At 36.6% G+C, this 144,179-nt stretch overlaps 2 pseudogenes; one reads left to right on the top strand and one right to left on the bottom strand.

Annotated features, from left to right (window-relative positions):
* Positions 1 to 51,732: 51,732 nt before the first annotated feature.
* On the top strand, positions 51,733 to 113,575 carry LOC149182972 (uncharacterized; annotated as a pseudogene).
* LOC149182973 (uncharacterized) lies at positions 63,318 to 66,227 on the bottom strand (annotated as a pseudogene).
* Positions 113,576 to 144,179: the final 30,604 nt, after the last annotated feature.

The raw sequence follows: 144,179 nt of genomic DNA, 5'->3' as shown, positions 1-144,179 counted from the left end.
TGTCAACCATAAGGACATGCAGGGTGTCTATATTATTCCTTGTTCCTGCGAGACCCCCTACATTGTTGAGACCGGACGCTCTATAAATCAAAGGATTAATGAGCATGCAGAAGACCTAAAACATGGGAAAAGCAAGTCTTTTGCACTGCAGAGAAGACTAAACATCATATTTGTATTGAGGACTAAACATCATGTTTGTATTGAGGAAGCCCAAGTTATTAATATTATATATTTATATTTTATTTTTTTAAATTTTAAAATAATTTAAAATTTGATAATAGTATTATTTTTTAGATTAATTAGATTCTTGATTCGTCGTCAGTGTTCTTACTACTTTTCAAACCCATGGGGGCCGCTGCACACAGTGTTGTTGTCCAGTAAGTCAATGTCCGCTCGCACAATATTTTTCAGTCTCCATTTCTAGAACATTGTGGAATCCGCAAGGTCAAAAATGGATACTGACACAGAAATTCATATGCATGAGAAGCCCAAACATCATGACAATTGTTGTTGGGAAAAGTATCCAATACGGAATGACCCTATCCCACTCTAAGGGTGATAGTACCTCAGCAACAATCAAAGCAAAGCTATCTAAGATTTCTTCTTTATGAAAGTAAAATAGGGGAGAAAGAGATCCACTAACTGATGTCTTTCGCTAATGGTTGATCCAATCTTCTCTCCTTGCTACTTGCTCCCAGCTCCTTGCTCTTTCACTGGCCCAGCTACACCAAGATCCTGCAAAATGGCAAGAGAGGGAAACTACAAGAAGCATACATTCATAATTGATTCAAGGATTAGAATAAATCAAATACACAAGTATAACAATACATCATTGAGACACATGCATATAGAAGAACCTAAAATGCTTTATTAATGGAAGAAGTAAAGTTCAGGAAGTGATACAACCATAAGAGGCCCAATCCAGCATCACCTTCCCAGCAGAAAGAAATCTCCTCTTCACCTCCTTCAAAGCAAATCACCCAATAGTTCTAAACTCAAACCAACAGCAATTCTTTACATTCACAAGATTCCAGCCTCCCTAGACCTCATGAGAGAGATCTATATATAGGAGTTTTGGAGAAAGGATGAGTCAGCTTGAGACTGGCATGAAGTTGACTAGTGTCCTCTCTCACTTCAGTTATTCTTCAGTTCTTGAGTCCACTTGGAGGTTCTTGCTTCCACTTGGAGATCTAGACCCTCTTACTCATCACCAGTCGAATTCCCTGATCCAAGTGTCATTTTGGAAGCTTCCTGGGCATTGACACCTTGAGGAATGACTGTGCCACATGTCCCAACTCGCCCAGCGCAGGTAGCCTTCTTTGCAGTTGACATTCAACGCAGGTAGAAAGTGGAGCACTTGACATTCAACGCAGATGCTCAGTGGAGCAGTTGACATGATCCAGAATTGCCTTGTTTTTGAGTGTTTTTAGGTGGAGAACTGTTATTCAGTGCTGTGGTTTGCTGGCCTTGTTCCTCTAGGGGTAGGAACAACATGTTTAGGGACTTTGGATCCCTTAGATTATGGACATTTCATGCTTCATGCTGTAAGGCACAAAAATGTCTATAACAGTTGCCCCTAAAGTATGAGGTCGTTTATCGGGTGAAATGCTTTATCAGGAGGATCCGAAGTTCATTCAATCGTTGAGAGGTGACTTGTAATAAGATACAATACAATACATTATTTTTCATACTGCTTTCATGATCTAGCTGAGGTGGGCATTCCCATGCTCAGCTTTATAAATACATTTTTCTGTACATAGAACAGACAATCGTCTGATGGTAGACTGATAATTCTCTGCTGAAATTATCATCCTTTGAGTAGGATGATCATCTGTTGCACATGTCAATGTCTTTATTTCCTGAATATATATCGCAGCCCGGATGGATGAAACTAGATCCAGGGTCTTCAAACTCGTTCGATCTTCACTCTAAGTACAAGTCAATCCATGTGAGAATTGTGCTGAAGTCGAACATGGAAAGACATCGCTTGATTACCGGCCAATATTGTAAACCGTTAACAAGCGCGAGAGGAATCACCGATAATGATAATGATCCTCAAGGTACTGCAGTACAATTCACGTGGTGTGAATAAAGGACTTGGCGTCGAACACCACGCAAAATCTTCTGGTCGAAGGTCATTGATGTATACCTGTCGCCGGAAGTGAGAAACTTGCCATTGAGGCATGCAAGTTTCAAAGTACTGAGGGGGTTGTTCCTAGATCAACTCCTTGGATAATGAGCTGATGTCGACAAGGAGCGATCCGTCAAAGGAGGGCCTTAATGAATCCCACATCAGTGACACGGAACGGAGCTAATGATTTTAATGGAGGTGAAAACAATCTGTGAAATATGATTCAGGGTGGTGGTCATGAAAGAATGAAAGATGATGTATGGTAGTGGATGGGACACGGTTGACTCTTTCTTAACAACATCTCTTGAACATATAACGACACTGATGCGATGGATCGGTAGCATTACCCCAACTGTGGATGGTTTGGCGAGACCATGGTGATGAGACCGGTGAATGAAACAACCCAACCCGATGTGGTACGGAGGAAAAGTGTCATGTTCAAGAGCGACTTGCTACCATTAAAGCTTTGGGGTTCTCCCAATTTTTCCCCATTCATTTCTAACCAATACCTCTTTATTTTTGTCAAGCTTGAGGAGGATAACATATGCTTGTTCTATAACCTACCCTTCGGGCAAGCCCATCGCTGTGTTTTAACGAGCCTAGCGATAGGGAAACTCGTTCTCGTCTAAAGACAAGTTTGTCGCTATTTAATCACTTTAACGAGTCTAACGACAAGGAAAACTCGGTCCTTTTCATTTTTAGAGAGTCTGAAAAGGTACATAAAGTTAACTCCAAAATTCCTTTTTCGTCATCTAATCCCTTAAGTCCGAAAAAGTATAAAACAATACAAAAGGGATGAGTTTTCGATAACTTTAACGAGCCAAATAAAACAAGCGCTCGACCTTTTTGTGCAATAATCCCTCAGGCCCAAAAAGATTAAAATCTAGAGGAGGGATAGCTCTTCCGGTCCTTTAACGAGCTGGAAGGCCAAAACTCGGCAAACTTTTCATATTTTATGAGTCAGTTGAAAAGAGCTCAAAGAAGACTCGTCTTTTGAGGAACGAGTTATAAACAGGGATAGCAACTGATTCCAGGTACAGGTTGGAATTTTCCAATCACGGCAGTGTCACAAGGATGGCTAGGTGAAATCACCCTTCGCAGCTGTTCCTCAAAATGGGTAAACAATCATATGGAGGTGAACGATCGGCCAAATGAAGGTGGAGGTGGCGGGTGCAAACACGACCATGGGCTTTTTATGGCTGATAAATTTACGATCACAACGGTTATTTACCGGGATAGGTTCATTTTTTAGATAAAAATGAGCTTAAACTCTGGAGGAAACATTGCTCACTGCTTTTATTTATTTTTTAACGAGCATGAAGACCGCGTTAAAACTGCTCGGATCTTGCGTTTATTTTTTAACGAGCATGAACTTTATGCTAAAACTGCTCGTTTACCCAGTCATAAGATAAGAGTGTCTCTTGAAAGATCCCATTTTTTATAGAGCTTGTGCCTTACCAAAGCTATGCTCACTCTCCTTTCTTTATGCAAGCTCGGAAACGGCTAATCCTACGAGTTTAAAGGGTTAGACCTACAGGCTTAAAGGGAGGACCTGAAAATTTAAAAAATAAATAGTCGCCCCTTGCTTGCACTCCAAAAGGTTGCATGCCCCCAGGTATAAAACAGAGTTTCAAGGTTACCTCTACTTTTCTGCCATCGAAACTTTCGTTTCACCGGGAGACGTACCTCTTTTAGGTTACCCAAATATTGTCTCGTTAATCTTTCAAACAAAACATTTCCCTGGCAATGTCTACCGAAATAGACAAGGGTGAATGACTGGTGCCAAACACGTAACTTTGACAAAAGAATCCTATTCCAGAACAACCCCTCTTCCAACCACGAACGAGGTACGGACTAGTCATATTCTCTCGCGGAAATTCTACCTTATACCCAAGGTTTTCTCTGCCTAAAGCAGACCAGGATGCATGCCCCCTGGGTTCTAGTCCCATCTTTCCGAATCACTCGCACTCATCGGGAAGAAGGACTGGGGGTGGAGACATTTCTTGATTGAATAGACCATTCAGGGTTGGTATGTGACTATTTGCGATGCGAGATCCCGGAAATGAAAGTTGGTCTATGAGCTTGACCATTCTTCCTTCGTGCGGAAAACACATTACTCTAAAGAGTGAGGAGACTACAGCTCCCATGCAATATATATAGTCTCGTCCAAGGAGTAGGTTATAATCCAAGGGTCCTTGAACGACCATCACGTTCATTTGAACGACCTTCCCTTTCAATGTAATAGGCACATTGGGGAGGATCCCTAATGGTCGACTGGTTCCTTTATCGAAACTCGAGAGATTTCTTATCTCAGGCAAAAGTGCCGGGGAACCCAGTGCTTTCCAAGCAATAGAGGAAAGGATACTCACAGATGCCCCTTCATCAATGATAGTTCCAGCCATTACCATTCTGTATATTTGGACCATGATTCTGAATGGTATACTGGCTGGCAACCGGGGTCTGCCTAGTTGGTTCCAATCAAAGGACACAACCAGGTTGCTTGGTGGTGGGACCGAATACACGACCAGATATGACCCTGACGATGTTCCTTCCTGTGATAAAGAAATGGGCGCATTGCCCTGACGCTCGTCAGAGTCTGTGTTTATGAAAAGAATCTGGATGGTGTCATCCTTATTCTCTTCAGTGAGGGTGTCATTTGAAGATGAATCTTCAGTGACGGTGCCATTTGAAGATGAAACTTCTGAAGGGAGAACCGGGTCAACTGCCGTTTCGACCGTTGGACTTTCGTCCGGTCTGGATTCAGTAGGTTCATTTTCAATGACTGACGCTTCAGCTGACCACTTGAGCGGGCCAACTGTATTCTCAACCAACGAAGGACTTGGCACGAGTTTTTTGTATCCAGGAGGAAGTCTCAACGGTGAAACCGGACGATCTTCCAAAACTCTCTTCGCTTCGTCTAAGAAGGGACAGCGGTGGATGGCGTGATCGCCTTCACACAGTCTGCAGGGGGATCTTGCTCCCCCTCTTTTTCTTGAACCTTCACTTTCGCTGGTTGACGGTAAGCATTCAATATGGCTATCAGAGGTTGATGCTCCCGAATTGTGTAAACGAGGGGACCAGTCCCTTAGTATCCGGGGAATACAGGGACAATCTCTATGGAAGTGGTCTCCTCTACATATGACACATGGCGATTTAGGGCCGGTCTGTGCTGTGTGTGGATTTTTGTCAGGTGTCTTTTGCTTGCCCCCAGTCGCCTTAGGCTCCTTCTTCTTCTTCTCTCTCTTCTTCTTCTCCTTCTTCTCCATGGGATCTTGGCTTTTGCCGGCTCTACCTTGCGAAGATGAAGGATTGGAGGAAGAGTTATAGGAAGTAGAAGGCTGGTGGGCAGCTCTAGACTAATCTAACTGTTGACTCGACTGTTCAGGAACCATGGTGTTCTGAACTACATTGGTTGAGAATAGCCAAATTGGCAGGCCAATTGTTAGTCCTGGAAGCGAAAATGTGGCCATGTGAGGCGCACCAACTTCTCCCCAAGAGGAGAAAGGACTAGGATTTCCATCATGGGGAATTCCTTGGTTGGTGCATTCCATGTTCTCAACCTACAGATCAATGCAGGAATAGGAGGTGATTATGTTCCGTTTAAAATAAATTTTATAACGACGCTTTAGACATAACTTGCTTTTTCACTTTTTAAGAGTCGAGAAAAAGCTAAAGATGACTCTAGTCTCCTTCGATGTTTTAACGAGCCTGAAGTGAAAAATGCTCGGATGGAATTTTTCAGTTATAGAGTTTGAAAAAGGCCAAAAGAAACTACTCTGGAGTTCTAGGCAAAGGGTGTGCCAAACTTTTCGCAAAACCACAGAATACGTTTTACGGTACGGGTGGTCGATCTTCGTGAACGTTGTGTTCACTGCATTGCGATCAGTAGGGCGACCGACACGGCTTCCTATGGATAAAGGCTTTGTTCCTATAGGGGTCTCCCAATATATACGCGATGGTACGTGGGAGCACAAGTCCGTATTGATACTTATCGCTTCACCGTGGAGGAATCACCCAACCACTCAACGCTAAGATATCACGTTTAACGACGCTGGAACACGTCTCTAGCTTAGACCTCTATGTGTTTGCGTTATGTTTCAAAGCATTGTTATGTAAATTCAATTTATTTTAGGTTGATATTGTTTAGCAGTTTGCCTTTATGCATCACCACGAGATGTATGGTACAACTCCTAAATGCAGTCTAAAGATGATAAGCAAGCTTTTTCAATCTTTTCAACTTATGAAAATCTTAACTACTGAGGGAAAAGAAAGACATCATCTTTTCACACAGATCATAGAGCACACACTAATGCACTTTTTCCTAAATCAACATGCAAGCTGTCAAAATGCACATGCACAATGCAGGTATTTCTTTTCTCTTTCTTAATGTTGATGTACTACAAAAAGAAAGTTGTTGTATAACTTTGAATTCAATTTCAAGTGAAAGTAAACAAGCTTTTGTCCAAAATCAAAAGATACCTTAAGATTTACTTGTTTCAACACTAGAAATACATAAATTCAAACCATATGACAAAAGCAAAAGCTCAATCAGCTATGAACAACAAACAAACTAACTCTTAAGATCAAAACGACACTTATCACAGGTCTAGATCTAAGAGGACACAGCAAGACTAGTTCAATTTCGTTATGGGAAACTGTAAATGATGTAAGAAATACACAAAGAACAAATATTGTTTCTTTATACAACCGAGGCGGAATAGTGGCAAAGAAAGGTGGTTTCAGATAGGTACATTGACTGATAACAGGCAGCAAAAACAGGGATGAAAACAGGGCAACAGAAAGCAGAGAACCCCAGTTGCACTAGGCCACACTGGTTCAGCGCAGGTAGAACACTGTCAGTTTGACATTCAGCGCAGGTAGCCCCTTCAGGACCTGCGATGAAATGCAGACTGCCTTCACAGTGCCTGCAATGAAGAGAGAAACTCTCGTTTCCCTCAGGTTCTGGGTCACAGATTGCTCAAAAATCAACAATTTTTGGCCAAATCAAAGCTACCAATCAAGTACACAGTAAAGGATGAAAAGGAGGATGAAAAGCTATCACTAAGAGCTGTTCACAGTCCTTGTGGATCATCTCTTCAAATCATAAACATGCCCAGAAACTGAGCTAGAGTAGCTGCCCTCTACTTTGCATTTGAAAAATCCAAATGCAGTTCGATTCGGTACTCCCTGTGTTTAGGAAATGAATAGCAAAAACACAAACAACCAACAAGATACGATCCCCAGTGGAGTTGCCAATTTTTTGTTGGGAAAAGTATCCAATACGGAATGACCCTATCCCACTCTAAGGGTGATAGTACCTCAGCAACAATCAAAGCAAAGCTATCTAAGATTTCTTCTTTATGAAAGTAAAATAGGGGAGAAAGAGATCCACTAACCGATGTCTTTCGCTAATGGTTGATCCAATCTTCTCTCCTTGCTACTTGCTCCCAGCTCCTTGCTCTTTCACTGGCCCAGCTACACCAAGATCCTGCAAAATGGCAAGAGAGGGAAACTACAAGAAGCATACATTCATAATTGATTCAAGGATTAGAATAAATCAAATACACAAGTATAACAATACATCATTGAGACACATGCATATAGAATAACCTAAAATGCTTTATTAATGGAAGAAGTAAAGTTCAGGAAGTGATACAACCATAAGAGGCCCAATCCAGCATCACCTTCCCAGCAGAAAGAAATCTCCTCTTCACCTCCTTCAAAGCAAATCACCCAATAGTTCTAAACTCAAACCAACAACAATTCTTTACATTCACAAGATTTCAGCCTCCCTAGACCTCATGAGAGAGATCTATATATAGGAGTTTTGGAGAAAGGATGAGTCAGCTTGAGACTGGCATGAAGCTGACTAGTTTCCTCTCTCACTTCAGTTATTCTTCAGTTCTTGAGTCCACTTGGAGATCTAGACCCTCTTACTCATCACCAGTCGAATTCCCTGATCCAAGTGTCATTTTGGAAGCTTCCTGGGCATTGACACCTTGAGGAATGACTGTGCCACATGTCCCAACTCGCCCAGCGCAGGTAGCCTTCTTTGCAGTTGACATTCAACGCAGGTAGACAGTGGAGCACTTGACATTCAGCGCAGATGCTGAGTGGAGCAGTTGACATGATCCAGAATTGCCTTGTTTTTTAGTGTTTTCAGGTGGAGAACTGTTATTCAGTTTTGTGGTTTGCTGGCCTTGTTCCTCTAGGGGTAGGAACAACATGTTTAGGGACTTTGGATCCCTTATATTATGGACATTTCATGCTTCATGCTGTAAGGCACAAAAATGTCTATAACAACAATGACATTAGATGGTCCAGGAGTCATCAGGCCACACAAATAGCGGTATAGCCCAGGGTTGTATTTTTTTTTAAATAATGTAAATTTTGAAAGAAAATTATGGAAATTTTTGGAATCTAGATTATAGTTATCTGGTTTTGACTGCGTTCAGGTTGTTGATAGTGCTACCATCAAAAATAAAAATAAAACCCTCTCACTTAAAAAAAATATTAGAAATTTTTAGACCACCACACCCCAAAAGTTGTCCCATAGACATTGTTCCCATCGTTCCATACTCCTCCGAGAATCTGCAGGTGGTGCCAACTGCTACTATCCCAAAGGTAAAGTCATGGTTATGGGCTGGTCATGTCCCTGGATCCTGATTCTATGATTTTTCTTTCAATATTTGAAAGTGTATTTAAAGGAATCCAAGCTGCTGTGAAGAAAGGTTACTAGGGATTTCATATAGAGCATTAGCATCCCCGACTACTGTGGTTGTGGGTGATTTCTTCTCATGTCACTAGCCATTGATGGTTTTTTGGAGCCATGCTAAGGGTGGTTTTGTGGAATAGCTCAACATTGACTTTCATGGCCTCCATGATGCTTGTATCGACTTCAGTTCCATCCAGCATGGAGTTGGTTCTAGTTTTCTTATTTTTCTCTATTGCTCCCAACTCTGTACTCAAGATGGGTTACTGCATCAGGTTTGTTCATCACAGGCCCATTGCATTTCTATCTTGAAACTATGTTTCTTGACATTCCATTTCCATCTTAAAACTATGTTTCTTTACATTGCATTCAGACTGAAGATCGTTTTCTCAATCTGCAGTTTGTTTCATATTATCTTAACAACATTTTTCTTTATAAATTGAAAATATTGTATTGATTTCAACTTTATGTCATAGGCTTAAATACATTCAAAAAATATATGCTTTCGTAGATTTAACAGTTAAATCTTTGTGGGGAGGTGGGTCCCTTCTCCCACAAACAAGAGGGTCTTATACACCAATTTAATATTTGGCTTGACCTACATCTTAAAAATAGATTATATATATTATTTTTTTGTTAAATAGCATTACGCATCAGTTTGAATATTTATATTTAAATGTAAATATTAATTTTTTATTTTTATTTTTATTTTTATTTTTATTGTAAAATTTATTTTTTCACTTTTAAATTATTTTAATTTCAATAATAATATTTGGATGTACTTTGAAATCTTGAAAGAATTCATAACCGAGTCAAAAATTTCCTTATCAAAAGGTAAAATATCATTACAATTAATCAACAGCTATATCATTTCTTAACATCAAATAAATTTAGATTTTAGTGTATATTAATCATCATCATAAATATTTATATTAAGTTAATATATGGGATTATTATTATTATAAAATTGTATATATCATAAAATGAATTGTCTTTATGTGATAATATTCTTAAATTTTACTATATTGTAAATATTATAATAATATTAATAATTTGATGGGGTATGAGATTTTTTGGATTAAGTGACAAACAAAGAACCCTTACAATAAAGAAATTATATTACTAAAAAACTACAAAAGTATAGGTACAAATAATTCAAATCTATTAAAGTAGATTTGCATCAAGAGGTGCAAAGCAACGTTGATAGGAGCAGTGGGGATATGGAAGTAAGTAAAATAAACATTTGAGTAAAATGCTACATATGTGTTGTACAACTTAGCAACCCCCATTATAGTTAATAATAGAATTAATAAAGAATGTAGATTGTTTTAAAATTTAGGATATAATCCAAAAAATTCTAATAAGATAAAAAATCTTAGTTTTTAGATCCCAAAAAAACTTAATTAAAAAGAGAAATAACCTTTAGGTTTAACTTTAAAACCTTGACAGAAAGGTATTATATCAGAAGATCCTTAAAAGTCCTTTTAATAAAAATGGCGATTAAAACCTTTACCAGTAAATTTTAAAGGTTTAAGACCTAAATATAATACAAGTCGGCATATATATGTAAAAATTATAAAGAGGTCGACCCCATAAAATTGCCACATAGCATATTGAGATCTCGCAAGCAGCATTTTCATTTTAATGTCCATGAATAGACTTCCAAAGCCTCTAACTTGCAACTTTATTTACACCTTATCCATTCAATTTAATTATTTACACCATAACCATTGCGACTTTTAATGTCCATGACCAGACACACAGCTTTAAAACTTGCGATATGAAGAGTGTGAGGTGGCGGATGCGATATTATATTAAGGCATGATATGATGGAGCAGTTAAAACATATCAGAATCAGAGGTTTCAAAGGGACAAGGCTTCAAAAGTTGCAATATGGCAAATGCAATATTACATTGAAGTCATCATAATAAAGGAAATTTGGTCCACAAGACATATCGCTATCAGAGATCGACGGATCTAAGGGGAGGTCTCATTCCAAAAGCTTCGATTAAGGGCAGATGTGATTTTATATTAAATATGTTCAATAAAATTAATTAGGTCTGGAGGTAAACAATATCGCAAGTTTTAGTAGGAAAAGCATCTGATTTCTCCGATAAAAATCTCTGATAAAGCTGACATGTATCAAAGCCCATGTGGATCCATGTTGTGTCAATTAATGGAGAAATGCAACGAATATATGGTTTTCAATATTCTAAATTCTTTCATTAATACTAACGATTGTCGAAGATTTGGCTCATAAAATTCTTAGATTCATCCACAGTTGGTCATTTTCTCCAAGTTATTCGATGTAAGTGTAGTCGCTGGCCACTCTCATGTTTTTTCCTCGTAGGCTAGTCCCAGTAAATAGAATTCAGTAGAAATGTTGCGACCAGCTAAACCTAGAAGGAAAATTGTCCTTCTACAATAGCTAGTTTCTCCTCCTACTTAGATCGCAGAAATCCCTGCACTATTTTCGACACCACATGCACCCCTAATTCTAGCACTGCTAGATGGGAGGCCATGGATAAGGTTTTTGAAGATGAAGAACCAAGAGTCACAGGAGAACAATGAAAACAGGGGAAACCATTCTCGTTTCATACAATACATACAATGATGTCACCAGTTTGTTTCTCCATAAGATTGCTTCTCGGGCAAGCATCTTTCCTTATATGGATACAATCAAACGGGTCGTTGATCAAATGAACATCCTAGAGGGGATTTTCATGACAAAGAGAAAGATGGTTATCGGTTCTTTCACTGGAAAATATTTGTTTGCAATTTACTAGCTCCCACCAGCTCAGACGAAATATGAAAAAGACTTCATTGAGAAGTTCATGTAGGAAAATGAAGACCAATTTGAGGTCATTTGAGGAGGGAGAAGAGACAAAAACCAGCATAAGCACAAGGACAAGGGTATGTATGCTATAGCCTCTATTGTTGGACCCTATTGTTATGTTGCTACAATGATTTGGTGATTTGTTTGCTATGCCAGCACCTAGAAGTTTTCAGACCAATGGGTACCTATTGTAGTACTCAACAACCCCCATTATAGTTAATGATAGAACTAATTTCGAGTGTTGATCTACGATAGGATGAGCTCTTTGGTGCTTGTCCCTTATCGCATTTCTCTCCATACCACACAACCCTTGCCACTTGTCACTTCCATAATTAAACCTTCTTTTAATGGTTTTGCAAGAAGTTCACCCTATGCCATGTAGCTTATCGCTTTCCAACACTTGTTCTTTATCAGAACCAACCTTTATCCGCCACATGTCCCTGTGAGGAGAGAGAAAGAACCTTGTCCTTCTTTGGTGTTGCCAAGAATTTCTTTGTTAACCTGTAATCGGCTCTCCCCGCAACTTTAACACTAGTAGCTTTGACCATATCGCATATCGCAACTAGCGTTATTTTCCTTTGTTAAAAGATTTAAGCCCAAGGTTCTTTGAGTCTTAATAACTATGTGTCGGCCCAATATCAGATTGCCTCTATAATAAATTTTGAAATGGCACATGTTCTAAAATGTCGATATGCGATCGACAATTGTGATCACCCTTGGTTCTCAGCTTCGCGTCCTTCCTTATTTGTGACCGTGGGCTAGCCCCCATATTAGAGCCCCTTAATCACAAGATTTCAATCCAAGATTTTACTCTGATGTAACAACATGCCTCAACCTCCGAACACCAATCTCTAGCCTATTACGTCATTCATTACCATGTGGCACCTTGTGAATTCATGTTTTATCAATAAATGGCCAAATGTGGAGAATTAATGGTTTTCGATGGAATAAATGTCTTCATTATTACTAACGACTTCCTGAGATTTCACTTATAAAAGTCTTGGATTATTGCGTAATTGGTTATTTGCTAGGTTATTCACTTTTAGTGTTAGTTACTCCTCACTCTTGTTTTTCGCTTGACAGGCCAATCTCGACAAGCATAATTTAGCAGAAATATCTCAGCCGACCAAACCCAGGAAGAAACCTATTGTTCAACCACAATCATTCGTTTCTCCCCCTAACGTTGCAAAATTTCCTGCATTATTTACTGATACCACATGCACCCCGATCATCGGAACATCTACCTAGGATGCCATGTATCAACTTTTTGAAGATGAAGAGCCAAGAGTCACGGAAAGAGTAGACATAACCGAAGATTCATACCGAGTTTCTGATAATACATATAGTGATATGGCCAATTCATTCCTCCACAAAATTGATGCTTGATCGAACATCATTCCTTACATGGATATGATCAGATGGGTTGTTGACCATGTAAACATAGCTGAAAAAAACTTTATGACAAAGAGGAACATGATCATTGACTCTTTCACCAGTAAATATTTGACTCATATGTACTAGTTTCCGGCACCTCAGAAGAAATATGATAAGGACTTCATCGAGAAATTCATGAAGGAAAATCAAGATCAATCTGAAGTCATCAAAGGATGGAGAAGAGATGCTAGCAAGCAAAAGTGAGAGGATAAGGGTATGTATTCTATAGCTTCTCTTGTGAGTCCCTATTATTATGCTGCTACTATGATATGTAGATTATTTGATTATGAAAATACCTAAAAGTTTTCTGACCAGTGGGTACCCTTGATTAATGCAGCATGTGATAGCTATGTTATGGACTGGGGGAATGTTATATCTAATAATTCAAGTAACCAAATCTTAGTTTCTAGGAAGAAACAAAGTTTTTTCTAAAAACATTGTCCCCCCATTTTACATGAGTTCCGATGTAATGGATACTATTTTCTTTACTGCTGGTTTCCCATCCATGGGATGGAAATGGACCATACAGGACCCTATGCCTATCCATGTTTATCATAATATTTTCTAGGAGTAGAAATATCAGCCCCATTTCTACAAAAATTTCTATGGAGTTGTGCTTCCAATCCACCAATTTTGCTTTAATGAAAAATGCGCTAGAATCTCACCTGAAGCCAAAAAACACCTCTTATCAGTTCAAAAATGGTTTGGCAAGTAGTCCTTTACCTATGTTTAGGTTTTTGGCAGCCTTGCACACCCACATATGTTACCCCTATATATTCCCAACAAGCTCCTCCCCAAAGAAATAACCTATTAGACTGTAGGAAATGGCCTATCTAAGGTCACGAAAGATAACAAAAAGATAATGTGGCATGTCTTTCCCTTTCATTGTGGTGACTATTCCCTTGAGAATTTCAAGCATGTTTATAAGGAAATGGAGGAAATCCATCTTATGAACTTTCCAACCATTGTGAGTCGATAATTAGACCCCATTGATATTGCGAAGAATGTTACCACTCGAGAAAAACTCAGTCAATTCACAAATGAGCCTGATAAGTTTGATGACTTGTTTGAGTCGGCTTTCAACTATGCAAAGGTTGAGAGAGATGCAGCAGCACAATTCAATCCTAAAGAATTAATTCAATTCAATCAATACAAGACTAAAAGGATCTCCCACTTGCCCACAAAGTTATTAAAACTCAATCAGCAGAGCATAGAGTAGGACAAAGGAGTAAGCACATCACAGGTCTTAGATGTAGCTCATACTAAAGAGACAAAGGCTTCTTCTTCATCACAGGCAGAGGAAGTTCTAATAGACAATAATTTGGAAGAAATTTGGGAACAGTTTGCCAAACAATCTGACCCCAAAAATATGCAAACTCCTAAAAACACAGAGAAGACCTCGTTTACTATTGAGGCTTCAAAGGAAACTATGGACACTGATGATTTGGAGATCATCCCAGTATTTTTGACCTCTGAGGTCATTCTAAAAATAGAGGAGATTCCTCCTCTTGATGTATTCTACAGTCCAAAGCATAAGGTAGTGGTCAACAAATAGAGGAAAAGGAAAAGAACTGAACAAAGCCAAACTTTGCTCATTGGCAATGCCTCCTTTCAAGTACTCTTGAAAGATAACCAAGTCACCCCAACTGAAGACCTAGGAAGATTATCACAGTATTGGCCATTAGATTATATGTTAGATGATTGAACCATTTGTTTGGTCAATTTAGTGTCCAAAATTGCTCTACATAAATTATCAATCTGGGTATCATAAACTAATGAAGTGTAGTGCACTATATGTGCTAGATGACCCTTCTTACTTCATTGTTTTTGAGTTTTATGTTGTTTTGGGGGTTTTTGGTCCTTTAATCCCTAATGATTTATAATGTACTTAACAAAATCTTAAATATAGCTTTTGTAAAGACTACTAAGAACCGAAAGGAATGAGAACTAAAAAGAGCTTAAGTAAGATTTGGAAGCAAAGTTTAATCAAGAAATGAAAACAGAGTTTCTATTTCTAGTCATATCATTATTTCCAAATCATGAGCTACAAACTAAAAAGTAAAATTGCAACTACTGTCTATTCAATTACAAAACAAGACTAAATGGAATACTAAAAACTAAAAGTGAAATTACAACTATTGTCTATTCTATTACAAGAACAAAACTAAATGAAATAATAAGACTGAAAATGAAATTGCAACTATTGTCTATTCTATTACAAGAACAAAACTAAATGAAATACTAAGACTAAAAATGAAATTGCAACTATTGTCTATTCTATTACAAGAACAAAAATAAATGAAATACTAAGACTGAAAATGAAATTGCAACTAATCTATTATGTAAACAAAACTAAATGAAGTGCTTAGTTACTCTGCCTCTCAATTTTGGGAGACAAACCTCCTTGTGATGACATTTTGTGGAATTTTGTACTTCATTATTCTAAGAGAAAATAAATGCAAAAATGCAGAAAAGACTCATTGCATGAATGAAGTATTCAACCACTTAGTTTAAGATGAGATATCAACTAGAAGGGCTCTTCAGAAACATTCATCTACACCATGAGTCAATAAACTAGTAATAAAATGGCGAGAACAGTAATGGCACTGATTAGTTTAATTAAAAACATAAAGATTAATGAAACAACAAATGAAACAAACTACTCTACAGTACTGAATTCAACTTCTAACTACTGATAAAAACTAGAAAGAAATTAAGCAAAGAGAAAGCTATTCTGCAATGAAAGAATCTATTCTACATTAGTAAGAAAATGATAAAGACTGCATTATAAAAAAGGTTGGTAAATGGTTATGAGCACTATGGAAGAAACGATGAATTTATGTTGGGTTGTGTTATATTCTTTCCACGACTAACCTTCGTAGTTAAACAGGGGGTTAGAGGGGGGCGGAAGCCCCTCTTTGTTGCGCTGATTGCGCAGCGGGGGGATCACAGGGGGGGCGGCAGCCCCCCCTGTCCGGGGGGTTTGAGGGGGGTGGGTAGCCCCCCTCTACGGGGTCCGGGTCAGCGCCCCGGGAAATTTTTTTTTTTGGACCCTATATTAGGTTGGGCGAACCTACCTATGGTTTTGTGCATGATTTTTGCACATGGTATTGGACGCGATGGTTTTTCGGTCCATGGTATTGGATGCTTCGGCATGTATAAATATGTATTGTAACATTGAAAGGAATATAATGAAAAATCAAGCTGGTAGTCCCGGTTTTGGGATCCAGGGAAAAATCTCTGTGCATATGTGTTTTATGGGTTATGCTCTTGCATTGTTTATTTTCTTTGTTTAAGAATTCGTATGCAAGTAATTTCTGTACAGGGTTAAAACCTACATTTGGTATCAGACCTGTTTTGGCTTCAAGGGGACGCCTTTGTTGCTGAGGGGTTTCGCTCGGGCCTGTGGTAGACCCTGTTCAGTGGGAGATCTGCGAGATCGATTCTGGTGGTGAAAGAAGATGGCGAGCAGTGGAAAGATCGAGATTGAGAAGTTCAATGGTCAGAGTTTTGAGTTGTGGAAACTCAAGATGGAGGATCTGTTGGTCGATAAAGATCAGTGGATCGCGGTAGATCCGGGTACTAAACCATCGGGAGTGACCGATGAAGAATGGAAGAAATTGGATCGGAAGGCAAAGAGCACAATACGATTGTGTGTCTTAGATTCAGTATTGCTGAATGTATCAGGGGAAGCTACGACAAAGGCTTTGTGGGTCAAGTTAGGGACTTTGTACCAATCTAAGTCTCTGGTGAATAAACTGTTCCTGCGGAAAAAGCTGTATAACCTGAGGATGAAAGATGGAGACTCAGTGACAGAGCATATGAATGCGTTTAATACTGTGGTAAGTCAATTATTATCTGTTGATATTAAAATTTCAGATGAAGAGAAGTGCATCAGTCTATTGTGTTCTCTACCAGATTCGTGGGATAGTCTGGTTATTGCAATAGGTAGCAATGCAACTGCTTTGCAGTTTGATGAAATAGTCTCAGCCTTGCTAACGGAGGAGATGAGACGGAAGAATATGGACAACCAGAATGGTGATGCCTTGTCTGTACAAGGACGGTCCCAGAACAGAAACAAAAATAAGTCATCGAGTGGGAGATCTAAATCTCCAGGAAAACCTACAAAGGTGGTGTGCTGGAAATGCGGAAAGGAAGGGCACTTCAGAAGGGATTGTAAATCTAAAGCTCCTGATAAAGGAAAGGGATTTGATGATGCTCCTTCTGTAGAGGCGGAAACCACCTCAGATGAAGGTGGGGATGTGTACTTGGCTTCTTCAAGTACACATGTAGATCATGAGGCATAGTTGATTGACTCAGGTGCATCCTTTCACTTCACTCCCCATAGAGAGTGGTTCTGCGAGTATGAGAAATACGATGGTGGTGATGTCTTCTTAGGAGATGATAGGAAGGCTAGAATCATTGGTCGGGGAAATGTAAAGTTGAAGTTGCAAGGTGGAAGGGTTAGAACACTTCCGGGTGTTCTACATATTCCTTCATTGGCCAGAAATCTGATTTCTGTAAGCAAGTTGGATGATGCAGGTGTAAAGACGGTGTTTGAGAAAGATACTTGCAAGATGGTTCGAGGAGCACTGATATTGATGCGGGGAGTTCGGATTGGAACTTTGTACAAGCTGCAAGGTAGCACTGTTGTTGATGGGTGCAATAGTTCTATGGTTCCTGAAAATGGAGTAGAAAATCTAGTGGTCTCTGGAGAGAAGACCATGTTGTGGCATCAAAGGCTTGGACATATTGGAGAGAAGGGCCTTCGAATACTTCATGGTAAAGGTATGGTAGAAGGTATGAATGATAGCTCTCTGGATTTTGATTTCTGTGAAAATTGTGTGTATGGGAAGCAGAATCGAGTGAGTTTCCCCTCTGGTGGTAAGAGGACGAAACATATATTAGAGCTTGTGCACAGTGATGTGTTTGGACCTGTGAAGGTTCCATCACTGGGTAAGTCTGTGTACTATGTATCATTCATAGATGACTTCTCAAGGAATACATGGATATATTTCCTTAAGAAGAAATCTGAAGTCTTTGACAAGTTTAAAGAATTTAAGGCTCTGGTGGAAAATCAGACAGAGAAGAAGATAAAGGTGCTGAGGACAGATAATGGTGGAGAATTTTGCAGCAAGGAATTTGAAGAATTTTGTAAGAAGTGTGGTATAGCACGGCAGAAGACTACTCGATATACACCTCAGCAAAATGGAGTCGCAGAAAGAATGAACAAGACGTTGATGGAAAGGGCAAGAAGCATGATCAGTGGTGCCGGGTTAGGACAGGAATTCTGGGCAGAGGCGGTGGATACTGCACGTTACCTGATCAACAGATCACCCTCATCAGCGTTGGAGGATAAGACTCCACAAGAAGTATGGACTGGTAAGAAACCCTCTCTTTCACATCTGAGGGTATTTGGATGTGATGCATATGTACATGTTCCAAAGGAGAAACGAACCAAGTTGGATAGTAAATCTGAAAAGTGCATCTTTATTGGGTATAAGGATGGTTTAAAGGGTTATAAGCTTTGGAACCCAGTCACACGGAAGGTTGTGTACAGCCGAGATGTGGTGTTCAGAGAGGTAAAAGATGTTATTCAACATGAAGTCCAACCAAAGGAACCTAAGAAGATAGAGTTTGAGCCAAAGGAGGAAGAATCAGACTCTGCAGCAGAGGAGGAATCAGAAGATGAAGAGCCACAAACTCCGGCTGTGAGAAGATCAGGTCGAGAAAGAAGGCAGCCAGAAAGCTATAATCCATCTGCTTTCAGTTCAAATTTTGCTTTGTCTGTTACTGATGATGATCCTAGAACTGTGAAGGAAGCAGTGGATTCAGAGGATGGGAAACTCTGGAAAGAGGCCATGGTTGATGAAATGGCATCTTTGCACAAAAATGAGGCTTGGGATCTGGTAGAGTTGCCGGCTAGAAGGAAACCCATTGGCAGCAAATGGGTGTTCAAGAAGAAGACTAATGCAGAAGGAAAGGTGGAGAAATACAAAGCTCGGTTGGTAGCAAAAGGTTATTCCCAGGTGCCGGGAATTGATTTTGGTGATATTTTTTCTCCTGTTGCCAAGGTAGCTTCTATTAGATTACTTTTATCTGTTGCTGCTGCTTTTGATTTTGAGGTAGAACAGATGGATGTGAAGACAACATTTCTTCACGGGGATTTGGAAGAGGAAATCTACATGAGGCAACCTGAAGGCTTTGTGGTGAAGGGTAAGAAAGAACTGGTATGCAAGTTAAAGAAGTCTTTGTATGGGTTAAAACAGTCACCAAGGATGTGGTATCAGAAATTTGATACATTTATACGGGGACTTGGCTTCACCAGAAGCAAAGAAGATCATTGTGTGTATTTTAAATTAATTGGTGACCGTGTTATTTATCTAGTCTTGTATGTGGATGATATGTTGCTGGTTGGAAATGACAAAGAAATTATCCAGGATTTGAAGACCCAATTGTCCTCCAAATTTGACATGAAAGATCTTGGTGCTGAAAACTATATTTTGGGCATGGAAATTAAAAGAGATCGGGCAAAGAGGAAGATCTGGTTAAACCAGAGGAAGTATGTCGAGACAATACTGCAGAGGTTTAATATGCAGGATAGTAAACCGGTGAAGGTTCCTATTCCTGTAGGTGTGAGCTAATCTGCTGAACAGTGTCCCAAGACACAAGAAGAGGAAGAGGACATGTCCCGTGTTCCATATGCAAGTGCAATCGGTAGCTTGATGTATGCAATGGTCTGTACTAGACCAGACATTGCACATGCAGTGGGAGTATTGAGCAGGTTTATGTCAAAACCAGGGAAGGAGCACTGGACAACAGTGAAGCGAGTTTTCAGGTATTTGCGTGGCACTAGTGATTATGGTTTGTGCTACCAAGGAAGACCAGGATTGGACAGAGTGTTGGATATTCATGGTTTTGTTGATGCAGACTGGGCTGGAGATCTAGATCAAAGAAGATCTACAAGTGGGTATGTGTTTAACCTATTTGGAGGTGCAGTCAGTTGGATGAGTAAGAAACAATCTGTAGTGGCACTATCAACTACAGAGGCAGAATACATGGCAGCCACTCATGCAAGCAAGGAAGCAGTTTGGTTGCAGAGATTGTGTTCAAGTATGGGGTTAGTACAGGGAGCTATAAGAATAGACTGTGACAGCCAACGTGCAATTTTCTTGGCAAAGAACCCTGCTTATCACTCAAAGACAAAGCACATTGATGTTCAGTATCACTTTGTGAGGGATATGATAGAAGACAAAAATGTGTTGCTGGTAAAGGTGGACACTTTGAAGAATACTGCAGATGCATTGACAAAATCTGTGAGCTCTGAGAAGTTCTCTTGGTGTAGAGAAACAATGGGTGTTTCAGGGCTGGAAAAATGACTAAGCTCTCCTGTGGCCCCCTGTGGAAAGAAAACAACAAGTGGGAGATTGTTGGGTTGTGTTATATTCTTTCCACGACTAACCTTCGTAGTTAAACAGGGGGTTAGAGGGGGGCGGTAGCCCCCCTTCGTTGCGTCGATTGCGTAGCGGGGGGGCGGCAGCCCCCCTTGTCCGGGGGGTTTGAGGGAGGCGGGTAGCCCCCCTCTACGGGGTCCGGGGCAGCGCCCCGGGAAATTTTTTTTTTTTGGACCCTATATTAGGTTGGGCGAACCTACCTATGGTTTTGTGCATGATTTTCGCACATGGTATTGGACGCGATGGTTTTTTGGTCCATGGTATTGGATGCTTCGGCATGTATAAATATGTATTGTAACATTGAAAGGAATATAATGAAAAATCAAGCTGGTAGTCCCGGTTTTTGGATCCAGGGAAAAATCTCTGTGCATATGTGTTTTATGGGTTATGCTCTCGCATTGTTTATTTTATTTGTTTAAGAATTCGTATGTAGGTAATTTCTGTACAGGGTTAAAACCTACAATTTACAGTTAACTAGAAAAGATAAAACAAAATGAAATAAAACCTCAATCAACATAGGGGCCCTCTGCAACTGATCAGGTTATGAATACTTAATCAAACTCCAAGAAACTCCTTCACATATCCATAAAACTTGCAGTATTCATATTAAAAAAACATAGGAAATAAGTTTTCAAAATTACAGAGCAATAGTCTAACCTTAATACATGAGGAAATTCGAACTGGTTCTGAGTTCTTTACACAAGTATTTATAAGAAAATTATGCAACTGTTTGTGGATAAAAATAAGCTACAGCCAAAAACTCGTAGAAGATAGGCACAAAGAATTTTCTTCCTCAGCTGCTAGAGACATAAATCCAAGATGATGGTTGTTGGATTCGGTTGCACAGATGGTTGTTCGAGTCCGTGGGTTCAAGAAGTTGTTTTGGATAATGCTTCCCATCACTGTGAAACGTGTTGATTATCCACAAAATAGAGTTCGGTTGCCTTTGGTCTCTACGTTTGAATTCCCCATTGACCGGAGTCTTGTACCATCTTCTTTGTCGACCTAGGCTAGGTGAATAGGACAGGATCCATGTCATGATGATTTCCAAGATGTCCATGTAGTTTTTTTCTCCTTCTGACACCTGGAACCTGTTAAAGCATAGAATTAGCTGTGGAATAGCCGATTAGCTATAGAATAGGCTGCGTTCTGTAGCTAAAAGACAAAAATTTATTCGAACAACAAAACATAAAAGAATAACATGTAAATCACTAAATGTCTTCCTTAGGGCAATATATATTGGTCAATGATGATAGGAATGCATTTTCTTCATGGAAAAACAAACAAAAGGGATGAGAAGAGTTGCTAAGGAAAGGGCAATTTTGAGACTCAACATACCCCCATTGCAAAACCATTGCATGCCCCCATGCAATCAAAATTGTGAACTTCCTCCTCCTATTGCATTTGTTCTGATACTTTAGCCAACACATCCAACTTCCTCTTCTTGCTTTTCTTTGCACTGACTCCCATCCTTTCCTTCCTCATAAGAAATCTGTACTTGAGATTAATAAGTGTCCTGTTTAGCGTCTTATTTTTCCTTTTCAGCTTCCTATTCTTTTTGTACCATAATCCCAAGTGTAGCATTATGTTTTCATGAATAGCTCTATCCAACTTATTTTGTTCGCTTAAGGTTTCATTTTCTTTTTGGATGTGCCTGTTTAAAATTTCTAGCTCATAGATCTCCTGTTTCAGGGAGCCAGTTAGAGTTTCTTGAGAGGTGATAGCTTTCTCTAGATTAGCTAAAGTCCCTGGGTCTACTGAGGTACTCTTTTTCTCTAATGACTCTACGTAGTCATATATTTTTTTTTGTATTGGATCAATGCCAGGAGAAGCTCTACTTGGACTACTTTCAAAATTATATGGAGGAGAGTTATGTGGACTTTGTTCATATGGAATATTGTCAGGGGACTGAACTGGGGTTTCTTCCTCTAAGTTTATAAACTAGGCCTCTTTTGATTTCACCTTCTTCACCTTGCCTCTAAGTCTAGAGCTCCTCCTCAAGTTTTGGAAGCTTATGGTTTCTTCTTTTCTGTCCTTTTTCCTCTTCCCTTTCTCCTTATTTTTCTTGATTTTCTCTTTGATCTTGGTTAGTCTTTCAAAAAGCAGTTGTTCATCTTCTTGAGGTGATGAAGGTTTAGGGATGTCCCTATTGATTTCTTAATTCCTTTCTTTCATTTTTCTCTTTTGTTTGGTCTGCTTCCTAACCTCTAGTTTAGGAGCCATTTCTGCATCATCTTTTTGTGAGGAGCTTCCAATGCTGATATTTCTCCTTCTACTTCTTTTGATAGGACTTCCCTCAGATGAATCTAGAGCATATTGGAAGGAATTCCTTACCAGGAATTCTTCCCATGTATCCCCTACACTTCTCAAATGAAATTCTACTAGAATATTCACTAGTCCATGATGATATAGAGTGGCTTCTATTGATTCAACTTTATTTTGAACATTTGTTGTCATTCTTCTTAGACTATTCAAAAGGGAAAAGGGAAGATTGAGGGTTCCATTCTTTAGAAAATTCATTAACAATCGTATATGATAAACATACATAAACCCAAACCTCCCTTCACATGTAATGAATTTTTGCAGTATTAACAACATGCTACTCCATTTGTTTTTGAGTGCAGAAATTGGAATCCCTTTTCTAAAGACTAAAACATCCATACCTGGGTTTTTAAGAATCACCTTCCAGGATTCATCATGAAACCCTTTGTTTTTAAACCAGCTTTCTCCTAGCCTTGGGAGTTATGTTGCTTCTACTATGAAGGACTCAGTAACTACAAATTTGATGTCCCTTATTTTCACTTTCGTGCCATCAAATGACCTGGCAAAGGATTTAGTGATTTCCTTATGGTAACCATTAAATTTTTTAATAAAACACAACCAACTGGCCTTCTGTAACATTCCCTTCAATTGCAGATATTCCTCCATGTATTCTACCCGTACAGGTTCAGTTCTAACAATAAGCCTCATATCCTCTGTTCTCGGTTACCCTTCAAAACAACTTTCACTGTCTAAGAAATGGAATGACTACGTAAATGGTAATAAGAAGATCGTGTATACAAAAATAGGAAGAATATGGAAATGGAGTGACTGGGTATATAGAAAAGAATGACTGTGAATTATGGAAACAGAACAATTTTATGTATGAAATATATGGAATCAGAATGAGTGTATACACAGAATGGATGTGTAAATATGAGAGAAAAACTTAAAAGTTGGCATGTAATAAATAAACAATCAGGGTTTGAAGAGTCGTATATAGGTAGGTCACGTCATTAACCTGACCGTTAACAAATGTAGCTGTGGAGGACCAGTTAAGTACAAGTTATGGAGTTTGAAGTGGAGATCAGTTATGAAGGAATCATTGGACCATTTGTCATTGAAGGCGGAAGATATGGCGGAGACATTGTGGCAGTCAAATCACATGATGATTAATTAAGGAGACATGTGATCATACATGTTATACAAGCTTATGTTTTTGAATTGATTTTTGAAATAAATTTTTGTATTTTACCTTTGGAACCTTTACCTTCCACTTGCTAATATTTTGATGTTTGCTCCACAGGTGCTTTAGGCATGATTGGTCTTCAAAGTTGATTTTTCTTCAATTATCTGCATACAAGATTTTATTATGAACATGGACACTTATGCTTGGAATGATAATCAAACTGTTGCTGCAAAATCAGATTAGTTGCAGAAAAGGATCAACTATGGAACGAAATCAGCTGCAGAATGTGGAAACAGCTGTAGAACGTGAAAGAAGCTGCAGAATGTGAAACAGAGAGTAAAATATGGCTTATGAATGAATGAAATGGAAATGGCTATGTAAGTGAAAATAAGACATGATGATAAATGAAAAATGGAGATGAAAGAAATGCTAGGAAAGGAAAAATTTATTGGTGAAATATGGAAATGGAAAGAAGTGAAGTTGTAAAAATAAAAAAGAGTGAAACGAAATGAGACAATGAATTTTGCAGAATGCTGAGTGACTGTGGCTTTTTGTTACCACATTTTTCAGAAAGGAAATGGGAAATATAGGGTGCCAGAAACTTCTTATTTTCACCCTGGATTTTTTGTATAAGCATGTGAATCAATGATTGGTTTTCAACCTTCTACACACACACACACACACATATATATATTTCATTTTTTTTAGATAGGAAAAATAAAGACTAAGTTGGTGGAGAAAAAGGATTCTTCTTCACTAACTTCATTTCAGAATTGTTCTGGAAGATCTTGATGAACTCCTCCTTTGAAATTGGTTTTTGATATATTTTCATTTTATGACCATTCACAAGAAGAGGAGTTTGAATTTCATCTATTGTTCTAATCCTCACTGCTCCATTACTAGAGACTTTACAATCTCATATGGCCCAAGCTAATGAGTTTGAAACTTCCCTTGAAAATATTTAAACTTTGAATCAAATAACAGTGCCCAATCTCCCTCTTGAAACCTCTTGTCCTTGATGTATTTTTCATGCTATTTAGCCCTCTGTTGTTGGACTATACTAGTCCTTTGAATTGATTCTTGTCTGATTTCATCAAGTTCATTTAATTGCTGCAGTCTATGTTTTTGAGCCTCTGATAAATCCATCCCCCACTGGACTGCCATCTTGAAAGTTCTGATTTGGAACTCTATAGGGAACAGGACTTGTTTCCCATAAAAAAAATCATATGGTGTATGTCCCATTATGTTCCTCCATGTAGTTCTATAGGCCCATAAGGCTTCAGGAAGCCTTTCTGCCCAATCTCTTCTGTGTAGATGACAGTCTTGGTGAGGATTCCTTCAATCACTTTATTTGTGGACTCCACTTGACCATTTTCTTATGGATGATAGGGAGTAGATTTTCTATGCTTGATCTTGTACTCCTCCATAAGCCTTTCCATCATGTTGGATGTGAATTGAGATCCTTGATCTGTCATAATTTCTCTTGGAACACCAAAACGAGTAAAGATGTCCTCAAAAAGAAAATTAACTACAGATTTTTCGTTAGAAAAAGGTAATGCTTTGGCTTCTACCCATTTGGTGACATAATCAATGAATACCAATATATACTTTTTCTGCTTAGATGGAGGATTAATTGGTACAATAAATTCTAAAGCCCACTTCTAAAAGGGTTCGATAAGTACCTGAGTTTGTAGTGGCATTTCATTTGAGGGAGCGGGTTTCCCTACCCTTTGGCAGTTGTCACACCTTCTGACATATTCTTTAGCATCTTTGAAGATGGATGGCCAATAATATCCTAAAGAAAGAATTTTATAGGTTGTCCTCTTCTCAGCAAAGTGTCCACCACACGGCTCATCATGACATGCTTTGAGAATATCAGGAATTTCATGTTCCCTGACACACCTTCTGATCATAAGATCTAGCCCTATTTTATACAATTCATTAGTGATCCATGAATATCTTGCACGTTCTTGAATAATCTTTCCTTTGTCTCTAGGAGACAAATGTGAAGGTAACTTCCCTGTAAACAAGTAATTAGCAACATCTGCAAACCAAGGAGTTTGATCAATTACTGCAAAAAGATATTCATCAGGAAACTTATCTTCAATCGAAGAGTCTTCTTTGATATTCTGAATCCTGGACAAGAAATCAGCAACTGTGTTTTGTTTTCCAGGTCTATCTAGCACAGTAATGTTAAATTATTGCAAAAGTAAAAGCCATCTTGTAACTTTTCCATTAGTAATATGTTTATTCATTAAATATCTAATTGCAGAGTGATCTATATGAATAAAGGTTTCATAGCATGTTATATAGTGTCTGAACTTATTAATTGCATGAACAAAAACTAAAAATTCCTTTTCAGTCACAGTATAATTCAACTCAGTGGGAGTCAAATTCTTACTTGTATAGTAAATGGCATAAGGAATCAAATCTTTTTGTCCCAATACAGCTCCCAGAGCTATATATGAAGCATCTGTGGAAATATGGAAAGGATGTTTCCAATTTGGACCTCTTAAAATAGGTGCTTCAAAAACATTTTCTTTCAAGGTTTCAAATGCTAGTTGGCAATTAGGATTCCAACTAAATACACAATCTTTTGTAAAAAATTTGAAGAGTGGAGATGCTATTTTAGTGAAGTTTTCTATAAACCTTCTATAATATCCTGTAAATCCTAGAAAACTTCTGACATCCTTTTGGCAATTTGAAATTGATAACTTAGAGATGACTTCAACTTTAGATTTGTCAACTTTAATCCCATCTCCCGAAATGTGATGTCCTAAAACAATACCTTCTGTAAACATCATAAAACATTTTTCATGGCTTACTGAAAGGTTTGTTTCTTTACATCTTTTAAGAACTTTTTCTAAATTTTCCAAAGCTTCTTCAAATGTGTTTCCTTAGATTGTAAAATCATCCATATATACCTCTACACAATCATGTATTAGATCAAAAAAATTCCTAGTACTGCTCTTTGGATTGTTGCAGCTGCATTACACAACCCAAAAGGAAGTACTCAGTAGGAAAAAGTTCCCCATGGACAAGTAAATGTGGTTTTATCCTGATCCTCAGGTGCTACCTGAATTTGATTATAACCACTAAAACCATCCAAGAATGAGAAATACTTCTTACCTGCTAATGTATCTAACACTTGATCTATAAAGAGTAAAGGAAAGTGATCTTTAAGGGTTGCTTTATTCAATTCTCAGTAATCAATGCACACCCTCCATTTACCCTTCTTTTTAGGCACAATTATCGAAGGAGAAACCTGTTAGCTATCTAAAATTGGGTAAGTGAAGTTTACATGGAGTAATTTTTGGAGCTCTTCTTTTACAATTTCCCTAAGATTTGGATTCATTCTTCTCTAAGGTTGTCTGATTGGTCTATTATTTTCCTCAATATAGATATGATGGATAAAAGTATTAGGATCAATACCTTTCATGTTAGTGTACTCCCATGCAAATGCAGCAAAATGTTTTTGTAATGTTTTTGTTAGCTCTTCTTGTTGTAGTTTCTCCAAGTTTTTGTTTATGTTCAATGTCCTACCTAGAAAAATTTCAATTGTAGAGCTACCAAACTCTTCCATAGAATAGAGAGACATTTGCCTAGATAACAAGTATTCAACAATAGATTTTTCTTGAAATTGTGCATCATCATATTCTAAAGATGTTTCAAAATTTTCCATTGTATTCAAAATTTGACTACCTTCACTAATTTCTGACATAGTAAAGAGAGGCTGAATATCACCTTCATCATCAATCCACTCCTTGTCATCTATTTTTGTGATTGCTTTTGCTGGAGGATACAAGGTAAATTTCTTTGTTGAATTACCATAAGAAATATACATGTCACTAGATCTACAACTAATAAAAGCATCAGTTGTGGCTAGCCAAGGTCTTCCTAATATGAGTGGGTGTCCTCCTAAATTATTCTTGGGAGTTAAGATCATGAAATCAATAGGATATTCCCAAGAATCTAAGGATACTGAAATATCTTCTAGCACACCATCTGGTTTGATTACTGATCTATCTGCAAGTTGCAGTAAGGTAGGTGTGTAAAGAAGATTAGGAAGTTTAAGCTACTCCATAGTTTGTCTACTCATGATGTTTATTGCTGCCCCTAAGTCAATCAATGTATTTGGAATTTCAATTCCATTTATATGTGTCTTGACAATTGGACTCCCTGGATCCTTATACTTCTGTATGGCAATTTTTCCCATCATTATGTCTACTATCTTTCCTACCAGGTGAATTATTTTTGTTTCTTTTGCTTTTCTTCCTGGTCTTTTGCTGCTCAACTCCTTTATTGTTTTAGCTAGAATGGGAATTTCTCTAATGGCTTGTAACAAAGGAATTTTGATACAGACATTATTCAATTCATCTATAAAATCATAATTGGGCAACAAGATCTATTTTTCTACCCCTCTATCAATTTTTAGTCTCTCGAGAAAAGGAAGTGTAGAAGTAGATGCTGGTTGCTCAATGATAGGAGTTGTGTTCACTAGTTCTTTTTGTTTTTCTTTTTCAATGTTTTGGTTTTGGAGAGATGTTTCCTCAAAAAATTTATTGACTTTTAGAAAATCTTCCTTGAAAGTGTCTTATTCTTGAATAACTATAGAAGGTCTTTCCTTTTCTAATATCCTTCCAGTTCTTAGTTGAACATCATTAAGATCTAGAGGAGTAATCATGTAAGTTGGAAATTGTTGTCCTTCTACCATGTAAGCATTCTAAGGATTTTTATTGTTGGGGTTTGGTAATGGTTGGGCCGGTAGCTGATTTGGTTTCTGCTAAAATGGCAGTAAGAGTTGAGGATTTTGACTTTGTTATGGGGGTTGTTGTGGAAATGGTAATGAAAGTTGAGGGTTCTGATTTTGAAGTTGTGGTTGCTGATCTTGTTGCTGAGTTTGTGGGGGAGGATAATTCTGATAGGATGGAGGATATTGATAATATTGAGCAAATCTCCCATAAGGATTTTGTACCCCTTGTGCCCACGATTGAGATTGATACTGAGATTGAGGTTGAGGCTAAGGTTGTTGCCAAGAATTCCAGTTTGGTGGGAGTTGAAGATACATTTGATTGTTAAATCCCTGATTTTCTGGCCCCAACCAAGTTCTTCTTGCAACAAAAAAAAGAGATTCTATAGAATTTGGGACTGTTTCCTCTTGAAATACAGACTTAAGACTTGGGATTGAAGGAGAACCCTTGGTTTCATGGCTTTCTGAACAGATCATACAATTTTCTACAATTTTTGCATCTAAAGATGATTCCCATAGAGCATGTTTCTTTCTGCATTTTGGACAAAAAATGGCTAAAGCATCAGCCTCTATTTTCTTCTTTTTTTGAATTTTAAGGGTGTATAGTTGCTCACTAAGGCTCCCTAAAATATCAGTTTTAAATTCATCAAGAATATTGCCAATTTCTGCCCTACGTACAGATCTAGTTGCAGATTTGTTTTCTCTAACAAGAGAAGCATCTGTCGGCCCTTTGCCTGTTTTAGATTTCCCTCTTGAGAGATGAACACATAGTGCTCCTATGTCACTCAATGGAAGTTGAGATATATCTCCCTTCCCCATCATGTTAAGGATATCTATCCACTCATCTCTAATGGCCTTTAACAAAAGAGCTTTCAAAGTTTCTTCATCTAAATTGTTCATGTTTGCTCTCTTCAAATTATAATTGATTCTCTCAATCAAATCTTCTAAGTTTTCATCCTCTCTTTGCATCATTTTGAACACCTCATCTTTATGATTGGTGGGCATACAATAATCCAAGTATCAATCCAAAAATCCCTTTTTCATGTCATTCCATGTTCTAATGGATTGAGTGACTAACCCCATGAACCATTTCAATGCAGCTCCTTTCAGTGTTCAAGAAACAATTTAAGTTTTTGCGAGTCTTCTAGATAGTAATAAGTTCTGCACAAAACTTCAAACTCAAACAAAAATGTTTCAGGGTCCTCACTTCTCAACCCATAGAAGTTTGGCAGGACAGATGGTGAGATATTTTTCATCGTGGTATGTGTTTCCTCATCCACTATAAGGAATCCAAAAGAGTTATCTACTTCCCTATTTCCTCTGCCTCCTCCGTTATTACCTCTACCTCCTCCATTATTTCCTCTACCTCTACCTCTACCCCCTCCTCCAAACAGTGAGAATTCTCCATCTTGCTCTTCTTCTACCATTATGGTTTCTTCAGTCAGTATAGGGTTCAACGTGCAAGGTTATTCCCTCCTCCTCTGCTTCTTCTATTAATGGATTATGGGAGAGAATTTCTACTTCTTCTTCCTCACCAGGTATTCCTAATTCTTCAAGTACGATAGGCTCTCCTGTGGAGGTGAAAAAGGTTATCCCTGCTGTTGGAGATTCAAATTTTTTCTCTCCTAGGACTGTTTTGGTAGATGAAGTAGGAGAATCTTCTAATTGAGTTTTTGCCCCTTGAATTCCAGGAATCCTATGGCTGGGAGTATGAGTCTGGGATGGAGATGTGTCTTTTCTAACTCTTGTGGAGTAGGTGGTGTTGTAAGAATCGAACTTCTGCCCCTAGCTATAAATCTACCCGTAGAGTCTCTTTCTCTATGCATGTCATTATTTTGTTTTGTTTTCTTTTTTTAAATGTAAGAGATAAGGCTACCTAGTTACACTTCCCCGACAACGGTGCCAAAATTTTTAGTCAATTTAGTGTCCTAAATTGCTTTACATAAATTATCAATCTGGGTATCATAAACTTATGAAGTGTAGTGCACTATATGTGCTAGGTGACCCTTCTTACTTCATTGTTTTTGAGTTTTATGTTGTTTTGGGGTTTTTTGGTCCTTTAATCCCTAATGATTTATAATGTACTTAACAAAATCTTAAATCTAACTTCTGTAAAGACTGCTAAGAACCTTAAGAAATGAGAACTAAAAAGAGATTAAGTAAGATTTGGAAGGAATGTTTAATCAAGAAATGAAAACAAATTTTCTATTTCTAGTCATATCATTATTTGCAAATCATGAACTACAAACTAAAAAGTAAAATTGCAACTACTGTCTATTCAATTACAAAAAAAAAGACTAAATGGAATACTGAAAACTGAAAGTGAAATTGCAACTATTGTCTATTCTGTTACAAGAACAAAACTAAATGAAATACTAAGACTGAAAATGAAATTACAACTATTGTCTATTATGTTACTAGAACAAAACTAAATGAAGTGCTTAGTTACTCTGTCTCTCAATTTTGGGAGAAAAACGTCCTTGTGATGACATTTTGAGGAATTTTGTACTTCATTATTCTAAGAGGAAATAAATGCAAAAATACGGAAAAGACTCATTGCATGAATGAAGTATTCAACCACTTAGTTTAAGATGAGTTATCAACTAGAAGGGTTCTTCAGAAACATTCATCTACACCATGAGTCAATAAACTAGTAATAAAATGGCAAGAACAGTAATGGCACTAATCAATTTAATTGAAAACCTAAAGATTAATGAAACAAAAAATGAAACAAACTACTCTACACTACTGAATTCAACTTCTAACTACTGATAAAAACTAGAAAGAAATTAAGCAAAGAGAAAGCTATTCTGCACTAAAAGAAGTTATTCTGCATTAGTAAGAAAATGATAAAGACTACATTATAAACAAGGTTAGTAAATGGTTATGAACACTATGGAAGAAACGATGAATTTATAGTTAACTAGAAAAGATAAAACAAAATGAAATAAAACCTCAGTCAACACAGGGGCCCTCTGCAACTGATCAGGTTATACGTACTTAATCAAACTCCAAGAAACTCCTTCACATATCCATAAAACTTGTGGTTTTCATATTAAAAAACACAGGAAAGGAGTTTTCAAAATTACAAAGCAGTAGTCTGAGCTTAATAAATGAGGAATTTTGAACTAGTTCTGAGTTCTTTACACAGGTATTTATAAGAAAATTATGCAACTATTTGTGGCGAAAAATAAGCTACAGCCAAAAACACATAGAAGACAGGCACATGGAATTTTCTTCCTCGGCTGCTGGAGACATAAATCCAAGATGATGGCTGTTGGATTCGGTTGCACAGATGGTTGTTGGAGTTCATGGGTTCAGGAAGTTTTTTCTGATAATGCTTCCCATCACTGTGAAATGTGTTGATTATCCACGAAATAGAGTCATGTTGCCTTCGGTCTCTATGTTTGACTTCTCCATTGACCGGAGTCTTGTACCATCTTCTTTGTCGACCTAAGCTAGGTGAATAGGACACGATCCATGTCATGATGATTTCCAAGCTGCCCATGTAGTTACTTTCTCCTTCTGACACCTGGAACTCGTTAAAGCATGGAAGTAGCTGTGGAATAGCCGATTAGCTGCAAAATAGGCTGCGTTCCATAGCTAAAAGATGAAAACTTATTCAAACAACAAAACATAAAAGAATAACGTGTAAATCACTAAATGTCTTCCTTAGGGCAATATATATTGGTCATTGATGATAGGAATGAATTTTCTTCATGGAAAAACAAAGAAAAGGGATGAGAAGAGTTGCTAAGGAAAGGGTTGTTTTAAGGCTCAACACCATCTTGAGTCATTTGATTAAGCTAAGGTAGATGGAACACCCTAACTGCATTATAGCCTACCTGTTAGCACTATGGGCCATTAGATTATATGTTAGATGATTTAACCATCTTGAGTCATTCGATTAAGCTAAGGTAGATGGAACGCCCTAACTGCATTATAGCCACAAATTCAATCCCTCCTAAATTCTTTCAGCTTCGTGTTGCAATTTGGCTTAGCATTGTCAATTGCTGGTTGGGAAAAGACTATGGAGCTCTCTATCACAATACTCAGACTACAATTCTAATCTATCTTTTAACTGTCACAGGAAATGCTTGCTTCGTTATAGCCTTCGACCAAACTACCAGTGGAAACGCCACACATAAAATTCAAGCTTCTCATTTTGATATTGATTATGTTTTCAATTGTAGGGCTTTCCTTCTCTTCATTAAATATACACCTCCAGTTCAATGTAGTGGTTAGAGTGAGATAATCTAGAGCCTTATTTGGCCATTCTATGTAGACAAGCTCTTTTGTGAAAGGAAAATTTACCATATGTTTCTCCTGCAATGCTTTCAATACAGGTTGATAGGCCTTGTAAAATGTAGGGCTTTCAGTTATCAAAACGAGATAAGCTAGAGGCTTATTTCTCCATTATGCATAGACAAGCTCTTTTGTGAAAGGAAAATTTACCATATCTTTCTCCTGCAATGCTTTCAATATAGGCTGATAGGCGTTGTAAATTGTAGGGCTTTCAGCTATCACAAAACTTGAGCTCGCAAACAAGAGTCGGCCAATTCCCTTGATCTCCACTTCTCTAGTTCTGCCTCTTCCATCCACAACCCTTGCAAACATGATCATTCCATTCACATAATATTCATAGTGAGCCAAAATGCCCCAAATTGAGGACTCAAAGTTCCCTCCATCATCAGAGAGACAAAGAAGGCTTACAGATAGTCGAAACTTATAATTCTTCAGCTTCTCTACATGTATATCTACGGTTATGCCAAAATAGCTTCCACCGAAATGGATTCCCAAAACATAACCATTTTTCCAAATAGTCAAGCCCCTTGGCACATCCTGTAACAACTTCTTCCTTAGATTAGAGATACCCTTCTTCAAACCCCATAAGCAATCCTCCTGGAGCAATAAAAAATAAGCATCCATGTACACATCAATAGAGCCATAACTTCCATTCTTCTTAATGCAAGGGAACCCCTTCAAATAATTTCTGTAAGCCCCATCATCTATTTGTAAACCTATAATTAAGGGTAACAACAACATTTTATTCCATGGAAGATTAGCGTTCGTTAAGGAAATTTCATTTCCCGCCCTAGCAGTGAGAAAACCCAGAAGGAAATGACAGGTGCAAACAATGTTTTCTCTACTCTTTATTTGAAACACCATGTCATTCAATAGCAGAAAAACATCAGAAATTGTTTTAGGACAGTATTCTGCCAAGATTATCCTGAACTTCTTCAACAATTTTCTGCTGAAATTGCACTGAATATATCTACAATATACTCTTTTAGAGACCAATGCAAGAGAGTAGTACCATTGGAAAGCCTATAGAACTTCTTCAACCTTGCAATATATAATTATGCCTCGTTCCATGAGATATAATGTTAACTAAATCTAATACAGAGTATACAAAATTAAAACATGGCTTCTGTAAATTTAATACTTGCAGAAATCTAGTTGGTCATTTTGTAATATCTTGCAGAACATTTCTTCCATCGCCTACTTGGCATTGGCTCAAAAGTGTCCCCAAGTAAAAAGCTAAAGCTTCCACCACAAGACTTCCTTCATTTTATCATATAAAGAGGATTCAACATTTCTTAGTTTCAAAGGCGGATATTCTATATGGTTGAATTGCTAGTGAAATGACCCTAATGTTTTATTTGGTGTTGTTGTTGTAGGACCTGATAACAATGATAACTTTGTAGATGAAACAGACAACTATCAGTGGACAAGACCTAAAACATACAAAAGTAACCCTATGGTGGGTCTTTTGGCTAGAATTTAGGGGGTAATTTCTAGAAATGCCGAGAGTCTTCCAAGTAGCCTTCTCTTATAGGATGCAATTAATTTGGTTTTAGTGTATTTTAGTGATGATGTTGTTGGTGGTGTTATAATGGTTTCTTCTTCTAGTTGTTGTTCCTAATCCTGGATCAAGTTTAGGATCCCCTGCTCCAACTCATGATCTACCTCAAAAGCAAAAACCTAAGCGAGAGCCCTCTCCAACAAGTAGGAGTTATACACAGATTTCTTTCCAATGGATCTGGTTAGAGAGAGAGGGTTTCATTTTTAGTGGAAGGCCATAGTGAGAAGCATAGCTCCTCCCAACTATGCTCTACTTTTGTTGTGGTGCATAAAATAGAGAGGACACATACTTTGCATTGGATATTGTTGTACCATCCACCCGCTTTAAGATTTCAAAAACTAGGTCAACATTCAAAGCCATGATCCCTCAAACTGTTGATAATTCAATCAAAAGCCCAATGTAAGTTGAACTGAAGGTTGTGATGCTTTACACATGATAGATCCACACTCTGATGGACTTGGAGTTTCAATGTGCATTCAAAAAGCTCCAGAAGATGCAATAATTTTACCAGAGGAGGTCAGTGTTTTTTATTTTTTAATATAGGATTTCAATGTTGTAGAATTACTATAGTTTTATTGAAACTTATAAATGCTTAATTACCAATTATCGTATCCTCAATAACAATGCAGGTCAACTATATCAATGCACATGAAACCTCAACCCGAGTAGGCGATCTCACAAAGATTAATGTTATCGAGGAGATTTTAAGGATACTTCTAGTATTAAAATAAATGGAATTTTACCAGTGATAAGTGGATAGTTTTGGCTACATGATAAATTTAGCAGACAATTGACATTTATATGTGGTTTGTTATCAGTTCCTCATGAAAGGTAGGGGGGAGAAGTTCCACAACAATGCCAACAAAAGGATGGGTAGTACATGTGTGCATGTGTTCAAAAGAATGGAGACAACGTAAAAAGAACGCTAGCTTTGTTTGTCCTGACATTGATATGTCTTTAAGAATATATTATACACCTATGGTCTATCATGATAACAAGTCACAAAGTGGACTAAAGGAGTGTTTCTCTGTATTTAGGTGGAATGTTGTACTAGCAGAAATGGAAAAATATACATGTTGTGACAAGTGCCTTATTCCTGCTCATATTCTACTATGATTATTTGTCTTCTTCTGGCAAGAAATTGTAATGTACTAGTAAGAATAACCTTCAGAAGGGAAGAATAGTGTGGAAGCTAACTCAAAAAATGTGAAATCAAATTCCACAATTTGAAGATAAGGGTGATAGAACAAGAAGTAGAATTAAGATAATTAAGAGAAAAATTGTCTCAGATCAGGAAGCGGTTGGAGATAAAAAGAAAAGGAGAGAAGAAGGAAGGACAATAATGTATTATTATTGAATTATGAAGCTCCTTATCTAAATTATAATCCGTATTTTAAAATGTTGAAACATGAAATAGTATAGTGAAGTAAGGCACTACATACAAAACCATGCTACAGACTACCTTTTCAATACCTTGCTGCCCAAAAAGGCACCACCTGCAATCCTTTTTGTCATTTTCATCTATAGGATGATATCTAATAATATTTTATGTGTCTTTCCTGGATTAGTTATATTATTACCATTGGAAAAAGGAAGATTGCTAGAATCCCATGGCATATGGAGAGTGAAGTGGCATAGCATATGCTCTTTGGAAATGGACTCAAAAGTTTCCTAATCGTTAGCAGAATGTTGGCTATTAGTAGTCAGCACATTAGTACATGGTGTTGTGATTATACAAATGTACTGGAAGAGAATTCAATGACCCACAGAACTTTTTTTTGCACAATTGAAATGGTCAAATTTGTGAAACAAGTAGAGGAGAAAAGCATGCCATTATAGAGGATTGCAATAGTTTATGCATTCTATATTTCCAATGTAAATGGGAACGTTATGTAAATATTGAAACACAATATACGAACTCTAGGTAAAATGGCCATAATTTTGTTTATCAGACTTAGATGGAAGTTGTCAAGAATAAAGACTATAGAAAGATTGTATATACATATAAATATTGTATATACAAATAAAAAGGAAGATTGCAAGCCGTCTCTAAACAAGTAAATCCATCAGAACTGTTGAAATTTGCTAAATCACATTTATAGACCAATGAACTCAACAACCACGTATTTTTCTTCTATGTTATTGTTTGTAGAGAGTATAAGATAAGAAATACTAATGACATTATAGCCTCAAATTTATAATGAACTACTACCCTGGTCATCGATCCCACTAACTAATATGAATGATATAGCCTATTAGGATAATTTTTTTACCAATGATTTTAGTTTCAAGGGACTATTTGCATGTCATAGCCCATTTTATGAAATAAATTTTCAAATTTCATTTGTTATGGAAAAATTGGGTTTGATTTAGATACAAATGATATTTAAAATATTAGTTCAGACTTTAAACAATTCACACTATAAGAACATGGGCTTTTCTCCAAAACCAAGTTATGGAAAGTCTTGAACATGTAATAGAGCGAGGAGCTCTCAGAGCAGTTGAGTACCTTGGTGGGGCTATCACTTGTGATGATGACCTATCCACGCTCTAATGGACTTGGAGTTTCAATGTGCATTCAAAAATCTCTGGAACATGGATGAATTTTACGAGAGGAGCTAAATGGATAGTTTGGGTTGCAATATAAATTTAGTAGAAAGTGACATTTATATTTGGTTTGTGATCAATTCCTCATGCAAGGTAGGGGTGCGAAAAACCTAACAATTGTGACAAAATACCAACAAAAATTTGGGTATTGCATGTGTGGATGTGTTTAGAAGAACAAAGACAATGTACAAAGAACACCAATTTTATTTGTCTTGAAATTTATCTCTCTTCATGAATACATTATACACCTATTCTTTATCTGGATAGAAAGTCACAAAGTGGACTAAAGGAGTGTTTCTCTATATTCATATAGCAGAGTTCAAAGCCTTGTATTCACTCTCATTAATATTCCAAATCTTTGACTTGTGACTCTCAGGAATGTGGCCTTCATCAAGGCTTAAAACACCTAGACTCTTTGTAAGGTACCTTCCCACCCTTCTTCAAACCCCAAAGCAATCCTCTTGGAGAAATTAGAAATAAGTTTTCATTTACACATCAATAGATCCATAGCTTCCCTTCTACTTAACACAAGGGAACCCCTTCAAACAATTTCCAAAAGCCTCTTCATCTCTTTGTAAACTTGTAATTTCAGGTAAGAGCCACATTTCATTCCATGGAAGATTAACGTTCGTTAAGGAATTTAAATTTCCCACCTGAGCGGTGAACAAACCCAAAAGGATGTGACAGTGGAAATCAATGTTTTCTACACTCTTTATTTGAAACACCATGTTGTACAACAACGGAAAAATATCATACCTTTTTTTGAGACAGTATTAGGGCATGTGTATCATGAACTTCTTAAGAAGCTTTTATGCTGAAGCTAAGTTGAATATATCTACAATATATTCTTTCAGAGACCAATGCAAGAGAGTAGTACCACTAAAAAGCCTATAGAACTACTTCAATATTGTAGTATATCTCGTTTCCATGAGAGATAATGTTAACTAACTGTAATACATAGTATACCAGATTAAAACTTATCTTCTACAAATTTAATACCTGTAGAAATCTAGCTGGGCAGTTTGTAATATCTCACAGAACATTGCTTCCGGTGCCTACTTAGCATTGGCTCAAAAGTGTCGCAAAGTAAAAATCTAAAGCTTCCACCACAAGGCTTCCTCCATTGTATCATAAAAATAAGATTCAACCTTTCTTAGATGCAAAGGAGGTTATTCTATATCATTCAATTGCTAGTGAAATGACCCTAATGTTTTATTTGGTGTTTTTGTTGCAGGACCTGATAACAATGATAACTTCGTAGATGCAAGAGACAATATCAGTGGACAAAACCTAGAACCTACAAAAATAGCCCTATGGTGGGACTTTTGGACAAAACTCAGGGGGGAACTGCTAGAAATAAACAGTCTTCCAAGTAGCCTTCTCTTATAGGATACAATTAATTTGGTTTTAGTTTGTTTCCGTGATGATGTTGTTGGTGGTGTTTTAATGGTTTCTTCTTGAAGTTTATGTTCCTAAGTCTAGATCAAGTTCAGGATCCCCTGCTCCAACTCATGATTTGCCTCAAACACCAAAACCTAAGCCAAATCCCTCTCCATCAAGTAGGATTTATACACAGATTTCTTTCCATCAGTTATGTTTACAGAGAAAGGGTTTCATTTCTAGTGGAAGGCCATAGTGAGAAGCACATTTCCTCCCAAATGTGCTATACTTTTGTTGCAGAGCATAAAATAGAGAGGATGCACACTCTGCATTGGTAATTGTTGCATCATCCACCCATTCAAGAAAAATCCAAACATAAGCTGAATTTTCACTTGTGATTCTTTCCACATGACAGATACACACTTTGATGGATTGTAGTTTCAATGTGCATTCCGAAAGCTTGGGAAAATGTAAGAATTTTACCAAAGGAGGTCAATGCTCTTGATTTTTTAATAAAGGATTATGAATGTTGTAGAATTACTACAATTTTAATATTTTATTGAAACTTATAAATGCTTAATTACTAATTATCGTATCCTCAATAACAATGCAGGTCAACTATATCAATGCACATGCAACCTCAACCCAAGTAGGAGATCTGGCATAGATTAATGCTATCGAGAAGGTTTTTAAGGATACTTCTAGTATTAAAATGAATGGAATTTTACCAGAGATAAATGGATAGTTTGGGTTGCATGATAAATTTAGTAGACAATTGACATTTATATGTGGTTTGTTATCAGTTCCTCATGCAAGGTAGGGGTGGGAAAAACCTAGTAGTTCTGCAACAATACCAATAAAAAGATGGGTATTACATGTGTGCATGTGTTCAAAAGAATGGAGATAACATACAAAGAACACCAACTTTGTTTGTCTTAACTTTGATCTGTCTTCATGAATACATTATACACCTGTGATTTATCTTGATAACAAGTCACAATGTGGACTAAAGGAGTGTTTCTCTTTATTCAGGTGGACTATTGTATTGGAAGAAATGGAACAATATGCATGTTGTGACAAGTGCCTTATTTCTGCTCATATTCTACTCTAATTATTTGTCTTTTACTGGCAATCAATTGCAATGTTCTAGTAAGAATAACCTTGTGAAGGGAAGAATAATGTGGAAGTCGACTAAGAAAATGTGAAATGTGAATTCCACAATTTGAAGGTGTTGAGGGCCCTGAAATCGGGTCAACAACAAGGGGGATACCCACCCGGTCCGGAACTTGGTTGGCAGCTCCTTGTCCGTTTGGTATAGCGGGTCCGACTGGGGATAATGGGACCAGTTTCCCAATGTAAGGGTTGTGTGTGTGTGTAGAGTTTGATGATGCTGATCTAGAAGTAATTTGAGCTAATTTAACTCTAACTTCTAAACTGAGTCTATGCTATTGTAATCTAACAAAAACAACACATCTAATCTACGCTAACCCAGGGTAGATTTCCTCTATTATGTGATCTAAAAAGATTTCGAACAATAACTGGTAATAAAGATCATTCAGCTATCATAAGAATAGAAATCAATTAAGATAAACCATTCTGCATAAAAAGTTAGGCAAAACTGTTGTGAACAGCATATCGCATAATAAGTTATTCATATGTCAAGCACAAATAAATGACTCCACCGTACAGAAGTGCCAAATGGTAACCCACACATTCATACATTAACATATAAACAACTAAAACTGCATATCACTCTAAGAATATAAGCAGAAATTGGTCAAGAAATAAAAGTACCATTTATGACTGATTTCACTCACAAACTTCAAGCAATAACGATTTATCTCTACTTGTTCTAACATCTACTAAGAGTACAGAAGTGCAACATCAATAGCAGACATTAAAAATGCAAACATAAATAAATCACGATCCATCCATTTATCAAAACCTCCTCTGAGGGTGCAGAAGTGCATGTTCCGAGGACAAGTTTTTGACAAATCTCTGGACCCTTCTCCAATGCAATGAGAAGGGTTAAAATACTACTACCTAATTCTAATAATAGTATTATTACAAAATTTTAGGATGCGGTTTTCAAACGACCGTCCTTTTTCTAATTTAGTTGAAGAAAAAAAAAACAACATTCTAAATGAAGTCACTTATGAACTTGGTCCTTAAAGTTGCAAGTATTCAGCAGGCTTGAGAAGAGTCGGCTGACTGATTTCTGCGCTGAGTTGGGCCGCGAAAACGGCATCTAGGAGAGCTGGCGCTACCTTTTCGGCTGCGTTTGTAATGCATTTCACCATCATCCATTGGCTGTGCGGTTTAACCAAGTACGTCCAGTAACATTCCCAATTCAACCTGGCCAATGCTTGGATTGCTTTCCCTTTTGCCTGCGCTTTCTGCTTCCATTCTGTTTCCAGTTGCAACTTGTTTGGTAGGTATCCCGGGGTGGTCTATGCAATTAAATTGGCCCTGTGTAAATTCTCATTTACAAAGTCGATAGGAATGCTTGCCTGTGTTGCCGCTGTCTCTGTTGCTCGCTCCGCCTGCCTGATTTGATCGTCCCATTTATTAAAGAGAAACTCCTTATGATTTTCATTTATCCTGGGTGCACCTTCCCTTTTGCCTTCATCATCATCTTGCCAAGTCAGATATTTTGTCACCTTCTTGTCATTCTGATCATAGTCACTCCGCAAATCCACCACTTGACTGGTGATTTTGTCGCTCAGCTCACAATAGTGACTCCACTGTGATATTTTACGCCCCAACTCTTCTTGTTGTTGCAGTAGTTGCTCATTCAAGCCAATAGATTGTGAAATGAATTCTGCCAGCTTGGGCTCATCTTTATGCATTTCTTGTAAAGTCTGCAATTGTTTTTCTTTCTCTTCGAGACTCCTTTGATAGCCTATCTGCATTTGTTGAAAGTCTTCCTGTAGTTTTTCGAGCTTTCTGGAAGCTTCAGTGTTAGCGTTGGCTTGTTGCAACTGTTGTTGTAGTAGCTGTATATGATTTTCTTGTTCCTTCAATAGTTGCTGAACTTCCAAGGCCTTGTCAATAGTTGCAGAAGCATATGCTCCTGCAATTTGAGACAGCTTCGTGAGATTTTCAGTCGGATTATTATTGGGGTCTTTCCATAAGACGTCCAAATGTTCAGCATCTTGCGACAGTCTATTCTCTAGTTTTCTTTTCTTTCTCTGTCTCCTTACAACTGCTTTGTGTTGGGGACTATAGAATACATCCAGTGGGGGAATTTCTTCTACGTTAAGTAGAAGCTCTGAAGGTGGAGTGATAGGAAGGTGTTCTGCTTCTGCGGCACTACTGACTATGGTCGAAACCACTTCTTGCACCACCTGTGTATTATTCACAGGTGTTTTCGGGGCTTTCCCTTCAAGATTGATCAATTCATTGAAGGTTTCCCACTCTTTATCTAGCTCTGTTGTGACAAGTGGTGCTTCGATGACAGGAGGGGGAAGATTTCTTGGTGGGGAGGCTATAACTTGCTCTTGAGACATTGCACTTGACTGAGCTATATCTTTGGTTGTTTCTTTGTTTTTTCCTTGGTCGTAAACAGACTCTTCAGGATGCTCAGATACTTCTTGCACGACGTTGGACTTAGATCTGGAAGTGCTAGAGTTTTCACTGAGGCTGATGCTTGGAGTTAGTTCTCTAGCAGGCAGTCGCAGCTTCTCTAGCGGAATACTGGCCAGCCTTCTTTCTCTGTATAACGTGAATTTTTGGAGGTCACCTGAAGAAAACCTCGACTGAGCTTCCTGCAAAATTTCTTGGAGCGAACTCTTATTCTGAAACAGGTCATCAAACAAATCTTTCTTTCCAGAGAACACTCTTACCTTGACATTCGGTTTGAATTCTTGGGCCACATCATTTGGGTCGAATGGCCTTGCTGGGAATTTAAATAATTGAAGACACGTCACATTCTCCACTTCGCCAAAAGCGTGTCCTACATCGAACAAAGAGAAGGCCCCACAAGTTACAGGAAATTGAGGCCATATGGCCTTCTTCTTGTCCTTTAGGTCTTTGGTCAGGCCGCCTTCAGAACAGGTTTGATAAGCGATTTCCCGAGCCAAAAGTTTATCAGGGACATATAGGGGTAGGACATGTGGAGGTACAGTGCTTCCAAAAACTCTAATGTAAGTAAACCATTCCTCCCCGAACCATCTCGCGATGGGGATGATGTCAATTTGTGCCTCGGGAGAGCACCTTGGGGGGTCTTTGTCATAGATTATTTTATATAGGGGCAAAATAAGCCCATGGAAAATCTGGTAGAAGTGAGGGGCAAACTGGGAATCCCATAATACCTTATGATAAACATGGATGGGCAATGGGTCTTGGGTAGTCCATTTCCAACCCATAGCAGGGAATTTAGATACAAGACAAACGGAATCCATAATATAAGCAGACAGATAAAAAGGAGGATAGACCCTTTGAGACAAGGATCTTTTAGACCGGTAATTGATAACGGCTGTGTATAGATTATCAGAAAGAATTTTGGCCCAATCTATAATGTCAGCGTTTGTGGCAGCATCAATTAATGGTAGCCATTCAGATGAAAACTTGTTGATATCCGGCATTCCAAATAACCTACAGAGCATGGCCGCAGCAAAACAATATGGAGAGGTGAGGGAACCAGTGCTGTACATACCGTTTTTATCCATTTTTAGCGGCTCGTCTCTTCTAGACCATTCTTTAGTGGTGTCTGATAGATCTGGATTCTCCGCCGTGAACTTCTTAACAAATTATGCATTATAGGTCGCTTGCGGTTCTGGAAGATGATACATAAGCTTCAAATCTTGCGTAGCAAACGATCCGACGAGCCCGTATCCTTGAACTTTGAAATGTCTGTTGTTTAAGTCTGCATCATCCAGTATCCACTTGATCATATCCGTATATGGTAGAATTTTAGGTCTTGCCGCTATTCTGTGAAGAAATGAACATGCTAGGTCCTCTAAGGATGCCTCAGAAGAGCGCGGTGCATCCACGACAGCAGCAACCTTCATTATTCTAGGTTTTTCCTCTTCTAGCAGCCTGTACATGCCTTCCCATGTTGATATCCCCGCGTCTCTGTTACAGGTCGTGTCTGTGTACAGAGGCACCATCTCCTTAGTCTTCTCCTTTGCTTCGGAGCTTTGAGCTTTATTTTTCTTTCCCATTTCTCTCTGTGTTGGTGTCTGAGTCGTCTTAGCTCTTCGTTCCTGCAGATTACGAGTGAAATGGAAATGACTGATCCAAAAAGGTGATGGGAGAGTCTTAAATGCAGCAGATAAATCAAATATGCCACCTTACGTGAAGTAAATCTCTACCAAGTCACGCGTCTTTAATCCACTTAATAACTGACAACTAATTCATTTACTATCATTAAAAGCACATGATTTCGGGTCAGATTATGGTAAGTGGCTTTTCTTTGAATGGCATGCCCGGAGGATTCGTACTGAAGTGATTTATGATTTGCTGACGTAACCTTGTATATCGCGCGGTCGCTAATCGCATCATCGCAAATCGCAAGGATGTAGCATCACAGCGATCACAACATCGCAGATCGCAGAAATTTGATGTTTGCCAAATCTAGCCGACTTATTTCTGCGATATGCGATCTAGTGATCAGCGTTATCGCAGATCGATGAATCTCTAAGTTTTTCTTTATGGGCACTACTTTGTTGCGATGCGATGTTATTGTTAACACGAGGGTCGTGCGCATATCGATTTTTTAAAGAGAAATGAGGGTATTTCCTATCCTTCTGCAACGCGACTTTAAAGATTTTCTTCTCATCATAAACTTAGGCTTAAAATATCCAAGAGGCTTCTCCTAAGCATATGATTGTGACCTTAAAAAGAAACTCTTGCTTTTCCTAAAAATTAACTAAGGGTCCCTATTCATTTAAGTATCTTGGTTGATACTTAGATGAACTAGGGGGGGGTGTTGCTGGCCATAGCAGAAGGTAAGGGTGACAGAACAAGAAGTAGAATTAAGGTAATTAAGAGAAAAAATATCTCAGATCAGGAAGCGGTTGGAGATTAAAAAAAAAGGAGAGCAGCATGGAGGACAAGAATGGACTATTATTGAATGATGAAGCTCCTTATAGAAATTCTAATCCATCTTTTAAAATATTGAAACATGAAATAATATAGTGAAGCAAGGCACTACATAAGGAACCAGGCTACACGCTACCTTTTAGATACCCTGCTGCCCAGAAAGGCACCACCTGCCATCCTTTTTGTCATTTTGATCTATAGGATGATATCTAATAATAGTTTATGTGGGTGTCCTGGATTAGTTGTATAATATTACCACTGGAAAAAAGGAAGATTGCCAAAATCCCATGGCATATGGAGAGTGAAGTGGCACAACATATGCTCTTTGGCAATGGACTCAGAAGTTTCCTAATCAATAAAAGAATGTCGACTATTTGCAGTTAGCGCATTAGTACATGGTGCTATGATTATACAAGTGTATTGGCATAGAATTCAATGACCCACCGAAGTTTTCTTGCACAACTGAAATGGTCAAATTTGTGGAACAAGTAGAGGAACAAATCATGCCATAGTATAGGATTGCAATATTTTATGCATTCTATATTTCCAATGTAAATGGGAATGTTATGTAAATATTGCAACACAATCTACCAACTTTAGGTAAACTAGCCAGAATTTTGTTTATCAATCTTAGATGGCAATAGTCAAGAATCAAGAATATAGAAAGATTGTATATACATATAAAGATTGTATATACAAATCAGAAAGAACATTGTAAGTCATCTCTAAACTATCTCAGGGTGCACAAGTAAATCCATCAGAATTGTTAGCATTTGCTAAGTCACAGGTATAGACCAATGAACTCAACAACTATGTATTTTTCTTCTATGTTACTATTTACAAAAAGTATAATATGAGAAATACTAATGATAGCGTGGCCTCGGATTTACAATTAACTTCTACCCTAGTCATTGATCCCATTAACTAATCTGAATGATCTACACTGTTAGGATAAAAAATTTACCAATGATTTCAATTTCAAGGGACTATTTACATGGCATATCCCATTTTAGAAATATTTTTTTCAAATGTCATTTGTTATAGAAAAATTGGGTTTGATTTAGATACAAATGATATTTAAAATATCAGTTTAGACTTTGAACAATTCACACTATAAGGACATGGGCTTTTCTCCAAAACCAGGTTATGGAAAGTCTTGAACATGTAATAAAGCGAGGAGCTCCCATAATAGTTGAGTACCTTGGTGGGGTTGTTACTTATGATGCTTTCCACACGACCTATCCACACTCTGATGGACTTGGAGTTTCAATGTGCATTCAAAAAGCTCTAGAAGATGCATGAATTTTACCAGAGGAGCTAAATGGACAGTTTGGGTTGCATGATAAATTTAGCAGAAAATGACATTTATATTTGTTTTGTGATCAATTCCTCATGCAAGGTAGGGGTGGGAAAAAACTAATAGTTATGCAAGAATACCAACAAAAAGTTGGGTATTTCATGTGTGCATGTGTTTAGAAGAACAAAGACAATGTACAAAGAACACCAATTTTATTTTTCTTGACATTGACCTATCTTCATGAATACATTATACTCATATGCTTTATCTAGATAACAAGTCACAAAGTGGACTAAAGGAGTGTTTCTATGTATTCATATAGCAGAGCCTCATATTCACTCTCATTAATATATTCCAAATATTTGACTTGTGACTCTGAGGAATGTGGCCTTCATTAAGGCTTAAAACACGTGGACTCTTTGTAAGCTACCTTCCTATCTCATTTTTCTCTTTAGACATTTTGGCGATTTCTTCATGGGTGAAAGTGTAAAACAAATAGTAGCTTAGTATCAACACACTTTCCTTCTTATGTCACTCATGCAACATTTTTATGCTGTAAATATTACGTACATGTCTGGGTGATTTACAGGAAATCTCTTAATGGGCTCAAAATATAAGCAAAAACGATAACATTCCATTTTTAAACTCCCTTTTGCAATGTATAGAGTATGCTTTTGGGGTCAATGATTAATGGTTTCTAACTAGAAACAAAATCAAATAAATTTTTAGGAAAATTCCTTCTTCTATGTTATTGTTTCCTACGTTATCGCCTTACAACGTTTCCTTTGCAACATGTGGTGCAATTGCTAGTTATTAGTCTTGCCAAGATAGGACTCTAACAATATTAGTTTAACACTTACCAATGCAAATTACAGCCAATATAGGACTCTAACAATATTAGTTTAGCACTTACCAATGCAAATTAAAGTGTTTAGTTTTGATAAATAAATATTTATTTTCCAATATTATTAACAAAAAATCAAATATTTGATTGGACCATAAGTTGAAGGTCTTATTGAAGTGTTTGTACAATATAATGTCAAGTGGATAACTACCTTACATATTTTATGCCATAATTTATGGATATGGTTGCAATATTAATGCATGATTTTTAGATATTTATAATAATTTTTTATTCTTAATCTTGGCAGGAAGACTATCCAAATCAAAATACCTGAAAATAACTTATCCTCAAGTAAATATATTTACCATCAATTACTTCCCACTATAATTTAAGCAAGTCTATGGATAAAAGATGGATAGGAATACCATGAAAAAAATATACTTATGTTTTCTTCAACACTCACTAAAATTGTAAATGCTTTGACTTACCAGTGGTTACTAGCCACCAAAATTAAATATATGCAAGCTCTTCTCCTTGAGTAAGCAATTTACTTATGCACTTCACATCTCAATTTATTAGTCCTTTTCCATGAATGACTATAGGACTACTTGTCTGCCAACCATTATTAATTTAGCATTGACCAATGTAACTTATAATTATTTATACAACTTTTCCCTTAGCATAATCTCTAACTTGACTCCAGGGGCATGCAAAACAAAATAATAATATAATAAATTGAATTTTATTATTTTTATTACTTTTAATTTTTTATTATCATTTGAACCCATATTTAAATGTTTACACTCATTTATAAACACTACAATATATCCCCATCCTCGGTTCGATATTACTTTTACCTTTTATTTTTTAATCGAGTTAAATGTTACATGTTTATGTTAAATGTTAAATTTTACAAGCATTTATGCTTACTCATCTACATTATACTCAGTTGTTAATCATTTCTCGGTGCAATTACAATATCTAATGTTGTAATTGTATCAATATCAATAATAATAATAAGAGTCATCCTAATAATCTAAATTTAAGAATGAAAAGTTTTGTACTATTACAATATGTAATTCTGTAATTGTAATTATATCAATATCAATAATAATGACAATTACACTAATAATTTAATTTTAAAAGTAAAAAGCATAACGAACCCTATACCAAATTGTCATATAAAATCTCTTATTAAATAAACAAGAAACTGTTTCCCACAAAAAAATGAAACTGTTTCCCACAAAAAAATATTAAGTAAACTATTATTGTGTAAATATAATACTCAAACTTATTAAAAGTCAAAAATGGCATGATTTTTTTGCCCTAATCAGTCGAAAAATTATATAATCCTTTTTCCATTGGGCAATAGAATCAGTCTTACTCTCTGAAATAGAAAATGGAAAAAATAAATTAAAATATTAAAGATAATTTTTTTAAGCAATCAGGCAAATTAAACTTAATTGAAAAACTAAATTTACACAACTTAATAAATCAGAAATCTAATCTTATAAACCTAGCTCCACTTCCATTCCGCTTATAAAATCCATCTTTCTTAATCAAAGAATTCGATTTTTTACTAGCCACATTGTTGACACATCACAATTGGTTAGCAATCATATATAATTTGATGAACCAGCTCACCTTCACCATGGATATAGAATGCATCTGACTTTCTCTAATTGCATCCAGGGAAAGAAAAATTGATAATTTTTCAATAATATATGTCGTACAGAAATTAAACGCTCTATGCAAAAGGGTCTCTGATCTGGCTAAAACTTAATATTGTAAAAGTAAGAACTTCAATCATCAATTTACCATACATTTCCTTTACAGTGTATCTTAGATTGGTAAGCGTTTTCCACATAACCACATATGCACCAAAATTGCTGCTCAGAGCTCTGGTTTCAATGACCAAATTTCCACATCTGCATCACCATCCACCCATCTTACTGGCGGCTGTAACTGTAGTTCTCCAATTTTTAAAGAAAAAAGAAAGAAAAAAATTATTTTAACATCCACGAAACTAAAGATATTCTATGGGACAGATTGTTTCTTCGACTTTTTTTTGAAGCTTCAGAAAATCAACAATGAACATAAAAATACCCATCAATTGGATCTGCTACTTGATTATGTGATATACCCGTAGATTTTGATTGTGTGTTCTTACTTAATTACGTTATAAATTTTGAATTTAAATTTGTTTCAAAAAAATTATTAATTTTAAAATTCCAAAATATGGTCAAAATCCACCATCTCTATTTTCATTGAAGTCCAAATACTAACGCAACAACAATTTCCTGCAATAACGTGCCGCCTCTCATCTCTCATCTTTTTCGAGTATTAACGTGTCGTTTATGATATTGTTTAGTTTTTTCAATAAAAGACGCTGTTGACGTGTCGTTTATGATATTTTTTAAAATTTCAACAAAATACGTCGTTGAATCTTCTGGTGGTTCGATTTTTTAGCTTTTTGGGTACTTGAGAGCCGTCAGATGTCGTTTATGATCCTTTTTTCACTTTTTCAACAAAAGACGCCACTGACACTTTTACCTTTTCGGTTTCGCGGGGACTCGAGAGCGTGGCATATGGAAAAATGCACAACCCTATCCTTTATCTTTTATGTATAAATGTAAAACGCGTAGTCTAACTGCCCCGCGGAGTTGCCTCGAGAGTTAAGAAATTCCAGTGATATTTAAAAAAAATTTGACAAGGATTTTTGTAAATCCAAGTTATAACTGTTAAACTTCAAAATTTTAAGTGTCTTGGATGTTTTTGATGGTGCTGAATCCATTTCCACAATCAAAAACAAGATGCAAACACTGCCTTTACAAGATTTTTTGATATTTTTTTGCCGGGATTCCGACCACTTTTGACCATCCTCGCAATTCCTCCGCCTCATTAAACAACTCCAATGTAAAATTTCCGTGCATGGCCTTACTCTTTTCTTTGCTTTTCCTATGGAGGTATGGAATACCAACTAATATAGTTATTTAAAATTGAGTAAATATGGAAAAGATGAAGAAAAGTTAAAAAATATTTTATAGGAGTTGTTTATATGTAAATTTTTCCTTGTGTAATTTTGATTTATGTTATTTAAACTAATTTTTTTATTATTTATATAGATTTAATGTCTTAAGAAAAAATTGGGACATTTTGATTGTCAAGAGTTCACCCATCAAACTTGTGATTTCAATGAATTTGTGTCAAATTTTCAGCAAATTAAATGGAAAAATAAACCAAAAAACATATAATTTTTATCTTTTGACCAGAAGTTAGAAATTACAATGTTGAAAGTTGACAAGTTCACCACCCTATTGAAAATCGGAAAAGGCAATTACCCTAACCCACTACCCTATCACTTCTTATAAAATTGAAAAAGAAGTGGTGTAGGCAACCCTCCCCATGCGACACACATGGTAAATGCATACACTAATCTACATTCAAATATAGTGTTTACTGCACTTAGACCGCTCTGAGAGGATTCCAAAGCTCAAGACACTCATGACAACATTGGAGCTCGACGCTACAACAGTGGGAGGTGCTAGTCTTTCTCCAACTCATGTGACTTCGTTGGTTTAAGCTCTGAGCGTTGGTTAGTATAAGGTAATGTGCGCTGGTTAGTATAAGGTAATGTTCTATTCTTTTAGCTCAACAATTTGATTATTTAGTTTTGATTTTAGATGGTAGATGTTGGTTTGTTTTGTTTTGAGCTCAAGTAGGTTGAGTAATCGGTTGAATTATGGTGTTTCCAGATGAGTATTAGACTTAACGATAAGTCTTTTATCAACAATTCTTTTTCATTCATCCTCCTTTGTTTTTTGGGCTTGTCTGCCTTGGAAAACCAGAGCCCTTTGGGTTTTTCGAAGCCCTTTGGGTTTTGACTTTTTCTAGCTTCCCCATTGTCAACCCTTTGACTCCCCGGTATTGTGGGCATCCCATCTCGTCTGGCTACTTTTCTTTTGGCGTAGCATGCGTTGGTGCTTAACTCATAGGGTTTTTAGGAGGAGTATGTAAAGAAGAAGGAGAATGAAAAAAATAAGACACTTCGAGTCTGTTGCACATGTGCTAATAACCATTGTGACTATTGCAACATTTTAAGCTAACAAAAGATCCTAACAACAATTGTGATTAGTACAACATTGATGGTCATGGTAACAAAAATAAGGAGATAAAACACAAATGTTAAATGTCAAAAACGATAACGAAAAATAGTCTGAGGACAACGAATATGTGGTCTGCCAATGGACGTTAAATGAGTGGAGGTTGTATATGTCCACTTTTGGATATACAACCCCACTCATTTAATGTCCATTGACAAACTAAGGATATAACTCCACACATTTAATGCCCATTGACAAACCACTTATTTTCAGTGGTCCTTGTTAATAGACATTTAATTTATAGTTAGAATATACTCCAACATTAATGCTCAAACTATAATGTACCCTTGCCCTGGTAAATCAAACCTGAGTTGTCTTTAATGAGACTTTTTGGAAGCTTTTTTTTGTGGGTTTCTCTGGTCTAATTTCCTTAAAATCTGGTAGGAATTTATTGAAATCACAAATTTGATGGGTAACCCCTGCACAATCTAAGTGCCCTAAGAGTTTTTGAAGGTGCTGAATCCTTATATATAGTAAAAAAACTAGTTCAAATAAGACAAATCAAGATTTTACTTCAAATATTTCTACCTAATTCAAAAACTAAAAATCCAAAAAATTACACTGAAAACAAATCCAATTGCAAATTACTAACCTATACTCCATGACCTCACGCCTCCGGATATGTAGCCCTACCAGGCCTACCCGGCGGTGATGAGACGTCAGCTTCATAGAAGATCGGAAACCTAATGTTTAACATTGCAATGTCAAAAAATTTAATGCAAATTTTATTTACGGCGAAAACTAATTGCCTTTACCCATCCATAGATGTCAGTGCGTTACTAAAAGTTGTGCGTCAGAGAAGAATCTTGCACGTCAAGTCTGTGACGGGCTGAGGCATTGCGAATGGAAGTTATGCCTTGGTGAATTAAAATAATACGCAGATTGCGACAGCGAGAAAGCCCGCTGAGAGCGACTGGTTGAAGAATAATCAAAGGCATTCTGTAAAATTGATTCGCCTTCAATGGTCTTATTACTTTTTTCAAAGCCATCGGCGCCGCTGCACATAGTATTGTTGTCCATTAAGTCAATCTCACCCGGCACGTTATTTTTCAGTCTCCATTTCTAGAACACTCTGGATTCTGCAAGGTAAGGATTGGAAATTGATTCATATCTATGACAAGCCCAATCATCATGACAATGACATTAAACGGTCCAACAGTCAGAAGGCCACTCTGGCAATCTGCAGGTGGTGCCAACTGATACTGACCCAAAGGTGAATTCATGGTCATGGGTTGTTCATGTTCATGGATCCTGGTTCTATGACTTTGCTTTAAATGTCTATGCTTCTCACCGCTCAATATCGGTGACTTTATTGTGTCATTCTACCATTGAAGTGAAAGGCAATATATCAGTATATATCGAGGCTTACAATAATCCCCAAGTCTCGTTGTCTTCATTCTACAAATTGTCGTATGGGACGGGTAATTTGTGTTTAAAGGAATCCAGGCTGCTGTGTAGAAGGGCAACCAGAGATTTCATATAGAACATTGGTGTCCCCAGCTGGGAGCTGCTGCTGTTGTGGGTGCAGCAGACGATGGTTTTTGTTGGAGGCCTAGTGCCATGATAAAGATGGTTTTGTGGAGCAGCTAAACATTGACTTTAATGGTCTCGATGATGCTTGTATCGACTTCAGTTTCATTCAGGGTGGACTTGTCTCTAGTTTTCTTATTTTTCTGGATTGCCTAAGCTCTGTATTGTTGGGAATAATGCTTAATTAGTTATGTAAATTTCTATTTAGAGTTCTGTGCAAAATTAAAGCAGCAAATTGTTAGTTGTAGTAGTGCTGGAAATTAGCTGTAATATCAGTATATTTGTTTCAGAGTTGATTTTAATAATAGTTTTACTATTTAATAATGTAGTTAATAGTTGAATTAATATATGAGATTTGCAGCATTTTTTAGCTCACACATTAACTGTGTTTCTTTATTGTTTTATTTTTTTTTATATGTATTTTTCTTCATAGTACTGTTGGCTTCTCAATTGGCTTGAAATAATTCATTTCATATTCTACAAGTGGTATCAGAGCAGTTAAAATTATTTTGGGTTAAAGTTGTATTGTTGGAATTTCGCCAAAGTTAATCATGTCGAATTCTAACCAGATGCTAGTTCCAGAATTTGATGGCAACGATTATGATTATTGGTACATTAAGATGCTAACATTTTTTATTGGAAAAGATTTGTGGGAGATTGTTGAATCAGGATATGAAGAGCCAGCTGATTGGAATGCTCTTACAACTAATGAAAGAACACCAAGAAAGGAAGAAGAATGGTCAAGCTTTGTTTCACATTCAGATAGCTCTTGATAAGAGCTTATTTCCAAGAATATCAGGAGCAAAAACTGTGAAAGCTGCCTACGAGACTCTACAAGAAGCTTACCAAGGTAGTGATCAATTTAAGGTGATCAAGCTTCAGACATTGAAGCGAGAGTTCGAGAATTCGAACTCGATGCAAGAAGCTGAAAGTATCAGTGATTATTGTGTGAGAGTCAAAGATGTGGTCAATAAAATGGCTACACTTGGAGAAGCTGTAAGTAATGAAGTTTTAATTAAAAAAGTATTGAGATCTTTAACACATAGATGGAATCATGTTGCAATAATCATGGAAGAAAGTAAGGATTTGACAAAACTACAGTTTGATGAATTCGTTGGATCTTTGATATCTCATGAAGAAAGATTGAAGGAAAGTTTTGAAGCTTTTTCCTTTAAATTACAAATTAAAAAGAATGAAGATGCAAGTAGGAGCGGTACCGAAAGCCATCAAGGTCAAGGTAAATGGCAAAGCCAAAATTATTCAAGAGGTAGAGGAAGAGGTGGTTCAAGTGGAAGAGGTAGTTTCACTGGAAGAGGTGGAGGTAGATTTGATAAGAGAAATGTTAAATGTTACCATTGTAATAGGTATGGTCACTTTGAAAGAGAATGCAGATTGAAAGAAGGTAAAAATGTTAATTATGCTCAAGAAAATGGTGAGTATCCTCCAGATCACTTATTTTTATCTTATGCCAAAGGTGAAAATACTACTAAAGATGTTTGGTACCTAGATTCTGGATGCTCTAACCATATGACAGGGAATGAGAAGTTGTTTTCAGCAAAGGATAGAAGTTTCAAATCCGAGATCCAGCTTGGTGATGATAAATCATTGGAGGTTGCTGCCAAAGGAGCTATGGAGGTCCAAACAAAAGAAGGTATAAAGAGTATTCATGACATTTATTATACTCCACAATTGAAGCATAATTTGTTGAGCGTTGGGCAGCTCTCTGAGAAAAATTATAAAGTAGTCTTTGAAAATAAGACATGTACTATCTATGATTAGAATAAAGGAAATAGGGTGATCACTGTTGTGCCTATGACAAGAAATAGGATGCTTCCCTTAAGGTTTGATGAACATAACAACAATCTTGCTAATATGGCTTATGAGGATTCAAGTTGGTTATGGCATCTCAGGTATGGGCATTTAAATTTTCAAAGTTTGAAGTTTTTAACCTCACATGCATTAGTTTCTTGTTTGCCCAAGGTAGAAGAGCATAAGGAGGTTTGTGAAGGATGTGCTAAAGTAAAGCATGCAAGGGAAAGGTTTCCAAAGGGTAGTGCATTGAGGGCTCAACACCCACTTCAGCTTGTTCATTCAGACATATGTGGTCCTATGCAAACTAAGAGTTTGGGTAAGTCATCATATTTCATCACTTTTATTGATGATTACTCACGAAATTGTTGGGTATATTTTTTGAAGGCCAAAAGTGAAGCCCTGGATACATTCAAGAAGTTTAAAGCCCTTGTAGAAAATGAGAGAGGGTGCAAGATCAAATGTTTGCGGACTGACTGTGGGGGAGAATTCTGCTCAAAAGCTTTCCAGAGTTATTGTGATATGAATGGCATCAGGAGGCAGCATACTACAGCATACACACCCCAGCAGAATGGCATAGCTGAAAGAAAAAATCGTACTGTGGTTGAAATGACAAGATGCATGTTACAAACTAAGGGATTGAGCAACACTTATTGGGGAGATGCAGTTGCTACAGCGGTATACATCCTCAACCGTAGCCCCACTAGTGCACTAGAAAATATGACTCCTTATGAAGCTTGGTATCGAAAACGGCCTAATGTTAATCATTTCAAAGTTTTTGGTTGTTTGGCTTATGTGCATGTACCTCATCAGAATAGAAAAAAGTTAGATGCAAAGAGTGAGTTATGTATTTTTATTGGGTATAGTGAGACAAGCAAGGCTTATAAATTGTATAATCCTCTAACTAACAAGCTTATTGTCTCAAGAGATGTAATTTTTTATGAAGGGGGAGTTTATGGTCATCAAAAAGGCCATGTTGAGAAGACAAAATCTATTTTGAATGATGATATAATTGTTGATAATGATCATGAGCAGCCAACTAATGTTTCTGTAACTAGTGGCTTAACTCCACCAAGCAGCCCTTCATCAATTTCTTCAACATCAAGTTCAAGTCCAACTTCTTCTCCAAGTTCTACAAGGAAGGTAAGAAGATTGAGTGATATTTATGAGAGGAGTGCAAATCAAGCACATGAAGAAAGCCCAATAGGTGAGATAGTCAATTTTTCTTTATTAGCCAAGGCTGAATTTGAACCATAATGTTTTGAAGATGCATGTGCTAATGAGGTTTGGATGCAAGCCATGCAAGAAGAGATGGATTCCATTCAAAGGAATGACACTTGGAAGTTGACAGAGCTTCCACATGACAAGAAAAAGATTGGCACCAAATGGGTCTATAAGACTAAATTTAACAGTGATGGGAGTGTTGAAAGACACAAAGCAAGATTAGTTGCTAAAGGATTCACAAAGAAGTATGGAATTGATTATGAAGAGACATTTGCACCAGTAGCAAGACAAGAGACCATTAGAATGTTGATTTCATTAGCAACTCATAAAAAGTGGAGCATACATCATATGGATGTGAAAAGTGCCTTCTTGAATGGGTACTTAGAAGAGGAAGTATATGTGGAGCATCCACAAGGTTTTGAAGTGGAAGGAAAGGAGAATAATGTATACAAGTTGAAGAAGGCTTTGTATGGCCTTAAGCAAGCACCAAGAGCGTGGTATGCAAGGATTGATGGATACTTTCAGGAAAATGGCTTCCAGAGAAGTAAGAATGATCCTATCCTTTACTACAAACAAGAAGGTATTGATATTTTAATCATAAGTTTGTATGATGAAGATCTATTGTATATGGGTAGTAGTTCTAAGATGAATGATAAATTCAAAGTTACTATGATGAATGAATTTGAGATGAAAGATCTAGGCATCATGAAATATTTTCTAGGAATGGAGGTTTATCAAAGTAAGGATAAGATTTTCATTTGTCAGACAAAGTATGCACAGGATATGCTAAATAAATTTGATATGCTTGATTGTCATCCATCCCCTACTCCAAGTGCTCATGGAGAGGTGTTATGTAGAGATGATGGTGCTGATTTAATTGATGAGAAAAATTACAGAAGTATTGTGGGGAGCTTGATATTTCTAACCCACACAAGGCCTGATATTACATATTCAGTTTCACTTGTTTCAAGATATATGACAAATCCATCTGGAATACATATGAAGGCAACCAAGAGGATTTTAAGGTATGTGAAAGGCACTATAAATTTTGGTATTCATTACTACTCTTCTGAAAAGTTCAATCTTGTTGGATTTAGTGATTTAGATTTGGGAGGTAGTCTTGATGGTCTTGATGACCGTAAGTCCACATCTGGAAATTGTTTCTCTTTTGGTTCTGGTTTGATTACATGGAGCTCAAAAAAATAAAGCGTTGTTGCCCTCTCATCCACAGAAGCGGAGTATGTTGCAGTTACCTCAGCAGGTACACAAGCTCTTTGTCTTAGAAAATTTTTGGAAGAAATTGGAGAAAAACAAATTCAGCCGATTTATTGTGATGATGTAAGTGCCATCAAGTTAGCAAGGAATCCAGTTCATCACAGCAGGACAAAGCATTTTGACCTGAAATATCACTTCATTAGAGATTTGGTGCAGAAGAAGGATATTGAATTGAAGCATATAAATACTCAACATCAACTAGCAGATATCTTCACCAAAGCAGTTGCAAAAGATCGTTTTTTAGCACTACGAGATAAGATAGTAAATCCTTATTAATCATTAAGGGGGAGTGTTGGGAATAATGCTTCATTAGTTATGTAAATTTCTATTTAGAGTCTTGTGCAAAATTAAAGCAGCAAATTGTTAGCTGTAGTTATGCTGGAAATTAGCTGTAATGTCAGTAGATTTGTTTCAGAGTTGATTTTAGTAATAGTTTTACTATTTAATAATGTAGTTAATAGTTGAATTAATATATGAGATTTGCAACATTTTTTAGCTGACACAGTAACTATGTTTCTTTATTGTTTTATTTTTTTTTTATATGTATTTTTCTTCATAGTACTGTTGGCTTCTCAATTGGCTTGAAATAATTCATTTCATATTCTACATGTATTCAAGCTAGGTTACTGCCAGGTTTGTTCATAACAAATACATTGCATTTTTATGATAAAGCCATTTTTCTTTACATTGCATTTAGACTCAAGATCATTGCATTTTTAGATAAAGCCATGTTTCTTTATATTGCATTTAGGTTGAAGATCGTTTTCTTAATCCGCAGGTTGTTTCATATTACCTTGAAAATATTTATTGCAGTTTAGACTCACGATTTTTGGGATGATTTCAACTCATGCGATAGGTTTAAAGTTTTAAACACATTTAAAACACCTAATTTTGTTCAAGAAATATAATTAGTCTTTCTTTTCCAAATTGTATTGTACATTAGTTTTGATAACCTAATTCAGTAGATTTGAGTGAGAATATCACAAGCAACTTAAATATTTCACCTTATAGTTTATTAATAATTCTCAACATTATTAATCAATAAGGAATATCCAAGGATTCATGGGTTTAAGTGGGCATTGTTAAACTACTAGCTAGGTCCATCTTCTAGACTTCAGAAATTTCACCTTGTTATGGACGCCTATCTAAATATATAAGCAAGCTTTTAATAGATATTTACATATTTCAGATCTTCTCAATCAAATATTATGTTGTTTATATCAACTTTGTTTGTAACACCTGCTCTTATACCTTCCCAAGTCTTGAAAATAGATCTAATTAGTAATTTCTAAAAATCAATTAAAACTCTTGTATCTAGATTTTCTTTCATTAATCAACAATTCCAATAACTAAAACTTAAATATTATATTTCACAACATTTGGTTAATAAAAACAACTCATTATATTCATTAGATATCTTATATTGATTAAAAAAACTCATTAAAATATTTCTAATATTTACTATCAAATTTACAACATTACAGAATTAAATATTAGATTTCATGTTATAAATATAACATATTATGTAAAATTATGTTTTTTTCATACAACCCTAATGATTACTCTTATCACTTAGCAACGAACTCTCAGAAAAAAGTTTTATGTTTGTTGTTATTCAATTTTTTTTTGGAATAATTCATTTATGAATTTCCATTTCAAATATAACATATTATGTAAAATTATATTTTTTTAATAATTACTCTTATGAGTATGTAGATTCTAAGGATAAAAAATGTTGGGGAGAATTCGATGACGACAAGCTAGGGTTTGGTGACCCTAACGAACGCTGACAAAGCTTGAAGGCCCTACACAAATACGCATCTGAACAAGGATGATGCGAGTCCCAGGGGGGGGGGGGGGGGGGAGAGATCCCCTCCTACCATAGTGTATTTGCCGGCGAATCAAGCAGAAAAACATGCCACTAGTTCGATCCCCTTGAAGCCATCGACCCTAGCACCAGTCTCGTCCTTGGAGCCCAGTGGCAGGCACAAAGCCATGGGCAATGTTTGCAGAGAAGCCCCATTTTATAATCCCACTGAATAAACTGGAAAAATATTGTAGTTACATGAAGGACCATGCGATGATATGAAAATTCATTGGAGTATGGCCAACATAGAAGGATCTAATAAAATGGATACAACAGAAATGGTAGCCAAAAGGTCATATAGAACTCAAATTGGGAGCGAGAGGATTCTTTATGGTAATCTTCTCGAACTTGCAAGATAAGGAAAGGGTTTTTGAAAATGGCCCATATTTTTACCATAATGTAGGGCTCTTCATGCGATACTAGGAGGAATGTTGTAACCCAAACAAAGAGCAATTTCAGGCATCTCCTGTTTGGGTTCGCCTCTTCGGCCTTCCAGTGGATTTATGGGATCTGGAAATACTGCAAGGTATTAGCAACTCAATATGCAGATTTTTGGAAATAACAGAATCTACTCGCAGGGGAAGGTATACCTCCTATGCTTATATCTATGTCTATATGAATATCTCTGAGCCCATTCGTGAATCAGTGAAATTGGACTACCAAGAAGAGATTTAGTAACAAACCTTGGATTACGAGCACATTTCGTTTCGTTGTCATCGGTGTCATAAGTATGGCCACCTCTACAAAGCATGTCAATTGAACCAGTCTAGCGTGGCAGACCTAAAGGTCGAGCAGAAAAAGAACTCCGCACAAGAAACAAATGAGGGGTTCAAAGAGGTTATGCACAAAAGCAAGAACACGAAGACGTAGCATAACCTAGGATATCACAACCAAAGAATAGGGAAAGCAACAACAGATATGAGGTGCTGCAAGAGGAAGTGGAAACCTCAAAAGAGACTGAACTAACATAGAATCAAGATAGGGAGAGGGGAAGCAATCCAGCCAAATCTATGATCACCCCAAAGAGGAAAGCCCAAATAGAATTAAGAGAGAAATAAGAGTTGGAACCAATAGATCTTACTGCAATGGAAGTTGATGCCGCCAGGGAGGATTTGAGCACAGAGGAAGTGGTTCTGAAAAGACTCTTGAATGAATGGAGGCACCTAGATGAAAGATTCATCCCAGAGGACCAAAAGAAATTGTACAAAGAAATGTTCCAGCAATATATGGCTAACCAAGGGCAGAAATAGGGAGATATGGTGGAACAACTAGGCATGCAACAAGACAACTCACAAGAACAACATATCTGAAGCAAAGGGGGGAGTAAAAGGGTATTGACAAATTTGTAAGAGTCAATCAGGGAAAATTTTAAGAGGCTCCCTAAATCTATATGTATAATAAATGGGTGAATCTCCATGATACATAGGAAAAATGGAAGGCGGTTATATTATATATATATATATATATATATATATATATATATATATATATATATATATATATATATATATATATATATATATAGATAGATAGATAGATAGATAGATAGATAGATAGATAGATAGATAGATAGATAGATAGATATATATATATATATATATATATATATATATATATATATATATATATAGATATATTGGAAAATCTCTCACAGGATTATATTATCATGTAAAATCATGGTGAATCTCTCACTAGATTATATTATCTTGTAAAATCATGGCAAATCAATAGTACAAAATAGTGAATCACTAAGAAATCCAAGGGTTGTTGCAGTCGCTCTTTAAAAAATATCTACAATAAGCCTCTATAAAAGAAATAAGTCACAACCATATTCAAATCCTAACAATTTGGTGTGGATGAGAGTAAAAATTTTCTCAATTCGCCTAGATATCAGAAACATTGCAAATGAAAAACAAAATAATAATAATAATATAATATCCAAGTGGAAACCTCATTAATGCACTTGGGATAGACCTTTGGCTAAAAACCACCATGGAGGCAACCTTAAGTCTACAATAAAGGAATTCCTCATAAAATCCTTATTAGGATAAATGGGGTAAGGCACTAGTGAAAACTGAAACTAGCAAGAATAGCTTGACATGAAAAATGAAAAACAAAGGAAAAAAAGGAGGGAAAAAAACGTTTGGTTCATAAGTGTTTTCAAGCACACATGCACTAAATATGACTAGCAATAGGTTAATGAAGATCTCAAACTAGATTGAGAAACAAAGCATTCCAAGATACCTACACCAATAAAACAATTGGAAGGATTAATGTATCTATACAAAAATCATCAGAATAAATAAAAATTGTACATCCTGTTACAAGTTCTATTTGCAAGAATCATCAATCATCACCTTCATACTCCATATCATATCTTCCATCTCACACTTTCTCTATTAACTCCATTTCATCATCCTCTGTATTATTGATGCACCATACTAATTGTAGCAAGCACCATTTCCAAGTCCCATTAGCATTTTTCATATTCACCATATTTCTTGTAAAATGATAATCTGTTTCCATTACAAAACAAAGTGCTCTTACTATTGTCATGAAAAATCATACGGTGCAATTGTTGCCATTGTTGAAGGTTATGCATCACACAAATCATCATGGATGAAAACATTCTACAACTATATTCAACATACACAACCCCATGTGGTTTGCTAAGAACAACATTGATACCACCAACTCCTCCCAACACATCATTACCACTCATCTCCATGATTGGATATCAGATGAGAGTTCACAAACGCCTACATAAAAGGGATGGAATGAAGGGAAATAATGTACATCATCTCAAACAAAGGTATTCAAATATGGTTATGGAAACACATGACTGTAATTATGGCCCTATTCATGAACCTCACCCATGACTCAAGCATTACAAAATAATTTTATTTTCTTCTTTACATCAATTACATAAAATCATGATTACACATGTCATTATGAAGACCTAGTTACATATTTCAACAACATCCATATTGTCTATAGCATGTACCATGAATAACTAGAGCCATTTATAATTTCTTAGTTTTTATTAATGAAATTGTTATTCAAAGCATGACCCATTTAGCCATAAGTGGTTGTTTTTGGATAACATTATTACTTTTAATGTTTTTTTTAATCCCACTAGACCAACGATCTTCACATCTTTATTTCCTGTTACTTCCTTTAAATTTCAGCCCATCGTATAATCTGATCTTAATCATTATCACTACTTTCCATACAAGGTTGGGAGTGCCAACACTGTTGCACACTTTTAACAATTGCAATAATGGGAATCTACACTCGACATTCTGTGATACACTAACAATGATTGCCATAGTGTTTCTACATTAAAGATCCCATCTTTGAGTTCAGTTCCATCCTATTAACTAATCTACTAAATCATTATTATTATTTACCATGATGTTTCATGCAAACCAAACACTATTTTCTGCATCTAATATCATCCACAATGCCTCTGCAAACCTATTTTTGGTCTAAAGATGGTTGTCAGATCTAATGCCTCTGCAAACCTATTTTGGTCTAATACTTTTCATAGAGCCCTTAGCCTTAATGGCTATCTGCATCCCCTCGTGGATAAAATCTGCAACCTTAATAAAGCCATCCTCAAGAAGCCCACGACTGGTTAATGTAGGAGTCCCTATGCGAATACCACCATGAACCATAATACTTTTATCACCTGAAAATGTAAGGTCTGAAATGAAGCTATATCATCACATGGAGCAAGGAAAATTAATGAATCCCTTACATATAAATATAGAAAGAGAAAATTCATGTAACTTGGTAAAGAATACTTGTTGAGTGTGATATAAGCATCATCCAAAATGTTCTCTACTCTTGCACCATCAATTCCCTTTCCAAGACATTAATATATACCATGTTGCATTCAACCAGCTAAATCCAATAGAAATAAATATACAAGTAGGTTGTTTACTCCATCATATGAATATATGGTCCTTACCAAGGGCCTCAAACCAACTAGGGTGATTTTCACTACGACTAGACACCAAATTATAACAAAGCATTGTGCAAAGTCATAGATTCAAAATTCATGTTAATTATAAAGTTGTACGACATGGGCCCATATCTTTTCAACGATAAATATTTTCTTCATTACATGATCTATTAGAAGATTAGAAGTTACAGTGATGTGGGTAATATATTACATCATATGTCATTGTACATGGAGCAGTTAGAAATCAGTCTACTGCCATAGACTGAAATGGAGTACAACCCTATTACACAACCTATGGTACCAAGTGCAACATCTATTTTAATCCTAGTAATATTCATTGGCTTGTAGAAATCTTCTTCTAGAAAGAAACTAAAAGAGCTTTATTATGCTTTGAATTTCAAATGCTTGTTAAAGGATCAAGTGGTGGCTGCAATGAACAACTTAAATTGGGTGATCTCAGAACAAAATAATTTAGTATTTCCAAGGTAAAATAACATTACTAATGTATCTTTCAATTCCATGAAAACAGAACAATTTGATGTATAGAAATGATGTCTGACATTTGTAAACAAGTGAACATCTTACTAGCCCTGATGCAGGGCTTCAACAAGTGAATGGAGATCAAATGTGGACCCATGCAACAACATTCATAAAATTATCATAGAATAACATTTGAGGCTATCTACTAACAACAAAATTCTCTTTCCCCTTATCACAAATAACAATGTATGAAAGTTTTAGTTTGACGACTTCCTCTTCAATGGTTAACCTTTCTTCTTTGGTCAACCAAGAAGATAGATGCAAAGCTACAATCTCTTCCTTGTCACCTAGGGTGTTATTTCTTAGATGAATGTCACCTTTTAAATGTTTGTACTTGTCAAAGGAACCAAAGCCAATTCCCTTTCTCTCTTCTGCAAACATGAGTAAGATATTCCTAATAGATTCATGCCAAATAGGCTGAGCTATCTTGAGAAATTCATGCATTGTTGAAACTGGAATATTTACTTTTCCTAAATCAGTTCATCGGGGCCACCTCTTCCATGAAAATCAGAGCCTCCAAGCTTCAATAACTGGTAAGCATTAGCTAATTCATGAAATCCTATTTCATACAATATACCAGAGTAAGAAAATAGCCAAGACAAATGACTGAAAGGTAGAGACATAATACATTCAAACCAAATAGTAAAGTTGCTATGATGATGCAGTAATCATAGCTGTAACTACTATAGGAGAAGGGGTTGTAACTTTGATTAAATCAAATTTAAACTACAAAGACATAAGAAAATACAACAAACATTCTCAAAGCTCGCTCCCAAAAAAATAATCAGAATAGTCAAAACATCTACACATCAAAGACCTTACCAGCTACTTTTCCATCACTTCTATATACTTCAATTCCATGAAGGCCAGTTGCTTTAAGCTTTTTGACAACTACAATGGGGTTCTAATAAAGGGCACAATATATGAATGAAGACAACAAAATCAACATTACATTGATGTACCTGGACAAAAATGCTTAATGGTTCATATGGTGGGACTCTAAATGTTAGGAAGGATCAGTGAGAGATTGGGACACCTTCAAGAAAAAAATTCAAATGATTTTAGGATATAGAAGAAGACAAATTTCTCACCAAGCTTACTCGCTTGCAACAAACATGGATAGTGGATGAATTTTTTAATGAGCTCCATGTATTAGCCACCTACATCTATGACATATTTGATGAGTTCCTTCTACAAATTTCCATTACTAGGTTAAAAATGAGCATATAGAATAAATTTCAAGTACTAGATATCAAATATGTTGAATTAGTTTGTCAAAAACCAACCTCATTGAAGAAAAACAAATGTTTCTTAAACAAACTCCTTTATTTCCAACTGGAATAATCAAGTTTGAATAATATTCCTCCTCACCAAAGTATCTCACCATCAAATGAAAATAAGGATAAGTGTCAATGTTCTAGATGCAATGCTCCTAATTGGACTCTTGTACATAAGTATAAGAATAAAAAATTCTACCTAAAAAAAAAAAAATATGATAGCGATAGTGATGAAGAAGTTGGAGATGCATCTTCTAACGTAGAAACAAACTTCGATGAATTCGGCATCTAGAAATTTGACAATACTCCAACACTTTATGTGATCACAATGACATGTATTTCTCAACCCTAAACTCCTCAATTTTATAGCTACATCAAGAAAACTAAAATGGCAGTTCTTATAGATAGCAACAATTGACATTACTTTATACATACAAGGATATTGAAGTAATTAAACATATTTGTTTACCCTGCCTCTTAATTTTAAGTCTCAATTCTTAGGAATAAGACTACTTCATGTGGCAAAAACTTCCATAAGGTAGAATTATCTATTAATGGAAACAAATTAAAGTCTTCTATGTATGTTATGCCAATTGTAAGTGTAGACATTGTGTTAGGAACCCAAGAATTAGTCACACTTGGTATAGTTGGGTCAAATTTATAAGAAACATTTAGAAGACTTTTTATAAATGGAAGAAAGTACAAGTTTCAAGGAATCAACTATCCCCCTCCCCAATTAATGTCATCCAATGGAATGGAATATATGATTAAGAAAGGATCCCAAGGTTATTTTTTACACTAGTATTTAATGGAAAATGCTGCTAATGAAAATCAAAATCTCGACCCAAAGTAAATAGATATAATACTTTAATATGATTAAGAAGGGATCCCAAGCCTATTTATTACACTAGTATTCAATGGTTGATACTACTAATGAAAATCAAAATGGAAACCCAAAGAAATAAGATATAATCCTTGGAAAATATGATTAAGAAGGGAACCCAAGCCTATTTTTTACAGTAGTATTCAATGGATGATATTGCTAATGAAAATCAAAATGGAAACCCAAAGAAAATAGATATACCTTTTTTGAATAACCTCTTCATGGTATTCCTCCACCACATTTTAGATATTACATCATAGAACTAATATCTGGTTATGCCCCTAAAGAAAAAAATATTATACAAGAGTAAGAAAAAAATATTATACAAAAGTAAGAAAAAAATATTATACCAAAGTAAGAAAAGAACCAAGACAAATGACTGAAAGGTAGAGACATAATACATTCAAACCAAATAGTATAGTTTCTCTGATGATGCAGTAATCATAGTTGCAACTACTTATAGGAGAAGGGGTTTTAACTTTGATTAAATCAAATTTAAACTACAAAGACATAAGAAAATGCAGTGACCATTCTCAAAGCTCGATCCTAAATAAATAATCAGAACAGACAAAACATCTGCACATCAAAGACCTTACCAGCTTCTTTTCCATCACTTCTATATACTTCGATTCCATGAAGGCCAATTGCTTTAAGCTTTCTGACAACTGAAACGGGGTTCTGATAAAGGGAAAAATATATGAATGAAGCTATATCATCACTTGGAGCAAGGAAAATCAATGAATCCCTTACATCTAAATATAGAAAGAAAAAAATCATGTAACCTGATAAAGAATTCTTGTTGAGTATGATATAAGCAGCATCTAAAATGTTCTCTACTCTTGTAGTTGCACCATCAATTCCCTTTCCAAGACCATTAATATATACCATGTTGCATTCAACCAGCTAAATCCAATAGAAATAAATATACAAGTAGGTTGTTTACTCCATCATATGAACAGAGGATCCTTACCAAGGGCCTCAAACCAACTAGAACTAGGAGATTGTCACTATGACCAGACACCAAATTATAACAGAGCGTTGTGCAAAGTCATAGATTCAAAATTCATGTTAATTATCAAGTTGTACGATGTGGGCCCATAGCTTTTCAAAGATAAATGTTTTCTTCCTTACATGATCTATTAGAAGATTAGAAGTTACAGTTATGTGGGTAATATATTATATCATATGTCATTGTACATGGGGCAATTAGAAATTAGTCTACTACCATAGATTGAAATGGAGTACAGCCCTATTACACGACCTATGGTACCAAGTGAAACATCTAGTTTAATCCTAGTAATATTCATTGCCTTGTAGCAATATTCTTCTGGAAAGCAACTAAAAGAGCTTTATTACGCTTTGAATTTCAAATGCTTGTTAAAGGATCAAGTGGTGGCTGCAATGAACAACTCAAACTAGGTGATCTCAAAACAAAATAATTTAGTATTTCCATGAAAAAATAACATTACAAATTTATTTTTGAATTCCATGAAAATAGAATAATTTGATGTATTGAAATCATGTCTGACATTTGTAAAATAGTGAACATCTTAATAGCCCTGATGCAGGGCTTCAACAAGTGAATGGAGATCAAATGTGGACCCTTGTAGCAGTTCACAAAATTATCATAGAATAGCATTGGAGGCTATCTACTAACAACAAAAGTCTCTTTCCCCTTATTGGAAATAACAGTGTATGAAAGTTTTAGTTTGACGACTTCCTCTTCAATGGTTAACCTTTCTTCTTTGGTCAACCAAGAAGATAGATGAAAAGCTACAATCTCTTCCTTGTCACCCAGGAAATTACTTCTGAGATGCATGTCACCTTTTAAACATTTGTATTTGTGAGAGGAATCAAATCCAATTCCCTTGCTCTATTCTACAAAGTTGAGTAAGATATTCCTAATAGCTTCATGCTAAATAGGCTGAGCTACCTTGAGAAATTCATGCATTGCTGAATCTAGAATATTTACTCTTCCTAAATCAGTTTCAGGAGGGCCACCTCTTCCATGAAAATCAGAGCCTCCAAGCTTCAATAACTAGTAAACATTAGCTAGTTCATGAAATCCTATTTCATACGATATCCCAGGGTAAGAAAATAACCAAGAAAAATGACTAAAAGGTAGAGACATAATACATTCAAACCAAACGGTTAATTTGCTATGATGATCCAGTAATTACAGATGCAACTAATTATAGGAGAAGGGGTTTAAAATTTGATTAAATCGAATTCTAATGTTCATCCTTGGCCCATTTATTATCCATAAGGCATTCCTTAAGCTAAAGGTGTTTGGCCACATTACATTTTTCTGTGGAAATATTCTTAACATTGACACGAATATAGTTCAAAATTTCTGGCTTTATATGGAAAAAACCAATGAACGGTGGGACAGTGATAGCTTACTACAAGATATGCCCAGACACCCATTGTTGAATCTTCTTCCATCCATCCTAAGCTTCTATTACCGCTACAAGATTTTTAAGTAACTATTATGGGTGCAGAATCCTTTTGCCTTCGACTATAGTCCTGGTAAAGATTTTTGTTGAGAAGAAAATAGTTTTTCTTTACTATTTTGGATAGAGAACCTATTACACTCTTAGACCATTGCATAGAAGAGGCCATTCTTCATGCAATTTCTTGATGTGTACTTGTAATAATGAAATTTCCATGATTTATTGCAATAATGTTTGTTGTGAACACATAATAGAAATGGTACTTCTCATCAAACTTTTTCAGTTGATATTTGAATCTACATATTTGGTCTTTCTAGAGCATGTGCTATATTACACTGAGTAACCTCTAATTTCTTTGCAACCAAGGATGCTACTAGAATCCCATCACTATAATTTCTAATAATTAGGTCTGGCTTATTTTACATTTTTACAGTTATATCCTTCGATGAATCTTCTGCAGTTATAGGAAACCAATACATATTCTGTATGGAAAATCCTCATTCTTGAGAAGTCGATATTTTATTTCATTGTCATATATTTTTGCATCTAAAAGCCATATTAGAGCTAGATTATTACAAACTTTGATATATTGCATAAATGGGTGATATGAATCAGCACAAGTAATGATGAGTAGTGATATGGTCACATGCTTGAGTAATAAAGAATGGATATCAGCATGAAGAAGTATATATTTCAAGGGACAAGGAGGATGAATATAGATCACTTTCAATTTACTTAGGCAAGACATCAATTTATAAAGATTAATGGATCATAGCTCTTGCTTGAGACACTTTTACTATTCAACAACTTGAGAAAGCGTTTGGGGCAATCAAGGCAAGTTCAATTTTAGGTTCAATTTGTTTTCTTGTCTGAATCTTTTTAGGTTTCCTAGGTAAATTGTGTGTTTTGATTTTTTAGGAACTGGTTTCATGCCACTTCTATAGTATCTTGCTATAGGATGAAAGTTGTGACATTGATAATATTCTACATTGAACCTGAATGGTGGAGCAACTAAATTATAATAGCCATTGAGGATTATGTTTTTTCTACTAGCAATCTTACATCTAGGGTTTTGATGATAACCATTCCAATCATCCTTGCAGTATGATTTACAATTTTTAGCTTTATGACCAAAACTAGTGCAAGAATAACAATAACCAAAGAAAATTCTTATGCACCTGGATGAGGAGCATTCTCTTACCAATTTTTTGAATTTTCTATTCCTTCGAGGAGCCTCAGACCTTTGTTGATCTTTGTTTCTTCTTTCATTCGATATGAATCTCTTGAAATTATCTGTAAAGCTTCTTGGTGAAGTGCTTCTTCCAAACTCACCTATCTTGCTTTCACTAGGACTAGATCTTAGAAGGATATGGCTCTCAAATTTTACCTTCACTTTACTTTTAGGTGATTTTAGGTTTTCATAATTTTTTCATGAAGTCGCATCTATATAGCCATGACCAATTTTTTCAAATGTTGACCTTTGGTAATTGAGAATGTTATCTAATACTCGGGAACTTTTCAATTTCTTATTGAGCTTTTCAACTTCATTCCTCAAGGAGGAAATATCTTCTTTAAACCTCTCACAATATTCTCCCTTTTTATCAGTTGGATTTTCATTACTTATTCTCCTCTCTTTTCTTTTTTAGGGAGTTGACTTCTTCTTCATGTATCCTTTCATGTTGATGAAATTTTGCTTATATGTTGTAAAATCCTTTGATATATATTCTACTAAGAGCCTTAAGAGAATGCTTTCTTCCTTGTATGGCCAATAAAACTAGATACCTTCCAAAAGAGGTGTGAACATATGCTCTTAATATAAGCTAAAACTGCTCCAAGGTAATACCAAAAGTCATTTGTAAAAATAGCCCAAAGGTTGTTCAAGAAGGGTACTAATTTCAACTCCAATAAGTCCAAATATCATAGGGTGAGGTCTGTTGCTATAGGGACAAGAATTTGTTGTTACAGGACAAAGACCTACAACTCCATAGGTCTTATATTAACTCCCACAGGGCTAAGGCTTGTAGCTCCCTAAAATCTAAGACTACTTTTGTGTAAGCCCAAGGTTAGCACACCGAACTAGGGTTGTATTGTGCTCCAAGGGGACAAAGTTTTTCTCTTAGTTGTTGGGAAAAATATGCTCCGGAAGACTAAGTTTGATCAATATAACACCAATAAAAGCATAGAAAATAACTAAAAAATTCCACTAAAGAAACCCACCTTATTCTCCTTGATCTGTTCTAGATATTCTTAATACTCTACACAGATCTGAAAATTCTCACTTGGATCACTGAGTTCTTGAATTGATCTCTTGAAATGGAAGAGGTATGCTTCTTATATATATGTGATCAGCTGAACAAAGGTTTATTTAGAGGGGAGCCAACTTGTGGCTTTTCATGCAAAAAATTAAGCATGACTTAGAGAAATAAATGTAAATGGCAGGATTTTTGTAGATTGTGAATGACAATATTATGAAAAGGATATTTTAGATGGTTATGAACCATTGTTAATTATAGAATAAATGAGAATATAAGAAACCTCCAAATATGTGTATATTTTTGTGATATCAATCTCTTCCCTCTAAACACAGAAATGTAAGTCATAGAAAGCAATCTTTGAAGATAATTAAAATATCAAGACATATTTTATTGCTTGAAATTCTTCCCATCTTGTGACATTGCTTGCAAGCATTTATGCCATCCTAAACAAGAAATAGGTTTCCTTGTAACCATAGTGATATCATATTTATCATAGTATACAATATTCATAATTCATACACTGGATACTTTGACAACAATGACAAACATTGTCCAAGACATGACTGAGATAATGATTATGTTGGTAAAGTATATTGCGGAGTTGTTTCATTGTTGGGGGAAGCATATTGTTGTCTTCATAGAATTTTCTTTTCTGTGAATATGCCATGGTATATAACATGAGGCCTTGGGAAAGGAAAACCTTGCTAGCATTACTTACTGATATAGGGAATTTAATGAGGTAGTTCGACCATGCAATAGAAAGTTGCTACAAAAATGGTAGTTTTTCTATTTAATACTAATGAAGAAATGGATGATTGACATGTCTTAGTTTCTCATAGGAACCAATTTTTCTCCTAATAATTACAACCAACTACAACATGGAATTTACAAATAAAGACCTCTGGTTGTTAAGTTGATAAGCCTATGGTTTCAAGTTGTTTGTTACCAATAAGAGGAGGGCCTCTCTCAGCATTATTTTCAGGATCTACTTGATCACCTTTCTTTGAGTTGATCATAATGGTACATGCTTAGCTAATCACTTCTCTCCTTCAAGTTGTAAATGGATTAGTAAAGAGGATAAAATTAAGTGATATTATGGCCATACCATTGTATCCGTTGACATTTCGAGCAAAGAGACTCGACAACACCAAGAACATCGAGTGCCCTCCAAGCATTGGTCAGCCGAGACAATGTAGTCCTTGTGGTTTTTAGAGATTCTTCTCACTCTAACATCAAGCTCTTCAAACCAACTCTACACAAGGTCATTACAAATGTAAAAAATAAGCAAGACACAAATTTGGTAGTGTTGACCACTACGTGTCAACGACCCATAGCAGTACACCCCCTTTTTTCACAAAAGGGATAGTGCCTGATCGACATGTTTGTGTCGTTCAGCTATCATCACTAGCATGATTATCATGTTATAATGTAAACCCATTCTACATGTGTATAATGTAAATAGTCTCAGCAAATCTGTGTCATGTATGTAATTAAACCTACTTTTCTAATGATGATCCAAATTCCGGAAGGTTTTTTGTCTCACCGATCCATTCTCAAATGGTCGGCAGAGTTTTCCTTCAGCTTTACCCCAAATCCAAAATGAATTTTGTCATTGGGATCTTAGGTGAGTCCTAATGTTCTAGATTGATTCTATGTAAAAGTGATTTGGGAATAATCCTGACTATTTGGTTTGGCTGTTTTATTACAAATTCTTTGGTCTGCTGGATAATATTTGTGTCGCAGAAATGGTTAGTCTATGAGGGTCTTTTACAAATGGCTTTTCCCCCTTGAGATGTTAAAAATATGAAAATCATGATGTAAAGTGTCTTGAGGGTTGGAAAAATATTTTATCCCCTCATAGGTTAATTAATTAAATTTTCTGGCCAAAAATTAATTAAAATCCTAAACCATAAATTTAATTAATTCTAGGTCCTAGATAAATTTAAATTCTCCGAAGAAAAAATTCATTGGTCCTTAAAAATCAAGATTTGAAAGGTCCCGGAACTAAGGTAAATTGATTATTTTTTTAAATTTTAAGCCTTTGGTCCCTTGGGTCAAGTAAAAGTCAAAATTTTGAGGAAATTAATTGAAAAAATTAATTTCTGAATTAATTAAAATGCATTTAATTGAAAAATTTGAATTTCCTCAAGAATTTAAAATTTCGACGAATGAGATCATAAGAAATTTTGATCCTCATCAACAGTTGAGATTGCTTTGATGAGGATCACTCGAACTAGCCACTGGAAGATTTATCTTTAAATAGGAGGTCATTTGTCAATCAATTCATCCGACCTCTTATTCATGTACTAAGCTCTCAAGCTCTCTTGTATACTTTTTTCAATTAATGCAAGTCTTTGGGGTTTCAACGTGCTATAGTGTTCCTCTTCATGAATTTATGGTAACATTGTTTTAATTTCTACTTAATATTATGTTCAAACTGTCAATCAATAGCTCTCTTAAAATAATCTGAATACAGGTATCTTATTCAGTTTGTCGGATCTAGGGTACCATTTTTAATTTTAATTGAAGTAGCCGGTATCTCTATTTCTTCATAATTTTATTGTTGTTCTATTTCTCTAGTTGATTTGATGGTTGATCTAGTGCTTTCAAAATATCTCTCAGGTTCTCATTGAGCATTTGGGGATAGTCTTCTGTTGTACCATCCAACTCTCAACACATTTTTTCTAAAGAGCCTACTACATATAAGCCTCAGGATTTATCTAATGATAATCTTTTTTCTGCAGTGTGTTTTTGGGATAGTACCTATCTAAAATTTCAAAATATTTTAAATATTTTGTCAAAATTTTGATAGATCTGGCTATTAAGAGCTTTATATTATCACATCTAGGAGGGGAGTTGGACTCATACTCCTCATATCTGATAGATCTTTAAATTATTTTTATAGATCTGTAAATTATTTGTGTAAATTTGAAACTTTGTAACATAATTTTGAATTTTAACACTTGGTTTTTTGGGATTTTGTCTATTTTTGTACATATTCGGTATCGGGTTTTTCTCTTTTCACTTGTGCAGGAATAGATCTGAGAAACCAACCAAGAAAATCTTTAGATCTGAGCTAGATATAGACCCTAAAGGGCAAGATACGAGCTCAAAGCGTGTGTGCAGGAATTGATATGAGAAATTAGCCAAGAAAATCTTCAGATCTAAGCTAAATCTAGACCCTGGAGAGCAATATCTGGACCCAAAGATTGTTTGCAGGAATAGATCTGGGAAATCGGCCAAGTAAATCTTCAGATCTAAGATTTTTTCAAGCAAATCCAGGGGTTTTGAGACAGATCTAGGCCCTGCAGTGCAATATATTGTCCCAAATTTGTTTGCACCGTCAACCATTAAAGATTTTGTAATAAATCTAAAGATCTAAAGCAAAATAATCTTTTAAGAACAAGGGTCTCAAGTTTTGGGGCTCCTAAGCCCATATCTGGCTTCTCCTAGCCCAACGTTAGTTCTATTGGCCCTATGCTAGCTCTCATTTTCCCTAGATTCGTCTTGCTCCATTTCTGATTTGAATAATTATTTTTTTGAAGCTAATCATTGGTGGCTTTTTGCAGAAAATTTGGAAAAAAATTGTGTTTTAGGTATTGAATTTTTTTTTGGCAACTTGGGCAAGTGATCTCCAAGGCCTAGGGCCTAAGGGTTTGATATCTGAAGCAGGAACAAGGTGATATCTAAAGCAGCAAGAAGTTATCAAATCAATGTCGACAATGAAAGGGAGAATGATAAGCATCTTATAGAAGAACTAAAGCAGTTGGTTAAAGACATGAAGTTCAGTGAAACATAGTTGGTAAAAAATATGGAGCTTAATCAAGAAAAATTTATAACTGATTACGTCAAGGATATGAGAAGTTTGTACACTCAACAGGAAAAATGTGATGAGGAGATGGAAATCATGAAGATTAAACACTCTGATCATGTAGCCACTGTAGTAGAAATGTGTGCTCAGAATATGGAGGATATGAGGATCGACATGCAGAGTCAGCATGGTGAGGAAATGGAAACCATGAAAGCTAATCATGACAAGGAAATCATTTCTATGCAAAGCAAGTTATTAGCCCTAGAGGAAAATATGACGATCATGGAATTTAATCATTCGAATCACGTGACTACCATGGAAACAAGTTATCAAGAAGAAATAAGTTTGATTCAGAACAGATTGTCAACTATGGATGAAGAAGTGATCATCATCAGATTCGATTATAATAATCAGTTAGCTATCATATAAGTGAATCATGAGAAAGAGATAAAATCTATGCAACATTGCTTGATGACCATAAAAGAAGATAATGAAAAAGTAATAAAAAATATGGAAGCTGGTCAGATATGTGTTTAGAATAATTTATTGACCATGTAGGAAAACTATGTGAAGGAAGTTAGTGCTATGAAGGATGAACACTCTACCCAGATGGATGTGATAGCCATACAGGTACAGAAACTTCAGCATCAGTGAGAAGATGAAAGAAACAAGGAAACATCAAAAGATCATAAGCCTCCCTATCTACTGCAGCAAGCACCATCTTATTATGAGGTCATTTATTCCATTGAAAACTGGTTAATTGAAGGCGACTCAGAAAAAATGGAAATTAATGAGAATCAGGTTGATTCTCACATGGTTAATCCACCATTCATAAGAGATCAAGTTATAACTCATGACATGTGTGAGACTGATCCATCATTCTTGACAGAGCAGATGCAGAATGACTAAAGACATGTCATGCATATCTTACATACTTCATCTGAGAGTTTTGAAGCAGAATGTTCCACATCATCAGTGATACAACCTGCCACAAAGAAAAGACGCAAGAGAAAGAGAATGAGAAAGCAATTTGATGCATGAGATGGTCATGAGTAGCCTGATTTTTGGATAGGAAGAAGTCCTACCGTGTGCAGGATTGGACATGGAACATCTCAGAAACAGCCGACAGATTTTCCTGAAAGCAGGAAAATTCTCAGTATACACTATATTGAACGCACCTCATGCCATGGGGCATCTTTGTATTGACCTTCTACCCTGTTATTTTGGTATTTCATTTTTTAGTTAAATTTGTGTTTTTCATGTTACTAGGATAGTTAATAAATAAAGAGCTTATATCTTTTATGTGCTTAACGTTATACAATGGCTTTTGGATTGACACTACTTATGTTATGTTGTGTGTTGCATGGATGCAGATTTTGGATTCTCACATTCCTCCAGTGTAGCAACATGTCCCCAAGTAGCGCCAGATGTTGACCATTACGTGTCAACCACCCATAGTAGTACACCCCCTTTTTTCGCAAAAGGGGTAGTGCTTGATCAATGTGTGCATGCCATTCAGCTATCATCACCAGCGTAATTATCATGTTATAATGTAAACCCATTCTGCATGTGTATAATGTAAATAATCTCAACAGATCTGTGTCATGTATGTAATTTCCTAGGTAAACCTACTCTTCTGGTGATGATCTACATTCCGAGAGGTTTTTTCTCTCATCAATCCATTCTCGAATGGTCGCTAGAGTTTTCCTTCAGCCTTACCCCAAAGTCGAAATGGATTTTGTCACTGGTATCTTAGGCGAGTCCTATTGTTCTAGTTCAAGTCTATATAAAAGTGATTTGGGAATAATCCTGACTATTTGGTTAGGTTATTTTACTACAAATTGCTTGGTTTGTTGGATTATATTTTTGTCGCAAAAATGGGTAGTCTGTGAGGGTCTTTTACAAATGGGTTTTCCCCTTTGAGATGTAAAAAATATGAAAATCATGATGTAAAGTGTCTTGAGGGTTGGAAAAATATTTTATCCCCTCATAGGTTAATTAATTAAATTTTCTGGCAAAAAATTAATTAAAATCCTAAGCCAAAAATTTAATTAATTCTAGGTCCTAGGTAAATTTAAATTCTTCAAAGGCAAAATTCGTTGGTTCTTAACAATCACAATTTGAAAGGTCCCGGAACTAAGGTAAATTGATTATTTTTCTAAATTTTAAGCCTTTGGTCCCTCGGGTTAAGTCAAAGTTAAAATTTTGAGGAAATTAATTCAAAAATTTAAATTTTGAATTAATTAAAATGCATTTAATTAAAAAATTCAAATTTCTTCAAGAATTTAAATTTCGACGGATGAGATTAAAAGAAATTTTTATCCTCATCAACGGTCAAGATTGATTTGACAAGGATCACTCGAACTAGCAGTTGGAAGATTTATCTTTAAATAGGAGGTTATTTGTTAGTCAATTCATTCGACCTCTGAGTCGTGTACTAAGCTCTCAAACTCTCTTGTATACTTTTTTCAATTAATGCAAAAGTCTTTGGGGTTTCAACGTGCTGTAGTGTTCCTCTTCATGAACTTATGGTAACATTTCTTTAATTTTTGCTTAATATTATGTGAAAACTGTCAATCAATAGCTCTCTTAGAATAATCTGAATACAGGTATCTTATTAAGTTTGTTGGATCTAAGGTAGCATTTTTAATTTTGATTGAAGTAGTAGGTATCTCTATTTCTTTAGAATTTTATTGGTGTTCTATTTCTCTACTTGATTTGATGGTTGATCTAGTGTTTGCAGAAGATCTCTCAAGTTCTCATTGAGCGTTTGAGGATAGTCTTCGATTGGACCAACCAAATCTCAACACATATTTTCTGAAGAGCCTACTTCATATAAGCCTCAAGATTTATCTAACGATAATATTTTTTCTACAGAATGTTTTTTGGGCTAGTACCTCTCTAAAATTTCAAAATCTTTTAAATATTTTGTGGAAATTTTGATAGATATGGCTATTAAGAGCCTTATATTATCACATCTGGGAGCAGAGTTGGACTCATACTCCTCAAATCTGATAGATCTGTAAATTATTTGTATAGATCTGTAAATTATTTATGTAGATCTGAAATTTTGTAACATAATTTTGAATTTTAACACTTGGGTTTTTGGGATTTTCTCTATTTTTTTACATATTGGGTATTGGGTTTTTCTCTTTTCACTTGTGTAGGAATATATCTAAGAAATCAGCAAAGAAAATCTTCAAATCTCATCTAGATCTAGACCCTAGAGGGCAGGATCCAGGCTCAAATATTGTGTGCAGGAATAGATCTGAGAAATTAACCAAGAAAATCTTTAGATCTGAGCTAAATCTAGACCGTGGAGGGAAAGATCTGGGCTCAAAGTTTGTTTATGGGAATAGATCTTGGAAATCATCCAAGTAAATCTTCATATCTGAGATATTTTCAAGCATATTGGGGGTTTTGAGACAGATCTAGGCCCTGGAGGGAAATATCTTGTCCCAAATTTTGTTTGCAGGGTGAACCATTAAAGCTTTTGCAATAAATATGAAGATCTGAAGCTTTTAGAACAAGGGTTTCAAGTTTTTGGGCTCCTAAGCCCAGATCTTCCTTCTCCTAGCCCAATGCTAGTTCTACTGGCCCTGTGCTAGCTCTCATTTTCCCTAGATTCCCCTTGCTCCATTTCTGATTTGAATATTTAATTTTCTAAAGCTAATCATTGGTGGATTTTTGCATAAAATTTGGTAAAAATTTGTGTTTCAGGTATTGAATTTTTTTTTGACAACTTGGGCAAGTGATCTTCAAGGCCTAGCGCCTAAGGGTTTGATCTCTAAACCATCTTTTTCCTCACTGTTTCCTACAACAGTCATATACCTTTCTAATAGTGGTGAAAAACACATCTAAGTGGTTTGAAATTAACTAAAAAAATTGGTAAATACATTAATAAGTCATTTATGTTTGATGTGTATCAGGGATTTGGTCTAGATCTACATTTTGGGTTATTGTTATCTCTGAATAATTCTGTTTCTGAAGTCTGAAATAATAGTGGCAAAATTTCATGTGGGTTAGCCTAAAATCAGTTCCTAAGTTTTCGAATACATTAAGGAATTAATTTCTTGAGTTGGTCATTCATCATTGGGCTTATTTCATGTTTTAATTGTTGGCTATAATAAGTATATCAGATCTTATATAATTCTGGAAATCACATCATAACAGGCTGAAAAATTTTGATAATTCATGTGGGAAAGTTTGGAAACTTTTCGGTAAATTTTTGGCATAAAGATATCATTGATAGTTTATTGTTTTAATTGTCATATTGTTGATGTCATAAAGTTTTTCTTACTGTTGTACTAAAAACTAATTTCTGAAAATTAAGTACTTTGTCCTGGAATTGTGATAAAATACATATCTTTTGTTTCATAAACTGAGTATTTTTCAAGCATCTGATGTTAATTTATGAAGACACTTTTGTTCTCTTTGAGCTATAATTTCATTTGAAAGAATCTAGAAGATTTGAAGTAAGCTTGTGGTCTAATTATGATATTGCTAAGAAATTTATCTTTCAATATGTTTCTAATGAAGTGAACATTCATTTTGATAATTAAGGGCTTTGATATATAACTCTGAATCAGATTGTAGCATAAGCACTTTTCATCCTTGAATCTAACTTCATCTCATCTTCTAATCATCTTGTGCATTTGCATATTAAGTTAGTTCTGCATGACTAAAATTTACTTCTAGGCATAAGCTTGGTTAATAGAGAGATAGGTATCCATCCATCTTTGCTTGAGAACCCTGATTTTAATAGTACTTAAAATGGTGACCTTGCAGTCGTCAGAGACACAACTCTATGCAGTGCTAGAAGCATTGGGTATGTTAGATTTTCAGGAGAGGTATTGTTAATCACACCTTAGTGTGCTTCGCCTTATCTTCTTTCTGCCAATTACTACAAAATCAAGCTCAATATAGAAAGGATCAAAGGGTTAAAACTTAGATAGGCATTTAACTAAAATTCTTGTAGCTCATGCTTTAGGATCTCCACTTCATATAAGATAGTCATTCATCCAAGCAACAGTTGCAAATCAATTACTTGGTCCTAAATTTGCTAGCAAGATAGTTGACTCCATAAGGCACTACCATCAATTGCTTAAAATCTAATCAAATCCTATAAATCTTGCTAAATCTAAATCAAGTACTTGGTCGCTTCACTGCATCTCCCGAACTGGCTAGTTTCCAACTACTTCTCCTTCATTCCATTTTCTGTAGGGTCTAACCCCCTTAACCTGTTGTAGGGAGACAGCTTAAATGGAGGGATTAGGGATCAGGGTGACAGCCCTTAATCTGAGCATTGTTGCGCTTCCTAGACACTCTATGCGAAAACAGGTAGTAAATATGACCAAAATAAGAACTAGTTCAAACAAATATCACAATCTTGCTTTTGAAACCAACATTATAATCTCCTTATCATTATGATCACCTGTCACTGTTCTTCCTAGGTCAACGAACTCAACTCTTCCTTGGCATAAAAAGTGTAATTGCATAAAAGGAATGTCAGTCTCATGCCAATAGGTCTCCTATGATGAATGTGTAGGAACCTAGTACATAGACCATTTTTCTATTCGCTTAGCTACCCAGGGCTTATTTCCCTTTCCATACATCAATAATTATTTTCCAATAAAATATAAAATAAGAATAATATTTTACTATATTATAAAAGCTGAAGACACTGAAATCATGCCACAAAGTGAAAGGAAATCAAATATCTTTCCTCAATCCACCAAATATATAAAGAAAACAATAATAATTATTAAAATTAAACTAGATCTATCGATTTATGCATGAAATGAGTCAAGGGACTAAAAAAATCTAACCAAAACAAACCAAAAATTTCAAACTTGACAAAATCCTCTAAACAAGTAGCAAACAAACCATGAAAATTTTCTAAGATATCAGAACTAGACATCAACAAAATTTCATGTACTTGAATAAGCCCATTTTTGCTTAGCATTAGACTTCTTAAATTAGTTATTTATCATTTAATACTAGGACACTATCTATGTGAAAGGAAATAGGTCCCAACTAACTCTAGGATCATGCTAAATTTTAAGACACAAAATAACAAAAATCTAAGATATGATAAAAAAAATATACCTGCAAGATTGTATTGGTCGAGTGTGACAGGGACACCAATAATTGAGACTAGAGAGATTTATAGAATGTGGTAGGTACTAGTGTGTGTCTATTAGGTCATTAGTGGTATGGTGGAGAGACCTACCAAGAAGGGACGTTGGTCTCAAGAAAGTATAGTAGGGAGATCTATAGAGCATTTATGTAAAAGCAAGATGAGGAGTGTTGTCTTCAAGTTGGGTTATGTTATGGTAGAATTTTGTTGGTGATAAGTGGTAACAAAACACTTACATCAATAGGCAAAAAGTAAATTCAGGGCTTGAGTTGGACTGAATCATGTTATCTCATCCCTTAATGGTCCTAAGGACATGTGGGAAACCGAACAAATTAGTACCTGAAAGACTTGAAAGCATGGCTGAGAAATCACTGACAAGACTATACAAAAGAATGCCGGTCTCATGTCAATAGGTCTCCTATGATGAATGTGCAGAAACCGAATACATAAACCATTTTTCTCTTCGCTACCCATGGCTCATTTCCCTTTCCAAACATCAATAATTATTTTCCAAGAAAATATAAAATAAGCATAGTATTCTACAAAGTCATGCCACAAATTGAAAGGAAATAAAAATAATTTTCTTCAAACCAAAAAATATATAAAGAAAACAATAATAATTATAAAACTAGATCTATGAATCTAAGCAAGAAGTAAGAACTAAAATAATTTAAAGGACTAACATAATATTTGACCAAAACAAAACTCAAAACTCAATAAAATGCTCCAAACACAAGCAACATATAAACCATTAAAATTTTCCAAGATATCAGAGTTAGACATCAAGGTAGTTTCATGTACTTGAATGAGCCCATTGATTCTTTGCGTTAGTCTTGTTAAATTAGTTATTTATCATTTAATAATAGTCAGACACTATCTATGTGAAAAGAAATAGGTCCTAATCTCATCAAATCCAACTTTATTTCATGTCACAGATAAGAAACAAACAATGTAATCATTAAATATGAAGCATCGTTCTTAAAATAACACGCATCAAAGAAATGTCGTTGTAATGTTGCAATGAAAAATACAAATATAGAACCTATTTTTACCTGAATTTGACATATAGTAATCTTGCATGATCAATGGAACATGTATACCAAAAAAGGACTCCTAGGGTATCTCAATTTCCCAGTTCTCATCTTGGTCATCATTTTCTAAATTGTGAACATGATCTTCTCTAAATGAATTGTCATTACGAGCCTCCAAAACATTATGTTCTATATCAAGTTCATTAGAGAAATTTATTATATTGTTTTCTCCCCTTCTATCACAATCAGATCGCCAAAGAGTTAGCGCTCTTTCATATGGAAAATTGTCAATGTCATACTTTGTTACATATAATCTTAAACATGTATCCGTGCATTTATCAAGCTTGTTCCTCAACTTTGACTTCAAGAATGATAATGCACTAAACATTCTCTCATCCTCCACTGATCCCAAAATCATGGTTTGATACAAATCTGCTAATTTGAAATATTTTGATATGTTTTCTTGTAGGTATTATCTAGCACTTAAAGTAGTCCATAATCTTTTTATAGCACAATTTTCATTAGGATTATCCAAAAAAGGATATTTCTTCCACATTTTTTCAACAAAGCATCCACCTTGTTGATACAATTTTGAGGAATCTAAAATACCTTCAATTCGTTCTCCACGTATCGAGACTTTCTTGCAAAAATGATCTACTAAACATTTTAATCCTTTTTGAAAATTGGCTTTTAATGTTCTTGGACATTAACAGTTGTTCCAATATTGAGGGTATACCACACACATGGCCTCCAACAATTCATCTTGAGTAAATCGTTCTCTTATCTCCAATGGTAGTGATCTTGCAATTTCTATCAAATTTCGTCTCACTGAAATCACAATATTATCAAATTGGTCTCTTGACACGAGGAAATCTTTGGTGATTCGTCCCGTCTTACTAATATAATGAAAGGTAACCATATACCCACACACTGCGATACATTGTATCCCTTTTTCATCAAACGTCAAATTTCTTTTAGTATTTTTTATATTGATGACCTTAGTCCACTTTTAAACTCTGGACCAGTAAAAGAGTTTGGCATCATATACAAATTATCCTATGCAAGACATGCTGACTTTCTCACATTTGTGTATTCCACTATATATATTGTGTGATTTTGAGACATTTTCATGAGGACATTCAATTCATGTAGCATAGGAATAATTCTAGCCAATGTCAATAATGTCTCTATTTTAGTTAGTCGAGAAAGAAGATCTTGAGATTTGTCTACGTTGTAGCGATTTTCATACATAAACTCTACCAAGGATTTGAACTCACTAAATAGTCTTTGAGATGGTCCATTTAATGAGATCCATCTTGTATCAACATCTTTCAGTAGTTTTTTTCCGTCCGTAACACCATCTGCAAATTGTTAAAACTCTAAATATCGTTTGGGACTACGAGAAAAGTATGCATGAGTCCCACATACAAGATCTTCAACTTTTGAAACTGATGGAAACTTGCTTACTATTTTAAATGCAAGATTCATCATATGAGCCATACAATTAATATTAAGCATATATGGTGAAGTTTATAGTTGTAGCCTAACGCAAAGGCCGTTCCTTTTTCCTTGCATTACCGATGCTCCATTTTCTCCAACACATACCAACATTTTTACAATCATTGAATGATCCATACCACTTTCCTTCAAACTATTAAGAACAAGTTCATAAATATTTTCAGTTGTAGAAGCCTCTCTCATCTTTTTAATCCTGATTAGATAGGAATGCCTAATATGGTCATTAACCATATAAATGCTCATGCAAATCCATGAAGTGTTATCTATAGTCGTAACCTCATCCAAAGACAATGCAAAAAACCTACCATTAGCAATATTCTCTTTCAAATCATCCTTTTCTACTTGAGCTAGATATATTTTCCATTCCCTACCACGGGTTACAGACCAATGAGAAGATGGAAAGTTTGACACTTGAAGAAAAGATAGACATTTCATGTGATCTGGATAATCCGTCGTAGGACGACCTTTAGATAAGATGTGAAATACAATGGTCAATTGTATCATCTTGGATAACAAACTCTTTTCCATCATCTTTTCAAATAGATATATGATGGTTCCTCCAATTGCCTCAAGTTTCCTATTACTTATTAAATATTTTTTATATTCTTCTGCATATTCGATATGTCGACATCCCTCAGAAGATTTCCATCTAACAAGAGATTTCTCTTTACCATTTACAATTTTCTTTTCATACACATTTCCTGCATGGTTTTATATTGTATCTAGCTTCATGTAAAATTTCACTACCTTTCGAGTTTTCCAACTACACGCATTACATCAAACTTTTTGAAAAACCTCGTTCTCATTTGTAGGAGGTATTTCTTCAATAAATGGAGAAACTGAGACCCAATTTTCTTGGAATCATCTCCCTATGGTCCATTGGCCTTTTTTCCTTTTCCACAAATGGATTGTGTCACCTTATAAGGAAAAATCTTTAACATTTTCATCACCAATTTCTGTGTTTATATCACCTTGATCACTTGAGGAACCTATTATTTCATCCATCATATGGATATAAAATGCATTTCCACAAGAGTTAACCTCTCTCTCAATAATAGATTGTTCAAAGGAGCTTGAATCATGAAGAGAATGTGTATTTTTGGATGGAGCCTTTTGAAAGTATGATAATACATCCATTTTCCTTGATGGTTTCTTCCCATGATTATCTTTTGACATCTCACTGAATATTCCACAAGTAAAATTTCAAATCGATCTAGAAACCTGCATCAGCATTTTCCAAGAGTTGAGATATGCTTCATATAAATTCACTTGTTCATAGAAAATAGAATTGTACTTTGCAAAAGAATTGTTGAGTCAACATTGAAAGAATATATATCAGAAATCGAATTTTGAGGAAAAATGGAATTTCACAAAAATTATTTAACAATGATAATGGAAAACTATTAACTTTTAAGACATAAAATATAATAATTCATTTGTATAACATTGAAACAACGTCATCCTTGCACGCCTATCTTAGTCCTTTTGGTTTACTAGTTTGTCTTGGATCAATATCCATGCTAGATATCTATGGATGGGCTTTGAATCATTCCCATTCCATGCAGTCAGTTTTTTGGAAAAAATCTATTAGAAATATTAGTGACTCTTTGAATTTTGTGCAGAACATAGAATATTAATCCTCATTGATTTGAATCTAGGCATGATCTAGCATGAAATCCATTGTTAAATGAGTAAATTTCATATGGATTTGTTGTAGAATTCCCTTGTTGTTTTACATTTGTGTAGCCATCTATCATGCTAATAAGTTGGTGAATCAATAAAATTTGCATGTGTTAAATGGGAATTCTATGTGAGCATTTATAATTCGATGTGCATTTTGCATTAGAATTTTAATGAATGTTGTTAAACAAACACAAATTTGTTCATAACTATGAATCCTAACTAGGTCTCGATCTTGAGGAAATTCTTGAGATAAGGTGAAGTGGATATCTAGTTACCACTGTGGGAGCAAGTTTGGGTGCACCATTTTGGAGTAAAAATTTGAAACGTTCATCTCCCAAGAGTAGAAAAGAAAATCTATATTTTAGACATATAACAGCCATAAGAAAAACCCTAATAATTTATTGTATTTGCTAATTTTATAACAGTGCAACATCAAACATATCAGTCACCGACTCACTAGTATGAAGTTGGTGTAAATCAATATGCATGAAAAAGTTACCATATTTCTTGCACATTTCATATTAAGGTTAGTGTAATTGATTTTACATCCTTTCAAAGAAGCAGGTGGAAGGATATGAACTAGTAGTTTGGATGGAGGGCACCCCACATCTTGTTGTCATATTTTCCTGAGCCCCTCAAACCTCTTAATATGATAAGGACAAGTCAAATTGAAGCCTATATCATGATTATATATGGTTGGTACTCATCAAAACGCTGTGAACTATATTATAATATCAACTTCACCTTCTAAGACATCTAGATTTCAGAAATTGATTTGAGGTACAAGTCATTACCTAGTTCCACATCTCATAATTTTTTAAGCACAATTTTGTTAGTTAGAAATTTTGTTTGGATGTTTTCTATGTACAATTATGTTTCATAGCAATAAGAGGATGGTAAGATAAGGGACAACGGAATAGGTTTCAGGGGATTCCTGGATAGACCCTCAGAATTTAAGGTGGAACTACAAGGGATGGTAAAGTCTGGGACATAGGGGACCCCTTCAGACCCCCTTTGCTGAATATAGAAACAATATTGGAAACATTAAAATAATCTTAAAAAATGCAAATGTGTTGAGTGTAGGCCTTTCTCCTTTGGATTCTCAATTGTTGACGATAGTATCTCTTTGCACCAATATCATGGTGTGATTGGTTTCATGTTGCGCCATTAATAAGGTGTTATCAATTTCTTACTACACCAGTTGTAGCATGTGACTACCCCTAGATCCTTTTAGAGTCAACCATTTTCGAGGATATCAATATTGTATGTTGGATACTCCACATCATGAACATGGAAACTTGTATTAGACTTAAATTGCACTAAGTTGTAGGTGTATAGAGACATGCCCTAACCTCCTCAAGGAAGGTGTAGCAATGGAGAAAGGAGGAAAATTTTAAGATAAACTTATGTTTGACATCCTGAGGGAGAAATGAGGAAAATTTGATGATAAACTTATGTTTTCTACAATTGAAAGAAGCTCTTCTACACTAGCCTTCATCGATCAAAGTGTTCATACTTTTGCGAGAGTCAAGGAGGATTTGGAGCAAGGGATTAAGAGGAACCTTCAACTAGGAACTCAAGGTAAAAGCTTGGTGGTTGTAATGTGTCTCATTCATGAATATAGATCTATATTATTTCCCCCTCCATTATCATTTGTGCTTAGTATTGTATGCAATTCAGTGGTAGATATGTTCCTCCTTGAGTAGATTAGGTTATATCTAGGGGTATTTGACATTCCTCTTGCTTAAGAGGGTTTAAAGTTGGTATTGTTGTCTTATCATGTGTAGGAAGTAGGTACTAGTAGTTGGAATTGAATCTCTAGAGCTACATAAACTAGGACTATACATGGAAAACCATTAGGTGAAAGGTATGGGCCATGTTCTTGTTTATCATAGCTTATGTTAGGATCAATTAGAATAGATCTAGAGGAGATCCATATTAAAGTTGATCACATAGTCTATCTTGGATCAACAACAAATTTAAGGGCGCACTCACCTATGCACAGGGGGAATTTCTCCATAATAGAATCTATGACTCCATTGCGGAAGTATCTACTAATTCTTACTTAGATTTGAAATTAACTTGTCCCTTTCAATTTCTGTGAGTGTGTTGTAGTGTTTTTGTTTTTATTTACTATCTTGGTGGTTATATTGCTAATATGTCTTATATATAGCTCAAATTTAAGAAAAAATCTCACTTTTAGAGCATGATTCCACCCTCTTTTTAAGAGATATAGTCTATCTTAGATTAACAACAAATTTAAGGGTGCACTAACCTATTCACAAGGGGAATTTCTCCATAATAGAATCTATGACTCTATTGAGGAATGATGTAGTGATTTTTACTTAGATTTGGAAATTACCTTGTCCCTTTCAATTCCTATGAGTGTGTTGTAGTGTTTTTGTTTTTTATTTACTATCTTGGTGGTTATATTCCTAATATGTCTCAGATATAGCTCAAATTTAAGAAAAAATCTCACTTTTAGAGCATGATTTCACCCTCTTTTTAAGAGATAGGGTGATCAGTAACCAATTGATGCACTATCAAGGTGTGATTGTAACTTTCTAGTTGCATGTTGATGATCCTACAAGGTATGAACACATTTAATACGTGGAATTTTGGGTATTTTTGCATCTTTTCTCTTCATATTTGTTCTTGGATTTTATTTGGGTATGATTTGACACCTAGATAAGCCTCTCATTTGTTATTTTGATGTTTTAAGCGACTATGAGGTTTTCATTCTTTAAGTGTATTTTTGTGATTCGAGCTTGTTTGAGCTTGGTACCTAGTGAATAATGACCTAGGTAGTACCTATGGCAAGTGTCTTTAGATCTAGTTGTGAGTTATAGGGCCTTTCCTTTTGTTTCATACTCTAAATTGAAATTATTGCATTACACTACTATATATTTTGTGAAGTTTTCGGTCTTTTCCTTGATTATAAACATTAAAGTGTGCTTGTGAATATCTCAACCAATATCATAGAACTCTAAAACTTCAATTTCCTGGTTTGTTTTGCATTTTTCTTTTCTTTAATAGACTAAATAACATTTCTGTTTCATAAGGAAAAAGAGCCAAAATCATTTGAGATATATTAAAATCACTATACATGAGACAGTACCATTGAATACACAATTCTAAAATAATGATTGTAGGGTAGTATAATGCATATCAAGGTTTAGAGTCGATGTTCTTGGTGCTGCCTAGGATTTGACTTTGAGCAAGATTTGTCAAAATTTTGTATAGCTGATTTAAAGTGTTGATAACTCATATGGCAAGATGCATGTGGCAAAAGATGAAATATAGAAGACTTATTGATCAAAAGTTTGAAGGCATCCTTGATAGCTTAAGAAAAGCTACCAAGGCTTTCAAAGTATTTGCCATATCTCTACATTTGTATAGAATATTAAAGCAGTTTCTTTGATATTCTGGGAAGTTAGAATCTGTTACTATTAGTATGATTATGTATGATAGTCAGGGTACATCTGGATGATGTATGGGCTTTAGTTTGCCATGATTAAGGTACCTTCCCCTAGCATATTGAACCTTGAATAAAATATACTATTGAGATTCAGAATCTGTTGAGCATCCAATATATCTCAGGGTCTATATTTGATGGCAGGTTAATATAATTTGCGCATAACTTCTCAGATAAATGATGTGTGCTAGGATTTGTTGAAGACTTGGGTTATATAACTGGGTTCCTAAACTAACCGTATGGAAAATGGTAAAATCACATCTATATTTCTTAAGGTCTACCTTTATCTATAAATCAAAAGACTAAAGCTTGTTTTCTCAAAGTAGTAAGCCTTTCTTCTATGAATCCATTTCAATTAGTTATTCAGTAAGCAAAGAAGAGTGACAACTAACCGCAACGCACTAGCCCCAATGGTCGATCCCACCTAACGCAATATCGCGGTGCTATTGGTGAATCCTCTGCCTCTGTGAACACAGTAGATTGATTGACGAATCATAACTAATAATTATTGGTGCTGCAACGAAGACTCAGAAATGAGTCACAACCTACACGAATGGTAATAGCCCCACTGCTGGTGAAGCCTCTGCCTCTATGACTACTGGCACTGCCTTTGCCTCTGCAACTACATCAATAGTCAACTGCAATGAGTCATGAACTGATTGCAACGAGTCACCCACTAAGCCTCTGCCTCTGTGACTACATCAACAGTCAACTGCAACGAGTCACCAACTGAGGATTCGGGAATGGAGATTCACAAACTGAGGAATGAGTCGCGACTATAAAATTTATATAGTCATCTTCTTGCAATTCATTCACGGATTTTCCACCCCGATCTGTTGTTAAGGCTATTGGTTTTCCATGGGTTGGAAATGGTTCGAATGTTGGCTTCTATTCTGATGCTATTCAAGGTTAGACTCGGTCTCCGACTGGATATGTCTATGGAGATGAAACTATATAAGGAACAGAAAGGGATGTGGGCTCTGCCTTTGTTGGCTCCATCCCATCAACTATAAAATCTATACCTTGGTGTTGCCTGCAATGAGTCACCAATTCAGAAATGGAGTATTCATAAAATTTATACTGTAGCACTGTGGGCCCTGCCTTCACTGGCTTCATACTACCAACTATAAAATTTATACCATGGACGGGGCCCTTCCATATGTGTGTCCTTCTAGTTGGGCCAATCATCTGTCACTTTGGGTTGTGTTTACTAACCTTAGAATAAACAGATCCTAGTGAGTTGAGTTGCCTATGGTCCCTAACCACATTTACACAATGGGAGATCTTACAAACAATGCCTAGTGTTGATTCGTATTTAAATAGGAACACAATAAATTACAGATATAACCATAAATACAAAGATGCAGTAGAAATAACACTTCATTTCATTAATATCAAACACTGAAATATGCTTACAAATAGAATGGAAATAAGACTATCTCGGGCGATGGTAGCTTATCTCTGAGAAGAAATCTGGCGGCTACATGCCTCTGAATTATGTTACAATGAGGCTCAAGGGCTTTTATTATTCAACAGTAAGAGAAAACCATAAACAACCAAAACCCTAACCCTAGGAGATGTAACACCAAGAGTTTATGGGCTTTGTAGGGGTGAGTTGGACAGCCAAGTTCCCGGGGTCGTGACTTGGTCATATTATCTCCATTTGACATGCATGATAACCCATTGGAAAGATCTCTTTGAGGACTACGATAGAAAAGATGATTTTAGACAAAAAGTTATTAAAGGCAGATTTCCAAAAAAATGTTGTTTAGGGCCTCAATTGGCTCTGGAAGTTTAAGGCCCGAAAAACTGCTAAAAATAGTAAATTGTGCTACAATTAAGGAAACTAAAAAACTGAAAGAAACAATTGTTGGGGTCCAAGTGGAATTGGCAGGTGGCCACCAATATCCACTTAGATCATTCCTCCCCCCTTAGGAAGAAATGGTCCCCATTGAATTGAGTTCCTCCATGAGATGAGGAAGCTTCTACTGAACTTGGTCTGTGGTGAGCCACTTGCCCTAGTGAAGGAGTTGGCTCGCTTTGACGACTCGATACATTTGGATCTTCTACTGGCGAGTGTTCTTGATCTACATGTCCATGATCTGATTAGTTTTTTCTTTATCCATGCTTTCCGGATTTAACTCTGTAGGTGTGAATTGTTCTACAATGTCTGATATGTCCAACAATGGTGGGAAGTATGGTCGAAGGCGGTCCACATTGAACACTGGGTGCAAAACAAGGAATGGGGGAATTTTGAGCTCAAATTCATTGTCTCCCATAGCCTTGGTAATGGTGCAAGGACCATATCGGAGTGGTCTGTGTTTATGATAGGCTCTGGTAAGGCATTCCTTCTGCAAATGCAACCAAACTTTGTCGCCCACCTGAAGCTTATGTGGCACCCGATGTTGATCATGTCACTACTTGTACTCAGAATTTTATTTCTCCATAATGTCATGGGCCTACTGGTAGATATGTTGGATGTGCTCATTGAAGTTTTTTCCTTATCAGCTTCCGATTGGACATGAGCTGAATCTTCCTAAGTAGCTGCGAATGGTATGGCCACATCAATGGGATATAGTGGATGAAATCCCAAGCCCACCTCAAAAGGGCTGCGGCCAGTCAAGTTGTGGAGAGCCCGGTTATAGATGTGTTGGACATAATAAAGGCTCTCATCCCATGTGTATGGATTCTTTGAGTTGTACATGTGCATAATGTGTACGATCATCTTGTTGACGACCTCTATCTGGCCATTATTTTGGGGATGGAAAGTTGTGGACTTAGTGAGCTTGGTGTCTAGCATCGACCAGAAACTGGACCAAAATGTACTGAGGTACCTATTCTCCTGATCTATGATGATAGAATATGGGATCCCAAAGTGTACCCACACTCATTCAAAAAAGAGTTTAGCAGTGGCTTCTGTTGTGATATTCTTCTTGTAGGCTGCTAGAATGGCCATATTCAAGAATCTGTCGACGAACACAAAAACATAGTCATTGCCATGCTTAGTAGAAGGAAGGCCTGACATGTAATTCATGGAGATGGATTCCCAAGGTTGACTAGGGGTAGGCAACAGAGTATAGAGGCCTTACTTCTTGATGGTCAGTTTGGCAACGGCGCAAGCAGTGTAGGATCTGATGTACTTCCTGACATCCTGTCGAAGATTTGACCAGTAGAAATACTTCTACATTACTGCCACTATTTTATTGACCCCTAAATGCCCAGTGGCTTGACTGTAGTGCACTTCCCAAATCATCTTGGCTCGCTCGCTTGAAGGAACAAAAATTTGTCCCAGGTGGCATAGCAGGGCATCCTGGAGGTGAAAATCTGGAACTTGCTGACCCTCCAAGAGCATCTGGTATGTGTGGCTGAACTCTGGATTGCTTTTGTAGAGAAGTGGCCAATCAGAAGTCTCGTGCCCACAAGAGTTGAGCATGGTGGTTAACACCATGATCGGTGGTCGGTTGAGGCAGTCTGCAACATTATTGGTGCTACCCTTCTTATACTTGATATTCAAATGGAACTGCTATAGGTATGTGGACCAATTTTGATGGTGATCATTCTACAACTTTCGTTGCATCTGTATGAACTGCAGGGGTCAGTGGTCTGTGTGGATGACCATTTTCTTCCCCAAAATGTAATTCTTCCATTGTCGGCAAGCCTGCATAATGGAATACATCTCTTTGTCATAAGTGGGATACTTCTGAACTATGTCTAAAAGTGTCTCATTGTGATATGCCACTGGATGCCCCTGTTGAGTAAGCACTGCCCCAATAGCATTGTCAGAGGCATCTTTCTCGATCTCAAATGGTTGTTGCAAGTCTGGTAAAGTGAGAATTGGTGCAAAGAAGAGGCGATGTTTCAACTCTGTGAATGCCTTCTGGTGACTTCACTCAAGGGCCAAGTGATATGAGAGAATCCCAACACGAACCTCTGGTAGAAATTTGTAAGACCTAGAAAGCTACGAAGCTCTGTGAGAGTGGTTAGGGCTGGGCAATCCCAAATGACATTGATCTTTTCTAGATCCACATCCACCCCTTGTTCAACAATAATGTATCCTAGATACTGAACCTCAGTCATGCCAAAAGTGCATTTCTCCAACTTGGCACATAGCTTGTGTTGTCGCAGTGTTTAGACAACCTGTCGGATGTGGTGGAGATGCTCTTCCCAACTCTGGATGAAGATTAGGATGTCATCGAAGTATACCACTACAAATGAGTTGGTGAATGGTCGCAAGATGTCATCCATTAGCCTCATGAAGGTTGCAGGAGAATTCGTCAACGCAAAAGGCATAACCAACCATTCGAAAAGGCCCTCCTTTGCTTTGAAGGTAGTCTTCAACACATCGGAGGGTTCAATTGGTACCTGGTGATAGCCTTACTTCAAGCCAATCTTGCTAAAATATTTGTCCCCCTTCAGTTGGTCCAGAAGGTCATCAATCCATGGGATCGGGTACCTATTCTGGACAGTGATCTTGTTTAGCGCCCAGTAGTCAATACAAAGTCTCTAAGTCCCATCCTTCTTCTGTACCAACACGATCAGGCTCCCACAGGGCGATGAACTCAGATAGATGGGCACACCTTTCCCTTACTTCATATTCATAGTTCCAAAGTCTCGCTTCTTCTGTTTAAAATTTTTCTCAATCTTGACTACATATCAGTATGCCGTGTCGAGCGAGGAGAAGTCCAGAAATTTCATATCATCTTAGATGTACCTATGCAGGCAGCCGAGGTACTTGAGAACCAAATGCTTCTAAAAATCCTTGATACCCAACTTCGTGTGAAGGGTATGAAAAGCATTGGTAAACTCCGACACATCTTGGTCCCTTCCTTGTCACAACATTTTCCACTTTATGTATTTGTCCTCATAGCTCCTGATAGGGTAGTATTGCTCCTTGATGGCATCCTGGAACGAGTTCCAAGTGGGTACGGTTGAAAACAGTGGGTTCTTACTTTCATCCTTCTGCTCACAGTAGGTTTCCCACCAGTCCTTGACGTGGGGGGTTGCTTTGATAAGTGCAAACGTGATCTTTTCCCAGCTAGAAAAATCATGAATGGAAAAATATCCTTCTAGCAGATTTAACCATTTATCTACAATGTCTGCATCTATCTGACCCTCAAATATGCGAATGTTAAACTTAACTTGTACCTTAAAGGGTGTGGCGCTTCTAGAGTAGCTGCCAAAAGTAGATGTGTCACCCCTGTGTAGCCATTGAAGGATTTGGGCAAAGTTGTCCATCACTGCGTTCTTTTGTCGCTCGAGGGCTTCCTCAAACAAGATTTTCATAGGATCTCCTACCCCCTCATATTTATTTTCATCCACCATGGGAGGTCATTGGGATTAACAAGGCTAGTATTGCAAAGGTTCGATCAGTTCAAGCCCTAACTCCTTATATCCCGACCTCGTTGGGTAAATGCAAAGAAAAATAGAGAAAGAGAAGACCGCTCTGATACCACTGATCTGGATTTAAATAGGAACACAAAAAATTATAGATATAACCATAAATAAAAAGATGCAGTAGAAATAACACTTCATTTCATTAATATCAAATACTAAAATATGCTTACAAACATAATGGAAATAAGACTAGCTTGGGCGATGGTAGCTTATCGCTGAGAAGAGATGTGGTGGCTACATGCCTCTGAACTGCGATACAATGAGGCTGAAGTGCCTTCTTATTATTGAACAATAAGAGAAAACCCTAAACAACCAAAACCCTAGCCCGAGGAGATGTAACACCAAGAGTTTATGGGCCCCGTTGGGGTGAGTTGGACAACCAACTTCCCGAGGTCGCGACTTGGTCATATTATCTTCATTTGGTGCAGATGATAACCCGTTGGAAAGATCTCTCCAAGGACTACGATGAAAAATATGACTTTAGGCAAAAAATCAATCGCTGTAGATTTCCAAAAAAATGTCATTTAGGGCCTCAAAACAGCTCCAGAATTTTAGGACCCGAAAAAGTGCTAAAAATAGTAAATTATTCTACAATTAAGGAAACTGAAAAACTGAAAGAAACAATGGTGGGGGTCCAAGTGGAATTGGAAAGTGGCCACCAATATCCACCTGGATCAAGTGCTTCTTTTACTCACTACCTTCCAGAACTACAACAACATGAACGGAATGGGATTCCCTGATATAGAAATTCAACCATATATAGTAGGAGTTGGTTTGATGGTTTCGGATTACCTTGCAATGAGTCACCAATTTAGAAATGGAGGATTCTGATTCACAAAACTTATACCCTGGCGCTACTTGCAACAAGTCACCAATTAAAAAATGGAGGATTCTAATTCACAAAATTTATAACCTGGCACTACTTGCAACGAGTCACCAATTTAGAAATGTAGCATTCACAAACTAAGGAATCTGAATGTTCATTTTCCTGGGTCATGACTATCAAATTTATATAGGTGTTCACCCTTGCCATCGATTTGAAAACCAAGAAATCACGGAGCCATTCACCGAATCACCCTTTCCATCCATTTGAAAACCAAGAAATCAGGGTGATTGGGACTAAATCCAACCTCCCAAACCACCTCCAAAACCAGAAAAACCAGAAAATGGGTGATTGCAAACGAATTTAACCTTACAAAGTAGAAAATCGAGTGATTTCAAGTGAATATAACCTCCCAATCTAAGCGAATCAGGCCAAATCAGGCTTTGCATGGTTTATCTGACCCTTTTTTTGGGCTAAAATGAAAAAAAAAAAATTAAATAAACTTTGGTCTAACTATATAAAATGGGAGTTTTATTAAAATTTCGCCCCTATAAAATTTAAAACCCCTTAAATTTCGCCCTCGGGCTAAAATTCGCCCGTAAAATTTACCATGGCGTCAATACAAATAATGGGAGAGATGTTGGTTAATAAGGGATAGATAATATGACTCTCAACAATATTCCAACTCGACAAAGTTTCCCAATGATATTTATCTCCTAGAATATGGGGGGCATAAATAGTAGAGGCAAGCAGAGTTACTTACAAGACAGATTGAAAAAAGAGAAGCCATAAATTGTGCTTCTCTAGGAAACCAAGGTATCACGGGAGAAAATAGAGGATATTATGAGAAAAATCAAACCCAAATATGAAGCAATAGCAATAGATGCAAAAGGAAGTGCAGGAGGAATTGTAATACTGTGGAATCCCACAAAGGTAATGGTAGACTATTGGATGGGTATGCCACACATCTTGTCAGGACGGTTTCACAAAATTGGAACCAGTGAATGGGTTCCTATCGCAGTGGCATATTCACCTCACACTCTAGGGGAGAAGGAAAGCTTCCTTCAAAGTATAAGAAAACTGAGTCAAATGCATACAGAAAAATTATGGTTGATAGGAGGGGATTTAAACCTGATAACATCACTTCCAGAAGAAAAAGAAGGGACAAGAAAAGAAGGACCATAAATGGAACTGTTATGGGACATGCAAGCAGATTTTCAATTGGTCAACATCCCTACCATTAATGGAACACACACCGAGAATAATCGAAGGGGAGGAGCTCATCAAGTGGCATCAAGGTTGGATCGTTTTTTGGAAACTAAAGATTTGATAAGCAGGGATGTTTACTATGAAGCCATGATTCTTCCATGCATGGGCTATAATCACTCGCCTATCCAACTAGAAGTAGACCTAAAACAGGGGCAATAAAACCACCCTTCCAGTTTGATGCCTTTTGGTTACGCAATCCATCCCTTAAGAAAGTGAAGGTCTAGTGGACCTCTAGTACTGAACAGGGGAGAAATGTAATGAATACATTCCAGCTACAATTGAAAGAGCTCAAGGGAAAGATCAAGAAATGGAACATAGAAGAAATTGGAAACATCCAGCATGATCAAGAACAACTCCAGGCACGGATGCAGCAAGTCCAACAACAATTGATAACAAACGACTGCTCAGGCTCCTTAGTGGAGGAAGAAGGTAGACTTCTCACTAAGATTGAGGAAAGGAGGAAACAAGAAGAAAATTTATGGAAGAAAAAATCGAGAGATCAATGGATCTGGGAGGGAAAAAGAAACATTGTTTTCTTACATAAAGCTATGATACATCACATGCAATATAATCGAATATTCTCACTGCTAGACCTGGGAGAAAACTGGTTGGTACAAAATGAAGAGATAGAAGATCTGTTGGTTAACCACTTTCAAAATATCTTGTCAGAACGACTTCCTGACAGATTAGAAGCTAGTGACTAGATAACCAGGCATATACCCCAACTAGTCAGTAGTGATCAGAACCTGGCCCCCATGAGAGTTGTCACAATCGAAGAGTTGGAGGAGGTGGTCAAAGGACTGGCAAAAAAAAGTCTCAGGATTGAACGGACTCACCGCTGAATTCTTTCAAGAAGCCTGGCCAATTCTGGGTAACGACATACTAGAGGTGGTTGAAGAATCCAGAAGGACGAGAAAGGTACACCCAGCCCTCAAATCTACCTTCATATCTTTAATTCCTAAATTTGATCACTTAGAAGAGCCTCAAGGATTCAGGACTATAGCCTTGTGTAACATCATTTACAAAATCCTCTTAACCATTATGGTAAATCGGCTTAAATTGATCCTCCCGAATTTAATCTCCCAAGAGTAGACTGGCTTTATCAAAGACTGCCAAATCCTGGATGGAATAGTAACAACCCAAGAAGCCATCCACTCCCTCAAGATCCTCAAATCTAAAGGTATGATGATTAAGTTGGACCTATCTGCTGACTATTTTGAAATTCTTTGATTTTGATCCCCGCTAGATCCATTGGATTTATTCCTTTATATCGACCCTTGTGTTTTCCATCCTCCTCAATGGAGCCCCCACTGAGACATTCAATTCCACTCGGGGGCTTAGACAAGGCAACTTGATCTCCCCTTTCTTGTTCATATTAGCAGTTGAAGGCCTGGGGTGATATGTCAAAGTGAAGGCTCCAATAGGACAACTTAAAGGACTACACATGTGGGGGAACGATCTACCATTAACTCATCAACAGTTTGTTGATGACATTATGATGTTCTGCCAAGCTACCCTCAGAGAAGCAAGGTCTCTTCTGGCTATCCTACAAGACTTCAGGAATGTTTCAAGAACTCGGATCAATAAAGAAAAGTCAGATATCTTCTTCTTCAACACTGTTGTTCAATCACAATCTTTCCTAGCTAGAATTATGGGCTTTTGAATAGGCACCCTTCCCTCAAAATATGTGGGTATCCCCATAAGTTTCAACCCCCTTCGAGTGTTAAACTGGAAGGATTTCATCGACCGAATTTAAGATCGTCTTTAGAATTGGACCTTTCAAGCCCTCAACATGGCAAGCAAAGTTATCCTCCTAAAAGCAGTGTTGCAATCAATCCCCATTTACCAGCTCTCAGGTCTAGCCATGCCCAAAACAATATGCAATGAAATGACAAATATCTTTAGGAAATTCCTATGGCAAGGGACACAAAAAGTCAAGAAATGGGCCCTCCTCTCTTGGAACTGGTTAACTAAGCCTAAATTAGCAGGGGGTCTGGGCCTTAGGGATCCCTATACTCTAAACCAGGTCATGGGAGCAAAGATTTGGTGGAGATGGATCCAAGGAGGAAATGACTTATGGAAGTTAATTTGGGAAAGGAAATACAGAATGCCAACGATGACGGAAGGGAGACTGAGAACTCAGGAAACTACAAGGGGATCGACCATATGGAACCTAGCAGTAGAAAACCGAGATATGATAAGGAACCACAACTTCTGGGATATCGGGGGGAGGACAAGGCAAGGTTCTAGAAATATGCTTGGCAAAAAAGGGAAAAAATCTTTAGTCGACATGACCTTACAGAGATATTCTTATTCAAAAATCGACCAACAAACCTGCGCGTGAATAAATTCTGGGAAACGGATTCTAGATCAACCTGGAGAGAGTGGAAAAGGAGACAACACTGGCCGAGTGCACAAGACTCCCCCAATGGGAAGCATATGATAAAGAGGTCAATTCCTGAAGACTAACGATCTCTGAAGGAACAGACATCATCAAATGGGGATATAGGAATAAAGGCATGTTCACAATACAGGAGGGCTATCAACTGAAAGCAGAACACCAACATCAACAATGTCTATCTATTTGGGGAAGAATATGAATGGGACAACTATGGACGAAGTCATCCTTCTTCCTCTGGTTGGTTCTCCATGGCCAAGCTCTTATGTGGGACCAATTACAAAAACAAGGGGTTCAGGGACCTTCAGCTTGTTGTATGTGTGAGGCTCAAATGGAAACGATGGAGCACCTCCTAAACTCATGCCCCTTTAGTAACCAACTATGGAAGAATCATGAAATCCTCTTTGGCCATTTAGACTGAGATTTCTCAAGCATAAAGGAAACAATGGAAAATTGGAGAAAGAGAATATATAAGAGCCCCATCCTCAACTGAGCCTGGGACATCTCTATATGATTTCTCCTTTGGGAACTGTGGAAAGAAAGGAACCAAAGGGTATTCAAAGACGAAAAGAAGATTGTAGTGGAGGTATGGAAGATTATCAACCAAAATATCCCTGAAACCATTCTGGCAGAGAAATAGTATCCAAAGGAGTGGGAAGCAGAGATCACCATGGTCTAGCAGTCTGGTTGTTTGCAGTCGACTGTGGAATTGCGAGCAACAACCACGCAGAATTTAATGCACTCAAACATGGATTGGAAATTGCAAGAAGGGAAATATTTCAAAAATTGGTGGTGGAAGGTGACTCCACCCTGGTGATAGATACCGTTAAAAAGCTTCAACATGGTACACACTGGAAAAAATAAGCAAGAGTTGGAGAACAACAAGGTTAGTTCATGAAATAGGGGTTCTCATCCAAGATATAACATACCTTATCTCGACACATGTATGTCATTCAGGGAATGTTGCAGCTAACCTCCTGGAAAACTAGGGATGCGGTAATCTGGGAAAGAACTTGGACATCCTCGGGAATGAGAAAAACCACGTAGAAGGTATGGAATCTCTTAGGGAGATTCTGGAAAAAGGCAGGGAAGAAATTCGGGGCTCCCGATCAAGGTGTGATGGGAAAGGAGATCCCTTGGTGGATTCACAACATGTGTAATGAGAAAGAGGACAAGGTTGGTGGGTGGCCCACCCAAGGACCCCACACATGCGCGAAATTAAGGGATGGGAAAGAATGGCAATAGGTGGTAGCTACCTTGGGAAGGAAAATGGTAATGCAAGGTGTAATTCGAGGGAGAAAGGTGGTGAGGGATGCTAGAGTATGCATGCAAGTACTGAGGAGGAACTCGCCCGCGAGAGATGAGACTGGTAGCAGGGGGGAGGAACTTTCCTACAGAACGATGGATTGTCTCCACCAGCAGGAAGATGCCACCAATGCTTTCGAGAGAAATTGGTACGTAATTTAGGCTCGCCTTAGTATTGATATGGAGTCAATGCTGCAAGAATGGAGGCTGGTCTGGCAACGAATGTTGGTGGTTCCACATGTTTCTGATGGACTTTGGTTCAGTTCTCTGTTGTTGGTGTTTGGTATTTTAATTTTTGTATTACATGGTAAACTGTTGGAAAAAAGTGGGATGTATGGAGGGTTAGGGGATGCTCTTGGCACTTGGGTGGTGAACTTTGCTCCTACTTTCGTCAATACCATGTGTCTGAGACTTGGAAGGGGTCGAGCCACCCCTAAGGGCCTACGGTCACTTGGAAATTATCTGGGCCAAAGAGGAAAGAAAGCGGTTACTAGGGTCCAAACCACTTGCATGCCTATCCAGTCTGGTTTCGCTGGTCCTCAAGTTAATTTCTGGCCCAGTGGGCTAGGAACAAGGTGCCAGGGCCTTATAAAGTTTGGGAGTCTGACCTACTGAGTGTTATTCAGCTTCCTGTTAAACCTTTGGTTCAGTGGGGCATTAAGGGGTATTTAGGGGACTCTAACCTCAGTGCGGCTGTCAATTATGCAATGGCATGGTTAATTCCATGGAACCAGAGACATGGTAGGTGATGAGCCCTAAAAATGGATAATTATATGGGCTCATTCAACCTCCTAATTTGACTTAATCCACCATTCTCATTAGTTTATTGCATGTTTTTTATTATATTTATGCTAATAGAGTGAATTGGGTTAGTCATTATGCCAACAAGTCTAATGTGTGCTTTGTGTAGTCTTTTTGGTCAATTTGGAGACAAAATCAAGGGTTGAAATGAGCACTTGGCAGCCAAATTCGTGGAGAGGCTTTTTAGGAAGGTGTTCCCTTCATTTATGGGCCCTTACCTCGAATTCTCCACCATCAGCTTGGAGTTCAAGGGCTACCAAATCAATTATCACAAGGGCAGCCAAGCAAGTCAAGTAGGACTGTTGTTAACTACAAGTTTTGGGCAGCCGAGTCCCTAAAGTTTAGGAGGACTGTTGGGGTCCTCAATTTGTATAAATAAGAAGGCTTAGGGCCTCATTTTGGTTAGCCAGTAGTTAGTCACTTTATAGTCACTTTATAGTCATTTTGTATTGATTTTGTAGTCATTTTGTAATTCGATTTTTAGGCAGTAGATTAGCTTTGCTTTCAGCACATTTTCAAGTTTTCCTTGTGGACAGTTTTTGGAATGTAACATTTCTTTTGATCAATAAAGATGAATCCAGCTTTGCACCAGCTCTAAATCTCTCTTAGGAGGCTGTATCTCTTGGGGTTGGGCCCATCTCAAGTGCTCAGTACCTCCTTTGTTTACTTTCATGTGTCTTTGCTGCATTCTTAGAATAAAATCTATTATTTAGATTTAAATTTTTCTTTGTTATTTAGATTGCTTTTGATGGTAAAAAAAAAAAGGCTTTCATGTTCAGATCTAGTTGGTAGGATAATAATAGAAAACAGCTCCAAGAAAAGGGTCAACAACACTCTCTGTTTTGCCTCATCCTTACTGGATCAAGGGATGGAATTGAAGAAACAATGATGCCCCAACAAAAACATTAGTTTGCTTGACCATGCAATCCTTAGTGTACTGTTTCATTTGCAGAAGTTAGTTATGGGTTCAGATCTCTGAAATGTTTCTTTGCATGATTGATGTACATGGTTTTCTTTCCAAATAAAGCTGTTGTTCATTCGTTTTATTGACAGTTAGATTAGATTAGCTAGGACTTTGATTATTTGTAAGACGTTGTTGATTCAGTTAAATGTACATTGTGCAGGGCATCTCTACCACTCTCTCATCCGCCTAAGCTTCATCAGAGCCATCTGATCCATCTCCTAGCTAGGTTCCTCGTCTCACATCTGTCCTCTTGTCCACGTAACCCTACCTTTCTGTGCAATCATTGTTTCAACCTTCTCTGAGCCAATTTAGCCATCTACACCTCCTCACCACTCCATCCACCGATCCCTGGGCCACTTCAGACCCCTATCCTACCTCCATATCCATCCATGCATCTTCCCTCACTCACCCATCCTCCAAAATCCGATTTTTAAACATCCTGTAGAAATTTCTGAACATCCTGTAGAAATTTCTGAACATCCTGTAGAAATTCCTGAAACATCATGTAGAACCCCTGAAGACTTCCTGTAGAAGTTCACGAATGAGGTTTCTTGATAGCCAAACTCTGTGAAACTCTCTAGAAGGGTGTTAGAGACACCTTAGGCCCTCTCTGAACCTTCCTAACCTCTTCCAAGCATTTCCTCTCGCCAATCCACCTATGCACAGTCACAAACAGTTAAAATCACATGCATGATAATTCTAATAACTTATTCAAAAATACAAAAAGATGTTTTTTCAGGTAGAGGTAGTCTAGACACATGTATTTTACCTTCATAGAAGTAATGGCATCCCTTCCAGTAGTTTGCATTCTCTCCTTTGCATCAGTAGGACTAGCTGGTAGAATTAGGGTTTGCTAGGGTTTGCGTTACTTTTTGGCTTTCAGTGTCTTTCCGCAAGTAGATTAGCTTCCTTTGAGTTAGCTTTCATCCATCAGTTAAGAATCTTCTTCTAAGAGCTCATAGAAGTTGGCTTAAGCCCCTAGTGGACTTGTGCCAACTGACCAAGTGACAGCTGCAGCAAGAGCTAGTACTTGTGCATACAACACCGTCGCTTCCAAGTTTGTTACGAACTACCGAGTTGATAAAAGTAAAGAAGGGAGTCCCAGGAATTGCAACATTATTGCTACAATACTGGAGCCCACCATCTTTTTGGCGCCGTTGCCGGGGAAGCGTCAGAGTATTGGTGATTGCCGCTTTTCTTCTATTTTCCTACTCTCGCCTTCTACTAAATAGTTTATTTCGTTTCCATTTCTGTAATTTCATTTCTGCAAAAGTAAAGTAGATATTTCCTGCTTTCATAGATTAGAATTTCAATTCCGCAGTTTCATTTCTGCAAGCGTAGATTAGCATTTCAATTCCACAAGTGTAGACTAGCATTTCATTCCTACAATTTCATTTGAGCAAAATAGATTAGTCCTTTCCTGCTTTCATTTCAATTCCGCATTTTCATTTTAGCAAGATAGTTAGTTGCAGTTCAATCTATTTTAGTTTTGCAAGTAGAAATAGAAAAAAGCAAAAATCAACCAAAAAGATTTCATTTCATGCCCTGTAGGAGTAGAGATAAGTCAGAAAAATGATTGCACAACACCACCACTGCTTCACACAGCCAACCTTCTCTCTTCTTTGATGGCTGTGATTAAAGAACCCTTAGGTGGGCAGTAAGACATATCTAAAGAACCTCAAGGGAAGAAGAAGAAGAAACCATTCCTTTGGAGCGAATGGCTACAAGCAGAAATGTTGGGAGTAGTACCTTATCCAAAAATGAATTTGAAAATCAGATGGAAGATTTCAAGAGCGAGGTAAGACAGTTTCTTGCCATGCAACTGGATACCTTACAGATTCGAAAGAAGCAAGAGGAAGCCAACAGGGCTTTGGTGATCTTTTGTCCTAGGTGCAATAGAAAGCATCCTAGGAACGAATGTCCAATGCACTCCCTAGAAGTGTGTTTCGTTTGTGAAGGATACCATCCTACGAATCAGTGCCCTTCCTTGCCTGGACTTAAAGTTGCCTATCAGAGAGCCAAAGGAGCCACTGAACCACTCTATTATATGAACCAAAGGAGGCCACATGAACCTAGATCTTATCAGCAGGAACTGCAAGGGACATCCGAGACCTATTATGACCCCTATCAAGCCACTTTCATGCCTTCTTGGGGTCCCCCTACTCATCCTTCCTGGTTCACACCTCCTCCTTGTTCCTTCATAGATCCATATTATGCCCAACCAGCTGCTCATTCGTTTCACTCTTATGCTCAGCCATAGCCTCAGTGGAATGCACCACATCAAGGGTGGAGGCCCTAATACAACACTCCTCCCGCTTCTTTTCCTCCACCACCTGCTCGTCCACAACCATCGCCTCCTGCTCCACCAAGGCAACCCCAAATGCCTGCCCAACCACAAACCCATCCACATCCATCTCAAATATACAGCCCCACTCAACTACCCATACCACCATTTTCAAACCTGCCCATTGGAGCAGCTCAACACAATTACAAAGCTGAGGCACAACATGTCCAAATGACTCCTCCTGAGCTCAATGATCTTCACCAAAGCTCAGGAAGAGTGTTGCAAAACAGAGATTATATTGACAACATTGAAGGACCACATCCGGCAAAAGAAGATTCAAAAGAGGAGATCAAAGAACCATGGGCTGCACTTGATGAAGAGAAGAGATCAGAATCAGAGATCGAGAGAGTTCCCTCATGGTTACCATCAAATCCTCCATGTACTCAAGAGAAAGATTAGCAAAAAGAGAAAGATGAGAAGGTCGTGATAGAAGGTGACATGAAGAATGATCCAGATCAGTAAAAGGACCAAGGATATCAAAGCTATATTGAGACATGGTTCCAGACAGTCACTAAGTTGCAACGGTACTCTCTTCCTCAGCTATGTTTGAGCCCTTCAAGGTCAGATCATTTTGTCTCTGAAATCTGGATAACTGTCAAAGCATGCATTTCGAGCCTTCACATCATCTTGTCTCTAATCTCAATGTGCACATGGCTCCATTGGAAGTATTATTATACTTGAAAATGATTTTGTTTTTCAAGTAGGGTAGGGTAGAAAAAAGGAAAAAAGAAAAAAAAAATTGAAAATAAGAAGAAAAATAAAAATCTAAGGTGAAAACCACCTCGAAGGCGCCTTAGATTGGCTCATTGATTGAAAACCTCCATGAGGCAGTCAATGGGTTGGGAAAAAAGCAGGGAAAATTTTAAGAACCCCCCCTAAATTTATAAATATAATAAATGGTCAAATCTCCATGGTATATAGGAAAAATGGAAGGTGATTTTATCAATAATATAATATGTATATATAATTTTTTGGCGAATCTCTCACCAGGCATGGCGAATATTTTACTCAATTATAAAATCTTGTAAGATCTTGGCGAGTCTTTCACTAAATAATAAAACTTTGTAAAGTCCTAGTGAATCTTAGCATAGGCTACATGCTGGTTTAATTCCCCCATTTAAATATACTACATTACAGGTGAATACCATGGGTCAATACCATGTGCCATTTTGGTGAATACCATGGGTCAATACCATGTGCCATTTTTATTTTTATTAATTCTAATATTATGGTTAATAATGGTTTTTTGCATGGTATTAATAACAATCTAGTCCATGGTATTTGTCTCATATTATTTTGGTCATAGGTTTCACCTAAATATAACCCATTTTTTGAGTGTTCGTAAATATAAGGTGACTTATGGAGTAAATATAAAAAAATGCTTTATTTGTTTACCATACCTCTCGTTTATTTATAGTTTTATTAATTTACCATACCTCTTTTACAAATATGGTATTTGGCCCATAGGATTCACTTAAATAAAACCTCTTTCTTGAGCCTTCATAAATAGAATGAGGGTTATGGACTAAATATAAAAAGAGGTTTTATTTATTTACGATACGTCTAGTTTATTTGTATTTTTATTTATTTACCATACCTTTTGAGTAAGTATAAAAATACGTTTTATTTATTTACCATACCTCCACTTTACTTATATTTTTATTTGTTTACACCCTTACATGTATATAAGGTGACTTATGGAGTAAATATAAAAAATGTTATATTTATTTACCATACCTCTCATTTATTTATATTTTTATTAATTTACCATACCTCTTTTATAAATATGGTATTTGGCCCATAGGATTCACTTAAATAAAACCTATTCTTGAAAATGGGCGAATGGATTCACTTAAATAAAGCCTATTCTTGAAAATGGGCGAATGGAAGGTTGTAAGTCCTAATTTCAAGGGCTAAATTTACCTTTTTTACCCTCTCCCTTAAAATAAGGTGGGCTATTTGAGGTGATTTGTAAAAATGTACTATGATACAAAATATTCGCCCACTAAAAATTTAAAACCCCTTAATTTCGCCAAAGGGCGAACATTTGCCCCTAAAATTATCCTTGGAAAAAAGAGAAAAGAGAATAAGATCTCTGGGTGAAAACCTCCCTTGGAGGCGCCCAGGGCAGGCAATTAGGGTGAAAACCTCCATGAGGCGCCCTAGTTGTTTTTCAAAAAAAAAAAGGAGAAAAAGAGAAATAAAAATAAACCTAATTTCCATTGGATAATTGCAGGTTGCAAGAAGGACATTGCAGGTCAGGAGGATCACTCAAAACAAAGACAAAGGAATTTTTGTGCCTTCTACAGGAAGTTCTGTATTTCTACAGGAAACATCCTGTAGAACCTTCAAGCGAGCCAGATTCGATTTTGGAAGGGAATCTAAAGCTTGGAATCTATTGGTTATGCCTGCAAGCATCCATGTTTCCATTCCTCACCCTTTCCCATCATTTTTTTCCACCTCATTGTGCTTCTTTTATGAAAACTATGTCTTCTACAGGAAGCTTACAAAAAAGCCAAATTGATCTCCGAAGAGGACCCGAAGGCTGGGAATATGTCCATGAGGCCTGCACACATCCATGTTTCCATCCCTCACCCTTTTCCATAATTTTTTCCATGTCATTGTGTTTCTTTCCTCAAAACTGTGTTTTCTACAGGAAGTTCCTGTAGAAACTACAACAAGTTAAAAATGCATTGACAAAAAAAGTATTTTGGCAAACATGACAGCTTCCCCAAGGGTTCAGAAGTCCTCCTGCAATTTTCAAACTCCTCCTCCATCATCTCCATCCCTGCATCACAACGCAAGCTCATTCTTTTTCACCATGCAAAAACTTACAGAATGCTTTGAACAAAAAATACATAGAACAGAATTTGTTTTTGCACTAACTTGAAAACCATGCATCCATTTGAAAAACCGTTTTACAGGGAATTGTACAGGGGTGATGGCAACATTCGTGAGCAGTTTCAGCCGATTCCGGTGCACGATTTCCAAGAAATCAGCCTCCATCACCATCAACAATTTTTGCGTTTTCTCCATATCGGTGCATCTGTTTCAAAACCTGTTTCATGGGGAGATGCACATGGGTGATAGTAGCCTACCCAAGTAGTTTCAATCGCTTCCGATGCACGGTTTCCGAGAAATTGATCTCTGAAATCTTCAGCCATTTTCTGTTTTTCTCAAAATCTGTGCATCCATTGATCGAAATTTTGCTGTGGGAAGTGCATAATGATGATGGGAACATGCTCAGCAAGTTTCAAATCCATCATTTTTATCATTCAGGAGCAATGGCGAAAACAAGTTTCGGTCCTGTGAAAATTCAGCAGCACCAGCTTGAGGGTGCAGATCTGAACATGGAAATGAACTCCTGCAGCTTAGATCCGGCTAGAGGATACCTGCACAAGAAAAATAACCACACATCAGACAGCAAAGAGCTTATAGCACAAAGGAGCCATCATGCAACCACTGAAACAGATGCATGCAACAGAAAAAAGCACCTCACAACAACCATTTGACTTCAGGTACGTGACTAAAACTTGTTCCTCTATTGCATGAATCTAATCTAAGCACTGCATGAATGAATGAGATGGGGGGATTCAACCAGGAAGCTAGCCATATTCGATTGCACTCATCGAGGCAAAAATCACGCAGCATGCGTGTATAGTCATTCACGTGGAAGTTGAAAAACATAGGCAATGGTGGACGTGTTGAACTCCAGCACACAGGACATTAGATGATGAACAGATAGAAGAAGACATGCAGTTCATAAAATCACTGCAGTTCGAAAAAGCCAGCGCACATGTTTTTGCCACCTCACCACAAATCACGCAGCAATTAAAGACGGCTCAACTAAAACTCATGAACTGTTGTTCATGTGCACTTTCCACATCCTCAACTGAAGTGTGCACAATTAGTTAACCTATAGTCCTCCACTGAGTTTTTCTACTTGTCTTCGAGATTCTGCTGCGTATCAGGCTCGCTCAGAGGTGCAGGGGCGCTCTACAGGCATTTCTACAGGAAGTCGTCTACAGGAAACGCAGAAAACAACCATGCAGAAAGAAAATGTGGGATTTTCAGCAAATTTCATGCTCCAAACGAGGTATGCTCAGGAAACTTCTCTGCATATGATATTTATATAAGGTGGAGGATTAAAAACACAATATTGGGTTGAAAGAAAGGGAAGTGAAGCTTAAAATGCTGCTTGTGTTTTTTCCCTCCTTTGGGTTATACACAGTCTCTCCATTTTCCTCCTCTGCATCCGAAATATGCCTTTTCCTTTCTCACATTCTTTTGAAAAAGGGATGCAACCATATAAGCCAACCTATGAGAAACAAAATTTGCAAGACTGTCCACCCTCTGAAGCAAAACCTTGTGTTATAAATATTCTTTGTTCTGTCAAAGGTATTGATTTTTCTCCAAAAAAAAAAAAAAAAAAAAATCCGAGAAGCAAATTCAAGTTGGAAACAGTTCGAGGAAAAATTGCAAATTGATGTTGTGAAAAAGAAGAACATGAGAAATTCCTGACTCCAGAAAGACAAACCTTAGCCATTTCTCTATTTCCAGTTTTGAAAGTTTCTTTCCTCCCCCCTCACCTGAACATTTCCAGCAGTCACCACACATCATGACAGGGAGATTTTTAGAAATATGGCAGAGGAAGATGAGGAGGAAATAGAAAAAGAGGAAAAGACCAAAATGGAGAAAGAAGGACTTGAAGCCAATGAGGAAATCAAAACAGAAGGTGAGAAGGAAGATCCATAACAGAAAAGAAAAAGCCTAAAGTAGAGATGGCAAAAACTAAGCAAGATGAGAAGAAAGCCAAAACAGATCATGAGGAAGCAAGATATTGAGGCAGAGAAGAAAACTAAGGGTAAGGAAGCTAAGGGAGAGAAAACCTAGGGAAAACCATCACAGGGGAAGCCACCGGAAAAGCAAGAAAGAAGAAGAAGGAAGAAACAAAGAGAAAAAAACAAGTTTAATCCCTGGAAATTGTTGCAGGTTGCAGGAACACAATGCGGAAAGGGGGTCTCCCAACACAAGCAAAAGGGTCCCTACCAAGTTCCTAGGCATCCTCACATCCATCCCCTCCATGAACACTCATTTTTTTCAGGGTTCGGACACAATCTAGTCATTGTTCAACCTTCTACAGGAAGCTACATGACTTTCTACAGGAAGTTCTGTATTTCTACCAGAAACATCTTGTAGAGCCTTTGGGTAGGCCAAAATCGATTATGGAGAGGGATTTGAAGCTTGAATTCTATTGAGGAGGCATGCAACCAATCTTTTCTTCCATCATCCACTGGTTTCATCTCGTTTCACCACCATTACCACCATCTGATTGAATATACTTGCACAATCATACCAAAGCTGAGAATTCTTTAGGAAAAGGAGCAAGCAGTGGGAAGAAGCAGAGAGAAAAGCACGGTTTCATGACGGAGAAGAGGACATCACTTCAAAAGCTTGGCATGACAGGGAGGCCACCAAGGCCATCAAAGATGAGTAGATAGATTGGTTGCTCAGAGGATGAGCAACACTTTCAGTAGGGGGGTGATGATGAGCCCCAAAAATGGATAATTATATGAGCTCATTCAACCTCCTAATTTGACTTAATCGATCATTCTCATTATTTTATTGCATTTTTTTTATTATATTTATGCTAATAGAGTGAATTGGGTTAGTCATTATGCCAACAAGTCTAATGTGTGCTTTGTGTAGTCTTTTTGGTCAATTTGGAGACAAAATCAAAGGTTGAAATGAGCACTTGGCAGCCAAATTCGTGGAGAGGATTTTTAGGAAGGTATTCCCTTCATTTATGGGCCCTTACCTCGAATTCTCCACCATCAGCTTGGAGTTCAAGGGCCACCAAATCAATTATCACAAGGGCGGCCAAGCAAGTCAAGTAGGATTGCTATTAACTACAAGTTTTGGGCAGCCGAGTCCCTAAAGTTTAGGAGGATTGTTGGGGTCCTCAATTTGTATAAATAAGAAGGCTTAGGGCCTCATTTTGGTTAACCAGTAGTTAGTCACTTTATAGTCACTTTATAGTCATTTTGTATTGATTTTGTAGTCATTTTGTAGTTCGATTTTTAGGCAGTAGATTAGCTTTTCTTTCAGCACATTTTCAAGTTCTCCTTGTGGACAGTTTTTGGAATGTAACATTTCTTTTGATCAATAAAGATGAATCCAGATTTGCACCAACTCTAAACCTCTCTTAGGAGGCTATAGCTCTTGGGGTTGGACCCATCTCAAGTGCCCAGTACCTCCTTTGTTTACTTTCACGTGTCTTTGCTGCATTATTAGAATAAAATCTGTTATTTAGATTTAAATTTTGCTTTGTTATTTAGATTGCTTTTGATGGTAAAAAAGGCTTTTCATGTTCAAATCTAGTTGGTAGGATAATAACAGAAAAAAGCTCCAAGAAAAGGGTCAACAACACTCTCTGTTTCGCCTCATCCTTATTGGATCAGGGGCTGGAATTGAAGAAACAGTGCTGCCCCAACAAAAACACTAGTTTGCTTGACCATGCAATCCTTAGTGTACTGTTTCATTTGCAGAAGTTAGTTATGGGTTCAGATCTCTGAAATGTTTCTTTGCATGATTGATGTACATGGTTTTCTTTCCAAATAAAGCTGTTGTTCATTCGTTTTATTGACAGTTAGATTATATTAGATAGGACTTTGATTATTTGTAAGACGTTGTTGATTCGATTAAATGTACATTGTGCAGGGCATCTCTACCACTCTCTCATCCGCCTAAGCTTCATCATAGCCATATGATGCATCTCCTAGCTAGGTTCCTCGTCTCACATCTGTCCTCTTGTCCACATAACCCTACCTTTTTGTGCAATCATTGTTTCAGCCTTCTTTGAGCCAATTTAGCCATCTACACCTTCTCACCATTCCATCCACTGGTCCCTGGGCCACTTCAGACCCCTATCCTACCTCCATATCCATCCATGCATCTTCCCTCACTCACCCATCCTCCAAAATCCAATTTTTAAATATCCTGTAGAAATTTCTGAACATCGTGTAGAAATTCCTGAAACATCCTGTAGAACCCCTGCAGACTTCCTGTAAAAGCTCACGAATGAGGTTTCTTGATAGCCAAACTCTGTGAAACTCTTTAGAAGGGTGTTAGGGACCCCTTATGCCCTCTCTGAACCTTCCTGACCTCTTCCAAGCATTTCCTCTCGCCAATCCACCTCTACACAGTCACAAATAGTTAAAAGCACATGCATGATAATTCTAATAACTTATTCAAAAATACAAAAAGATGTTTCTTCAGGTAGAGGTAGTCTAGACACATGTATTTTACCTTCATAGAAGTAATGGCATCCCTTCCAGTAGTTTACATTCTCTCCTTTGCATCAGTAGGACTAGCTGGTAGAATTAGGGTTTGCTAGGGTTTACGTTACTTTTTGGCTTTCAGTTTCTTTCCGCAAGTAGATTAGCTTCCTTTGAGCTAGCTTTCATCTATCAGTTAAAAAGCTTCTTCTAAGAGCTCATAGAAGTTGGCTTAAGCCCCTAGCGGACTTGTGCCAGCTGACCAAGTGACAGCTGCGGCAAGAGCTAGTACTTGTGCATACAGCACCATCGCTTCCAAGTTTGTTACGAACTACCGAGTTGATAAAAGAAAAGAAGCGAGTCCTAAGAGTTGCAGAATTATTGCTACAATACTGGAGCCCACCAGTAGGGTCGAGGGTAGAATGAAAAGCCGAAGAGAGGGTATGCTGTCTATCTTGGCTATGTCCTTTACCAAACTTTCATCCAATTCCATTAAGGTTGGGTTATATGATAGTTTCAAAGTCCACAGGGGCAGGAATGGTGATCCGGGGTCACCAAACCTCAGCGGGCCTATCAATTTAGTCAGAATTTGGTCAGCCACTAGCATCCCAATTCCTGAGTATTCCAAAACTGGTGAGTCTGTCAAGCTAGTTGTGGTAGGGCCTAAACCAGGAAGCCAGAGGGTTGGCTGCACCAAGGGGAGAATTGAGAGGAAGAGGGAAGAAATTCATTTAAATTTGGGCATAGTGAGGATGAAGGCAAGTCTTGAAGGGGTTGGGGGGAATTCGGGTTACACCCCTCAAACCCAGAATCATGACTCTGTAATGGTGCTCCACAAGGAATGGTCGGATGGCAACACTAACATTTGGTTTGGTTTTAATGTTTCTTCTTACACTACTCTTACAGGTCTGTTTAATCTTTTTCCCCCTCCGACTCTGACAGTCCTCCTCCGGGACAAGGCAAGAATTCGAAAGTGGCCATGGTTGGAAGGAACTTCGAATGAAGTAAAAATGGTGAAGCCTGAAGCGGGGACGGGAAGAAGAGGGCGTCGTCGCGGCTGCAAACAAACTGCTGACAAAAAGAAAACACTGGTGGCCTCGACCAGTAAGACCCAGCGAAAGAGGGGCAAGAAAACAGGAGAGGAAAATATGAAAAGCCTCATGCATGCATACAGTGGGGGAACTCCAACAAAGGTTATGACCATAATTTGAACATGGGCGGTGGAGCTGAATGCCAAGGCGGCGACAGAGCCACTTCCAACGGAGGACTAGGATCCCTTGCTCATAAACCCAAGACACACCCGGGGTAGGCAAACTCTATTCAAATAGACAATCCAACTCTACTAGATTGTGAAGAACCCACTAGCAAGGGCCATGATAGAAAATAGGAATCTGGAGGAACCACCACAAACACAGCAAGAGGGGTCAAGCTTAAAAGATATTCAAAGGGAGATCCAGGTTGTACAGGTGCAACAGTATCACCAGAATGTCTTCTTAGGCCGATGGAGAATTAAATTCAAAACTTGCTAGAGAACAAAATGCCTAGGTCGAGTGCTAACGACTCAACTCCCATTGAATCATCAGATGACTGAATGAAGATAAGATAGGAAGTACTGCAATTTTGTTGTTACTACACTGATCTGGTCAAATAGCATTTACTTTGATAGCATAATTTTTAAACGTATAGTAGATACAATAGCTTATTTAGCATGGATGGATATGTTCAAACTGTTTAAATTTTGGACGGCATATGATGCTGATCAGTGACCAACAAACCTGGTTTCCTTCGGGTAAGTTGAGGCCACGAGACAAATTTTTTGTTAGTTGCCTATATGATTAATAGAAAAGGAAAGTGCTAACAAACTTACAAAAAAAAATAAATTAAAAAATAAATTACTCTTATCACTTAGCAACGAACTCTAAAAAAAAAATGAATTATATTATTATTGAATCTATTGGGTATAATGTATTTATGAATGTGCATTTACAAAATTAATATTGTAAATGTGATTTCATTTTATGGATACATTTATTACATGGGAGGACATATATATATATATATATAATATAGGGTTATTGTGAGAGTCCATTTTATAAAGAATATGAAATTGTGAAGAGGGATAAGAATAGGCTGAAATTTGATTTTAAATATATTTTTTAAATTACATTTAATTTTATTTTAAGGTTATTATAAAATATTTTATAGATATAATAAATAAGATAAATTTAAATAAAAATATATATATTATAAATATTTAATTTTATTTTAAATTTTATTTCAAGAACATTTTAATTTTAATTTTAATAATAACATTTAACTATATTTTAAAATTTTGGAACGACTTGAAGATTTGGTCAAAATAATTTTTATCCATTGTATAATAATCTTTTTAATGTTTGATAGACTATGGTCACTGATGTAATGTTCTTAAATTTAAATAACTATTTAAATATTAGTGGAGTTTAGTGGAGGTTAATCATAGTTCTCATTATTTATATTTATGTTAAGTTAATATATTTTATTAATTTATATATTTCGAGGGGTCTAATGGTTAAGGCCACGTGTTTCCTCCTAAAAGGTTAGGGGTTCAAAATCAGAGGGGAGTAGAGTATGTATGTCTGAAGATTAAGCTGGATAAATTACAATTTGATAGCATTCATATATAATTTAATGAACCACCTCACCATCGACCTGGATATATAATGCATTTGGCTTTTCCTAATTGCATGGGATTTTTTTTTTTTTTAACTTACAAAAAAAGTGTGTTTGATCATTCTTCAATAATACTAGCAATTAAACGCTCTCTGCGAAAGAGTTTCTGATCTGGTTAATATGGTAAAGTGAAGAGCTGTAAGTATCAATTTACCATATATCTCCTTTACAGTGTACCTTAGGCTAGATTGGTTAGTGTTTCCCACAGACCAAATATGCAGCAAAATTGCTGCCCAGAGCTCTGGTTCCAACGAACAAATTTCCAGAGCTGCATCACCCATCTTACTGGGTGACCCTGATTGCATTTCTCTGAATTGCTGCTTGGATTGTTGAGTTGTAGGAGCCATCAGTCAGAAATACGCAGCACTCAGCGTGCTAAAATTTATTATCAGTTTAGGATGGACAGTATAAGTGCTGAGAAATATAGTGAATGTTTAACGGTTTCGAGGGTCGTGGCATTGTTTTAGATCAGGGTAATGGACTCAGATAACTATCTCTCATTGCAAAGGGCTGCAACCACCTCTTTGGGAAGCATCAGTTTGTGTTCGTTCTTGATTCCCATCCTCGGAAATCTGCATTGGTAATTAACTTGACTTCACTGTGTGCATTCGAGTCGCAGGAATCATAATGCTCATTGCAGGTATAAGCTGAAGTTGGTTCTGTGCAGGGTGGTTGATCTGGCACTTTCTTCACCTTCAAATTTCCAGATATTCTCAAAATTGGCAATCTGCATATTTTTTAAGTGGCAATGTACATAATTCATTATTTTTGAAGGACAAATTCCAAGATTTTCTGAAAATTAGTAATCTACTCATTTTTTTTTACTTACCATTAGTACAACTATATTAAAAATATTAATGTAGTTGCTTCATAAATACAATAAAAAAATTATTGTGATAGGAAGAATACCTTACCAATACACACATTTAAGTGATTAACTATGCATAAAAAAATTACGGGTCAATTTGAGAAAAAATGGACCATTTTGTTATATAAAATTTATTTATATATTAATTTTCCCATCTAATTAGAATATGAATTTGTTAGAATAATCTCAAATCCCTAGGAAATTGATAGGACGAATTTAAGAATGCCTTACCAATACACACATTTAAGTGGTTAACTACATATAAAAAGATTATGGGTCAACTTGAGAAAAATGGACCATTTTGCTATATAAAATTTACTTATATATTAATTTTCCCATCTAATTAAAATATGAATTTATTATAATAATCTCAAATCTCTAGGAAATTGATGGGCACGAAGTCACTTGGCACAGATTTAATTTAAATTTAGAAAAAAAGTAATTACACTTCTTATTGTAAAATGGACCATTTTGCTAAATAAATTTTGCTTATATATTAATTTACCCATCTAATTAGAATATGAACATATTAGAATTGGAATAACCTCAAATCCTTAAGAAATTGGTGGGAAGGGAGCCACTTGGCACAAATATACATGCCCTATTGAAACATGCCTACTTTGGTGGAGTACCCATAATACACACAACCGGGACATCCTGCTGAAATTGTGGGAGATCTTGAAAGCTAGAACCAACATCATATTTGATAAAAAAATCCATAGTGTTGACAGGATCATAGATAGCATACACTCTTGGATGGATCCAATGTAGCAACCATTGTCTCGTCCACCTAGTGTCTGGGACTGATGATCCTTCTATAACATACCCAGCTGGTTTTTTTGAAGGTGTTGAATATGGTGGAAGATGCGGATGCGGGATTTGGCTCTGTATGGACTTCAACATGTAATATAGGATCCACGGGGGGTTGGGTGTGGAAATAACATGAAGGCAGAGGCGACCACCACTCTATTGAAACATGCCTACTTTGGTGGAGTACCGAGAATAGACATAGACATGCCGGAGATCTGGAAAGCTAGAAACAACATCATATTTGATAACAAAATCCACAGTGTTGACAGGATCATAGATAGCATACACTCTTGGATGGATCCAATGCAATAACCACTGTCTCGTCCACCTATAGTGTCTCACGGGACTGATGATCCTTTTATAACATACCCAACTAGTTTTTTTTATGGTGCTGAACAGGGTGGAAGATGTGGATGCAGGATTTGGATCTATATGGACTTCAACATGAAATATAGGATCCACTGGGGGAGGGTGTGGAACTAACATGAAGGCGGAGGCTATGGCGCTTTGGGGGATGCTCTAGATTACGGACTTTCTTGACATCCACAACATCAATATTTATGGAGACTCCCAAGCCATCATCAATCATGTCTTGGGATCTTCTACCATTTCACATCCCCATCTACAGGGTTGGCTGAGGCACATCACATATCTAGGTGTCACTATACAACACATTCATAGAGTTCACAACACTGTTGCAGATTCTTTATCTAAGCAAGGTCTCCTTGACACATTGGAGGGGTTTCATATCACTCTAGAGGTGGATGGATGCTCGATAGATGCTTGTTTATGCCTTTTCCTTGACTTTTGTCTACACTATTTTTTTTGGTTGTTTGTTTCTTTTGCTGTGTCCACATCATGATGCTCATTGGGTTCATATATTTATGATATTTTTGGTCTTTTTTGGGATGGTTTTATCGCTAAAGGTATTACTCCTTCAATTTTTATTTTTAGAACAATGGTTGTTATTATGTGGACCGACCAGCCCTATTTGTCAGTCACTAGGCAACAGGTGGTTTGTGTGGCAATATGCAATGTTAATGACCTATCCAAAAAGATCATAATATACTAATTATCCAAAAAGATCATAATATACTAATTTTACTATATATAATAAAATCAACATTTTTTTCTTTACTGAAAAAAAAATCTATAACACATTACAACTATCAATAAATATTAAAATTAAACATACACTAAACATATTCCCTTAAAAATAAATCTAAACCCTCGATTAAAAATAATCAAAAAAATTCTTCACCTAAACCCTTAAAAAAAATCTCCCATCCACACCTTCCCGTACTATTATTCCGCGATCGTTGAAATCCGAATATTAACGCAGCAACAATATTAACGTGTCGCCTCTCAACTCTCGTTTTTTTCGAGTATTAACGTACGTGTCGTTTGTGATATTCTTCAAGTTTTTTTCAATAAATGACGCTGTTGACGTGCCCAAAAGACGTTGTTGACACTTTTGCTGCTTCAATTTTTAGCTTTCTGGTTACTTTTAGGTTTTGCGCCGACTCCAGTGTGTCACATGGAAAAATGCACCAACCTTATCCCTTACGTATGCATGTAAAATTTCCTTGCATAGCCTTACCCTTTGCTTTTCCTATGCACGAGATGGAATACAAACGAATACAGTTATTTAAAAATCGGCGGCCGAAGTTTGACGTGTGAATATTAAAAAGATGAGAAAAGGTCAGAAAGTAATTTTTTATGTTACGTGTTGGAAATTGGGACGTTGAAGGTTGGGAAGCCCACCATCTCTTGAAGGTCGAAGAAGCCCATCACCTTATTTCGTTTTACCCTCCCATGTAACACAAATGGTAACTCCATCCACTAATCTTCATCCAAATACAGATTTTTACTATACTTGATTACTTTGAGAGGAAAGACCTTGCTCTCAACTCTCTTGGTATGTCTGGATCTCTCGTTTACCGCAGGTGAGATAATTCTTTTTGGTGTTTAACAAAGGTAGGTTGCGTTCAGCCGTAAATTCACAGAGCTATGACGTAGTCAATGGGCTTTTTATTAAGCTCAGATATTGGCAATTCACAGAGCTATGGTGTAGTCAATGGGCTTTCTATTAAGCTCAGATATTTGCATTTTATTTTGGTTATGAATTGATATGCACTCACATTCTAAGCGACTTGGATTTTGGGTTTGGACGTCTTTGGCATAGGCATTTGCAACTGAGTAATGGCAAGGGGATAGACCTTGGGCATGCACGGATCACAAAGCTCAAGGCATTGACGACAACATTGGAGCTCGATGCTACAAGAGTAGGAGGTGCAGTGCTTTTCTCCAACTCACTGACTTGTTGGTTTAGGTTCAGAGAGGTGGTCAGTACAGGTAATGTTCCATTCTTCTAGCTGAACAATTTCATTAACTGGTTTTGATTTTAGATGGTGGATATTTGTTTGTTTACGTTTGAGCTCAATTAGGTTGGATAATGGCTGGAATGATGGTGTCTCCCGGCGAGTATTAGACCTCGCGAGGAGTCTTTTATCAACCATTCATTTTCATTCATCCTCTTTTGTTTGTTGGGCTTGTTTGCCTTGGAAACTCATAACCCCCTAGGTTTTTCCTTTTTTCTAGCTTCTCAAGTCAGCTTCTCAAGTCTCAATCCTGTGAGTCCCTAGGTGTTATGGGCAACCTTTTGTCTGGCTATTTTTCTTTTGGCATGATATGCCTTGGTAGCAAATGCACAACCGTTGGGGTGTTTAACTCATAAGGTGTTTCTTAGGAGTATGTAAAGAAGGACAAAGAGAAAAATAACACATTTCTAACTTGTTGCGTATGTGTGCAAGGATCCTAACAACTATTGTGACCATTACAACATCGATAGTCACCCTCACAAAACTTAGTGAATAATATATATGGTGTTAAATCTAAAAAACCACAACCAAAAATAGTGTTAGAAGAAGAATTCCCTACAATAATTTTATGATCACTTTGAAAAAATTAAGTTCTCTTTTAGTGTTAAATTAATTTATCATAAAGAAATGATTTATTGAAATATGATCACTTTGAAAAACATTTAAGTGGTTTTTTCGTGTCATAACAATTGATCATAAAGATATGATTGATTGAAATATTATCGCTTCGAAAAGCATCCAAGTGGTTTTTTAGTGTTATATTAATTCACAAAGAAATGATTAATGGAGTTGTATTTAGTGCGATTTTTGGAAGCTTTTAGGATAGGTTTTTCCGATTTAATTTTTCTAAAATTCTACGGGGATTTATTGAAATCACAAGCTTGTTGGATTTAAATAACACCAATCAAGATTTCACCTCAAATTTTTCCACCAGATTCCCACAACAAAAAATCCAAAAAATCACACTAAAAACAACTCCATGATTAATTGACATGATAATTTTGAAAACATTAAGTAATTTTTAAGTGTTATTATAATGTATCACAAAAAATATAAATTGTTATTGATATGCGGAAGCGGAAAAAAAAAAAAGGCAAACAAACAAACAACTTTTCAATTGTCTAACCTATGTTTGTAAATTTTCATTTACCATATAAATTGTTATTATTATAAGTTTTAAATAAAAAATAAAAATAATTTAATTTTTTTAATATCATATTTAATTTTAAAAAATTATAATAAAATAAATTTATAATATTAAAATAATTTTTATTTTTTTTAATTTTAAAATATTTAAAATTTAAAAATTTAAAATTTATCAAATTTTAAACTTTTATTTTTCAAAATTTTATATATAATTAACCATCACACTACACTCATCACTCACTGGTCCGAAGTAAGAATCCCTCAACCCCTTTTCTTACTAAGCTCTTGGACTTAATTATATGTGGCAAAAGGGCAATATTTTGTCTCATCTCTTTTATGTAGTATACGATACTTATACGAATGGTCATTAGGGAGATGTTGTTTTAGGGTAATGTTTGTATATTGTAGAATTTTTATGATTATAATTTATGTTTTATTTATTAGTTTCATATTTTTTTTTTTCTCAATCAGTTTATTCCTATTATTTATAAAAAAGTGTTACAACAAGGCAGCTGTCTTGAAAATTCTTGTCATGAAGTTGGCATTTTACAAAAAAATTCTTGACCTCTGTCTGCGGAAGACCTACAACAGTGCTTTTAACTTCCATAAAACTCAAAATTGACACACAGCTATCCATCGCTAAACATAAACAAAACATTAACTGACAGAGACCTGAAACATACATTAACACCGAGACTCAAAAGGGAGGCGAACTCCTTCATCATAAGCCACACAAAACAGAGGCATGGGCTGGTTCATTCGTCCTCTGAGGTATACGGTTCCTCAACGACCCGACACCCAAATTGAGCTGAGTCATCAGAGTCAGACGGATGGACCTCTGAGCCTGTAGGCTCTCCTCTTGCTGGCGCGCTCGGACCTGCGTTGGTTTCAGAATTCACCACAGAAAGGCCTCCTATGACCTGGCGCTGGTTAACATTCAGATTTGCCGTCCTCTGATCTGCAGGAACCCCAGGATGAGCCGCTCCCGAACCCCGGGCATTCTCACACTTTTCAATCGTAACCAAGACTATGAAGGAGGAGTTTGCGAGGGAACACGGAATGCAGAAACGGGCAGTGGGATGTGCATTATGCTCACAGTCATCGATCCTAACTCGCCCTCTTCCCCTGCCTCTGCCACTTCTGGTCACTGGATAATTGAAGCGACCAAATTCCAACGCATCCAAGGATGGGTCTCAGGTGGGGGTGGACCGCTGATGGGTGGCGCGACCGCGGGAACTGGCTCACCTAATCCCCATTCTGGGCCTTTCTCGTGGAATTTTGTTATACCGAGGCTTGACAGAGGAGCGAATGCACAGAGAGGGATGACAAAGAAACGAGTGCTCAGAGAGAAGCGGAGACGGAGCCCAAACTAGTCCGTGAGTCCCTGGAACCAGAGCCAAGCGAAAGACGTGGACGGAGAAAGCTCTTGAGCCGAGCGAAATATTGACGAACAAAAATGAACGAAGAGAGTGGCTCAGGGAAACACTCAGAGCAGCGACCTTTATGGAGTCGAAGGCCTGCGATGGAACCGTGGGAGTGACAAACATATTGAGAGTCATTGCGCAAATAACCAAGAGACTGAAGGACGATATTAATGCAGCCATTAATAGAAGTGTGCAAGACCAGCTCGCCAACCCATAACCATTACCTGTGGCGCACTTGAGCTGACACCTGCCCACTTGACGCGCCTCCAACGTACCCTTTGGCCTGTCAATCACCCACATTTGGGAAGTTCCATCAAAATTATTATGTCGAAATATTTTTTTTTTTCACAAATTATTAAAATTAAAATTTTATTTATGATGGCCAAAATAAAAATTAAAAAAAAAAATAACCATATAAAACATTTAAATAATATCTATTCATAAAAAATTACATATAAAAAATTAAATCCTCTCCATTCATATTAAATCTATATTTAAAACAAACCTATATAAATATATTTCAATAAAAAAAACTTATTAATTTTTTCTTTCCCAAAAAAATCTCAGACTCGTTTGTTTTTCCTTTCCTAAAAATACCATTAGTCTTAATTTCGTATGTGTATCTAAGCAATGTTCCAATTAGAGTTCCATGTCCTGCATCTTCGAATTCCAAAGAATTTTGCGTCCCAAAAGTCACTTCTGTGACCGGCCGAGGCATTGTGGATGGAAGTCATGCCCCGTGAATTAAAATAAAATACCCAGATTGCGACCCGGAAACACCTTGCGAGAGCGACTGGGTGAAGAATAATCGAAGGTATTCTGTATACTTGATTCACCATCAGTGATCAGTGATATTTCAGTCTGCATTTCTAGAACATTGTGGAATCTGAAAGGTCAGAAATGGAAATTGACGCAGAGATTCATATGCATGAGAAGCCCAATCATCATGACAATGACATTAAACGGTCCGGGAGACAGAAGGCCCACAAATAGCGGTATAGCGTAGTTTGTTTATAGGTTGTGAGTGTTTTAAATAATGGAAATTCTGGTATGATTTTGAAAAAATATTATGGAAAATTTTGGAAATTTAAGTTATTGTCAATTTCAATATTTTATGGTCCTTTAAATATTTTAAATTTTTAATAATGATATATTTATTTTTACCATAAAAAATAAAAACAAAATTCAAACATTTTTACTTTCAAAGAAAGATCAAATATCAAAAAAATTTAGACAAAGCCCACATAAATTGTCCCCATAGACATCATTCCTATTTTCAAAAAATACCAAATATAAAAAAAAAAAATTAAACAACACCCACACAAATTGTCCCCGTAGACATCGTTCCATACACCCTCATAGACATCGTTCTATACTCCTTCGAGAATCTGCAGGTGGTGCCAACTGCTACTATCCCAAAGGTAAAGTCATGGTTATGGGCTGGTCATTGTAATATTCCAAATAGAAATTTTAAGATATGAACAAAAATAACAACACAATAAATTTCAGCGAATACCCATGAACATAAAAATGCTCAGGAACACCCAAAATGGTCAATTTTATTATAAATAAATTGTTGGAATACGATAAAATTGGAAGGAGTGCACTTGGGTTTGTTTAAGGCAAACTGCAAGCCCCAAGTGAGCAATCTCCCAATGCCCAAAAATTGCAACAATTCATCCCTCCAGAAATCTGTAGACTTGGCACCCTGATTTGGCCCCTCAAAACTACCCAGAAAATTTCTAGAAAGTTGGGGATGTGATCCTTGTCAAAAAACCAGAAAAAACTAGAAAGGGTTTGTTCCAATTCCAAGCCAAAACTGAGCCCACAAAGTGATGCAAATTCCCGAGCTAACTAGCAATTCACCCTGCTATAAGAATGAGTATTTCAGGCCCGAATATTGCCAAAAAAATTCTATAAAATTAGCCGCAGACTCCTCTCAATAAACCCACAAAAACCCAAAAAGGGTTTGGACTGAATCCAATGTGCCTTGGCGACCCCTAGAAATGTGTATGGTTCTAACTAGTTGGAAAAACACCCAATAGAAATAATTATGCTATACATGGCCAATCAATTACTATAAAAATCTCCTCCAAGCCCTGCAAATCACTCCAAGCCTCTTTATTTCTTCTTAGTGCAAACTTTCCAAATCTTTGTGTCAAAATGTATGCACATGCTATACAAGGCCAATTAATAACTACAAAAATTGCCTTCAATCCCTGCAAATCACTCCAAGCCTCTTTATTTCTCCCTAGTCTGAACTTCCCAAATCTCCCTATCAAAATGTATGCACAGTAGTTGCCTAGAAACTCCGAAAATAGATCAATTCAGCCCTCCAAATGGTAGTACTCTCGGCCTTGCAAAACACCAAACAAAAACTCACCCTCCCAATGGATAAATCTCTGCAAATTCTTCAGCCAAACTCCACTATTTGCTAGCTTCTCTCAGCCCCTTCAAATTTCCTTGTGCACTCTAAGACAAGTACGCTCCAACTGAATGGTCTACAATGTAGCTTTAGAGAAGCCCTGAGATGGACTCCTTATTCCCCTAGGGTGACACTCCAAGTTCACCGAAGGTAGAGGTGAAATTCGAAATTCATGCTTGGAAATTCCTTATGTTGAACAACACGGTTGTCTTGGGTCTTGACTAAGCAACTCAAGAGAACTAATGCTGAAATTGTAAAATGACTAAAGATCCCTGAAATAAGAGTCTCCTTGCTCTATTTATAATTGTTGGCCTCTCTCTCCCTTGGTGGCCCCTACTTTCCACTAGTTCATCCCCTTTCTTTTTCTCTCTCTTGCTCCAGAAGTTTGCATTCTTTTTTTGTCTCTCTTGTGCCCCCTGCCAATGAGCTCCAATCTTGCCTTTTCAGCTAAGCTTCTCAAGCCGAAATCGTCTGAAACTCGAACTACAAAATTGTGTTATGCCTAGCACCTCCTCAATAAACTTTGTTAATCTCCTCAAATAAAAAATCAAAATTGAAAATATTACAATCATGTTCCAGGATTCCGATTCCATGATTTTGCTTTCAATATTTGAAAGTGTATTTAAAGGAATCCAAGCTGATGTGCAGAAAGGTAACCAAGGATTTCATATAGAGAATTGGTATCACCGACTGTTGTGGTTGTGAGTGCTTTCTTCTCATGTCACTGGCAATGAACGATTTTTTTGGAGGCCTAGTGCCATGATAAAAGTGGTTTTGTGGAGCAGCTCAACATTGACTTTCATGGCCTCCATTATGCTTGTATCCATTTCAGTGTCATCCAGCATGGACTTAGGTCTAGTTTTCTTATTTTACTCTATTACCCCCAACTCTGTATTCAAAATGGATTAGTGCAACAAGTTTGTTCATCACAAATCCATTGCATTTGCATTTTAATCTTGAAACTATGTTTCTTTACATTCCATTTTTATCTTAAAGCGCATAAAGACTGAAGATGGTCTTCTCAATCTGCGGTTTGTTTCATACTATCTTAACAATATTTTTCTTTATAAATTGCAGTTGCAGATCTTGTATTGATTTCAACTCCATGTGGTAGGCTTAAACACATTCAAAGCACCTAATTTTATTAATAAATATAATGAGTTTTTGTTTTTGCCAAATAACATTGCACATCAGTTTAAATATTTATATTTATATTTAAATATTTTTCTTTTTAATTTATTTTAATTTCAATAATAATATTTGATTTTATTTTGAAATTATGAAATAACTCACAACCAAGTGAAAACTTTCTTTATAAAACTGTATAATATTATTACAATGGATCAAACTTTATATCTTTTTTAATATCAAACAAATTATTTAAATTTTAGTGCACATTAATCATCATCAATATTTGTATTAATATTAAGTTAATATATAATAATATTATTATTGTAATAAAAATCTATATATTATAAATTGAATTGTATTTATTAAATAATATTTGAATTATAGTATATTGTAAAATGTTATAATGATGATTAACCATATTTGTTGGTTCCAAATGAGTTGGCCAAAAATTTCTGTTATATAATTTTTACCAAAAAAACCTTTTTTTAATTCATTATAAATTACAAAAACCTAAATTCAAAAATTTAATTTCAATTAGTGTATGAAATTTTCTTTTTAAAAACAAAAACATTTATTATATAAAAATTTAAATACTAACTTCTTTTCTTATATGATTTTCTCAATTTGCAAGCGCTGAAAATATATGGTGATTCTAAGATGATCGTCGACCACGTTCAATCCAAACATGTTATTAAGAACTATAATCTATCAAGATGGCTGGAAAGGATTTCGTCAATATGGAACAGTGGGATTTCTCCATTGAACATATTGACAGGGGCAAAAATTCGGTTGTGGATGCATTATCCAAAAATAGTCTCCTTTCCCAGCATGGTATATGGTTGATGAACATCACTGTGGAAAACATTTCCTACCAAATTCACGATTTTCACATACAGGGTATATAACTCTCCTTTCACATGACCTCAGATCCAGTATGTACCTTGGACCTTTCTTTTTGCTTATCATATTGGATCACCTCTGTTATTATCAATATCCTGCATATTGTCTATATCGATCATATATCATATCTATATTCTTTGAACATGTAGAACAATCAGTGGTTTTCTCCTATTGTTCTGTTTATTGGTCTCCCCAATATTTGGACTGTATTTAGATAATCAAGTGCATCATGTTATATCTCCATCATCTATATTACGTACTATCATCTCTATATGTTTTTCATAATAGAAAATATAGCTTTTTTCATGCTGAAAAAAATAATATTCAAATCTATTAAATTACATATCTAATTTTTCCCCAAATAATCCGTTCCAATTTTTGAAAGTGAAACGAAATAAACAAATCAATACTCATTTTTCCCAAATATCTAAGCTATATCTATTTAAATTTAAAATATCAAGACATCTATTTTTCCAAAATATAATCAATCTTACTTTCTAAATTAAATAGAGAAAAAGGTTAATAATAATTTTCCGCACCTTTGACCAGTAAAATTAATGGACAAAAGATTACATGATTTATCCCTGATGAATAAAAAATTATAAACATATAAATCAACTCCACTTCCAACTGATTATAAAATCCATCTCTTGAATTAGTCATATAGTTATAGATTACAATTTGTTGTCATTTGGCTTTTCTAATTACATGGAAATTTTTTTAGTGACCAATTTATAAGGAAAATAAGTTTGATCATTCTTTAGTAACATATGTCATACAGTAATTAAACGCTCTAAGATCTGGTTAATATTGTAAATTTAAGGTGATTGATTAAGAACTGTAAGCAACAATTTATTATACATCTCCTTTACAGTGTAGCTTATGCTAGATTGGTTCCCGTATTCCACAAGGCTAAATCTGTAGCGAAATTGCTTATGCTAGATTGGTTCCCGTATTCCACAAGGCTAAATCTGTAGCGAAATTGCTGTACAAAGCTCTCGCTTCAATGCCCAACCGAATTTCCGGACCTGCAGCACCCATCTTACTGGGTTACGGTAGTTGTATTTCTTTGAATTTCAAGTTCCAATTTGTTATCACGGGTGAGGGGGGGGCCGGGGCGGGGCGGTGCGCTGTCTCTCCAGTGAGGTTTCCGTTAGGGTATGGCAAAGGGATGATGGTCTAAGCTTGGATGGTCGGGTGGGTTTCAGGTGGAACTTTTTGGTTTTAAGAAGGAATGTGCTGTGTTGAAGTCTAAAATATATAAGTCAAGGATGGAAGGCTTGTTCAGGGAGTGTTAGAGTCCGGAGATCAAATTTTAATGTCCCTCAGATGTCGAAGGATGATATTTGGATCAGAATTGGATGTGCTGAATCCATCATCTTATAGAAAAGTAAAAATTGGAGGTGATTGTCTGGTCTGGAACCATTTTCTGGTTTGGGAAGGTTTAATAATAACCTCTTCCCCAGAGTTTAATAATATATGTGACATAATATGTTAGGATGACATAGCCATATGTAAGCATGATATAATATGATGGGATATATGAAACACGTTTCTGCCCGGAGTCGCACCCGGTTTAAAAGTTCGAATTTAAATTTGATACCATAAGAGTTTCAAATTCTACAAAATTCGATGATAAATATCTTAAAGACTGATTTATGATTTATGCTTTCTGTTAATTTTTCCCTAATTTATTTTAAATTTTAAATAACTTTTAGCAACGTTAAATAATATAACAATGTTATAAATGATGATAATTCTTATTTGTTCAACAAAAAAATGGTGTTGACACTTGTAACTTTTATGTTTTGCGGGGGACTCGAGAGTATGTCACATGGAAAAATGCACAACCTTATTTCTTATGTATAAATGTAAAATTTCCATGCAGAGCCTTACCGTTTCCTTTTTCTATGTCCGAGATGGAATCCAAATGAATATAGCTATGTAAAAAGCGGCTGTCAAAGTTGGACATGTGACTTTGGGACGTTGAAGGTTAGGGAGCCCACCACGCTCCCGCTTCCTATAGAATTTAAACCAACCCTACCTATGTAACATATATCCAAATTGCATACATTAATTTTCATTTAAATGTTATTGTTTACTATGTCGATTGTTTTCAGAGCAGAAACTTTGCTCTCTTGCTTTTTGGTATGTCTAGGTTCTTACCTGCTAGAGGAAGGTTTGTATCTAGCGGTAAAATCACAAAACTATGGTGTGATTAGTGGGCTTGTATCAAGGTTAGATGTTGGCCTTCAATTTTGATTATGAATCGATATGCATTTGCATCTTAGGTAACTTGGATTTTTGGTTTGGATGTCTTTGTCATACGCATTGGCAGTTGAGCAATGGAAAGGGTATAGACATTGGACATGTAGGGGTCGCAAAGCTTAGGAGATTGATAGAAACATTGAAAGTCGACGTTGCAAGACAAGGAGGTGCTAGTCTTTCTCCAACTCACACGACCTCGCCAATTCAAGTTCAGAGAGCTAGTTAGAAGAGGGTAATGTTCTATTCTTCTAGCTCAACAATTTCATTCTCTAGTTTCGATTTTAGATGTTGGATGTTCATTGGTTTTATTTTGAGTTCAACTAGGTTGGGTAACGACCTAAATTATGGTGTCTCCCGACAAGTATTAGACCTTGCCAGGAGTCTTTCACTAGACATTCCTTTTCATTTGTCCTCCTTTATTTGTTGGCCTTGTCTATGGAAACCTAGAACCCCCAGGGGTTTTGCCTTTTTCTTGCTTCCTTAGTCACAATCCTTTGAGTCCCTAGATGTTGTGGGTAAGCCATCTTGTCTGGCTATTTTTCTTTTGGTGCAGTATGCCCCAGTAACAAATGCACACCATCGAGGGGTTGGAGGCAGCTACACTCAAGACAAGATGCGTGCCTAAGCTCAAGTTCAGGATGTTGCAACCATCTTCCATTTTTCCCTCCCCATCTAGAATTTGTGAGGAAATTCACCAACTAAAAGCCTTAACCACCAATGATTGACAAGCTTATTTTGATTCAGAAATCTAAGTGGAGGTAGCTAATTGGGTTTTTTACCGTAGCCATACTAGGGGAAGATGGAGCCAATACCTAAATTCCATCACCCTCCATTTGTAGATGAAAACAATTGTGGGCAGGGTCTTGAAGAAGAAACATGAAGACCACAATAATATAATCTCTTCTTTGAATGAAATCAATTGGGTGCAATGTTATCAACACTCATGTCTTGTTAGTTTGGATGCCCGACTTGCTCACCTTGAAACTCACCTTCAGTGTGATCTAAAATCTCCAACTCATGCTGGAACAAGCAATCAAGACCCAACACTAGTTACTTCTTCGGACTCTTGGTGATATGATATGCCTCCGATAACTGTTTTCTTTATATATATATAAACATTATAGTTTATTTGGTATATGATTTGGAGTTTTTTTTAACATACTTTTTGGACCAATTTGTCTAGAATCCGATATGAATTTGTTGGAATAATAAATTTGAGTTGTGGACTCTCTACAACTAAAATGCTCTAAGGGTTTTGAGAGTGTTCAATCCTTATATGCAAACAAAAACACATTTTAAATGACAAAAGATCACAACTTGACCAAAATTATTTCAATTCTAATGAAAAACTCCAAAACATACCAACCATACCTATTTAAAATTTAAAAATATTAATTTTCTGTATAAAAATTTATAAAAATAAAAATATATATTTATAAAACTATGTTATATATATATTTATAAAAATATCTAAATTTTAGAATAATCTTTTATATGTGATAAATTTCGTACATTTTTCAAAATACACCTTGCTTAATGACTTATATACTTTGTAATAAGATTTAACTTCCCAGTTTCCTCAGATGGAGAAAAAATTTTGTATATGGTCATAAAATTATTTTATAGATGTTTATAAAAATATCAAAATTTAAAAAACGTTCATTAGTTATATGCATCATAATGTTATAGATTTCAAAGAATATATCTCAAAATTTGAAATATTTTAGTTCGCTATTTTTAAAATAATAATATTAGATATAAATATCTATGATATTTCTATGTAGTATTGAAGATTGTTTTTTAGATAATCATATTAGCATTTCATATTTATAATTTGATTTAAATTGCGTATATTAACGTGTGTTGTGAGAAATGTTATACATAATAACTATGAAAAGAAGATGATTTATAAAATATTATTTGTTTTATTTTTTAATTTAATTTAGAGATTGATTTTGGGATAGGTAGGTATTTAAGTTGAAGTGATAATATTTTTTCTCAATTTAGTATTAGTATTGTTAATGATTTTATATCATATTTTGTCTAGATTATTGGCTTGTAGTTGTTATCTCTGTTATGTTTTTTTCTTCTAAATTGTATGTGTGTGGGTGTTAATAATATTGTTGGGTGTGTTCACATGAAAAGTTGGTTTTGGGGTGTGTTACATAGTATTTTGTCACACATCCCATTCTGTATCCTAAAGCGTCAAAATAACGAAAGTTGTTAGTGTATTCACCATGAAACATGTTCAGAAGTATCCCTGTAGAACAAAAGAAGAACTTGTCCTGAAATATTTCTGGAGAAACTTGTCAAAAACCTTGTTTTCAGGATCAACACTTTTTGCACCACTAGTGACCCGTGCTGATACCTTGTTGCACCTATAATAACCTAGCGCTGGCAGCACAACTTTTATAAGGAAAACCTGTGTTGAACCGCTTCAGGCAGTTTTTTCTAAAGTGGAGGAGAAGCTTCTCTTACTATAAGTCTCGAGAACAACGAGTTGGTCACATGTGAATAAGGATTGGAACAAGATCTCCCATTCTTGGTCCTTGATCCTAGTTTCATGGATCTTTACCTCAAGATATGGAACCTCGCCCTCCTTTTATGGATACTTAACTCCCTTTCCTTCCCTATAAATAAGATCCCTACTATCCACAATTGGTTGGCTATTGCTTGGTGCCCTTCCTAGTGCTAAACTATGCCCAAATACCACCCATTTACTAAGGAGAAAGGATTGCTTGAAGGTTAACGCTAGGACTTGGAAACTCACCTAAAGGAGGCTTCCAACATCAAGGCTTAAGTGGTTGTAATGTTGTCTTTACCATCTATTAATAATACATTATGTGTTTGCTTTCCATAAATGTGTTAATTTTTTCTCATTTGGTGTAATACTCCTTGATCTGTTACATGGTTTATATTGTAATGAATTTCTCTATCTATGCATTTGTTGTTTCCACGTGATCTTCCTTTCAAATATTCATCCATAATGACAAAGACGAGATTGATCTTGGAAGCGAAAGAATCAAGGATGACACCAACAGATGTTAGCATTAGAGTGAGGTAGGCCATCTACCCTTTGTGTTTTTCGGGTATAAACTAGGAAAGTTTGCACATATTTGTTTTCTTTCGTTGCTAGATCCTCCCATATTACTAGAGGGATCATTTCTATCTATAGAAAGGATTGCCTGCACAACAGGGTGCAACATGGATACAAGTACCAAAGTTTGATGTGATGGTATCCTCTTTAACGTTGGTACTAAAATCATCGAGAGTTTTAGTGTCGTTCATTGTGGTGTTCTTTAGTCTGTGGTGTGGATTAGATCATTATATTATTTGTCATCCATCTCAATTCTTTTAGAGTGGAAAAAGTGGAGGAATAAGCTCACACGACCATTTTTACCATCACGACTCAATTTCGTAAACTGTGGTATGAAACCTTCCAAGAGTAGTTTGAGGCATCAAACACCATTTTTTGGGGTAAATTTTGTATGCTTAATTGCAACACTCTTTAGTGTTATTCCACATAGAGACCTTTCCAACAATGCAAGAATCAACTCAATTAGAGTCTGTATGCAAAAGTTATGCCACTCAGAAGTTGGCCTTCCTGTTTTGACCGAGAGGATGCCATATAATCCCCCATTATTCATGAAAAAGGGCATAGCCATGTGATCATGATGAAAAAGACTATAAAAAATTCCATTCTATAATTGTAATTAAGAGTTGAAAGAGTCAAACTTAACCACTAGTAGGATATTGAGCTATGATATAACCAAACCACTAGGGGGAAGAGGGGTTCCATTCTATTTGAGTGCATTTTGTTAATAGATAAGAAAAGTAGTTGAGTGTGGATAAGAAAAGATAAAACTAAGAGGATTTGTGCACTGTAGAAACTTACAGGCCACAAGACTCACTTATTTCGACTTGCATATATTTTTATATCCAGAAAAATAGAGCATAACAACCTCTCATTCTAGTTGGGTTTTCTCCCTAAAGAGTTTCCCAGGTTATATCTTGTTTTAATTTTTGTTTTGTGAGTTTTATTTCATTTTCCTCTATTTTTTGCATTATTATAATTTGTATGTATACACGATAAAAAATAATTTATAGATCCATACATCTAAGGAGAAATAAACCCTCATAGATTTCATATTTTAAGCCTAATTTTATCATATCTGTTGTGATAAATTGTCTAGTGGAATATCTATGACATTTTACAAATCAATTTGTGTTTATTATTTCTACCATTTTTCTACCTAATTTACTACAATGATGTTGGCATTATGATTCAAGTGTTGTCCTTGATGGCAACTCACTCAGAGGATGGTACAAGTGCTCAGAGGTTGGTACAAGTGATGGCATCTTAATCAGAAGACAGATCTCAGTACAGCATGCCAAGGAAGCTCATACACGCCGTTTCGTTAAGCCCAAGTCGCGTGTACACGCTAGTTCGATTCATAAAAAGCGCGTGTATGTGGAAAGGTTCCTTTGGTCCATGGTGGTTAGTCCTTGGAAGTTGTGCCTATGATTTCGGACCATTGTGTCTCGACGGGCGTGTCGATCCCTAGTTTTGAAGTTGATGGTATTGTGTTACTATGGTTTTGGCTCTTGGTATTGAGCTAGGCCTAAGACTATATAAGGAGAAGAAGATCATTAGGCAATCTCATCTTTCGACAAGGGCTTGAATATCTAAGAGTGAAAGAGATCTGATTTGCAGGTGCTGGGTTGCTTGATCTAAGCCAAGGAGAGATCACATTGGTTGATGGAAGACTAGATCTAAGGATAGATCGGGATCTAATGGTTTGAAATGCACTATCATGATATGGTTGATTATGCTTATTTCTAGATCTGCATATTGTCGCAATGCTATGTTCTGGGTCTAACTAATGTCTGGTACAGCTGCAAATTGAGAAAGTTTATTTTTAGATCTGTACGCAGGTTGGCTTCGGTAAAAGAGCGTGTATACGCGGGTTTGGCTCCTTGAAGTAGCGTATATCTTTTGAAGCTTGTTTTTGGGTTTACAGTGGGGTCTGACAGTTATTGCAGAGTTCTGTAGTCTGCTCTGTGTTCTGATAACTGGTGATTGACAGGGTTCAGTGGTTCAGTGATTCAGAGTTTGGTTGTTTTATGCTTCAATGATCTGTTGTGGAAATTGAATGAATTGTGGTCTTCAGATTGTAATGTTGTGCTTCAGGAATATTCAAGTCTGAAAATGTATGAAAGGTGATACCTGAAGAAAAGAAGATTGTAGGTCAGCACCTACGTACTAGTATCTTGGCTAGTACAAGAACAAAGGGGGTTGGAGCTCCCTTCCAAGGAAGTTTGGAGAACGAGAGAAGGTTGTAGCCTTCTGCAGGTTGTAGCCTGCGTACTGGTATAAGGCTGCACCAGTACAAAAGATTGTAAACTGAAGTTTCTTAAAGAAAGATAGAGATAACTTGCAGCAGGTGGTTTTCACCCACATTGGGTTTCCACCTTATATCTTGGTGTTCATGTGTGTGACTTTTGATCCGTTCTGTTATACTGCATCTGCTTACTGTTAATGTGCTGAATAATGTCCTGATGAACTTAACTGAAGAATAAGCTAACTAAGTTATGAGTTTTCTGCTTATACGCTGTTTTATTTAGTCACAGTAGCGTGTACACGCTGTTTTACTTAACTAAAGTAGCGTATATGTTTCTGAGCATTGAAAAGGTTTGATTGATCTGATAATACTGATTCACCCCCCCTCTCAGTATTATTTCCAACAATTGGTATCAGAGCAGGTCCTTCAGGGAAGCTTGATCGCTTGAAGGTAGATCATTCATCATGAGCAACTACGAGAAAGAAGCATCAATCAGGCCACCGGTTTTTGATGGAACAAATTTCAATTATTGGAAGGTAAGAGTTACTGCATATCTTCAATCTCTTGGTACAGAAGTTTGGAACATTGTAGAAACAGGCTATGCTTTTCCTTCAGTTACTCCTACAGATCCAGCTGAGAAAAAGACATATGAAACAAATGCAAAAGCAGTCAGTACTCTATTAGGAAGTATATCCCAAACAGAATTCATGAAGGTCATGCACTTCAAATCAGCAAAAGAGATATGGGACAAAATGATCACTAGCTATGAAGGAGATGAACAGGTAAAGGAAGCTAAACTTCAAACTCTCAGGATTCAATATGAGACTCTCAAGATGTATAATGATGAAAGTGTGGCAAATTATTTTCTTCGGGTAGACGAGATTGTTAATTGTATGAAAAATTTGGGTGAAGAAATAAAAGAGACTATAGTAGTTCAAAGATTCTAAGATCATTATCCCCCAAGTTTGAATCTAAAGTATCTGCAATAGAAGAAAAGGAAAATCTCAAAGTTCTCACTATGTCTCAGTTACATGGAATTCTAACTGCTTATGAAATGAGAAAGGGAGGTCCATCAGACAGAAGGGAAGCTGCTTTTAAGGCATCAGGAAAAGAAGATTACTATGAAGCAAGCCATGTTCCAGAAGAAGAGGAAGAAGAATCAAATTTTGTAGAAATCTTCAAAGGGGTGCTGGAAGGTTCAGAGGTAAGCTACCTTTCAAATGCTTTGCTTGTGGAAGAGTAGGTCATTATGCTGCAAAATGTCCTAATAAAGATAAAGGAAAAGAACCTGCTAGATGGAATAAGAAACAAAGTGCAAATAAGAAAAGCTACTACACCCATGAAGATAGTGATGGCTTATCAAACAGTGATGAAGATGAACAAGGTAATAAATATAAGCTATTAATGGCATTTGAAGATGATGATTATGAGGATGCTGTAGATGTGGATAATCTCTATAATGAAATTACTAGACTCAAGAGATGCATAGAAGAAAAGAGTGTGATCATTGATACTTTGCAATTTCAAATTGATGAAAAGGAAAAACATCTTGAAAAACTAGAAGGTGAAATTGTTGGTCTCAGAAAAGAAATTGAGAAAACAAAAGCTATTAATCTTAAGTTTGTCAAAGGATCTGAAACTTTGGATGAGATTATCAATGTGCAGCGGTCTCCTCTAAACAAGACAGGTTTGGGCTATAATGGAGAAACCTCTAAAGCATCCACCTCAAAAAGTTATCTTGATGCAGCAAGAAGAAATGAGCAGAAGAACAATGAAGATAATCAGGTAAAGCAGGGACGAATTACAAACAGAAACTATCAGGGACAATCCTTCTTAAGGGTGAACAAAAGCTACAACCAACCACAGGTAAAATCTTCTCAGTTTGGCACAAGAATAGATGAAAATAGAAATTACAATCAGTTGGCTGGTAGATTCAATAACCGCAGAAGCTTCTTCAATGGACAATGCTTTTCTTGCCACAACTTTGGTCACAAAGCAGCTCAATGTGTTGCATATAAAACAATCATGACTAGGGAAGCTCAAAAACAAAGAAGTATGACAGGGATTACAAAGAGGACCTATAACAACTTTTCGGTTCTTGAAAATGAAGTTGAATGTTCTATTTGCAATAATTTTGGTCATAAAGAATCTGAATGCAGGAGCAGGTTTCAGGAGAAAAAGGAACAAGCCACGAGCACCAAAAAATGGAGAATAAAAGAACCTCAGACAGAAAGATGTGGGATAGCGTTTTATGCAGAAGGACAGGAAAATCTATGGTACATTGACAGTGGATGTTCGAAACATATGACAGGTGATAAAGAAAAACTTGAATCTTATTCTACTTTAGAAAAGGGAAAAAAAGTTTCTTTTGGAAATGATACTCCTGCAACTATAAAAGGAAAAGGTATTGCTCCTTTGAAAGAAAAGGTCAAGGCTGGAAATGTTTTGTATGTTGATGGATTGAAGCATAATCTTCTAAGTGTCAGTCAGATGTGTGATCAAAAAACCGAGGTTATTTTCAGATCGAATGGATGTCTTGTTCGTGATCTTGATACAGGTAAAACAGTTCTCAAAGGCAAAAGAACTCCAAATAATCTGTACATATTTGAAGAAGGACAACAACAATGCTATCTTAGCAAGGATGAAGAGCACTGGTTATGGCATCGAAGGTTGGGACATCTAAGCTTCTCACAAATAAGAAAAGCATGCAAATATCAGGCAGTTCGCGATCTTCCAGATATCAAAATTCCAGACAACACTATATGCAAATCTTGTCAGTTTGGAAAGCAAACCAGAACTAACTTTCCAGAAAAGGAAGGATCAGCTAGCTTGCCTCTTGAGCTAGTCCATACAGATGTATGTGGTCCATTTAGGAAAAGGACACCTCGAGGAGAAGAATATCTGATATTATTCATTGATGATTTCTCAAGGTTTGTTTGGTTAGGGCTTATGAAGCACAAAGATGAAGCATTCGAAAAATTCAAATCCTTCAAAGCATTGGCTGAAAATGAATCAGGACACAAAATTAAGTGCCTCAGATCTGACAGAGGTGGGGAGTTCACATCAAATGAATTTTTCGATTTCTGCGATGAACATGGGATAAGAAGAGAATTCTCTACAGCTAGAACTCCTCAGCAAAATGGGGTTGTGGAAAGAATGAACAGAACTATCCAACAAATGGCTCGTGCTATGCTCGATGAATCAGGTACTCCTGCAACCTTCTGGGGTGAAGCTGCACATGCTGCTGTTATCATTCTTAACAAAACAAATGTCCGAGTAAACAGCACTCAAACACCTCATGAGCTTTGGAGTGGTAAAACTCCTTCCGTGAAGCATTTCAAAATCTTTGGGAGCAAATGTTATATTAAGAATACTGATGAGCAACTTGGCAAACTTGAACCTAGAGCAGATGAGGGCATTCTTCTTGGTTATTCTCCACATAGCAAAGCATACAAGTGCTACAATAAAAGACTTGGCAGAATTGTTGACAGTATTGATATAGTGGTTGATGAGAAGGGATATATTCCTAGGCAAGTTCATCATGAAGACATTGAAGAAGATGAAGGTTACTCTCAAAGGCGAAATGATGAAGAAGAAGAATCTCAAGAAGAACCAGAGGAGCAGACAAGAATAGAAGAGAAGACTCCATCCAGATATGTCCAAAAGAATCATCCAGAAACTCAGATTGTGGGGCAGAAAGAAGCAGGAGTACAAACAAGGACACTTGCAGAAGCTTCAAGCTACTTGGCTCTACTCTCCTCCATTGAACCACAAAATGTGAAAGAAGCATGCAAAGATGAATGTTGGGTCAAAGCAATGGATGAAGAACTTGAGCAAATCGAAAGGAACAACACTTGGGAATTAGTTCCTAGACCAAAAGATAAGAATGTAATAGGAACAAAATGGGTCTTCAAGAATAAGTTAAATGAAAATGGAGAAGTAATTAGAAACAAGGCCAGACTTGTTTGTAAAGGGTATGCACAGCAAGAAGGAATAGATTTTGAAGAGACCTTTGCTCCTGTGGCAAGACTAGAGGCCATCCGAATGTTCCTTGCTCTCTCAAGCTTTCAAAACTTCAAGGTATTTCAAATGGACGTGAAATCAGCCTTCCTGAATGGAGACTTAGAAGAAGAAGTATATATTGAGCAGCCAGATGGGTTCATTCTTGGAAATGATCCAAACCTTGTATGCAGATTGAAAAAGGCACTCTATGGGCTCAAACAAGCTCCAAGGGCTTGGTACTATCGGTTGGACAAATATCTTCACCAACAAGGCTTTTCAAAAGGATCAGCAGATAGCAATCTCTATATAAAAGTTGAAAATAACAAATTGCTAATCCTTGTTGTTTATGTAGATGATATTATTTTTGGCAGCAATGAAGAGACCATGAGTCAAAACTTTGCCTTGGTTATGCAGAAAGAATTCGAAATGTCACTTCTTGGAGAATTGACATATTTTCTTGGATTGCAAATCCAACAAAATGAAGGAGGTATCTTCTTGTCTCAAACCAAATACCTCAAGCAGATCTTGAAGAAGTATGGCATGGAAGAGTCAAAACCAGTATGTACACCCATGGTTACAGGATGCAGCCTCAGTGCAAATGATGAATCAGCAGCAGTTCACCAACCCACTTATAGATCCATGATTGGGAGTTTGCTTTATTTGACAGGTACTCGACCAGATATTACACATGCAGTAGGAATGGTTGGAAGATTTCAAGCCAACCCAAAGGAAACTCATCTTCAGGCAGTCAAAAGAATCTTCAAATATCTTCAAGGGACCCAAAACTATGGCTTATGGTATCCTAGAAATACTGATCTCACTCTTCATGCTTACACAGATGCAGATTGGGCTGGAAGTGTGGATGATAGGAAAAGCACAAGTGGAGGTGCTTTCTTCATGGGTTCTAGATTAGTATCTTGGTTCAGCAAGAAACAAAGTTCGATTGCCTTATCTACAGCTGAAGCAGAATATGTGGCTGCAGCATCTTGTTGCACACAACTTCTTTGGATGATGCAGACCTTGCAGGACTTTCAAATCACTTGCACTCCACCTGTCTCTATCTTATGTGATAATACAAGTGCAATCAGCATTTCAAAGAATCCTGTCATGCACTCAAAGACCAAGCACATACCAATCAAGTACCATTTTCTTCGGGAACAAGTGCTTGAGCAGAAGGTCAAGTTGGAGTATGTTCCTTCTAAGGAGCAAGTTGCTGATATTCTCACAAAACCACTGCCCAGGGAAACTTTTGAATATCTCAGACAAAAGCTGGGAGTAGTTGATGCTTCATCCTGTTGTTGAAGATTGTTTGTTCTACAGAAAAGTTGGTATACGCAGGTTACGGAAGGGATATGAGCGTATACACGCGGATTTATGGTGGGTAAGTCGCGTGTATTCTGGACGCTTGTTGCAGAAAGAATATCCGCGTACATACGCTGTTTTATACAGGATAAAACGCGTATATGAAGTTCTGAACAGCAAGGGAAAACTCTGAAGTTCTGAAAAGCAATAGGAATGTCAGAATTCTTCAGGCACAGTTTCAGGGAGTGCAACAGGCACAGGTTCAGGGGGAGCAGCTCAAAAGTCTCATAAAGCATTGTTGGCATTCAGATGTTTTGGTTGTTGGTTTCAGGAGAAGGAGCTCAGAAAGAAATTCTGGTTGCTGATCTAACAAGATGTTTATCAGATGTTGCTGGTGTCTTTCCTAAGTCTTGGTCTAGATCTGTTGTCTCTATGTCATGTATCTCTCTTGTCATGGTGTCAAGGTCATGTAACGGCCTATGTTGGTTTCCCCACTATGCCTGGGATGAATGCTGTAATATAATTGGTTGTTTCTGATATGTCCCCTCTTGGTAGGGAGTATGGATGTATGTATTGAGTCTTTTGGTGATAGGAAGGTCCCTTATGGTGTATAAATCTTGGCTCTTGTTGAAGAACATCTTTTTCAGATCTGGCCTACTGTCAAGGGGGAGCACGAGTCAGCACAGCCAAGCAGAGGTATCAGCATGTCCTCAGGGGGAGCACAGCCCTTTGCTCTTGATGTCAAAGGGGGAGAGTGACTTGGTGTGGTGGTTGCCATCAAGTCCAAAGGGGGAGATTGTTGGCATTATGATTCAAGTGTTGTCCTTGATGGCAACTCACTCAGAGGATGGTACAAGTGCTCAGAGGTTGGTACAAGTGATGGCATCTTAATCAGAAGACAGATCTCAGTACAACATGCCAAGGAAGCTCATACACGCCGTTTCGTTAAGCCCAAGTCGCGTGTACACGCTAGTTCGATTCATAAAAAGCGCGTGTATGTGGAAAGGTTCCTTTGGTCCATGGTGGTTAGTCCTTGGAAGTTGTGCCTATGATTTCGGACCATTGTGTCTCGACGGGCGTGTCGATCCCTAGTTTTGAAGTTGATGGTATTGTGTTACTATGGTTTTGGCTCTTGGTATTGAGCTAGGCCTAAGACTATATAAGGAGAAGAAGATCATTAGGCAATCTCATCTTTCGACAAGGGCTTGAATATCTAAGAGTGAAAGAGATCTGATTTGCAGGTGCTGGGTTGCTTGATCTAAGCCAAGGAGAGATCACATTGGTTGATGGAAGACTAGATCTAAGGATAGATCGGGATCTAATGGTTTGAAATGCACTATCATGATATGGTTGATTATGCTTATTTCTAGATCTGCATATTGTCGCAATGCTATGTTCTGGGTCTAACTAATGTCTGGTACAGCTGCAAATTGAGAAAGTTTATTTTTAGATCTGTACGCAGGTTGGCTTCGGTAAAAGAGCGTGTATACGCGGGTTTGGCTCCTTGAAGTAGCGTATATCTTTTGAAGCTTGTTTTTGGGTTTACAGTGGGGTCTGACAGTTATTGCAGAGTTCTGTAGTCTGCTCTGTGTTCTGATAACTGGTGATTGACAGGGTTCAGTGGTTCAGTGATTCAGAGTTTGGTTGTTTTATGCTTCAATGATCTGTTGTGGAAATTGAATGAATTGTGGTCTTCAGATTGTAATGTTGTGCTTCAGGAATATTCAAGTCTGAAAATGTATGAAAGGTGATACCTGAAGAAAAGAAGATTGTAGGTCAGCACCTACGTACTAGTATCTTGGCTAGTACAAGAACAAAGGGGGTTGGAGCTCCCTTCCAAGGAAGTTTGGAGAACGAGAGAAGGTTGTAGCCTTCTGCAGGTTGTAGCCTGCGTACTGGTATAAGGCTGCACCAGTACAAAAGATTGTAAACTGAAGTTTCTTAAAGAAAGATAGAGATAACTTGCAGCAGGTGGTTTTCACCCACATTGGGTTTCCACCTTATATCTTGGTGTTCATGTGTGTGACTTTTGATCGTTCTGTTATACTGCATCTGCTTACTGTTAATGTGTTGAATAATGTCCTGATGAACTTAACTGAAGAATAAGCTAACTAAGTTATGAGTTTTCTGCTTATACGCTGTTTTATTTAGTCACAGTAGCGTGTACACGCTGTTTTACTTAACTAAAGTAGCGTATATGTTTCTGAGCATTGAAAAGGTTTGATTGATCTGATAATACTGATTCACCCCCCCTCTCAGTATTATTTCCAACAAATGATATATCATTGTGTTGAAAATTAGTTTCATATTAATAATTTCTCTAGATTTCTCTGGATTATTGTGTGGATACCTATATCTCATTACAATGAGCTCACGTACCTATATCTCATAGCAAAAAGTTGCAACCACCTCTTTGGGAAGCATTAGTTTGGGCTCATTCTTGATACCCATCCTCGTAACTCTTTGAGTATTTGTAATAAACATCACATTCCATTTGAGTTTCAGGAATCATAATGGTTGTTACAGGTATAAGATGAAGTTGGTTGTGTGCAAGCAATGCCATTTAATTTAGGAGAAGAGGGGGACAAATTTATGTTTTCAAAATCTGTCTTACCATTTGGGAATTAGCATGCTTTTGTTAATGGATAATTTAAACTTTTGGTCGAAGGAGTTAGTTTAATCCGAGTTAATTTATTTTAAATAGTTGAATAAAACATGTAGTTGACGTGTCTTTTATGATATTTTTAATTTTTTCAACAAAAAATGTTGTTTGCTTTTGGGCACTTGAAAATTGTTACACGTCGTTTATGATCTTTTTATTTTTTTCAACAAAAGATGTTGTTGACACTTTTACTTAATATCTTTTGTGGGGACTTGAGAGTGTGTCACATGGAAAAATTCACAACCTTATCCCTTGTGTATAAGTGTAAAATTTCCATGCAAAGCCTTAGCCTTTACTTCTTTTATGCACACGATGGAATCCAAATTGGTGAATATTAAAAAGATGAGAAAAGGTCAAAAATTAAATTTTTTTCCTGGATTGGGGTGTTGGAAGTTGGGACGTTGAAGGTTGGGGGATTTCACCACCTTGTCACTTCCTATTTAATTTAAGAGGGGGTGGTATAGTCAACCTTCCTCATGAAACACACATGCAAACTACATACATTAATCTTCATCGAAATGCTCATGTTTACTATGCTCGATTGCCCTAACAAGAAATTCCTTGCTCTCTAGCTTTTCTGGTGTATCCGAGCTTAATATCCCATATTGTAGGTGGGGTAATTCCCCTGGGCATATGGCAGAGGAGGGTTTGAATTCAACGGTAAATCCATGTAGCTATGGTGTAGTTAGTCAGTTCTTTCTCAGGGTTGGACCTTAACCTTCAATTCTGATTATGAATTGATATGCATTTGCACTCTAGGAAACTTGGAGTCTGGGTTTGGAGGTCTTCAATGTAGGCATTGGAAGATGAGAAATGGAAAGGTGATAGGCCTTAGGCATGTAGATGTCACAAATCTTAGGACGTAGATGAAAATATTAAAGTTCGACATTGCAAGAGCAAGAGGCACTAGCCTTTCTCCAGGTCACACAACCTTGCTAGTTTAAGTTCAGATATTTGTTTAGTACAAGGTAATGTTCTATTCTCCTAGATCAACAATTTCATTCTCTGATATTTAATTTAGATGGTGGATGTTCATTGGTTAAGTTTTGAGCTCAACTGGGTTGGGCAACATGCTGAATTATGGGGTATCCTAGCGAGTATTAAACCCTGCTAGGAGCCTTTCATCAACCATTCCTTTTTATTCATCCTCCTTTTTTTGTTGGCTTTGTCTACCTTGAAAACCCAGAACCCCTTGGGCTTTTCCTTTTTTTGGCTTCCTTAGTCTCCATCCTTTGAGCCCATAGGTGTTGTGGGTAAGCCATCTTGTCTGACTAATTTTCTTTTGGCATGGTATGTCCCAACAACAAATGAAAAGCTATTGGGGGGCATAGATATCACTTAAAATATTAAACATGTAAATGTAAATGTAAACGTAAACATAAACTTAATGTTATTTGAAAATTTATTTGTTTGAAAATTTAATCTAATGAAATGGGGTAGATATCATGTGAAAAAACATAAACATGTAAATGTAAATGTAAATAAAAGATTAATGTTATTTGAAAATTTAATCTAATGAGATGGGGTAGATCACATGTAAAAAAACACAAACACTTAAATGTAAAACCTAGAAACATAAACATGTAAATATAGATGTAAACATAAACTTAATGTTATTTGAAAATTTAATCTAATGAAATGGGTAGATTTCATGTGAAAAACATGTAAATGTAAATAAATGTACAATGTAAACGTAATATGAAAGTTTAATCTAATTAATCTAATGTGTGCCTTAATAAAAAACATAGCTCTCCCTAACTATATAATTAACACAAACACAAAGTATCCAATTCTATTTATGAGGAAGCACAGTGTGAAAATATTTCAGGATCTGTGCGAAGTGGGAAATGATTTCGGTGTGAGAAAGAACTGCGATTTTGGTGAGAGAAGGATTTCTAGGTTTGATTTCTTCCTCCATGAATCTTTTTAATTTTTATTCAAAAAACATGAACACGACAATTTTTTTTGGCATGTTCTATTCAATCCAAAGGGTTGTCTTTATATTTTATCCTTTTGATAATGAATTTCTACTAGGTTGTCTTTATATTTTATCTTTTTCATAATGAATTTCGGCTCACAATAAACATTTTCCCCTTAATAGTTATTATTTTGCCAAACATTGCATAAAGATAATTTAATGCAATCTAAATAGTAGGAAAAAGAAAAAAAGAAAAAAGAAAAAAGAAAAATATCGTTGACTTGAGCTTAAAAGTTCACCGTTTAATATAATTATTTGTAGACCATGGGCTAAATAATTAATTAAAAATGTTTAATGCAAATACAATGGGCCAAATACCATGGGGCAAAATACCATATGCCAAATATTTAATTGAAAAAAAACATTATTAAACATTATTATGAAGCCTATGTGCCAAATACCATGGGAAAAATAATTATTAACACCATGGGCCAAATACCATATTTATAAAAGGGGTATGGCAAATAAATAAAAATAAAAGTGGTATAAAGAGGTATGGTAAATAAATAAAGCCTCTTTTTATATTTACTCCATAAACCTCTTTATACTTACTAACACTAAAAAAATAAGTTTAATTTAGGTGACGCCTATGGGCCAAATTATTATTAATACCATACAAAAAATATTATTAATCCTAATATTATTATTATTATTATTATTAAATCTAATATTCATAATAGTATATTGAAATATTCATATTATTAAATTTAATAACTTTGGATTAATACAATATTAAATTTGCTATATTATGATATATATTAATATATCATGGTATATATTAAGTCTAGATATATATGGAAGGGAAGAACAAACGTAGAGTGATAGAGGTGGAGAGATAGGGGGAGTGATAAGGGAGAGATGGATATAAACTTAAGGATAGGGGAGAAGAGGAATGAGAGAGAGACAAAGATGGAGGGGAGAGGAGGAATGAAGAGAGAGAGAGGGATATGAGTGAGAGATGTAGAGAAGGGTAAGATAGGGAGAGGGAGACGCAAAGATGAAGGGGGAGAGAGAGAAGGCGAGAGGGAGGGAGATAGTGAGAGGATTGGACGGCAAAGAGACAGAGAGCGAGGGGGAGAGAGAGAGAGGAAGGTAGGAGAGAAAGGCAGAGAGAGGAAGGATGAGAGAGAGAGATTGCAAGAGAGGAGGAGAGATGGAGGGAAGAAGAAAGACATAGAGAGTGAGAATTGGAGAGAGAGGGAGTGACATTGGAGAGAGAGAGAGAGAGAGAGAGAGAGAGAGAGAGAGAGAGAGAGAGAGAGAGAGAGTATGTTTAGGGGTGAGATAAAGAGGCAAAGAAAGAGAGATAGAGAGAAGGGGGGAGAGAGAGAGAGAGATAGAGAGAGAGAGTGAGTGATGGGGGAAGAGAGAGGATTAGAGAGAGAGAGAGAGAGAGAGAGAGAGAGAGAGAGAGAGGAGGAGGAGGAGGAGGAGGAGAGTGATGGGGGAATATAGAAGATTGGAGATCAAACAAAGAGAGTGATGGGGGAAGAGAGAGGGAGTTAGGAGAGAAAGGGAGAGAGAGGAAGTAAGAGAAAGTGGACTTGAGAGAGAGGATGAGAGGGAGGTAAGAACAAATACATAGAGAGTGAGAAGTGGAGAGGGAGGGGGGGGAGTGTGTATGTTTGGGGGTGAGATAAGGAGACAAAGAAGGAGAGATGGAGAGAATGGGGGAGAGGAAGAGAGGAGAGAGGGAAGGGTATAGTAACAGAGTTGGAGGGTGAGGAGAGAGAGAGAGAGAGAGAGAGGATGTGAGAGAGTGGAGAGAGGGAGGGAAAGAAAGATGGAGTTGGAGGGGGAGAGATGGAGGTAAGAATAAAGAAATAAAGAGAGAAAGGTGGAGAGAGAGAAAGAGAGGGAGTGATAAGAAAAATGAAGAGAGAGGGAGAGAGGACAACAAGAGGGAAGAGAGATAGAAGCACAGGAGAGGGAGAGAAGGGGAAGAGAGAGAGAGGGAGGGATAGATAGATAGGTTGGAGAAAGAGAGTGTATGTTTTGGGGGTGATATAGAGAGACAAAGGGAGATAGAGATATAGATGGAAAGTGAAGAGAGGGAAGAAGAGAGAGATGGAGAGAGAGAGGGAGGGACAAAGAGATTGATAGATATGGAGTGAGAGAGCATGTGTGTTTCGGGGGCTAAGATAGAGAGACAAAGGAGGAGAGATGGAGGGATATATATATATATATATATATATATATATATATATATGGAGGAGGGACAAAGGGAAGAATATTTACTGCACTAGATGCATTGATTTCAGTTTAAATGGTGATTCCTAATCCTATTTAATTGCTTGCACTAGATTCAATGATTTTAGTGCAGATGTTCATTTCTAATTATATCTGATTTCTTGCACTATATGCATTGATTTTAATGTAGATGATTTCTAATCCTATTTGATTACTTTCACTAGATGCATCGATTTCAGTGTAGATGCTGATTTCTAATCCTATTTGATTGCTTGCACTAGATGCATTGATTTAAATATAGATGTTGATTTATAATAATATTTGATTGCTTGCACTAGATGCGTTGATTCCAATTTAGA

The sequence above is a fragment of the Pinus tabuliformis genome, chromosome 3_2 (assembly GCF_031772625.1).
Source record: "Pinus tabuliformis cultivar Carrire ecotype Pingquan chromosome 3_2, CPIR1, whole genome shotgun sequence".
Classification (NCBI taxonomy): domain Eukaryota; kingdom Viridiplantae; phylum Streptophyta; class Pinopsida; order Pinales; family Pinaceae; genus Pinus; species Pinus tabuliformis.
This window is presented reverse-complemented; position numbering and strand designations above follow the sequence as displayed.